The 140,416-nt window shown below is 37.4% G+C and overlaps 7 protein-coding genes across 10 annotated transcripts in view; 1 reads left to right on the top strand and 6 right to left on the bottom strand.

Annotated features, from left to right (window-relative positions):
• LOC139136890 (glyceraldehyde-3-phosphate dehydrogenase-like) overlaps window positions 1-17,881 on the bottom strand; it is a 20,142-nt gene extending 2,261 nt beyond the window's left edge. The window contains exons 1-8 of one of the 2 annotated variants that reach the window (XR_011553269.1): window positions 17,733-17,881; window positions 7,266-7,341; window positions 6,093-6,189; window positions 5,462-5,568; window positions 4,934-5,140; window positions 3,701-3,839; window positions 3,003-3,097; window positions 779-2,655 (exon numbers count right to left, since the gene is read on the bottom strand). Coding sequence is in view for 1 of the 2 variants with exons in the window: in XM_070704735.1 (XP_070560836.1) it covers window positions 2,493-2,655; window positions 3,003-3,097; window positions 3,701-3,839; window positions 4,934-5,140; window positions 5,462-5,568; window positions 6,093-6,189; window positions 7,266-7,297 (840 nt within the window). In the remaining variant the exon portion in view is untranslated. The remainder of the gene's footprint in view (window positions 1-778; window positions 2,656-3,002; window positions 3,098-3,700; window positions 3,840-4,933; window positions 5,141-5,461; window positions 5,569-6,092; window positions 6,190-7,265; window positions 7,342-17,732) is intronic. The other variant, XM_070704735.1, reaches the window with a different exon arrangement.
• A 2,916-nt stretch (window positions 17,882-20,797) lies between these two features.
• Window positions 20,798-37,184, bottom strand: LOC139136889 (glyceraldehyde-3-phosphate dehydrogenase-like). Of its 2 annotated transcripts, none has more exons than XM_070704733.1 (10): window positions 37,072-37,184; window positions 31,490-31,568; window positions 30,837-30,933; window positions 28,822-28,928; window positions 28,310-28,516; window positions 26,410-26,548; window positions 25,634-25,728; window positions 25,297-25,459; window positions 23,540-23,637; window positions 20,798-21,720 (listed from the first exon to the last, which is right to left on the bottom strand). In XM_070704733.1, exons 2-10 carry the CDS (start codon window positions 31,519-31,521, stop codon window positions 21,648-21,650), a joined length of 1,011 nt encoding a protein of 336 aa, XP_070560834.1. In that variant the 5' UTR covers window positions 31,522-31,568; window positions 37,072-37,184; the 3' UTR covers window positions 20,798-21,647. The 2 variants fall into 2 exon arrangements, with proteins under 2 accessions (XP_070560834.1, XP_070560835.1); XM_070704734.1 differs by lacking the exon at window positions 37,072-37,184 and adding an exon at window positions 31,813-31,837.
• Window positions 37,185-41,340: 4,156 nt separating this feature from the next.
• On the bottom strand, window positions 41,341-82,422 carry LOC139136888 (DNA ligase 3-like). The gene is given in 21 exon segments (XM_070704732.1): window positions 41,341-43,795; window positions 46,119-46,280; window positions 47,611-47,730; window positions 48,166-48,432; window positions 49,058-49,204; window positions 56,614-56,816; window positions 56,819-56,830; window positions 61,842-61,965; window positions 63,136-63,213; window positions 64,043-64,130; window positions 64,535-64,614; window positions 65,257-65,319; window positions 65,675-65,899; window positions 66,600-66,768; window positions 67,911-68,068; window positions 77,449-77,580; window positions 78,465-78,571; window positions 79,008-79,166; window positions 79,970-80,125; window positions 80,722-81,393; window positions 82,350-82,422. Coding segments are annotated over 20 exon segments (3,159 nt in total). The 5' UTR covers window positions 81,353-81,393; window positions 82,350-82,422; the 3' UTR covers window positions 41,341-43,717.
• Window positions 82,423-85,793: 3,371 nt separating this feature from the next.
• LOC139136138 (A disintegrin and metalloproteinase with thrombospondin motifs adt-1-like) lies at window positions 85,794-95,292 on the bottom strand. 2 transcript variants are annotated; one of them, XM_070703900.1, is made up of 10 exons: window positions 95,014-95,289; window positions 94,024-94,182; window positions 93,443-93,637; window positions 90,415-90,939; window positions 89,547-89,795; window positions 88,962-89,129; window positions 88,414-88,572; window positions 87,856-88,011; window positions 86,930-87,118; window positions 85,794-86,538 (listed from the first exon to the last, which is right to left on the bottom strand). In XM_070703900.1, the coding sequence occupies exons 1-10, from the start codon at window positions 95,222-95,224 to the stop codon at window positions 86,324-86,326; spliced, it is 2,226 nt and encodes a 741-aa protein (XP_070560001.1). In that variant the 5' UTR covers window positions 95,225-95,289; the 3' UTR covers window positions 85,794-86,323. The 2 variants fall into 2 exon arrangements, with proteins under 2 accessions (XP_070560001.1, XP_070560002.1); XM_070703901.1 differs by lacking the exon at window positions 87,856-88,011 and having other exon boundaries at window positions 95,014-95,292.
• A 1,682-nt stretch (window positions 95,293-96,974) lies between these two features.
• Window positions 96,975-99,468, bottom strand: LOC139136337 (protein SON-like). The gene is made up of 3 exons (XM_070704061.1): window positions 99,339-99,468; window positions 98,114-98,299; window positions 96,975-97,657 (listed from the first exon to the last, which is right to left on the bottom strand). The coding sequence occupies exons 1-3, from the start codon at window positions 99,466-99,468 to the stop codon at window positions 96,975-96,977; spliced, it is 999 nt and encodes a 332-aa protein (XP_070560162.1).
• Window positions 99,469-105,268: 5,800 nt separating this feature from the next.
• On the top strand, window positions 105,269-114,591 carry LOC139136336 (semaphorin-5A-like). The gene is made up of 11 exons (XM_070704060.1): window positions 105,269-105,335; window positions 105,732-105,880; window positions 106,829-107,072; window positions 107,664-107,930; window positions 109,046-109,132; window positions 110,791-110,916; window positions 111,662-111,784; window positions 112,514-112,678; window positions 113,210-113,377; window positions 113,664-113,837; window positions 114,428-114,591. The coding sequence occupies exons 1-11, from the start codon at window positions 105,269-105,271 to the stop codon at window positions 114,589-114,591; spliced, it is 1,734 nt and encodes a 577-aa protein (XP_070560161.1).
• LOC139136887 (BLOC-2 complex member HPS3-like) overlaps window positions 108,903-140,416 on the bottom strand; it is a 45,695-nt gene continuing 14,181 nt past the window's right edge. The window contains exons 5-19 of the mRNA XM_070704731.1: window positions 137,582-137,826; window positions 128,925-129,055; window positions 127,740-127,970; window positions 127,002-127,104; window positions 126,193-126,279; window positions 125,261-125,418; window positions 123,780-123,960; window positions 122,740-122,838; window positions 120,462-120,581; window positions 119,170-119,262; window positions 118,508-118,571; window positions 117,597-117,799; window positions 116,438-116,747; window positions 115,632-115,825; window positions 108,903-109,155 (exon numbers count right to left, since the gene is read on the bottom strand). Of these exons, the coding sequence (XP_070560832.1) occupies window positions 115,662-115,825; window positions 116,438-116,747; window positions 117,597-117,799; window positions 118,508-118,571; window positions 119,170-119,262; window positions 120,462-120,581; window positions 122,740-122,838; window positions 123,780-123,960; window positions 125,261-125,418; window positions 126,193-126,279; window positions 127,002-127,104; window positions 127,740-127,970; window positions 128,925-129,055; window positions 137,582-137,826 (2,189 nt within the window). The 3' untranslated portion in view covers window positions 108,903-109,155; window positions 115,632-115,661. The remainder of the gene's footprint in view (window positions 109,156-115,631; window positions 115,826-116,437; window positions 116,748-117,596; window positions 117,800-118,507; window positions 118,572-119,169; window positions 119,263-120,461; window positions 120,582-122,739; window positions 122,839-123,779; window positions 123,961-125,260; window positions 125,419-126,192; window positions 126,280-127,001; window positions 127,105-127,739; window positions 127,971-128,924; window positions 129,056-137,581; window positions 137,827-140,416) is intronic.

The following is a 140,416-nucleotide window of genomic DNA, read 5'->3' as shown; positions in this document are numbered from 1 at the left end:
TTGCCAATCTTAACCCCTGGCGCGACACCAAGGGCTGAGCCCTATATAATATTATTACCAAATTAGTTATAAATATGTTGACACAATTTATTGTAAGATTTGTACCGCAGGATTTGTAAATAAAATTTGTTTTTATGATTTTACATGGGTTTATATATCAAAAAATTATTAAAAATTCTTTCAAATTTCAAGTTGTGATTTTTCCAAAAGTACTTCAAATACAGGAAAATTGTGCCGTACAAATCTTATCTGTAACCTTGTTAATAGGCTGTAAAACTTCCATGTCCATATCTCATTTCAAAGTCGGATTAAATTGGTATACAATTATGTAGGAAAACTGTTATTCTGTCAAAAATGTTGAAAACAAGCCATATTTGCACCCCTCGTTTGAAGTCATAGAGCAGTTTTTTTTGGTTAATCTCACTTTTGACACCTCTTTGACACTCAAAGAATCTAAAAATACATTTACAATAGCAGTCACTCACTCTGAATGCCAGTACCGCCTTGTCAAACTTTCTTGAAAAACAGCAAATAATGACTTTCCCTTTTCAAACATTTTATTAAAAGCTAGGGGACCTCTACCATAGTTAATACACTAAGGACTCCTCAACTTCTTCTTATTTGGTCAGTTTTTTCAGAAGTTTTAACAGGCTATAACTCTGCAATGCCTTTGTGCCCAAATGTCTAGTTTTTTTTATTCCACAGAGAATGTTGACTACTTTTATATTTCAATAGTTTTGTTGAAATTTATAACTGACGCTCTAGCCTTTCCAACCACCTTAAGTCTAAGGAAATTTATTTCACTGTATACACAACAATTCTCTTCCTCAAGGTTATTGCTTAGGCCAGGGAAGGGGGTGTATGAAGCTCTATTTACAATTTACTCAACACTTTAATTCTCTCTCTCCAAGCTATTGCCGAGGCCAGGGGAGGGGGTCTTTGAAGCCCTTCTGCTATTGTCTCCACATGAGTAATTACATTTCTATAGAAGACTCTCAATGTGAATCTGATTTGGAAATGGAAAGTAAAACTGTTGATGACTTTTCTTCACGATATTTGGTTGATGTATCAATTGCAAGTTTTTTTCTACTCCCAAGAGCATGTTGAAACACTCACTTTTTAGCTTGCCAACACAGCGTCTATACTGTATGTTTAAAATGCTTTGTAACTGTATGCAGTCAAATTCTAATCCAGACTAGAATGCACTTGTCAACAATAACAACCAAGTTTACATATGTACAGGCTGAGATGACATGTTGAACACTGTGTATCTCAACATGCTATAGGGAGTAGAGCAAGAACTGTAGTTTACATTAACAACATTGCATCTACTCTTCTAATGTTGTGGATTAGAGCTACAAATTATGCAGCAGAATTGTACACATAACGTCGAAAGGACTATTAAAAATTAAATTGGAAGTTGAGTTTTGTTTGCTGTATTGACAAGAAAAATTACTCTTCAGCTTGGTTTCTTCATGTAAGAGTGATGATTAAGTGTTGAAATATGAAGTGTGCTGAAATCAACAACACGAGCAAAACATTGGCAGTCTTTTTGCACTGGAAAACGTCACGCAGATCATTTCACCACTTGAAAAGTATAAAACTTTCATCAGTTCGTGAAATATGTCAGTTCTTCAGGGAGTGATCACAGGATTTATTGTGAAGCGGCTTGTTTTTTAAATAATTCACAAGATCCTGTTTACATAAAATATAACCTTGAAAAAGCTGATGGAAATGGTGTATTTTCAAAATTGCAATGTGTGAAATTAACCCTATCACAGATTTTTAGAGCACTGATCAAATCATTTGACAAAATTCAGTAAGGTTATCTGCTAAATCTTGTGCACACAAAGTTGCTTGTTCTAACAACAATTTGCACACATTGCAGTGTGCTAGATTGTAATGGCAGTGTAATTTCTGTTAAGTGAGAACCTTGGGCAAGATAACCTCCATCCCTATTTCCAGCACAGATGTTCCACTTTGCCATAGGAAATAATGGAATTGGGGAAAAACCACTGTGGTGAAGGGGTGAAATCCTTCCAAATCCCTCTACCAGTCCCCTGAATGGCGGACATTGCTACTGGTTTCGCTGTTCCCAGTTACAACTGTCTTTTCTAGGTCTGTGTTGAAGGAGACTTAGCATTGAGGACGCTAAAAAATCAGTGTAGGCAATATGGCTTTCACCAGAGTGTATCAGACCACGTCAACAAGATTTCATACAGAATATGAGTACAGATATCAACAACTAATAATTTGTAGCTCTAATCCACAACATTAGACGAGTGGATGCAACAACTGCGACTAAAATTGTCTTATACAGAATAGTTTGCCAAGTAAGTTTTGTTTCAGCTAAGAGTACTGTACAGGTGTAAGCTGTTCACCCCCGATTCCTTGTTAACAGGTCTAGCATAACCATTGATAACAATGGTATTGGGCCAAACCATGCCACTGAAAAGGTTAAATAAATTAAAACGACACCAACTACCACTAACCTGATCGTCAGTGTAAGCAAGAATGCCCTTGAGATTTCCCTCTGCAGCCTTCTTAACAACGGCTTTGATGTCGTCGTATTTGGCTCCGTTCTTGAGACGACAGGTCAAGTCAACGACAGACACATCAGGTACAGGGACACGGAAAGCCATTCCTGTGAGTTTGCTGCAATGGATTCATACACAGAGCATTGAGATTAAAGATATTCAAAATGCCCATGTGAGGGCGCTGTTTTTAAAAAGCGGCCACCTGCTTAAAATCTGTGATTGGTTAGATTTCTCTTTCCATGGTAACTGTGGCAAAATTGGAACAGGTGACTGTATACCTTTAAATGGGATGCGAGAAACAGGGAGAGCTATGCTGGTAACATGTTCCAGAAGGGATAAATAGAAAAAAAAATTGAACGTCGATATGTCTGTAAAAAAGTGCAGCCTACCTTAAGAATAATTCATAGCTCCTTTTGGCAGATAAATTACAGTTACACAACAAACTATGACTGTGGATTAACTCACCCATTAAGTTCTGGGATAACTTTGCCAACAGCCTTGGCAGCACCTGTTGATGCTGGGATGATGTTCTGTGCTGCACCACGACCATCACGCCAGTTCTATGATATGATGATGAATTTTGCTTAAAGATATGTAGTGTGTGAAGACGTTTGAGTTTAATAGAACTTTATATTCATGTCTTTCTGCAGATGTATTTCATTGGTCCAGAAAGTAATTTGAAAGAACACAAGAAGTATCAGTCTACAAATTGCAGGATTAACAATACTCTAATAATCTGTATAGCCCGAATAATGTTTTTTGGGCAATGGTTGAACAGCAAAAGGGCCCAACTTTGCAAGAAATTACACTGTAAACATCTGTAGACAGACATGACAAAAACACTTTGCATAGGCCATTACATTTTATCATATATAGCTTACGGAATAATGAATATATAGTTTAATGAATATGTAGTTAAAATATCTTTCTACACAGTTTTGATAATAAAAAGAATACAAGTTTTTGATGATAACAAGTTTTTCAGTATTCTGCTTCTGTATATGAGCTTTCCTCAATTCAGTTTTATTATATTCCAAACAAACTGAAAGGCGTGTGACACAGTTATCATCTTCAATCTTTGTGAATAATTTTGTTCTTTGGAGCTACCCAAGGCATATAATCCGCTAAAACTAGCTACAGTTATGTAAAGAATGACAGAATACCTTGGCACTGGGTCCGTCCACAGTCTTCTGGGTTGCAGTGTATGCATGGATAGTGCTCATTAGACCTTCCTCAATTCCAAAGTTGTCGTTGATCACTTTGGCAAGGGGTGCCAAGCAGTTTGTGGTGCATGAAGCATTACTGAGGAGAAAATTTCAAATACACATCAGAGACATAGATAATTTTGGTTACAGGTGCTAAAACAAGAAAGTAAAGGTGGTTAAAAGTTGCGTGCGAGTACATTAAGTTTGTGCAAAATGTCCTGATTTTTTATCAAAACCTATATTTTTCACAGCTGGCAAATTTTAGCTGACAGCCTGCGTTTTTGCAGGCTACCGGCTATTTTCTACATCCCTGCACATCAAACAATTCCTTTTACCTCCCCCACACTTAACATTTTCCAGCATATTGTTGTTTTAAAATCTAAGATTTCTTCGTACTACAATTAGAACTACAAAGTGTCTGCAAATTGTTATGTTCTAAACTGGCAGCTTAATTTTTTCTACGAGTTTCAAAGAACACAGCTTGCGATAGAGTATCTCAGAATATATGGTCACTAGTAATATGTAACAATAGTTCATAAACTGGCAGCTTAATTTTTTCTACGCGTTTCAAAGAACACAGCTTGCAATAGAGTATCTCAGAATATACGGTCAGTAATATGTAACAATAGTTCTTTTTCTTGTGAGAATTCAAAATACATACCCTATGACCCTTTCATGCAATTTCTCAACGAAAGTGATGGATAAACTTCAAGCAGTGTTTCATCCAGGATGGCATCAACAGGGGGGATTTTCCCGCTTTAGCAGAAAATTTAGGGGGGATTTCACCAACTCATATATTCTCCATGTATATCTAAGGTGTGACTGGCATCATTTCATGAGGGGCTGGTCCCCCCTTGACAAATTACTAGGGGATGCTAACATGTTAACAGACGGGGAATCCCCATCCCCTCTCTAGATGAAACACTGTTCAAGAATTTAACTGTCACTTGAGGAAGAATCGTTTATTCCCCTTTTTCTGTCTGTGCACACAATGTATCCGTATGCCAGTATCAGTGCAACTGTGCCACTTTGGTTGCGGTAATCCTGTATGTTCATGAAACCTTTTAGAATTTCATTTCTGGTTTATCAGAAGACTAGTTTCAAATAACTATAAACCTTGTAGGCCAGCAGGTACACAGTAGACACAGCCGTGCAAATCCTGCATCTCACAGCACCTGTTTGTGGCCTTACCTGACAATATTCATGGATTTTTCATATTTATCTTCATTGACACCCATCACAAACATCGGAGCATCAGCTGAGGGGGCTGAGATGATCACCTTCTTGGCTCCGCCGTCGAAATGAGCCTTGGCTTTGTCAACTGTTGTGAACACACCAGTGGATTCAACAACGTAGTCAGCTCCGTTGTCTGCCCACTTGATGTTGCTTGGCTTCATTCTAGAAAAGACAAGTATGAACATTTACAATTCTATCACTCATTACATGTCAAATTGTGTTAGAAGTTCTTCCCAGGAAAAATCTGCCAGTACAGTGTAAATAAACTTATTAGGAATGCATAAATAACAAAAAATGCAGTTATACACTCAGATACGCGAAACTTTGTGTCAACTTCTTACCATTCTTCACCCATTTCTTCTGAAGAAGCAATGTAAAACTAGGTTGTTACCCTCTCACCATAATGGTTTGGCCTAAACCAATTGTTAACAATGGTGAGAATAGATTGATCTACAGGGAATGGGGGTGTAAGGTAAAACTTACTCTTGGAATACATTAATTGCGTGTCCATTGACCACAAGTTTTCCATTCTCGGCTTTGACATCTCCCTTGAACCTGCCATGGGTTGAGTCATACTTGAACATGTACACCTGAAGAATTATGAAAAATCCAAACAGTAAGAAATTGTAACTTTTCATCTCTATCGTGGACAATTTCAGGAACAAAAATATTTCAATACAACATTAAAATTCAAACTTTGGGATATCTAAATGCTAAACATAAATACACAGTGAATCACAAGCAAAAAATCTATAATCATACTGATTTTGCCATTGTAAGTCTTTTTCACAAATTTGTCTCCATATTCACAAAATTGCAATTTTTTCCAAGCAATTCAGCAATTTTCAAGGACATTTTTAGGTCTAAAATATCATTTTCCTGCTTCAAATGTTTACAGTATATCATTTTTTATATCAATTTACATTTCATTTTTATAAAGTACTATCACTCTTGCTATTTTTGAAAATTTGTGGGTGGATTATCAATTTTCCAGGACTTGGTTTCATTTTCAAGAACTCTTCCTAGACTTTCCAGGAGGCTTTCAAGTTAAAGACTTTACAGGAGCTTATGGACCCTGCATTGAGGTTTTCACTTCAGACGCAAAAACACCTACCATGTAATCAAGGTCAATGAAGGGATCATTGATTGCGTTTACAACTGCACCTTTGTCAAGGGCAGCACGTAGCACCAGACGTCCGATACGACCAAATCTACAAAATCAAAGTTAGATGTAATTGGCACCAGGGTACCTCACTTTTTTCAGATGAAACACCCTGTTTAATGCAGAGAATAAATATGGTTGCCACATCTTATGACAAAATTTAACCCTTTTCACCACAATGGTTTGAACCAATTCCATTGTTTTCTATGGTAAAGTTGGACCTCTAGACAGGGAAATGGGGGTGAAAAGGTTAAAGTATAGGGAAAGCTAACCATACATGTAACGCAACTAAAACCTGTGTAGAGCAACACTTCCATGGGTAGTATAGCACCTTTTTTCCAGCATATAACAAATCAAAATGAACAAATGTTTGTTAATATCTTTTCTGAATAGTTTGTCTCTCTCCTAACTTCATACACTGACAATTATAGGGTAGTATACTTCCCGTAATGACAGTTACAGCATGCTATCAGTATAATAAATCCTGATATACAAAGCCTGACAATGCCATTGTCAGTACATGTGACAAAAACACCCTAGTGCATGCAAAATAAAAGTTCAGATCAATGGTAAGTTAGAATGAGCCTCGTACAGATGTTCAGTCTCAAATTTTTACAGTACATTTTTATCTACAACTTGTGGGACCTATTTTGAAGCTCAAAGGGTAAATGAAAGTTTTCAACAGCTTATATTTGTGAAAATCAAAAATTTCATTTTTCCCTATAGAGTTAACAAGGGATACCAGTCACTTAGAAATTCAAGTTTAGCTAAATATTGGTAATTTCTTTCTCCAGTACCAAATTATGCACGTTTAACCCTGATTTTTGTTCTTGATGTGGTTAGGAAATAGTTTGAAACTTTGAAGTTTCCTTGAAGAAAGTTTTTGCAAAAGTGCAAGTCTTTCAATTTTGAAACGTGGACTACCATATTTTGGTTCTTCTTTTCCAAGCAAACCTTCAAAATGTTCCTGTACAAATAACATAACTACAGCTGATGCAATTATCGGTTTTAAACCCTCAAAGAGTACCTTTCCTTTACTAATCTTGACCAAACTTGACAATACAAATACATATAACACAGCATTATGATACAAATGAATGCCAAATTTTCTTGGAGAACACTTACCCATTGATTCCGATCTTTGGTTGGCTAGACATGGTGTATGTGACTATGACAGGTGCAACAACAAACAACAATCAATCTGAAATGGGCAAAACAAAAAACAACACTGATCAACAAAATGTGATTAGGCAGAGGGCAAATGTGAGTAATAATACAGAATTTATATAAGCGACAACATTGATACACTCTCTCCCCGGCTCTCTCCCAATTTCCCAGTAAATAGGTCTACTAATCCCACCAAAACAATGGGAGTGTACCAATAATATGCACTGGTGAGAGAGTTGAATGTCTATGGGGTGTCACCATACAATATCCTGATGTTTTTACCAAAAATGGAAAAACTTGCTAAAAAAATACAAATTATCAAATTTTACCACAATCTTAACTAACCTGACTGGTCAGCCCAAGGAAGGCGAACACCAAATTTCAAAGCGATCAGACTAACGTTTCTAAAGAAGACTTTTTTTTGCCAAAAAACAAGAAAAATTGCCTCAAAGATACAAGTATGAAACTTTCACCATAATATGAACAAAACCTAAGTCAACCTAAGAAACCTGGCACACCAAATTTCAAAGCAATCACACCAGCACTTTCAGAAAAGTTCATCGTTGACGAACGAAGACGGAGGGATAAAGATGGACAATCAGCCTATCCAATAAGCTATCCTTGCTGACAGTGGAGATAAAAAGGAACAGGGTTGGAGTCAAATATGGTGTTGTGCCAGTAAGTAAAGTTGGTCGGGTAATTGGTACCTCATCCCATTATTGGGCTTTTGCTCATTGAATGATGTGATTTAATTTTTAAACAATTCTTGTAAGTAAGAAAGTACCGTAAAATATTTTTGATGTAGTTTTACCTGTTTAAAATCTCATTTTCTACTCTTTTGCATGGCATATAAGCAAATCCAAATCACTGACAATAATCACTGTGACAGCTTCATATGAACAAATAAAAAAAATAGACTAAAGTAAAATGGGAAATACGCAGGTGCCAACAAAGCGATAGTTTGGCAGTCACTCTGATAAAACCAGAAATGCCTTTCAATAGAATAACCTGCAATAAAACGAGCAAAGTTAGGGTCAGCCTTATACATCAATCGTCAATCCTTGCTACTGCAGTATTCAATCACCAATCCATGCAGGAATGACAAAACGTGAATTGGCAAAGCCAACTCCAGAGATGAGAGGCCTTGATTGCACCATTCAAAGGAGCAGATGCTCAATTACGGGGAAATCCAACCAAAAATAAAATGTCCTTTAGAATTTCTCGACTCCTGCTGATTGACTTTGATTTGAAGCGTGGGTGTCAATTTGCCTTCTGCAGACTCATGGCGGCATCATAGTTGCATAAAGTTACCTACATTTTGAGAAATTCTCTCCTTTTCGTTGCAGGTTTGATGACCAGAACTTTCTTTATTTAGCTTTGTTACAAAGACAGAAAGAGCACGACTTTCACCCACTGAACAACAACTGCCCCATATCAAGGCATATACTTGACATCTTTGGCATCTAAAGCATGAAGGACATCAATCCCCCTTTGAGTCCTAGACACCTATAAATCAAATATAGGACAATTCAATATCTGCTTATCATAGCATTAAAGATCCTGCTGTTGCAGAATCTGGCTGGTGTTGTATTGTGAAATACTCTCTGTTCATATGAAAGTGACCAACTGTGAAATCCACACCTTCCTCTATAGTGGATTGGGTTCAAAGGTGAATCTAATGTTGAAAGAGACACTGACACTGAAAATTTTAACAAACTGTCCTTCAGCCTTCTAGAAATCATACAGTTGCACTCGAAATGACAAACCCAATCTTGATGAAGTCTGAAATGACAGGCCACAGGTACATCATCAATAATGCAATGTATGTAGGAGACTTCATGTCACACCGTGTCTCCATAAGCCAATAAGTGGGATTGCCGACACACTGAAAAACATCAGAAGTCACATGTGCAAGAAGATGACATAGTTTAGTACACTGTGATAACGACTACAGTACAACTTAACCTAATATGTGCATTACGATAACTTTATTGTTCAAGGATAGAAATCACTGTTTCATCTAGAGAGGGCGGGGGGGGGGGGGGGGGGGGGGGGGATTCCCCCTCTGTTGACATGTTGGCACCCCCTAGTAATTTGTCAAGGGGGGACCAGCCCCCCCCATGAAATGGTGCAAGTCACATGTTAGAGATACAAGTAGAACATATGAACTGATGGAAATCCCCCCTTGATTTTCTGGTAAAGGGGGAAAATCCCCCCCCCCCCCCCCCCCCCCCCCTTGTTGATGCCATCCTGGATGAAAAAATGAGAAATATGGAAAAGTCATCGTGAACACACCTCTACTTAAGTTGTTGAACTTTTATCACCTAAAACTCAAAAGTGAGACAAAAATCTTTAGTATTCAGAAAAACAGGACTTCACTTTTACACATATAAGTACACATCCACTAGTAAAAACCTTGAACATCACCCTCAGATTTGCTACGACTGTAACATTTCAGTATCCAAGTGCAGATTACAATTCCTCAGACACTAACAATACCATTGGACCAAGTTACACAATGCAGCCTATGAACATTCTCTGCATAGCGAAATCCAAGCCATGTCACAGATAGTCTACCCACAGCCATATTTGGTGACACATTCTGTGTGACGCAAGGACATCAGCTGCATTTCTTTACATGACCTGTACCTAAAAACTGTGAAGACATAGAACAATCAAAAAGAAACTTTTGTGTTGTTTCCTGAAGGGAGAAGAGAGATACACTTAACCAAAAAAAGACAACAAGGCAGGGATGGAGTTATGAATATTGAAGACAGATTCCTGTTTGAATTTAATCTTTGTGATGTTAGCAGTAAAAAGAGCCTCAATAACAATTCAAGATTTCACTGAAAAAGTTACCATACATTACTTCAACTTTGTATTGCCCCTACAACAATTGCGCCACATATTGATTTATTAATTTTCCATTTCTATTTCATAAATCAATCTATTCACCTTTTCCTTATCATAACTAAAAAGCAGGAGGACAACCACCACATGACGAACATTTTTTTTCTAATTTTACCTTTTTACCATATATAATAGAACTCTTTCAATGTACTAGTATCAATGGGATCTGAACAAGGGGCAGTGTTACAGATGCACAAATAAGAATGTACTGCCATAAAGTAAGACAGTCTCTAAGTATTGGAGCGGTAAGGTGCAAAAAGTGTTCTATTTAAGTCTGCCATGGCAATACAGTAAGTTTACATTATAGAAAGCAGAGAAGTCTCTTGACAACACAGAAGCTATGGTGTACATACTTAAACTGTCACATGGTAAAATGAAGGAAATTAAAGAGAAAACAAGTAGATGTCCCTTGGAACTAACACTTATGTTGGTTCACTAAATGTCTCCTGTTTACGCAGTTCGCTTTTTCTATCAAAGCCTTTTTATTGCCTGATCTTATCACATTTATAGATTATCAATACAGATTTTGATCGATTCTTCCAAAAATTAAACAAGAAAATTTTAAGAGGCACTTGACATTTTCAAAGAAGGGGTGATTGAAGCAAGCATGACCCACTCATCTGGCTGACCGACAGGATTGTACTGCTTGAGATGATAATGACAGTGGTTTCAAAAAGCAAACATCTGTATTACACACCTGTACCTTTACCCTTCTTCAACAATGTCACAGCACTCCGGGGCTTTTTCTGACAACCCTATGGGTTGACTTTATCCCGGTACAAATTTCATTAAACAATGTTAGGAACAGAAGAGCTCTGTACAGCAATGGAAAATCATAGTGGTACACTTATACTGGCATATCTCTGATATTTTCAAAGACGACATCTATCTATAATTGCCACAATTAATACAGTGTGGACTAAATATCAATACCATAGCATTGCTGTTGTTGTAGTCATTTTCCTGGTAACATCAGAGTTTTGCCAATATTCACATCTTTGTAAAGTGCACTAACAATTTTAAAATTAAACAATCCCTAATTATTCAAGTATTTGATGTAGCAAAGCTTGCAAGCAAACCATTTTTTTAATAGAAAGCCAACATAGAACTGATAGCGGTAGAGATCTAGGAACAACAGTATCCATTTTTCAACTATGTGTCCATCAGTTGAATTGAATGCCACAAATTTCCAAGTAAGGATAGCATCAGCATGATCCCGTACGCATGTCCAGTGGAAACAAAGCAGTTATGGGTAAAACTACTTTTCATCCATCCTATAATTTTATAACTTCAATTTTAGTTTAAATTTTCCACTTTGCGATCAACTTGCTATGTAAACCACAGTTTGTCCAAGTATTAATATCTACAAAGAACTAAATGACTCAGCCTAACAAAAGATCGAAGGATTTGACTAAAATACTAGGCACTGAAGTATTGTTTGATGCTCCTAAGAAAACTATATATGCATCATAATGCTGCAGCGCATAGGTACCAAAGCATCAAAGTTTGGCATCAGTCCAACAGTTGACAGTTGTTCCTGATCACAGCAACCAAACCACTTCACACTGGTATTGGCCAAATCCACAATAGATAACAATAGTTTGACTTCCATTCTTTGTTGACCATAGGAATTAAATCATGTTAGGAACGCATTCAGTTACACTATGCAAACTTTGTTGAATGGTTTTCTGTTTGCATTCTGTCTCAGCCGATTATAAAACCACTGATGGACCTGAAAATGGCATGTACATGTACAAATATAAAAGAATACTGCCTAAGGCATATTTTGTTTCGGACTAAATAGGCCTATTGACCTTCGAATATATTGCCATGATTTTTCATGTGTGACCTAGGCAACATTTATGAAGACTTCTGGTGGTTTAAATATTACCTTTGCTCTTTTTGTTTGAATTGCTGACATTTTTGTGAAGGTTGCAATCAATTACGACAACTATGTGAAACCTGTCAGCAAGACAAATACTGATTCTACAACTTCACAACAATCATCATGTCCAGGGATGTCAAATGCTGATTTCAGTACAGTGAGCTAAAACCAAATTTGAATTGCACTGGACAGAAACTGCTATGATATATTATGTTTGGTGGTGATGGACAGCCGTCTTCTGTTTGAAATCCTAGTGCACAAACTACCATTTTCTTTACCTATAATTTTCACTATATTTGGCCACATTTGGTTATTTATTTGGATGTACATTTCTACCTGCACTTCTGCATTCCATTGCTACATTAGAGTGACATAGAGGAAGCTATGTCATATCATGGTTTATTTTAATCAGAATCTATAGAAGTCTTTGAAAACAATCATATATGGCATATTTTTGACACAGCCAATAAAAGATTCCTACAAAATTACTTCATATATTGTGAAACTTCGTGCAATCTTTTCAAACCATACCTGAGGCTTCTAAGCAAACCTCCCACTGACATATACAGTTTTATTGCAAAAATTTATTACTGCCATAATTGTCATATCAAAGGCGAGAAAATAAATTCCCAAGGACCATTATCACTAGTGATCCTAGTACTACCATCTAGAGTAATAGTCCTGCATACACATGTAATCATACCACTCCATTGGCATTCAGTGAACTGTCAGAACAGTGGAATTGTACATCTGCCAGTCCAGGCAATAGGCTTGACATTACTGAACCTGTGACCTCCAGCTTTGCTCATCTTAAAGTAGCATATGTAATACTCAGCGTGTTCATTTTTAGCCGGATGCCGGCCAATTGACCGGCTACTTTCGTATTTTGGCCGGCTACTTTACAGCACTGTTTCGCTCTCTGGCCCGGAAATTCTGGTTTTGATAACAATAATTAGATTTTTTTGGGTGGTCTTGCAAGCCGCAGATAATATTTCAGAAGTGCCGATGTGGCTATATGTAGTCTCAGCAATTTACGCGGTGAACTTGTTGCTATCACTGTAGTACCGCGATCAGCGAACGTGTCTAAAATATGATATTATCTCGAGGTCAACCTCGCTCGCCCGATCACACAGCCCGAATTATTCCGACGTTCATATCGGGTATAGCCGAAAATTGGACTATTACATACAATTACGTTATGCCCGCGAATAGCCGACCATTTCCGAATGAAGCCGACTTTTGATTCGCGCAAACGCGGAAGAGAAAGTCGACGCTTGAGAGCTTTGGTTTTCTGCGTAAGGGTAGGGCCTAGTCTGATGGTTTGGTAGGTTTTAGATCAAATCTAAAGCGACCACAAGTTACTGAGTCTCACTGTTCATACTTTCGAAACGCCACGTCAATCTATCCATGGTCGATCACGATGTCAATATTCAACTCAAGTCGATCGACATCGCGCTTTGTGGAGGGGCTGTGGTTGTGTGCATCGCGGAAGAGAAAGTCGACGCTTGAAAACTTTGATTTTGTGACTTTGTCTGTTGGTTATGGGAGGTTTAGGTCAAATCTAAATAAACAAAAATTACTTGGTCTCACTTTTCGTACTTTTGAAACGCTACGTCGATCACTGTCAAATTTCAGGTCGACCGATATCGCGTTGTGTGTACTGTGTTACAATTGACTACCAGTGTAGTACAGGCTGGCGTTCAGTGTCGTTTATAGTTTGAGGTTTTATCAAACATGAACTCTTAAATTTAGCTCTCTTTTTCAATTATATTCAACATCAGCAAAAAATCAATAATCAGCTCGCGGATTCGTTTTATTGTGAAATTAGTACAGTGAATTAAAATCACTGAAAATTGTGTTCCTACAATTCATTGAATTGAATAAACTCTTTGATTTTACTGTATCTTCAATCAAGTTTATTTAAATCAGTAAAACACTTTGTACAGCCAGGCTGGTCAGGATTCTAGCGGATCGTTACCTGGGTTGTGAAAACCCTAGGCCCCATTCTACGATGTATTTCAAAATGTTTGTTCAAGTCATGAGCTAAACATAATTCTACACAACAGTCTGGTGAAATTTTGCTATTATCCTTGTCAACTGAATGTAGTTGACAGGCCCAAGTGATATCAAATAATTTTTCTGACTTTTTTTAAAACTTTATCCCTTGAAAACATGTTGTAATTGGCAATGATAATGATTATTCTGTATGCTGAAACGGTCTTTAATACTGTACAAGAATGCATAAAATTACTCCAAAATGTCTTCAAAATTTAAAAATTTCTTGCCCACCCCCGTCCCTGAAACCCTTCCCCTTTTTGTATGTTGAAATAGCCTTTTATACACTGTATAAGAATGCATGAAATTGCTCAGAAATGTCTTCAAATTTAAAAATAATCCTTAACACTCTCATGCTGAAATGGTTTTTCATACAGTACAATAATGCATGAAATTACTCCAAAATGTCTTCAAATTTTAAAAATTTCTTGCTTTCCCTGAAACCCTCCCTCCTGTGTGTATGTTGGAATAGCCTTTTATACACTGTATAAAAATGCTTGAAATTGCTTAGAACTATCCCCCCCCCCCCCCCCCGCCCAGGGAACCTGGTTGCACACATTAGCTAACCGCCTACTTTTCTGAATTTTCCGCCTACTTCAAAAATTTTTGAGAACCCTGTGTAATACTACAGGGCTGATGCACAGAAATAGGCAAAGTCAAGGCAATGTATAAGCTGACAGAAAACTTAACAGTTTGCAAAATTAAATCCTGTATATGAAAACATTTACATAACTCATTAACAAATAAGTATACTTAAAGGCATAGACACTTCAACTTGCCCATGTTGCTGTTTATACATTTTTTGACTCTGTCCCGCATATTTGTCCATTTTCACCTGAAGTACAACCGACAAACTATACATGATTTTTACAGTGATCTAACATTTTCCGGGTGGAAGTGCCTCAAACAAACTTTGTGTCGTGTTGCTTAAAACTGCCGAGGGCAGAAAAGAACACCTACGTTATTTCATTCCACTTTGAAGGAAACTATGGACCGCCACTATCTACTGTGATCAAATGGACTCAAAGATAAAATGCCATAAAAACGTTGATTACAGAATTAATACAAATGAGCTGGTTCGGGAAAACTGTCCCAAGACGCCATCCAATCTTAAATGTCAAGCATCTCACAAAAATGAGGTTGCTGCATTACTGCTGCCTCAAGAGGTCTGACCTTTGCTTTCTTTTTACGAGAGAAGCTTGATAAGAGCCGGCCACACTTCAATCACTGCAAAATGTACAATCAGAACAGCCTCATCATAAATAAGAGGGTCACCTTGTTGCTACCACCAGCTGATGCATCATTCTTAGCGTCAATCTTTATACATTACTTCTGACATAGGTTACAGAAAGTTTGCATGTCGGTAATAAAACCAGAGTGGAAGGATACTAAGGTGTATTGCTTTATCAAGAAAAGTATCCCACATGAAACAAGATATAATCTTACTGGTCATATGGTTTACACACTTGTTATACTAAATCACAAATTGGTCAAACTAAGACATATGAAGAAATAGCCTAGTTACAGACAACCTTGGGACACAGCTGGGAAATCTGCAGTGCACACAGACAACTTGACACATTTGCTTATTTAAATTGAAGGTCAGTTTCGGATACGATTAACCTTGAATTGCTCATCACCTTAACGCCTAAGTGTCAAAGAAACCTGATCCGTTATGAAATCGGAATCCCATTCTTTCATATTATTTTTTGGTAATATTTAGGACAAAAATGAACTGACATATGAAAAAAAATTATGAAAGTCCATCATTATTAAAGAACACTTGATAGAAAATTTTCTACTTAAGTTGGACATATTGTAAACATCATTGATGGAACTTTCATTCTGAAAAGGGCAAAGTGTGTAACTAACTACCTTTCTCAGTTTGAACAGTTGATATACCATGGTCCAATGACGTACTGCAAAACGCATTTATCTCTCGCTAAATATTCATCAAAGTTACATGAAAAGAATTGAGAGCTTTGCTGAAACACTGAGTAAAATAATGAAGTTGTCTAATTATCTTATGTAACAGATGCAATCATGCCTAACTGTGAACAGTAAGCAAACATCATCAGTATTACCCTGTCACCTTAAAATGCATGTCATGTCATTTTCCACACTACTCTCCTGGTGATGTTTCTGAGTAATTCCATTCAAATTGCACGCAAAAAAATTTCCCAAACTTGATGAACTGTCTAACTCCCGAAAGCAATGCCAGATCTGTAAATTTATGGTTTTAACCTCTTACAGAATGCGTTAGATAGTTTTTTTTAGTTTTTTCATGCATGCATGCATGCATATATGTATTCATTCATAACATGATTATGATCTTTGTTCAGAAATACTTTCATTCTCGAATACCCCAAAAAAGTTGTATTTCAGGTATCAATGTTATTGATTCTGCTGCTATAGTGTGGTACACTACCAGCATGCAGAATTTTCCCTTGTATCTTTTTTCATCCGGTATCATAAAAGCCTGCTGTCTTAATTTCTCTGATCACAAAGGCTTTTTTTAAAATACCAGCTTTATAAACGCATTATCCTATTGTTTTTAGCATTGTAAAATACAAATGGCATGTCTACTCAAAAATTTTCTGATATTTTTAAAGAAGATATGGCAGATGGTTCTAAAATTAGCTTTGCCTGCAGATGTGTATATTTTGAGGATTATATACAGCTTCATACCATGACAGGAGGCCATAGAAAACCTGGCAAAACGTGGACCCTCCAAGTTCCAGCAAGACCACTAAAAAAAACATACTTGGATCACAAATTCAAATGTTTCTATTATTTGCAGATTACAGGGTTGTGTAACATTAGAAGCCACAGAAAGATGTCTAGCCTTGAGCAAGATGTCAAAATTCTACATTGTGAGTTAGAGGAACAATTGGATCCCAAGGGAATTTTGAAATAGTTTGGAAAGTTCCGCATTTTTTTGAAAATTAATTACAACAGCAATGGAAGAGAAAGGCCGTGACACGAGGGTGTACCGTGTGCCTCGCTTGCCATTTCACGCTGCGCGATACCGATAGTGATTGGTAAATCGTTAAATGTGTCCCCGCGCCGTGCGGAGACTGTCATGGCATGTCACTTTTATAAGTTGAAATTCGAGTCACTGCACCGGCACGGCAGAGAGCGGACGTGACCATCGCTGTATCAGCTCCTTGGCGCATGAATTTCACATGCAGGGAAAATTACCACAGAAATCCCCCTATCGATGGCATTTGGTCTGTTACATTTCCCCTACAATCAAAAAGGATTTTACAATATTTCGAATCACTGCCACATGATAAGTCTGATACGTGGACGCATGATTTATAATATGTGCATACAAGCTGTCGACTGCATTACTGAATATGACATGACCTCGGGTCGGACATGAAAAGCATTCTGCCATGCATGCAGACGAACTTTCAAGCGACGAATACGGTTCTTTTGGAATTTCTGTCCAGTGCGCAGCGAACCCATCTATGAGGCAGTTTAAAGTATAGGCCTAGTCAACATTATTTCTATAGCAGTACATGAAAATTTTCATAAAATATGTATTTTACGGACAGGGACAATGTACTCACCGAGACGCAGGGCTCTGGTAAAGGAGACGAGACGGAGCATGTGCAGTATCCAGTGTCACGTGACGCAGTGCACGTACCGGGCGTCTGAATTTTGATTTCCGAGTACCCCCGAATTTAAAATGATGTAGATTTTTGCAATTTCAATCAATAATAGTTCATTTGAAAGTTTACAAACCTTAAGAAACACTTAGTTTAGCCCGCCTGTCATTAGTTAGCAGGTTTCGATGGTTAAAAATATATATCATAAGTTTCCGGAAATTACCGACACGAGTTCATGACCCAGACGTTCAGAGACCCATTGATTCACTCGGCGCGGCGTGGATGCCACAGAAAACGCGTGACGATCAGTGCATTCGGCTAGACCAGAACTAGGACGGAACATTTGCACACGCATCGTGACCTTAACAGCCTTAAGTTTAAATGTCTGAAACGCAAGAGACAGCGTAGCGGTCATCGTGACCTGAGTGATCCATCTACTAATCAATTATTGATGCGCACATAATGTGTATGTGTTACATAATTGTAAAACAATGCATATTTGCGTAACTGTATCCCCGTTATATGCAAATTTACCGCAAATAAAGGGCCACTTGTGCGCTGATCCAGAACTTGGCCCTTGGGGAGGAGACAGCTTCGCACCAGTCCACTGAATCGAACAAACGCCGGTACAAATAATACAAAGAGATTATTTTTCAAAATAAAAGTATGTTTCATGGCAAGATTACAGGTGGATAATCTATTTCGCATGAATTGTTTTTTTCCAATGCCCGCCACTGCAACCTAAGGTTGCAGTGGCGGGCATATCGACTACAGGATCAATAGATCGATCCGAAAATCGATCTACTTAGCAGACTACCCAACTAAGGAGCGCCTGTGGTTGGGCTGCTAAACCAATACGCATGGTTTTACCATCTGACCCACATCGACAATTCCAGACAAAACCTCAAGCTATTACAACTCCTGAGTCTTGCTGCAGTTTCATTATTACCTGCAACCTTGAAGATTTTGTGTGTGGGATCGAGGTGGGGCACGGTCTCCCCCACACAAAAAATCTTCAAGGGGAGTTGCAGAGCTGCTGCAGCAATCCTGAGTCATGCTGCCGGTGCATAGATCACAGGGGGTGTCAGTCATTGTACAGACTCACTGCAGCTGTTCAGCAATCGCTGGCATGTGGGGTGAATGGCCTGTGAATGGCCTTGGGTCACAACTCTTGGACTGTAACCCAGAATTTCCCCCGTGATTAGGAACAAATTTAGGTACATGATCTAGCAACCCTATAGTTTTTTATTCTCCCCTCATTTCAATGCAATGACTGTAACTAAATGAATGCTATGGGATTTTCTAATAATATATGTAATACTGGCAAGGCTAATGTTTGAATACAGTGCAACAATGCAAATGCTTTGGGAATTTCTATATACTGGCACGCTACCCTCGATAATCCTTAACAGCGATTAAAGCACAGGGTAGCTTAATGGTGGACAGCATGTCTGTTTCATTATAAAGCCAAAGTGTACAGCAATTTTTGTCAAGTTGCTTCAAGGCATTAACAAGGATCTGATATGACCTATCAGTTGACCTTGAGCCTAAACTTATCTGCATAAAGTAAACCACCATCCATTGATCTCATGTTTACCCTCCTGTATAGCTGTATCTGCAACCTTCATAGTACACTAACACCATACTATAGGCCAATGAAAATATTTGTTTCTCATCCAAGGTCTCTTACAAAAATGAAGCCCCTAAGCTAACGTGTGTTTTGTGTTTTATTTTTCTATCTTTGACATCAGAAGATCCAACTACCTAATGAGCTTTTGAGCGCTGCAATTTTTCCCACCAAAATTATAGTGTTCAACATTTTACCAACTTTTTGAATTTTCTGTAATTATTTTGTCAATTTTTGCCCAAATGAACATCACATTTTATTGGCTTCAGATTTTTATCCAATTTTTAGCAAAATTAGAAAAAAATTGACTGGTGTATATTCTGATATAAGAACCAAAAATTGACTGGCGCTCAGAGGGTTAAAATGAAAAACCCAAACCTGGAATGTTGACATGCAATGGTAATTGTGACATCTTGATGACTTTACCAATGAACATGAAAACAAGGGTGATGTGCTACTGTACATTGAACTTTGAAGCATGCACGGATAAGAAACATAACCTTTTCTGTTTTTGGCCTAATTGCATATATACTGGTAGTTCACATAAAAAATCAATCTTGACTGTTACTTCACAAATTTTCTTGTTTCCTTTGATAATTTTGAAGCCACAAGAGTTAGCAAAGCTAGCCGTCACTACATTTTGGCAAGACACTCAAGGAAGCAACCCCTATTCATCTGATGGTATCACCCCATGGTATCACCTGCAATTCACACATTTCTGAGCATACAAAACAAAGAAAGATGGGCTGTGAGCTGATAAGTGACCTCCTTCATATATTTCCTTGTCTTAATACTACTGTCATATAAAACTTTAACACTTAGACATAGCATAGCCTGATTCAGTGATTGTGAACTTTAACATCCTGAATCCACATTCATGCCAGTGGACAAATATTTCCATGAACATTTAGGTGAATTAGAATGTACATTTTCGTACAGCATCGAGATAACATAGAAAAAAATTCTAAATTTTATTTAAAGATTGTTTAATTCTTTCACCACCATTGTTTGGTCCAAATCCATTGTTGTCAATGGCAACTGTGGACATCTTTACAGGGAATTGGGGGTGAACAGGTCAAATTTTAATTGCTTGGGTTCACTTTGGGTCTCTCCTGGTTGTTTTTACATCCAACGAGCAAACCTATGGTTGTCATAATCACTCTATAGGGCAGAAGAAATTAACTTGTCACTTGAGCTTCCAAGTAAAACAACTTAACCCCAGCACCACAATGGTTTAGCCCAAGCCCAAGCCCATATGACATGAAACTGGAGTGGACAGATTGACCCTCTCACTACCTGATTATGGTACACCCCTAATATTTTCAGTTGAATGGATGTACCTACATATATGGAAAATGAATAATATATCTTTATGTACACAAAAATAATGAAAAATGAGTCAGTACTGAAATAACAATTTTATTCTGCTTCATAAAGCCAGCAAAAACCACCAATTCATGGCATTATCAAAATTTTCTGCATTGTCGAAAATTTTTTTTTTGTTCTCTTTTACAACTTGTTGCGAAGTTGAAATGGTCACTGAATCACATGAACGATCACATTTGAAGAAATATTCTTGGAGAATAAGATCACACAACTTTAAGACAAAATGCACACACTAAATTGTTTTGGGTCGCAACATTTGACCATTCAAGATTTGTCTGTTTTGTTAAATCTGCTGTTGTGTTTTTACTTAGCACAAAACTAAGGTAGAATTCACCTCGAATGTGAAAAAACTGAACTTTTGCTCAAACTTTCCTAATTAAATTATTAATCATTCTCTCACCTAATCAAGAATAAAAATCAGAGGTCAAAGGTCACAGTATATAATTTGTGGACATCAGGAATTTTATTTTCCCCATAGAGATAACAAGGGATGATGGCCATTTTGGATTTCATATATCAGTAAAGATTGAGTAATTTGTTTCTCCAGTACCAAAATTTGCACGGTTACCCTGGAATTATATTCTTGATTTTGAAAGAGAATGGTTGAAAGTTTGAGCAAAAGTTTACATCTTTCATTTCCAATGCGAGAAAACTATCTTAGTGATTGTACAGAAAAATTTTTGTAAGTACATTTTGTTAAGTCATGAAGAAGTTCTTTGAGAGATAAAAGCTAACACATAAATCATTGCCATATGAAATGCCCCACATAACAAGCTGAACTAAAAATATTCTACTGTTCCAAATGAGTGGTCTCTCATTTGATGTTGATGAACGTGTCTAGAACTGAAAACAGACAGGCATTTTTATGAGCCCATCTTGTTCATGTAGTTGATGAGGTCTATGACACGATAGCTGTAGCCATACTCGTTGTCGTACCTGAAAGATAGAAAGAAGAGAAGTGAAATGCTTAGAGCCTGAAAAGGAAATTATCTGCAGTATTATTTAATCTACAGTAATGACTTTAGGAGAGATACATGGCTGTATTTGAATTTTTTCAAACGCAACTGCAGACTAACAGTGTGTCTCATTTTGTCCAAAGGGAGTCTATGAACCAAAACAGAAAACAAGTTTAGGCAAATCATGACCATCTTATTTTCAATGAAAAACAACATAAATATTGATTTTGTTTCACGCATTAACCTTGGCTTGGCCCCGAAAATTCACTTCTTGTCGTGCAAACTTTCATGTTTAATCATTTCTGTAACAAACTTTGCACAATCATATTGTATTTTACGGCAATGTTGGACCTCATAATGGCGATAGGGGTGCCCGATGGGTTTATCAACATGTTCACCAAGGCCATATGCTGGTTCCTAGTTTTGTCACACAATCATCGGGTTGGAAAGGAGAAAACTGTTGACCAAATCAGGCTATTATATTGCTAGTTTTCAAAGTCTCTGAATTTACACAAGCAGTGTAGTTTATATAAGAATAGTATAATTTTGAGGTGTGTAATACAATGTACCTTTAAATAACAACAAGATTACACAAAGTAGAACAGGAAAGGAGAAAATGGAGAACCCATCTACACAAATGTAACCCTATCAACATTTGTATTTATATTGTTTGTTAAATTGTTATGATTTATTACTGGATTATAATTACAAGTAATATTTCATGATTTCATATATCAATTTCTCTTGATCACTAATGGTCCACCATTTTTTTTATTACCATTTCTGAAGTTTCTTTCCTTTGGATTTAGTAAAATCCCCATTAACGTTCATCGGTTTTTACCTTCATTTCTAAGCCTGAAGTAGGCCATATCCTCTTTGTGGTAGTAATCGGTGGTTGTCTGAGGGTACCTTTGAAGGTGAATACATACAAGCATACCCCCTAGGATATAGTAAATTTTTCTACAGCTTAGGGTGGGCCCAGAGTATGTCATTCTTGCCATATCCTCTACTTAATGATGGCGGTATGATATGTCGCCAAATAGTCACTGAACTCACGTGGGAGAACGATATTTTGAACAAAAGACAAACAAAGATTTCAAAATTCACTGAATTCTTTCATAGAATTTAAAAGGGGATATCCATTGAGATCTTTCAATGAAATGTCTCAGGGAATGGTTCGGTACTTTTTGATAAAAAAGACACTCAACGAGAGACAACTCTCTGTAGATTTGTGCCATGGACGTATCACCTGAAACACCTTCACACGTTTCAAATGTCACCATTTGTCTCCGAACAGCTGTATATTTTGTGTCATTTGAAATTAAAGACACCCACATTCATAGGAGTAATGAACTGTAAAAGTAGCTTTCAAGAAGCCTAATGATCTATAAAAGCCTGAACTGGGGCTAAATAAAAAAACCCAAAATGTATTGACTCTCCTTTGTGTAATTTCCAAAGCGCAGGAAATCATCATCAGATCCTCCTACACAGAAGTCACATTATACTGAGGCGTTACAGCTTGAAGAACTACCCAAGCACCAAGAATCATGGGTAAAGGCCATAGGTGATTGAAAAACCAGTGTCATGAAAAAAATAAATTGCTGATTAATTACACATGTATGGAAATAAAATTTCAATAGGATTTTCAATATAATCTGACAAAGGCTTTGACAATAGAAGCATCTGATCAAGTACGGCTGTTCAGGCACTTTGTATCCATCTGTGACAGATTCTATTGAAGAGGTCTTTCATTAGGGTCAGTTGGCTCAGATTGATGGTGTGAAATTTTGTATACGTACCAGGAGACCAACTTGACAAATCTATCATTCAAGGCTATTCCGGCGCTGGCGTCAAAGATACTGGAACGTGAATCACTCAGGAAGTCTTGAGATACAACCTACGGAGAAAAGAATACATAAATGTTTTTTTCAGTTAAAAATAATTTATCTTATAACCTGAAAGATTTGAACTTCACAAGGCCTTTAACTTAAAGCCCCACTAGCTGTAACTCTTGAAATTTGTGGACCGCAAAATATCTACTATTTTCTCCTGAGCTTCTCTGAATTCTACCCTCTGAAGGGATATGGGCTTTTTCTGCATTAGGAAACCTTTCCTTTGTGAAACATTTGACAAGTAAATTCAAATTTTAACGGTCATTTTGATTTCCCGCCATTTTAAAAAATTGGTAATATATTACAAAGGAAACAGAACATACAATGTCACAGTTGAAAACATTTACCCCTATGCATTACATTGGACTATTCTGTGCAGTTTATGTGAAGATTTCAGTGCAGATATGTACAGTATCCACGGTATTTGCTTTTCCACATGGGGGTACAATTAATGTTTGGGCAAACATTTAATCGCAGTGTAATCTTTATCTTGTTTAGAACTAGATATGCAGTCCCAGAGGGTAGTTTATAATAAGTGTATACACACACCTAAATTAGTACATTCTCACAAACTTATTCTAGCTTGAAAGTAGAATCATAAAAATAATGCTTAAAGATACAGCTAGTGGGGCTTTAATTTACTTCTTCATCCCTGATTTGTAGTAAAAAGGTCTACAATCACACCATTGACAATGATAGTGTGGGCCAAACCATAGTGGTAACAGGTGTGTATCATAAAAGCTGACAAACGCAAAATGGCATAAAAGGCAACAGAATTTTTGATAATCTTTTATTTTTGTCAATATTTTGAATGTAATTAAGTTCTAAAATAAAGAGAAATTTGGTTCTGTTTTGTATTAATCCACATATGACACGATGTGTCTTGCCTAACAAATAATACACCATACAATCTAACATTAGATTTTCAAAGTTGCAAAGTTGCATATGTATAAATAAAAATATTGGAGAGGAAAAACGACAATTCAACTTCCTTATATTGATACTGATTAACTTACAAAATGTGTTCTGATTTTTCATGGCCTGGTCATTTACTCTACAAGCTTTGAACATAGAGGGCGGTATTTGTCAAAAATTTGTATGATGATTTGTGTGATAAATTTTAACATGAATATCATAGTCTACCCCAGAATTTAACACGATTGACTTTTCTTGTTTTCACCCTTTGTGATGCAAAATTTTTTGAGGAGAAACAAGATGTACTACGAAAAGCTTTCAAACAAAATTTTCAATGCATGGTTTATTCTTTCTGTATCACAACTTATGTATAAGGGATTTTTGCAATTGAAGGTCTGCAGCCGAACATAGCTGCATGTGCATGACACCAGACATTTTTGCTTGAAATTTTGATAAATTTGTCAGTGTTGAACACATGGCTTTTTTTTGTTTTTATAGATCATAGCCTGGTCTGATTTTTTTTCTGCTTTCTGTCATTCTTGCATGCTTAATTTCCAAAAATGTCATCTAAATTTGCGGAGAATTATTACAATTAACAGCTACTTTTCATTCAAAACAAAACAGCAACCAAGAAACAAAAACATTAGGACCAAAACGTCTGCTTTTCACAAAAAAAAATGTATGCAACAAAAATTACTACTTTTCATACTATAAAAACATACACCACACAAAACTATTAGGTTTGATACCTGATCTTCAGTGTAGCCTAGAATACCATTGAGTGGTCCCTCAGCTGCTTCCTTTACGGCTGATTTTATTTCTTCGTAAGTAGTACTCTTTGACAGACGGCACGTGAAGTCAACGACAGAAACACACGGCACAGGTATCCGGAAAGCAAGACCAGTAAACTTGCTGAAAAATAAAAATTACATCAAGTTTTTTCAGTAAAATAAAATAATCTGATTCTGGCTCATTAAATATGCTTTCTCATATAAATATGCTTTCATATCAATTTGAGTTAGGTAAAAAATATATTCTGAGTATGATTTCCAACTCTTTGGAGAATGAATATGATATCATACTCACCCATGAAGTTCTGGAATTACTATGCCAACAGCCTTAGCAGCTCCTGTTGATGTCGGGGCGATGTTTTGCTGAGCACCACGTCCACGACGCCAATGCTTTCACAAATGAAACACAGATGTGAGTAATTATTCCATCTGATAAGAACTTAACCTTCATACAATGAAAACTTTAATTCAGTAGTTTTCCTTTCCCTTTCTTAATTTTTTTTTCCCTGAAGATTTTACAGTTCACAAAATTAATCAGACTGAACTTTGTTGAATGTATGCAATTTGACCAACTTTCGGATCAAAGTATCTTCTCTGCAGGCTCAACATGACTTGGTGAGTATGTTGTTACCTGCAAGTCAATACCCTGAAGGTGGATATTTCCTTTTGAAATATGAAAGTTATACAATTGATTCATTAATTATCTTGGAACTTGAATTTCTCATATTTTTGGAGTTGTCGGTGCAACAGTAACATTTCATAAAATGAAACGTCAATTATTATGACAATAATCTTGTTTTATCACAGAGTAATACTCGTTACATGGATAGAAAGATCAGCGCAGTACACTGGTATAAACATGTGGCGTGTATTGTTACTGTTTACATTTGAATTCTAGTTCAGTTTACACATGTACAGGCTGAGTTGACAAGCTGAATACTGTGTATCTCAACATACTTTGGGGAGTAGAACAACAAACTGTAGTTGACATTAAGGGCGAAAATCATTTTAAAAAATTCATCAACAGTTACAGCTACAGCCCCTTTCAATAGAACAGAAACACTGTGATACCTTGGAGCTAGGGCCATCTATGATCTTCTGTGTTGCAGTGTATGCATGCATGGTGCTCATCAGACCTTCCTCAATTCCAAATTTCTCATGTATCACCTTCACAAGTGGGGCCAAGCAGTTGGTAGTACAAGAAGCATTACTGCAACAAACAAGACATGAAAGCTTCCTATTGGTAATACAATGAGTTGTACATCCTTGTTTCTTGCTAGATCAACATGATTTAAAACTCACTTTCTGAAATTCTTTGACTGCCTCGGAAAAGTTCAATGCACAAGAAGAAATCTATGGATTCCACACCTTCCCCTCAGTGTAAGCATGGCCTGTGTAGACATTTTATGGCAAACATTGATATTTCGGGTAGTATTTTGGTTAGGTTTGTAACTGTTGGCATTTGACAAGAACAAACATCCCTTACAGTAAAGTTGATGTTACAAAAAATGGCCTGATTGGACGTACGTCACGACTTTTTAATGATTTGATTGATAAGGTTTGCGATGTCGATGTTTTTGAAGAATCTCATTCAACTTTTAAAAGCATGTTAATTTGTTTTTGTCATTGTTTGATGTTTAGGGTACTTTTTTGTTTGTTTTAATTTTAGTGTATTTTATCCATTTCTTTATTTTCTTGTCTGTAAGTGGCTGCCTGATGGCGCTGTTGATGAGCAAATAAAATAAAATAAAATAACAACCACTACTGCTGAGACATATAGCAATTCAAAGGAACAGTAGCTGTACTTTTGATGATTTTTCACTGTATATATACTTTTGTTTTTAGTGTCAATTACTGTTTTTTGTTCTACTCCCTACAGCTGTTGAGATACACAATGTTCAGCTAGTCAATGCAGTCTACTAGTATACACCAAGACTGCATTGTTAATGTTGAGTTAAAAATGTACTAACAGTGGATTTTACATATATAGTTAAACCTGTGTATAGTGGTCACTCAATGGACCAAGATAAAGTGACCACTATATGGAGGTGGCCTTTCTATAGAGGGTGGGTGTGGCATTACTTTCTGTGCAGGTGGTGCGCTAAGTGGTGAATTTAGGGAAAGATAAAAGCAATTATAAAAGGCCATAACATAAATCTGTTAAAAAACAGAGAACAGCTGTTTAGTTTCTGAAGCTTGTAATGCAGATGTAAAATCAGTAAAAGAATACTTATTTCGTGCTTGCCAGTCTGAGCATTTTTGATAGAGGTCATTGAGAGTCAGATATACTGATCATTATATACAGGTTTTGTACTAAAATGGAGCAATTCCATGTGAGCACTGACCACATGAGAGAGGTGGCTGTTCTGTAGAGGGCCTTTAACATGTAAAATGCCACGGGACTGCCACAAATTGACCACTATAAAGAGGTGACCGCTCTGTAGGGTGACCACTATGACAGGTTTGACTGTGTACCGGTAGACTTTGTGTTGGCAAGCTAAGTAGCGTTTCCATATGCTGTGGGGAGTAGAACCAGAACTGGAAACTGACACAGGAAATTAAAATGTTGAAAAAGTGATAAAAAGTTACAGCTACTGGCCGCGATTTCTCTTGGACTTGAATCTTTATTTTTGCAAAGTATCAGCAGTATAGACACTTAATAACTTGGCAAATATAGATTCTGATGTACTCTAAACAGGTTGTGTCGGTAATATACCAACAGAAACCACAGTAAAATGTACGAAACAACCTTGCAACATACTGCTTAATGATTCTTATCAAAAATGTTGCACATATCACCTGGCAGATCTATTCCACTTATGGAAATGCGACATTCAATTCATACTTCAAGTGTACAGGAGAAACCAGAGAGGCATTTAAAATCTGACACGTGACAATGGAATTGAGAGCAAAGCCGGGGTGAGGGTCTCAACTAGTCAGGTCATTCGTGTATTGCAAAGAAGACATTTACCTGACCACATCCATGGAAGGTTCGTAGTTTTCATGATTGACACCGTATACAAACATTGGAGCGTCATTCGTTGGCGCAGCGATCACCACTTTCTTGGCGCCACCTTGTAGATGAGCCTTGGCCTTGGCACCAGTTGTGTAAACCCCAGACGATTCCACCACGTAGTCTGCACCACACTCACCCCACTTGATTTTGCTGGGGTCCATCCTGTTGAAAGGGTATTGTAATTACATATGGATGAAAGAATTTTTCGGAAAAGAGGGACAAGATGCAAATCCATATATGTATTATCTAGCTCTGACTTGATCAGATATTTACAGCCATAATAAACTACAAACAGGATAAAATCTTACAACTCATTCATTTGCATTGCATATGTACAAGAAAACACCTGTCGACATTTTATCTAATATTATACACTTTTGTAAGATTAAATTTTGCCTATCAACACTACAGCTCTACAACTCAGTGCACATGCTCAACTGATGAATTGCCCTTTAAACTGGACTTACTCTTGGAACACTGTGATTGGCTGCCCATTTACCACGAGTTTGCCGTCTTCAGACTTGACATCACCCTTGAACCTGCCGTGCGACGAGTCATACTTACACATGTACACCTGTGAAGAATTGAATACAGGAGACCATTGGTTCAAAAAATAGAAATTGGAAAACCTCTTCTGTCAGGTTGGAAGTGATGTGTCCATTTACTGTGTCAGCTTGATTGACAAGTTTTAGCATTGTGCCACAGTAGCTGAACACATATGATTCTGATTTGTCATTTCACTGACCATGAATTACTTCACTATGTTTATTTAAAGGGCCAGTAATGCGAACTTCTGATGATTTTTTCATCATTTTATGTTATAAATCAATTGCAACATCTTATTCTACTCCCCAAAGAATGTTGAAACACCCACTATTTAGCTCGTCAACTTAGCGCCTATATGTGTAAAATGCATTGTTATTGTTTGCACTTGAATTCTAGTCTGGACCAGAAGTCACTTTATGCAGTCTACACACATACAGGCTGAGTTGACAAGCTGAACACTGTGTATATCAACACACTTTGGGGAGTAGAGTAAGAAATTATGGTTAACATTCAAAAAAATGGTGAAAAATTATCAAAGTTAGCATTACTGGCCCTTTAAATTTACTGATCCATCCCTGTACAACACAAAAATGCAGCCATTTAACAAAGTAATGCAGTGTTTTTACTAAGGTTGGGGAGCATTAGTAAATGACTTGGGAACCCCGGTAACATTTCTGCTGCCCCAAAATCTGAAATCTGATTTCACTGATATACCAAGGGGAACCCCGGTAAAATGACTGGGGAACCCCGGTAACATTTTTCGGGTACCGGCCTTAACGAAAACACTGGTAATGGGTATAAAAACTATTTATCTTCTTGACACAAGCAATCAATCTTGAAATATTGCATGGTGATTGGCATATTTGAAGATGGCCAGCTTATGGTCTCTGTGATCATATGGACAGCATGCCACTAGCCATGTACTCAAAAATAAATATCCATCCAATCAGATGATGTACAAAGGAAGTCAATATTTCTCAGACGTATTGGCGACCTGTACCTGCCTGGTTGTTGTGCCCTCAAGGGGCGAAATTGGTCATTACTTCTTTCATGTCCTGAAAAGGTCATCATTGTGTACCTATTTACAGGTCATTGTCCTGAACAGTTCAGGTGTGTGTGAATTGGGGGGGGGGGGGGGGGGGGGGAGAGGAGGGGAGGGAGGGCATTCGTCTTAAGGTCAGAATGTAATGACAGGTTATATTCTTCTAGATTGTTATGTAACTGGAATAGTTAAAAATCTTATAGGGTCAGCATTGGGTCATGAACTTAACAGAGGTCACCATTGGTATCAGGAAAGATCTTGACATTTTAAGAATTGTCTTAGGGTCACAATGTAATGACTAGACTATATTCTTCTAGATTTTGATGTTATTGGTTTGTTAAGCATCTTATCAGGTGCAGCAAGAGGTCAGTAGGTTTACAACCCGAACAGAATTTACTATGGGTATCACAGATGATTAAAGCATTTTCAGAGGTCAGGCAGCCTGATGTGACTATGCAATCCAGAACTAACACAGCACTCAATATAATCCCCGACGGACCCCACCTCGGACGATACGCGACAAATGTGGGGGATTAGACTGTGTTTGCCATGAAACTATTCCTGAGGGGGTGGGGCAATTGCCTCATTTTGATCTCCCTGGTCACTTTCACAGACAGGCATAGGATTTATGAATGCCCCACCCATTGGGGTGGGGAAAATGTGAGGGATTTACTGGTTTTAGGTGACTTTCCACATTGTCTTGCCCAAGAGGGTGGGGCATTTGACAAATTTCATGACTAATTTCCAAATCCCCCGTTATGCCAAAAGGTGGGGGGTGGGAATTGACATTGACTGCTGCATGACAGACGCTCCCTCACCATGTAATGCTGAAACCAACATTCATGTACTAGGGAGGGAAAAACACCATCCCCGTTACTGTCGGCAAATACTTACCATGTAGTCAAGATCTATGAAGGGGTCATTAATGCCAGTGACAACAAGACCCTTGTCAACGGCAGCTCTCAATACAAGACGGCCAATTCGACCAAATCTGTAAAAAACATTAAAAATTATCCATCAGATATACCTTGCCATTCATAAGTATTGTGTATATGAGGTACATTTGTACTTGATTTTGTGCACTTCACTCTTGTTGGTCACTGTATTGTCTGGTCAATTTTGTGAAAAACATCACATTTTATTGCCGTCTCGCCTTGATTTCATATTCATCATGTAACAGTATCAGTTACAAAAAACCTGGTTCTCTCATTGTAATATTAATCACAAATTGTATTTTAAAAGGTCTGAAGTTCCTAGATAAAACTTTAATTTTCAGAAGTGTGATTCAAGAGTATGAATATAATTTTTACAAATTGGTAAATGTACACCAAAAACTCTCCATTTGCCATCCATGCCCTGAAGGCTTGATAAAACTCTTAATTGCAAAGTTGCATATTAACTTAAATCTAAACAGTTCATCAATTTATGACATTTTTTAAAGACCTGTACTTATACAACAGTAAACTGTGTAAATAGGTATGTACGACCATAGGGTAACGACCTGACCCTGCTATTGGGATAATACTATACACAACTCCCTAACTTACCCATTAATTCCAAGTCTTGGTTTGTCGGACATGTCTTAGGTAGGTATATAGATGACACTGGAACTTAAGTAGAAACAATCTTAAAGAAAGAAAAAACGAAAAGTGCTGTTGTCAGTATAATAGTTAGGGATTTGGCACATCACGTGTTTGCGTATGTATTTCAACAGTGACTCTTAAATTTCTGAAGAAACTGGTTTCTCAAAGTGGATTGCAAACGGCACAATGCTTTCATTCCAGAAATAAAAGTTCTTCAGTGACGATTTTTACGTTGAAAATACAATCCAACAGAACACTAAAGTCATGGGCAAGCTTGGCACACTGACTAGGCTGAAGGTTACCAAGTCCGTAGACAATTGCTCCACCATGCAATATCCTATGCAGAATCTGACACGTACGCTTCACATGTGACTCTATTGGGGACACAGCTGAATGGTTTAACAGGTTTTAGCTATTGAATCCCTTTGAAAGGTAAATTGTGAAATAGGTCACAAGGTTGGATACTGTAAAATATACTTTACTTAGGGAAAGCTCACTAAATCACCAGGGGGGATCAAAATGAGAAAAGTTTATATTTGAATTTATAATTTCTTGACACAGTTAATACACTCTTGACAACACAACAGTCAGCTAGCAATTATCCACTACAATAGATGAAAACACCTTACACAGCATAATGGATAAAACTTTGAAAAATTGGCTTTTCACTTTTGTAGAGAGTAGCTGGAAAATTCAGGCATACTGCTGTATTCTTTATGAATCTTTCTAGCTGAAAATTGACACTGAACATTATACCTTCTTTTCATGTTGTGAGAAAAGCCATGGTAAGCACAAAAATATATAAAAACTGTTGGACACGTCATATTGAAAATTTGTACATATGATTATCTTTCTGAAATAATGCCCTTGCACACTCAAATTATAAATGCACTTCATCATATCATACCCTCTGACGAATTCTTTCATTCACAGGTAATCTAACCATGCTTTTCCCACCCATTTTAACTCTTTCAGCACCAAAGTCAATCTCTGTCGCCTTTATAGATTGTCTTATACCCCAGTCAATTTTTTTTCAGATTTTTGCCAAAATTTTGATCAAAAACTGTAGCAATGAAATGTTGTGTCCATTTGCTCCAAAATTATTTAAAAAAAAACAGAAAAATTCATAAAAATTGGTAAAATGTTGCACTGAAATTTTGGCGGGAAAAGTTACAGCACTCAGGGTTAAAACCCAGGTTGTTTCCAGTCTATCCAAATTTGATTGAAGTGCTGAAGAAAATGTGACACTACTTCAGGGCAATTTTTGTAACTAAACTGAGTCTTTGGGGAATACAAGCATATGCAATAATACTTTTCCATTCACACAAAGATGCGGTAAAAGATCTCTTTGTTTGAGAAATAACCATCTAAAAAGAGAACATCTGAACTTTGGCACAAACTTTCCTCCAGGAAAAATTCAAACTATTCTGTTTTATAATTCGGAATTCTAAAACTCAGGGGTCCTTTGATAATAGATAGAAACATGATTTTCATGTTCACGGAATATGATTTGTGGAAAGCCATATCAGGTACAATTATTAACACTAATAAATGATCAATTAGAAACATTTAACTTTAAAACCTCCAAGGTTACCATCGAAAATCTATGTCATCAAAACATGTCATTTTTTTAGCCAATTCTATGTCATCAAAACATGAATGCTTCTTCATATTTCTTGTCTTCAAAGTCTTGGTCGTAATTATCTGCAAGGCTAAACACGCACACAATGTTTTGCATCAACTTTTTCTCCCTTCAATTTCCAGTAAAGGATAATTATAGATACTTTTGTAACAATTCTAAGTCTGAATGATTTTTTCCCACCCCCCACAAAAATTTATGACCCACTCCTCAGTGCATTTTCCAAAAACACGTTTGTTTTCATTGGAAAAAGGCAGTCAATAGAACCATGTCAAGGATTCTATGAGATGGCAGTTTATAGTTTCATGCCGTAAAAAATATCAGTTGTAATTTCTTTACATCTGTATAACAGTGTTGTAATTAAGCCTGCATGGCTTTCATGGTACACTTAGCAGCATGGAAGGCCAGTCTAACTTGTGGTATAATGTCAATCTCTATCAGAGAGGATGCTGAGTTCAAGATTCATGCGGGCATTCCGTTGCCTTAAAGCATGGCGATTATTTAGAACTCCTCATTGCTTACATGTTATAGGATGGTGGATAATGGGCGTCTTATCCTGCACATGAGTTTAATTCTCACCTGTTGTGATTGAGTATTGACACAAAAATCATTTTGATGTGAAGAGCTGCCATCCCTCTGTACAATAATGGGGTTTTTTCACAGCCTATATTAAAAAGACTTGTGATTTTTTTGTGACCCCTAAATTTCTCCTGTGGTAAATCAGTATTTTCTCCAGAATGCATGATTGTGTGAATCCCACCTACTTGAATAAAATCGCCCTTAAAATAATTAGAAGTGCACACCATATCCCCATCTGCAATGAGATCTAGAGATACTGATATATACAGAGTATTGATAGTCTCATTCCGCAACATGATTGCTGCATATGATGTAACATCACATTGTTGATTAAGGATGGACCATTAGACCTTGGGAGGGGGGTGGTCACAATGAAATTGTGAAATTTTTTTTTTTACTATTGTAAATTTCTGAAATTTTTTTTTTCCAATTGAGATTAGCTGTGCAATTTTTTTTTTTCAGAGTAAATTTTCAGATTTATAATTTTTTTTTAGTTCGTCGCTGTCTGAAGATAAAGAGGGCAAAGATGTGGTGCCAAGCACCATAAGCGGCCACGCAAGCGGTCACGGGGGGGGGGGGATTCGGAGAGGGGTGTCCCCCTGCTGCTGTTGGAGCTTTTGAAAAATAGAGATTACAATGGTGTTATTTGGTGACACTTGGGGAGTATTTTTGCGGGGGGAGGTCAGGAGGGGGTGTCCCCCTCCTGCCGTTGGAGCTTTTGAAAAATAGAGATTAAAATGGTGTTATTTGGTGGCACTTGGGGAGTATTTTTGCGGGGGTGGTCAGGAGGGGGTGTCCCCCTCCTGCCGTTGGAGCTTTGAAAAATAGAGATTAAAATGGTGTTATTTGGTGGCACTTGGGGAGTATTTTTGCGGTGGGGGGGGGGGGTCAGGAGGGGGTGTCCCCCTCCTGCCGTTGGAGCTTTTGAAAAATAGAGATTAAAATGGTGTTATTTGGTGGCACTTGGGGAGTATTTTTGGGGGGGTGGTCAGGAGGGGGTGTCCCCCTCCTGCTGTTGGAGCTTTTGAAAAATAGAGATAAAAATGGTGTTTTTTGGTGGCACTTTGGGAGCATTTTTTCGGATTACACATCTTCCTCTGAAACATGGTCTTCTTGCTCCTCAGTAGCTTCCTATAGTTTTGAAAATTGACTATTTTGGTTTCCTGGCTTCCCTTTCTACTGCGTGGTGAAATGGCTACATTCACCCCACCAAACATCATGCATATCTCATGATTTATAATTGATTTTGACAAGCCGAGAAGCTAAAATAAGCTAAATAATATAGTTAAATTTGCATATTTGTGTTTTTAGAGCAATTGTTGCCCTTTTTTGATCAAAACATCTATTTCTCTGTAGCAGCATGTCCAAATTGATTGGATGTGTATAGATGTGTTGAAATTTCAATATTTGTCTTTTTGGGCAATTTATGCCATTCATGGTCAAAAAATCTGTATTCTCTGAAAGGGCTTGTCCAATTTCTTTGAAATTTGCTACACAAAAACGATTATTCATGCAGATTTATTCAGTATTTGCTATCGAGAAACTTTCAAAGTTCAACCCCTTTTGTGTGTTTTTGTGTTGGGATTTGTTGGATAGATGGCATTCTACGTAGTGTATTGTTGAATGTTAAAACATGTGTTGTTGTTGTTTTTTGAGGCTGTTTTTTGAGAAAAAAGAATTGAAAATGCCTTTTTAAAAGCAAAATAATACATAATGACTTGATATGTTGTTTTATCGGTATTGACGTGTTTCTACTTGTTCACCCATTCTTGCATTCATCATTGCAATAAAATGCTGTGAAAAAAATGAAACTGATGTGGCCTGCATCTGTTTACCTTGATCTTAAAAGGCAAATACAACTTTCTGTCTTGACAACCATACCATAGTTTCAATGTTTTACCTAGTGTACCTGCTTGGTTTGTACGCAGGAAACAAGTAGAAAACAGGTTATATAATTTCATAATTTTCAAGTGATCAGAATACAAAAGTCCTGAAAAGATAATATAATCACAACTTCCAGTATAAGGGTACAGTCACTCTAAATGTATTAATTAAAATTAAAAATGTGCCGGGAGGATGTACTAAAAAATACAGAAAGTTGCTTTCTGTCAGTAAAATCTAAAAAAAATTCAAAATTTTAAAGACTTTTGCAGATTTTTTTTTACGCCTTTGTCTTCTTATTTATTTTTTTTTTTTTTGCAAACTAGCTTGAAGATTTTTTTTTTCCTAACTTTCTGCTCTGAAAATTTTTTTTTTCTTTTTGACCACCCCCCTCCCAAGATCTAATGGTCCGTCCCTAAGCCAATATCTGCATAGCCAAAGAAAAATGACAAAAGTGGCTTCCTACCTGCAGAAAGATGTCCCAAATCTGGAAGACTATCAACTAGGGTTTGCCTGAAGATTACAAAACTGTGTTTGAACTTTACTGAAGTGTGAATGATTTATGTAGGCTTCTAATAAATAAACATTCACTAGATAATAAAGAGCAAGAAACATGAGGCGCGTCTTTAATTTGATATTTTATCCGTCCTAACATTAATTTGCAACATAATACCTTGAAAACTTTAATTTGCATTATTTAAATTAGCATTATACTTCATTGTACCCCCCCCCAAAAAAAATGAATAATTTAAACAGCTGGGAGACATTCCCCCATTGTGACAAAAACCTGGGGAAAACACTGGTACAATGATACACCTCCTCATATCCTCCGCCCCACCCCCCAAAGTACACTCTGAACACTCCCTAAATAGAATTTTAAAAATAAAAAATAAATTTACAAAATGACAGAAACAACAAACAAACAAATTAGTGTTTTCACATTTTCGCAGCCAGTAATTAAACAAAACTAGACAAGAAAGCATTTCAATAATTTCCCTGTAGTGCAGTCTGCGCCGCGGCGCCTGCAACCCGCTGTCAATCCCGATCAATGTTTCATTATACTATAATAGGTGAAGAGCAAAACCATGTGCGTGCCATGCGCTACACATGTGTATGGCTCGGTTTCGCAGTAAAGTGGACATATATAGAGATATGTCCTAAAACAGCTTTCCCAGAGCCTCCGAGTCTGGCTAGAAATACTAACAGCGGTGCAATCTTGAGAACCAATACTTCCTCCATCCGTGTCTGTGATTATTTATCATGTGACAACTGACTGACATCACACGGACGTGGGGAGCGTGACCTCGGCATGGCAGACGAAAAAATCCAAAGATCGGGACAGTCATCATGCAAAGTTAGATAATCATGCTTGTGGTTCAGTAACGACATTTGCAGGCATGGCCATTGATAGATTACGAAGTCACTGATATCTTGAATGGTGACTCACCCTGTCTGCACTCGAGAGTTTTTGAGTCTCACTCACTGTCTTGCGAACGATGCGCTTGTCTGCACGGGTGTGGGGCCAATTCACCTCAGAAGTAGTGCCAAGGTTCAAAGGTCATGAAACATCTCGTTGAAACCCCATTCATGAGGCAATAGCTAATACCTCATTCGTTGGCTCTGGACAAGGCGTGGGTTAGACCCGGGGGTTAGACAATCTGTATTACAATGGTTAACCTTGAAACATTGTACCTTTTCTGAAAGAAACCGGTAAGAATGTACCATTCAAGAGAAAGTAAGTTGTGGCCTAAGTGTGGTATTATTAGGCCTACACTTGTAAGCGAACCAGGAGTGGTCTAAAGAAATTTTACATAAATATGATAGTAATATCATAATTATAAAATATTGATGTTATCAATAAACCGCTTTTGGTACTACATTAGGGTACAGCACAGGGACGCCAGAATAAACAAACAAACAGAAACGAACCCAAAAATAAACGAAAAACAAAAGCAACCAAAAGCAACCAAACAAACAACAAATGAATAAAAACAAATGACCAATCGATGAAACAAAAACAAGATACATTATTTGATATAGGCTTAAAAGAGAAAACACCAAATTGATTAAGAATTGAAATAATTGACTGAATAACACCTGCAACATATTCCAGATGTGACGTTTGTTTGTTTGTTTGTTTGTTTATCCTGACTTCTCTGTAGATACAGCTTCTTTAAGCAATAACTCGCTAAAATCACTGAACGTAGATTAATTTTAATTGACATAGTCTATGGTCCCTCAACGGCGCTTCCTAATGGTGTATATGAAAAGGGAAGCCAGCCCGGGGCAGCCACCTTTCACGACCAGCCCTCGCTACATGACTATGGAAAACATTCTGTTTCTACTCGCAGTCACTAACTTTAATATTCGCCGGGCCGTATCTCCAATGCAGAACTGATGGTTTGTGACGAGGTCGTCAAATTTACCTTGTTTGACCCTTCTTGAAAGACGCCCTGTTGAGCGCTATCGCCCTTGAAATGAAGTGCAAAGTTTTAAAATTCAGTTTCTCCTTAAGCCTACTGATCGTCATACAGTACTCTGTAGTGCAGTTGGGTACTTTTGTACGTATACAATAGTGACAGAAACATTACATTTTTATCAACAATATTTATAATAATAAATTTTACACTTTTGTTATGACTGACATAATGTCTTATGCACATTGTCGAAATCAACGTCAAGTCTGAAAGGCTTTAGGTCGACGTGCAGTCGTTTGTGTTTTTTGTATCATGTGAAAGAGACTCGCAACCTCAATTTTCAAATTTGTGTTGTAATTGTGTTTGTTTCGTTTCGGATATGTGTAGAGAACGGTTCATATGTAATGTCTGCGTTTGGTTTGTGTGGTGGGAAAGCCAAAAGGCGAAACGTAGCCAGATCTTATAGACAGTGTTTCAAAGGTTAATCGGGCGGTCCTTAGCTTTGCCGTTTACGTTTCGAAACCCGAGTGTGGTTCGCATCAGTTAATTTGTGTTTGTGAAATATATTTCTGTGAATTCAGTGTTGCTGTTATTCATCAGTAAAGAAGCATGTATATCATATGTTTGGATCACGTGTATAAAAAATGTGAAAGAGGCTCCCCACCTCACTATCCATAAGAGTTTGTGGTGCGATAGTATTTGTTTCGTTTTAGATATGTGTGTCTGAGGATGTTTAATGTGTAATATTTGTTGGTTTTTTTTGGTTTTGTTTTTGTATGTATGGGAAAGCCATATGGCGAATGTCTAAAAACGTGAAAGAGGCTCCCCACCTCACTATCCAAAGAAACAAAGCAAAAATAAACAGAAAACAACTACTTCGTGATTCAACAAATATTGTCGAAAGATGAGACTGTGCTACCTATAGACACAAACAATGTAAACAACACCCAATCAAAGAAAAAAATCAATTTAAACAGGACTCCCCGACAAAAGAAAAAAAACGTGAAAGTAATCTTGAAGCGACTAAACTCGCACTTCTGGACATATCCTTTCACAACAGGAAACATAACATATCGAGTGCCCAAAAGGTCGCCATAAACATGCAAACAAGAAGCAAATTACAATCAAACCTTTTTTACAAAGATCGAGGCATAATCGTCAACATAAAGATTACGTACATGGAGGGGCCTTGACAAAACTAAACGGAGACGACACAGAACAGAAAGTAAATAAGATAAAGTACATGAATCAATAAAAACTATGTGCGAAAACAAACGCATAGAAACCAGAAATTTCCGACATTACTTTTTCATGATCTTGAAAAGAATATAATTTCAAACCACCACCACCACAACATCCCCTTTTTGGAAAGATTTAGAGATGATATCTTCGCGATTTATCTCGGATCAAAAACCGGACTAATAAATTTCATCCATACAATTAACACAATGCACCCGACATTTAAATTTTCATTTTAAAGCCAATTTGAAAACACATGAAACAGAAAAATTACATCACTCGATGTCGTAATTTCAAAGTGTGCAGATATATCACAAAGAAGGCATTCTCGGCATTAAAACGGAAACTAAACTAACAGACATATTCTAATTTTTACATAGAGAATCGTGTCACCCAATAGCGCTAGCAACTTTCACTGGCTTCGTTAAAGGCGAAATCCTCAAATACTTACGTAAATGCAATATCGACTTCCCATTTACAAAGGGGAGTATTCAGAGAGAATGGTGGACACAAGTGAGATCTTACCCCTCGTGGTAGAGGAAGTATGCCTTATTTCATATATGTCGGATTGTATTCGAAGCTTTAAAGTATCATTTATTGACTCTATTTGTAAATAAACAAATTTAAAAACGAATAGACAAACAAACACCATTCTTTATTGACAAACATGAACAAGAATACAACTCTTTATAAGTTCTTTATTGTATATGAATATAACCATAAACGTAACGTAACAAATAAACAAACACGTATAAGCAAACAAGCAAGTAGCCAGAGTTCCCAGATGGTTTCACAGTGCCCAATGATTTCTGAGTCCTATTTCCACATGATCATTAATTTGCCACTAAAATATATATTTGTCTGAAGTTTTTGACAAGGCTTACAGATATCAAGCTTCCAAGGGTGATGAGATTGATTTTTAAGGTAGTATGCGCCTCGAAAGTGGAAGACTTAAACTTTTGCTCAAAACTTTCCTTATTCGTTCAACAGTTCTCTTTCAAAATCTATTATAAAAATCGGGGGTCGCAGTGCAAATTTTGGTACTAGAAACAAATAACCCACGATTTACCGATATTTAAAATTCAATTGGCTGCGATACTGTGTTAACTCTATGGAGAAAAATAAAATTTTCGAATTTCGAAAAACTAAGAGGGTGAAAAGTTTCATCACACCATAGAACTTTAAAATGAACATCCACAAGTGGTCTAAGATCAGAAAAGACTGAATTATAAACGTTTGAGAGTTTGGATACCTGTCCCCGAGGTGCGTTCTGGCTGGGGTGCTAAGAGGCCCCTGATCACCAGGCATGAAAAAGGAGCCAAATTACGCCATTCGCGCATATCTTTCCGAACCGACTCAATATGCAATCCATAGACAGGTCCCCTAGCTGAGTTTTTGAAGGGAAAAAATAAAAACTTTGGAAATGATGTCATAGGCCCTTTAATAGTAGTATCAAACCACAAGCATCTGTGGATCCAACCATATGCTGCAGCAATAAACACAGATGCAAAAAGGGAAAATTTGTTCAATTTTCTGTTGACAGAAATCAATGTTACACATTCCACGGTATATAAGATACCATAAAGATAGGATAAATAATTTATATACTGCCTTATATCCATCAAGCAACTTGCACTGGCACTTTGCAATAGGTCATATAAACTCTCTTGAAGAAGTGAGTCTTAAAGGTGTGCAGTCACCTGTAATCTAAATATGCCCATATATGGTCAAAGGGGCGTTCCTTGGTATTCAAAATTCCCATTTGAGGGCGCTGTTTTTAAAAAGCGGCCACCCGCTTAAAATCTGTGATTGGTTAGATTTTCTCTTTCCATGGTAACTGTGGCAAAATTGGAACAGGTGACAGTATACCTTTAAACTTAGATCTGAAGCTGTGAATGTCGGGACTGATCGATTATGAGCTGGTAGTTTGTTTCTTAGAATACATGAACAATGGGAGAAGGATCTGTTTCCATAAGATTTTAACAAAGTATATATTTCGTCATACACCAATAACCACAATTAGTGCTATTGATCACATAACTAAAGACATGACCAAGCTGTTATTGAAATTTCTTTTTATTCTGCTAAGAGTATCGAGCATTTGAAACAACTAAATTTTTTTAAACTTTTGCTCTATTAAACCTTTCAGAGAGAAACTACAAAATGTTCTCTTTGAAAAAAAGTACAAAAAAATTAGTTACTACAGTGCAACTTTTTAACCTAATAGAAATGCAAATACCACATTTAGCAGCTGAAAATCAAAATAACTGGCATTTTCACATTAACTCTATAGAACAAAGTATATTTTTTAATTTTCCCCGAAACAATAAAATGAAAATTAAACTTCATCATTTATCGTGAGTGAGCTCTTACAAGCTGTATAATATGTGGAGAAAACTGTTGAGATGGTGAGTTTGTAACTTAGTCTTCACAGCTTCTTCTCAAACAAGAATGAGTAAAATTGAAATTAATGAACCAAAAATTGCAAATCCAAGTGAAAAAGTAAACTGTACACTGGCAAAATACATTATCCACCACCTGATGACAAAAACTGATTAAAATTCTCACAGTCCTCCTACTCAATAATTCTCAGGGGTTTTTGGCAATTGACTTTAGTAAAGCAAAACAGTGTACACAATTTGGAGACATAACCAAATTATTGGGATTGTTCCAGCAGTCATACACACACACAAGATAGGCAAAGTGGTTGCTTGACTGAAAACATAGTTTGAGTTACAGGGTCCTTTAATACATTCAAAGTTTCTTAAGATTCAAGTACTTTTTTCAGTAATGTTCAAGGACTTTTTTGAGGTGAAAAATACCTTTTTCCAGGTATCATTTTTTTCTGATCTATCATTTATACATATCATTTTATATATCATTTTTATGAAAACACAACTGATCATCTTGTCAGTTTTGAAAACTCTGTGTGGCTTATCAATTTTCCAGTACTTTCTAGGGTTCAAATTCATTTTCAAGGACTTGTTCATGACTTTCCAGTAAGTTTTCAAATCAAAGGACCCTCACAGACTTGCAAGTAGTGTACCGATAATGACTCTGTGGGTAATTCTGAAAACACTTTAAACTTTAAAAGTTTGTCTGACAAATGTTTATATATACATTTTTGAAAAGATAAACAAAACTACATTGTTCACAGATGGTCTGAGATTTTAGTATTTTCTGAACGAATCAGTGTAGGAATTAGTCATTTTTACATTTCATTTCTGAAAATTTGAATTTGTATTGGATGAGCTCTATTATCTATTGCAATGGAAAGCACAGAAAAAGTACTTATAGCATTTCAAAAAAGAACTGTACAGAACAAAACAAAGCCATAAATGGGATATTTAATTATGCAGATAATAAATGGAAAACATCATTAGTTTCAGAATATATGATAGATTTCACTGTTTAAATGACTCAAACACTTTTGTACAATAATCACTCTAAATAATTTGATAGAAAGAGGAAAACTCATCAATCCGAATTTCAGTACTGTCTCACACACACACTCACACACTCAGCTACATAATCACAGAAACACATACAAAATGACGATTGCATAGGTACTATGATAACATTGCCAATGCACTTTGGGGGACAAGAGCTCTGCCAATTACTAGAAAACTGAATAATACATTAACTAATTCTGCTCCATACCACTGTCACAATGATTCTTTATAAAAGCCCCTCTGTTTGAGTACACAGACAATTTTCAAAAAAGCTACCCTTACAAATTAAAAACCAGCAACTCTGACACTTTCATTTCTATTCTACGTATACAGTTTGTCTTCTTTTTTACCTCCTAAAAATATCAAAGCTTTCACAAAAGTTGGAGTTGATAAGGTAATCAACATTGGAAAGGTGTGTTGCAAAATGTACATCTATTGGTCTTGGATATAATACACACATGACCACACAAAATATTACTTTATCCTGGCATAAATTACTTTGACTGAATCAGATTGCAATATCAAAATATCAAATAAAGGATTAAGCAAAGAATACAGTAAATTTAATTGAGTGACAATTCAAATTTGTGCGCAAAAAACCTACAAGAACTCTTTCAGGAAAAGTCTACATTTCACAGAGTACTGATATGCTACATTTATATAGTCAAATAGTTGCTATTTTCTTGAAGGTTGGGAATTTCTGCTGCAGACAACCATCTGTGTCATCGTTGAGAGGCAAGAATTTATTGCTGGTAGACCAACTTTTCAGGCACTGGTGTGGATTAATTTGCCTTCAGCAAAACAGTTCAGTCAAGTTTTAGTTTTTTTATACCATTTGGTCAGCCCTGAACTGTTTTCATAAAATTGACATGTTTCTTTCTCAGTGTGGAACCCTGCCATATTGAGACATGCCTTGCTGATTGCAGAATGCAGGAATGACTGGTTAACTGTCTGTCTGAACTGTCAATATTGCCAACTGGCACAGCTACTTTGGAACCAGTTTCTTGTGCTTGATACACTCCCATAGCCAGTCCGACGTCACATGCTTGTCTGAATTTATATTCTGAAATGAGAAATACATAGCAATTCACTACATTAAAGCTGTTTTCTTCAAAATATTCAGACTTCAAATTCAATTATGGAAATGTTCATACTTTTGATGAATATATCAGTGTTTTTACTGAAACATTCAGAATGGTGGATAATTATAACACATGCATAAACCAGCCCCCAGTCAATTGGTTTTTCTTGTCAGGATTTACTGGCAGGCCAACGTGATCTACGCAACAGCCTACCACTTATGTGACAGTCTGCTCAAGTTATTTCTTCAGTTTATTATATTTTCACTACATGCCACAGTAATGCCAAGGACACAGAGTGTATGAATGATACACAATCACAGTCTGAATTTATTTTGCAATGGTTTTTTTCTCAAAAAATGCCACTTATCATTCTTTGGCTTTGCGTTTCCAACCTTCATTTACCGTTCACGGGTTTTCACTAACCCTTTGATCTGGATATCACAGCTGAAATTTTTTCCCTCCAAAAAGTGTAACATTTTACCAATCTTTATGGATTTTTCTGCTTTTTTTTGATAATTTTGGACCAAATGGACATCAAATTTCATTGGCTATAGTTTTTTATCAAAATTTTGGCGAGAAATTTAAAAAACATAGGGCCAAAGTCCCTGAAGCTACTATAGACATGGATACAAAATTAAGTATTTCCTGACTGTATGAAATTATCTCACTAAGGTCATCCTAGGGATATGTACACCAAATATTAAAGCTGTCTGACCAGCGGTTTACAAAAAACAAGCGACTCAACAGTTGACATAGCTCTGCTGTGTTAACCTTTTGTGACACATGTATTGATGAAGAAGGTGGATATCTTTGATAGCTCATTTCAGGATGGCCTGACCAAAAATGGAAAAAAATTCCGTAAAAATACAGATTTGCATATTTCATCAGACTATAATAGTCTATAATAGCAAATAAACCAGAGTTAATTACATTCTAATTAAAGTAAACAAGACTTGCTTAAATAAAGATTAAGTCATAAAAAAAACCCAGCATATCTGTCAGGTTATAAAGAATCTTGAGCTGGTTACCTTTATCAGTATTTTCATCCTATTAACCAAGCACATATTAACTTTCAAATTAACATTGTAAGTAAGTTCTGTTGAATAAGTTGAGACTGTGCGTACTCAGAGAAAGCACACTGAAGAGACAAATGTTTGAAACTTAAGAAGTTCAAGGTCATCAAAAGCATTATAAGGAATCATGTTACACTTTCATTGCACTGTTTACACAGATTGCATAATTGCTATAAATAGCACATGAGGAATCTTACAGCCAAGCTTTACCATAAAAACCCTATCACTTTGACCACTCTTTTAATTGACCACTCAATTTTTTCCTCAAAAAGTAATCTTATTTTATCCTTACCAAGTCAACCATAAATGGAAATTAGAACTTTCTATATCTCTATTTATTTGACCACCCTATCATGACAAACTATTATGAGCAATTTCTTTTAGATAACATAAATGGTGGTTCAGAATATCAAAGTTGGGATTCAGGAAAGTTGCCTTACATGTTTTAATCCTCCAAGATGGTAAGCATTTCACTATGAACTGTCAAAAAAAGTTGAACTTTCTAATAATTCCACACTAAAATAATTTTGGCTTTGATGATTTCCTAATTAATTCAATTATTTAAAATCTTATTAAATTATTTTTTTCTGGGTGAATTGATAGGGTTTATACAGTACAATAATTACATACAATGTAAGTCAAATTTTGACCAAAAATGACAAAAAAATTCCTTAAAAATACACATTTGCATATTTCATCACAATTTGAACAAATCTAAGTTGGGTTATCCCTAGGGACCTGTATACCAAATAACAAAGCTGTCTGACCAGCGGTTATGAAGAAGAAGATTTTTTACCAAAAACACCTTTTTTGGCATTAATTTGCCTATTTTCAACAATATCAAAAAATAAAAAAAATAGTTTCTCAAAATCATATTTTTCATCTACACAACAAATATCAAATCAGTAAGTACTGCAGTTCTCAAGATATTTGAGTGGACGGACGCCTAACAAACGGACATACATACATACATACATACATACATACATACATACAGACTGACGACGGACGCCGGACGGATACCCATCCCAATAGCTTCTATAGACTATAGTCTATAGTAGCTAAAAATTGATGAGGTATATTTAATAAAGGCGACAAAAATTGACTTTGGTATTCAAAAGTTAATTACTTCCCCTTCCACGTTGAAAGCAGAGTTTCTTGGCAATGATTTGATACCAGGGAGACCGTTGTCATGGCAACAAGAAACAACCACTTGATATTAATGCCCTACCTTTTTGTCATCACTATCATCACATATATGAGTTGCCATGTCCTTATCGTAGTCGGCAACGACATCACCGTCAAAGGCGATAATATAGCGCTTCAGCAGGTCGTGGCGGGACGTTGACTTGGGAAGGTAAATTTGCATACCGGTGAAAACATCTGGCAAATGCTGAAACAGAAAAAGAAATAGACAAAGGTCCATGGGCTATCATATGAGTGAACTTTAACCTCTGGGTCACTACAGATACCATGGGTCCTTTAAAATCTGGATGTCACAGTCCTCTCTGGTCCTTCACAATTTGTAGAGTTCAAATGGCATTGTAAATTCCCATACACGACTAACCAATATCAAATTTTACAGGGTCAATGGTAATGCTATGTAGCCAATAGAACTAAACCAAGTTATGTAGATGTACTGTTGACACTCACACAAGAACAAAATCCTTCGAACAAAAAACATACTTTGTTCGTTCCTTTCTGATTTTTTCATAATTCAATACGTCAAATAGCTTTGTGTCCTTGTGTCAATAAAAATGTTGTTTTTTCTCTTCAAGAGGAACACTGTTATCACAGTGATGAAGAAAGCACGACAGTTGTACAGAAAAGAACCCTGTTCAGTTTACACAGGGTCTCCTTTACACAGGGTTTTTGGTCCGGTATGAGTGCTGATATCCGCACTTCAGGCAATGATAGAACATGACAGGAAACGCTTGAAATCAGACAATAGACCCTCGGGGGGTCTATGATCAGACTAGCTGCCTGCAGGACAGTGCATAGGTCAGCCTCCTACTTTTGTCATCAACGGAAATATCAAAGAGTGAAGACATCAGCAAAGATTAATCTCAAAGGGCTGAGAGTTTGTCCAATTTGGGTGTGAAATGAATCGGAAGAGAGAATCGTTCACTGGATCGATGCTTGGTGTGCATGAATGCTTTAGAGGGCAGAGACCAGTGAGAGTGGGTTGAAATATTAAGAGAATATGACTTCCCTCATGATTACAAGTTACTCTGTCATTAAATATCACATTCACAGGTACTTAGTTAAAAGAATTAGCTTTACGGTAATTGGTAAGAGTTAAACCTAAAATAAAATTTCTTTAAATTCTTCAGATAATATAATACTGGAGTATTTATTATGTTTTGATGATGCTTTCGTAAGATTTGTTGAACAATGAACAATGACAAACTTGAAATTGGAAAAGCCACTTCATGCACAGACATGCTATTTAACTTTGAAAAAATACTTTAAAACTGATTTAAACCACCTTTCCACCATAACTACCATCAACGTTTATTCACTGAGTGGGTAAAGAGAATTTTTTGAGTGATTGCAGGTAAATGAAAATGGGACAATGTCATCCATGATAGCTGGATATTTTAGTAGTTTTCCAGCATAATAGAGCCTGGACAGTTGACAATGATGAAGATGATATAGCATGCAGGTGTCTTGGCACTGAGCCAAGTAATTTCAGCCTGAGTGATCCACATTTTGATTCATACCTTGGAGGGTGTGACACCCTTCCTTGGTGATTTCGCAGCCGTTTTCCTTGAGTGGTTGTACTGCTCTAAATGTTTAGGGTTTGTCTGGTAGCAGTCAGGTCCATACTTGCAAGGAGTTCTCTGAAATGAAAAAGTTCCGTAAGCTGTAACTGATGTCTTTCCCCACCATTTTTGTTCTCAGTGCAAAATACAGGATCTTGAATGACTCCTAGAGTAATTTCAAAATGCCTGTTGTTAAACCTCTCAATACAATCTCTAGGTGTGTTTTGTCCATTGTATTTGTTGAAAACTGATTTTCATCCAGACTAGAAAGGGTTTTGTCGATAATAACATGGAATATTGTACACATGTTCTTACATTTGCAGAATTTTTGTACTCAGTATTTCAACATGCAGTAGACAGAAGACGAGAACTACCTCATTGTAGCCAATTTGTCACTTTTTTAAAGATATAGATATTCGAATACCTGTCACATGAACAGTTTCTGTATTCTTCTAAAGTCATAAAAGAACCCTCTATACACTGTGGAGGTGTTCCGTTCACACTACATCTTACCTTCTTGAGAGCTGGCTCATCCTCCTCTGTATCTTCATCTTCATTATACTCTGTCTCTCGTTTCCTCTTGGCTAGAGCTTTTCCTTTTGATGGGCTGGGTGAAGCCACCTCCCCGTTGCTGTCTGTCTTTGCTTTCTTGGCTTTTCCTTTAAACGGACTCATTGAAGTAACACCGCTGTTGTTGTCCTCATCTGATCTTTTGAGTTTGGACGTCCCTCCGATCATGTCGGGGATGTCCGAGTGTTCCTTGGATTTCTTGTACAGCAACTGAAACAGAAATGGTTGAGATTGACTTGATTGCTCTACCTTGACTTGAAAAAAAACATTTAGTAGTCATGAAAATTTCATGATTTCTTCTGAATGACATTGTGCAAGCTTACAATCATGGAGCCATTACCTTCAAATTACCATTGAATCATCCTTTTTAATCAAAAGGGGTTTCATTTTGTGATTAACAGATTGAATGTAATTGAAAGTATGCTGAATAATCTTTTGAACCCAAGGATAAAACTATCTTCAGCAAGTCCTTTGATTTGCTTTGATTTTTGAACTATCAAAATTACATTACTGTAACAGTAAACAACAGTTGTTTCTTGAATTATCAAATTTATACCTAATATAATTTGGGTTTTTTTAACAGGAAGTTCTCATATTTTTTGAAATATCATGATAACAAGTGAAAGCTTTGACAAATTTTGATATTAGTGAAAAAAAATTTATAGAAAGCTGCTAGGATCATTAATCTGTGCAATGGTATTTCACATAAACACTACCCACTTTTACAGACGAATGGCTGTAATGTGGACGAGAATTATTGGATTTCACTAACGATTTATAATGAAAAGGCTAAACATTTTTAACCCACTCAGTCAAGTCTTAGGTTTGTGCCTACCTTTAGCCTGGGCAAATTTGTTGCTTCCTCCCATGACTTGTCATCACGGACCTTGGTACAGCGGGGGAATCGGATGGATATGCCGTCGGCAGTGTGCGTATCTGAATGACTGAATTCAGCACCTGTAATCTCCCACACTGGAGCATTCTGTAAGGCAATGGTTTGTGAAAGACAATTAGCTTTGACAAAACTACACCCATTCAACATACATGGATATCATAAATACTGTACTGGGTCAATACACTCAAAGTCCAGGGCTTTCATGGACTTTTTCAGCAATTTTCAACGGTTTCTTGAGATCCAAAATACAATATCCAAGATATCATTTATACAACATATCAGTTTTGTATATCATTTTCATAACCATTTTTATGATATTACAACTGATCATTTTGTCAAGTTTGAAAATTTTGGATGGACTATCAATTTTCTAGGACCTTCCTAGACTCAAATTCATTTTCAAGGACTTTTCCAAGACGTTCCAGGGCTTTTCAGGAGCATATATACCCTGTATATATGCATTCAAATAAACACAAATATATATAGTATACATAAATACATAAGGTACATTCTGTATATACATGCACACCAATATATCACTGATATTGCCCATAAAAGCTACTGTGTGGGTGAGGGCAGGTGACCTCTTGCCTGACATTGGGAGGGCAAATGGTTTTCTGTCACAAGGGTACATAGTCCCTTGTTTGAGCTATGTATTTATTATATGCCTCTCCCAAATCATTTTATTCCAAAATTTTTTGGTTTGATTTGCCATGATAATCATATCTTTGATTCCCATGATTGACCAAAAATTGTAAAAATAACAATTTTTGTCACTGAATGGCTTCTCAGTTTGTTTGAATCACTGGTGAGTTTCAGTCTACTGGTGACTATGCAGCCTGCTTTGTTATCAACATATTACGATTGAATCCTATGGCATGTGTAATGTGTTGTATGTGAGGCATATAACTGCACATACCAGTATATAGGCACATACAGACAAATACACGTATACTTATATTATTACACATACACATTCATTTTATTGGATCTTTTCATATATGCTTATAAACAAGAAATTTTTCACAATTGCAACATTTTTTAAGTATCACTACTTTGCAACAATTAACATTCATATTTTTCTTGTAGTTAGTAATGTTCAGTATTATATTTTATCATAGACCTACTTAGTGTCTACGATTTTATCACCTGTTTTTGGTGGTAAAGTACTGAATTCTCACTTTTAATTATGATATTGTATGGTCAGAGATTATCATACATAGGCAAGGATTGAACCAGACGTTCTTTCTTCATATACCGTAAACTGTCTTATGGATTTCTGCACTAGCCTTCCATCCCCATTTCTCAGTGAAGCGGTCCAACTTTACCATTGACAACAATGGGTTGGAAACAAAGCACGATGGTGAATGGTTTAATGGAAAAATCCATACATGTGTTACATTAGAGTGGTAGATTTTTTATCAGATCACAAGTAAACAAATGGAAAATCTGATTTTCCCTAATCTGAACACCAGCAGCTAGAAACACGGTTTCACGGAATTAATTAAAACTGTTTTCTTTCTTGGTTGTTATTTCCATGGGTGCATGGCTGATAAATATGGTTAAATACAGGCCTAACAATGCTCAGTGCTAAAAATATGCCTTTTGATCAAAAGGTTCAAATCATAAGATTTCCCGGAATCAGTGTGCCCTCTGGGCAAATATGACGTGCCATGACGCAAACAAATTGCTTTTGACGCAAGGAAAATTTTGGTTTACATGTAAAGATATAGGGCTGACGCAAAGAATTTCCCACAATATATTCCCAATATTGATGCAAAGTTTCCAGAAAGACAGCCTAGATACATCTTAGGCGTGTACATCTCAGGTGTATTTTGTACCGGGCAACAGTTACCATGAGGAAGAGTGCAGTGTTTGATATAGATCATATACCACACACATAAAGGCTGGTAACTTTGAAAAGTTACCTGCCCTCCAAGAAAGTTGCCAGCCTTCACAGCGTTTACTTTTTCCCAATGCCAGGTTCAATGAAATTTAGACGGTACAAATTTATGCTCAGAATATATAAATTACGTGATGAGCTGAATGTGATGTAGTTACATTTTCTTTTCGGAATAATCAACATCTACGTCTGTCACTGAGAATGAATAAAGTGAGAGTTAGAAGCATTAGCTGAATTGTATTCCAAGTCTTCATAGCGTTTACTTTTTCCGAATGCCAGGTTCAATGAAATTTAGACGGTAAGAATTTATGCTCAGAATATATAAATTACGTGATGAGCTGAATGTGATGTAGTTACATTTTCTTTTCGGAATAATCAACATCTACGTCTGTCACTGAGAATGAATAAAGTGAGAGTTAGAAGCATTAGCTGAATTGTATTCCAAGTCTGAGTCTAGTGCAGTCATCTGTGCATGAAATTTTAGCAACTGCATGCTGTCTTTCCCCTACATGAAAAGGCTATGTTAAAAATATAGTATTTTGCCTTTTATTTTCTCAATCATTTAACCATCTATCAAAACTGTCACCTGTCAGTTAAATAACCCTTTCACCACCATGGTTTGTCCCAAATCCATTGTTTTCTATGGTAAAGTTGGACCTGTATACAGGGAACTGGGGGTGAAAGGGTTAAAACCGATTGATTTTGAGAGTTTGCTCAAGTCAATGTCTTTAAAGTTCCCAACCACTGGTTTGGGCCGAATTAACTTTTCCCAGCTGCAGTAGACTCCAACGTTACCTGCGTTCTGCACGTAGGTGGGCAGTAATTTCAAACACTGAATCGTACTGTCTTCTCCTGGGAAACCTTACTGCCGCAGCTGTTGTGATAGGCATTATAAAGACTACCTGTATGGCTTTGCAAGTTGACATTTCAGTCACAAATATCTGGTTTCCTGTCCCTCAGGTGTTGTTCTAGTTGTCTCATTATAAGTAATAGGAGGAAGTTGACTGCACAAAACAGGATTCAACGGATGATGGGATGTGGAAAGTGAAACCAGTTTAGAAAATAGTAGAACAATTCTGATTGCGCCTATACCTAAGGCAAAATTGTGTATTAAATAGTGCACCGGCAATTAAAGGCAATCTGTACCATACACGCAGGAGGTCTATCTTCATGGAACTGAATATTTTGTCACTTGTTTCCAAACAAGAGATGCATCCTAACTGTTTTCCCAATTTGGCTCACAGTGTCCTTTTCTCATCTAGACAGTAGCATAGCCTTTTGGCCTGAGAACACGTACACAACTGTTTTGTGACTTGTGACTGGTGTTGATTAAAAACAAAAGAAATCCACTGCTTTTGATTTTGAAATACAGTCAAATCTGAGCCAGTCTTTGGGTAACTGTTGACTAGAATCACAAATACCATCGAAAACCAGCCTTTCATATCAAAGAAACTTAGCAAGCCCCACCATGGCTCTGCGTCACACAGAAATTCCAAATGATATGGCTTGATGGGTTATGGGTGACGTACGCATCTCAAGTTATATGTCATATACCTAATATCATGTTTCCTGTTGGAAGTTCAAGTACAGATCACTTTGCAAATTGAAATTAATTGGTCAGTCAGTGAAGATTGAGTATCATATTTCGACAACTTCCTAGCAGTACTTGAACAAAAAGTAGAAAGTGCCTTGGGGACAGATTTTCAGATACTCGGACTTTTGGTTATATGATTGCCAGATGCCCAAACAGTGTTCAGGTGTCTAACAATCTGAAAATCGGGTGCGCGAATCATCATTTATGTAAAACAAAGACGCTCTCAAAATATACACATACGCATGCCATGTCCCCTCGCCCTTACTATTCTACAGTGATTACTGTCAATGATGTAATACAACATAGTTGATTTAACCCACCATCTGTAGCCACAGACTAAGCGATACAAGCTTCCTATCTGCACAGAAGTTTGTGCTAAACCTTGACCTGAACGTTGGCTGTTGCTATTAGTGACAATCACTAACCAATACGGCTGCCAAAGTGAAACAGCTAACCTGCTAAATTTGATTTTTCTGTTGATATTCATCACAAAATTAATTTTATTTATTAATCATTTCTTTATACCAACAGATTGGATTATTCATGCATTCCAGAAGTGGGCATCTTGCACATATTTTTTATTTTTAAGATATGTAGTCACCAAAACTGCGCCAAAATTAGCTTTACGCCATTCAGCTTCATTTTGAAAAAATTTACCATATCTGGTACAAATTTGTCACGGGAACATATTTACCATATTTTATAGTTACAAAACTACTGTAGTCTCAAAAATTTCTGAATGTTCCTGTAAAAGTTAGTAAAAACAAGTCATCGTTGATGACACAGTCCCCACTTGTTAATGGGTACTTTGATTACAAGTCCTCAAAGAGGATAGAGTCGTCTTCATTAATTAGGTCTGTGATAAAAATACTTTGATACAGATGGCACTCAATGGCCAAGAATAAGTTCCATGGTGGTGAAAATATAAAACCAATGTAGGCCGTCATCCTAATTACAAAAGGTCATTAAATGAGTCAATTAGGAATTAATCGACAGGATGTTGCCAAACATTTTTGCATACTATCCTAACACTAACAGATTATCACCGGTACCATATTCCATAAAGTTTGATGCACTATTTACAAGACTATGAGATCAACATCTGTATCAAGTTTCATCAAATTTGACACAGTATTTGTGGATATATCACTCTAATTAGGAAAGGTCATTACATATGTAACAACAAATTAATTAAAGTGACACTGATAAATGTCTTTTTCACTGTAAAAGCAATGTGAGCTTAACAGCTGTACAAAGTTTCATGAAATTTGATGCAGTATTTCTCGACATATCAGCCTAATTACGCAACTTCAATACTTGACATGATACTGCTACATGACGTGAAACAAATTGACAAGCATGTATGAAATGGGTCAATGTCCTTGTACCAACTTTGAATGATACTGGTGGAAATATGTCTGAATTATGACTCTGTACATGAGAAAATCACAACAAAATCGCCGCCACGCAGCCGTATTCGATCTTACTGTCTAAAAAATCGACATGCATATGTATGACATAAGTCAATGTCCATGGACCAACTTTGAATAAAATCAGTTGAGAGTTGCAAGAGTTATGGCTCTCGACATGAAAAAAAACATAACAAAATGGCCACCATGTGGCCATATTTGATAATATCGTGAAACAAATAGACGTACATATGTATAACATAAGTCAATGTCCTTGTACCAACTTTGAATAAATTCACTTGATACATGTCTGAGTTATGGCTAGGACATGAAAAAATGGTAACAAAATGGCCGCCATGCTGCAATATTGGATCATATCGTGAAACACATTGACATGCATATGTATGACATAGGTCAATGTCCTTGTACCAACTTTGAATAAAATCGGTTGAAACATGTCTGAGTTATGGCTCCATACATTAAACATAGGGCCAAAGTCCCTGAAGCTACTATAGACATGGATACAAATTAAGTATTTCCTGACTGTATGAAATTATCTCACTTTGGTCATCCTAGGGACTTGTAAACCAAATATTAAAGCTGTCTGACCAGCGGTTTTGAAAGAACAAGCAACTCAACAGTTGACAGAGGCTCTGCTGTGTTATGTAGAGAGTATCCTTTTGTGACACATGTATTGATGAAGAAGGTGGATATCTTTGATTAACATTGTAAGTGAGTTCTGTTGAATAAGCTGACACTGTACATACTCAGAGAAAGCACACTGAAGAGACAAATGTTTGAAACTTAAGAAGTTCAAGGTCATCAAAAGCATTATAAGGAATCATGTAACTTTCATTGCACTGTTTACACAGATTGCATAATTGCTATAAATAGCACATGAGGAATCTTACAGCCCAGCTTTACCATAAAAAACCCTATCACTGTGACCACTCTTTAATTGACCACTCTATTTTTTTCCTCAAAAAGTAATTTCATTTTATCCTTACCAAGTCAACCATAAATGGAAATTAGAACTTTCTCTATCTCTATCTCTATCTCTAGTGACTATTTTGAGCAATTTCTTTTAGATAACATACAGGGCGCACAATAAATGACGGTTCAGAATATGTCAAAGTTGGGATTCAGGAAAGTTGCCTTTACATGTTTTAATCCTCCAAGATGGTAAGCATTTCACTATGAACTGTCAAAAAAAGTTGAACTTTCTTATAATTAAACACTAAAATTATTTTGGCTTTGATGATTTCCTAATTAATTCAATTATTTAAAATCATATTAATTATTTTTTCTGGGTGAATTGATAGGGATTATACAGTACAAGAATTACAAACAATGTAAGTCAAATTTTGACCAAAAATGACAAAAAATTCCTTAAAATACACATTTGCATATTTCATCACAATTTGAACAAATCTAAGTTGGGTTACCCCTAGGGACGTGTATACCAATAACAAAGCTGTCTGACCAGCGGTTATGAAGAAGAAGATTTTTTACCAAAAACACCTTTTTTGGCATTAATTTGCCTATTTTCAACAATATCAAAAAATTAAAAAAAAACAGTTTCTCAAAATCATATTTTTCATCTACACAACAAATATCAAATCAGTAAGTACTGCGGTTCCCAAGATATTTGAGTGGACGGACGCCTCACAAACGGACAGATACATACATACATACATACATACATACATACATACATACATACATACATACATACATACATACATACATACATACATACAGACTGACGACGGACGCCGGACGATACCCATCCCAATAGCTTCTATAGACTATAGTCTCTAGTAGCTAAAAAATCGGAACAAAATGGCCACACGGTGGCCATATTGGATTGTATCACAAAACAAATCAATGTGCATATGTATGACATAGGTCAATGTCCTTGTACCAAGTTTGAATAAAATCGGTCAAGACATGCCTGAGTTTTGGCTAAGGACATGAAAAAATTGTAACAAATTGGCCGAACGGCAGCCATATTGGATCATATCATGAAACAAATTGATGTGCATGTGTATGAGATAGGTTAATGTCCTTGTACCAACTTTTTAAATAAAATCGGTTGAAACATGTCTGAGTTATGGCTCTGTACATGAAAAAAATCGTAACACAAAACAAATCGACGTGTATATGAATGACATATGAAGTAATCCTTGTACCAAGTTTGAATGAAATCGCTCCAGGCATCTCTGAGATATCTGTGTGAATGGACGGACGCACGGACACACGCACGCACACACGGACGCACGCACGCACACACGGACATGACCAAACCTACAAGTCCACCCGATGGTGTCCGTGGGGACTAACAATCACGTGCCTTATAATCATATTTGACTACAGTTTTGCATTGGGCCAGTACTTTAAATCTTACCAGCATCAGTGTGCTGTCTAACTGAAAACATATCTGAATTCTTTGTGTCGATTTCTGGAAATTTGTTATGTGTCAGCCCTATATTGGTACAAGAGATGTGTAAAATTTTCATGTGTCAAGGGGAACTCTCATCAAGCAATGCAAGGTCAAGTAAGATGTAAAGGAACTCAGAATGGCACTTACTTTTGGGTCTTTGACCACAAAGTCCGGCACCAGAGATTTGTTGATTTTCAGCCAGCCAGGAACTTTGCCAAAGTCCTTGCTGATCTTTGTCACTGCAAGTGACTTGTTAATCTGATCGAGTGTCTTGTCGTCGTGTCCACTGCTGCATTTGGTGACGGTGCACCACTTGCCGGTGTCAGGATTGTGAACTCCCATCAAAAAATCGACATGATGCCTCCTGTAAGGTGTGAGAGCGACAAGTGTCAATGTCTTTTCAACCGTTTCACCACCATGATATGGAACAATCCAAGAGTTTTGCATGGCAACTTTGGATCTCCACACTGGGGAATGGGGAGAGAGGTTAATCAAATTGCATGAATGTTTACACTTTGAATCATACAAAGTGAACAAACACTGGCCCAGTTACGACTACTCAGTGTATACACTAACAGCATTGGGATGAAATTTACTCTCACTCCGAATGTTGGATGACATCTCAATAATGGGTTTACTCTTTTCGATAAATCATGTTAAAACTAACAATTTTCCGGTTGCCTAATTGATTACTGCCATCGCGATAATTGTTGGTACACCCAAGCCCCAATATACTTAGGGAAACCGCTGGGAATATACCTACATCGCAAAGAGATTAGCTGGCAGCACTATCGCTATGTGCATGAAGTTTGGCAGATCATCTTTCAGTCTGTTTATCAAAACACTGCTGGGTGTCTCATAAAGCAGAGGCCGTTCATTTTGCTTGCTGCGAAAACGAGCCCTGCCACTCCTTGACGTGTTCTGCTGGGAGTGTACCAATGACCAAGCTACCCGAGTGGCAGAGGCTACGGATTCGCAGCAATCATTTTGCATGACCGATAAATTACTGAAGTAAAGCATTGACTTTCTATGAAGTTAAATTGCTTTTGCCTATGTGTATCACCATGTCTGCAGTAAATTTCATTGATTTCCTATTTTCCTGAAGTTTTCTTGACCGTTTTGCACGGATGACAATTAACTCGCACTTTCTCCAACTTGAACAGCCCAGAATCAACTCGCCCGAAACCAATTCGCCCGTTGTTTGAGATTTACACGTTCTACCGCATACCTATGCACCCTCCGTTGTCGATTTAGTCTAGTAGAGGGTAGAATCGCGACAGTTTGATTTTATAGGAACAAAATATTTCGATTGATTGACTAACACAGCCAAATTTTAAGCATTTTCTTCAACCTTAGAAAATAAGTCATCGCCTTTCCTTGACATTTCCGTTTCGCTTGAAAATGCTCTGTCCCCATAGTCGGTGTGAAGCTAAGGTTTGCCTCTGCCGTAATGCCTGAGAGATGGCTCCTTCTTTAGCTATATTTTCAGAGTTTCGAAAAGATGTCGCCAACTATTGCTTTCAGTGCACACTGCAGTTCTGTCTACGTTTGCAGGAAAAGCTATCGTTGCCTTCCCAACAAATTGAATTCGGGCCACTTGTATCGGGCCAGTTGGAATGAGTTGGGTTCTTAGTCACAAGTGGTTTGAAAAGGTACCCGTTTTGCACTGGGCATATTAGAAGCGAAAGGAAGGTTATAAACAGCATCGATGAAATGCCTTTTTTCTCACCGTGTTTTCTCATTTCTCTGTATTTTTTCAGTGATGGCAATTTGAAAATAGTAATTTCGTGTCCGTTGATCGTGACGATTTGATAGCTCTCAGAATTCGAAGTACGAAACGTCACTCCCTCCGGGCCATGCCAGGCCGCGGGAGACAAGACAACACAGTTTCAAACTTTGGGTCATGCCAAGTTTACTTTCTCGATTGGATACGTTGAGGTCAAAATACAAACTTTGCCATCGATTAACGATTAAAAACTATGGCATTTCAGCATTTTTTGAAATTGATGATATGACTGTCCTTTTCCGTTTTACATTTCTTGAGAAAACTCTACTATGTGCCCACTTTAGTCTGATACCCCTATGAATAATGATATTATCCGTATGACGCACCCAAATACATGTACATGTGACTGAACAGTGAAGTATGTCTGCTTGTGTCATCACGTCAAGGCCGAGACTCGTACAGGGTGTACGAGACGACAGCGACTTTGCCTCTATTACGAGGTTGTCAGAAATATATCCGAGTAAAAAAGGTCTTCTTAAAAACAGTCAAAACCATGAAAGCCGTCGATGAAAATTGTAGAGGTTATGGCTGACAGTTGAAGAATGTTTGTACGTGACAAATCCCCGCCACGCCGCGGACCAGCAGCAACGACTATCCACACAGTAATTTCAACTTGATAATCAGCTCATACACGGAAACCGTCAGAAACCCAAACCTTGTCTGTATTACTTGTAGTTCTCACAGAATTTCGCTACGACATGTCGGATAACAGAACCTCGAAGCCTGGAAGTTTTACAAGTAGTAACTTTTTAGAAACTACATCGGTGCACGGCCGATAAAATACGGGTTATTTACTCAACTGTCTATTCTCACTGTCACTCTAAGAATATACGCATCTACTTTTAAAGCGGTCCGCAAATCGGTTTCTTCGAAACGAGATTATAAATTTAGAGACTTTGAATTTCACTCAAGGAAGCCGTCCGTTTGATGGAAAATTGTCGAAGTACCGTATATGCTTGAGGTAAGATGACATATCGCGCGATGGGTGTAAAACGTGAAAAGGTTCATGTTGTACATCATATAGAAAAACTACGCACATTGTAAACCTCGACGCAAACCGATCACTTTATAAAAATAACAGTTAAAAAATACGGATTTCACCTCAATGCCGGACGCAAATTACAGTTTTTGTGAGACAGTGGTAATGACGGCATTTATGATGACAACGCCTGTACAACGAAACGAAGTCAAACGATAGCATTTATACCTTCATGACAGTACCTACCGTTTTCTCTCCTGCACTTTTTCTTCAGGGAAAGTCTGTCGAATTTGGTTGCTTCAACATGTTCCCTAGGCAATGAATTTACCACAGCAATTCAACAAAAACTGGCAAAAGCAATGTAACTTTACTTGTAAAAGTTCATCCTATATTGTACCATCGTTCACGCTAAATGAACGGCCTCTGCTATAGTGTTTTGTCTAGGGGACACCGCATACGCACCCCGCAGTGTTTTCGATAAACAAACTGCAAGATGATCTGATGCACTAGCAATACTGTTGGCTAATTAATTTGCGATATAGGGAGATTCCCAGCGGTTCCCCTAAATATATTGGGGCTTGGGTGTACCAACAATTATCGCGATGGCAATAAGTGCACATGGACCTTTCTCACAATAGGTGATTAAAAATACATACGCGAATAAATAAAAAACTTTTTTTAAAAATACATGAAAAATACATAGGCAGCATAGATTTAAATGCTCTTCTTATCATAGCATTCTTATGACCACTTTGTTGTTATTTGTATAAAAAAGTTGTCAAAATCAGAGTGAACAGATATATTGCACATGAAACATAATATTCTCTGATATTGCAACTGACATGATCATGTGGGGGGGGGGGGAAACATGGATATTTGATGGTACCTTACGCATAAAAAATTATTGGGCTAGATGAAAAAATGCCTACTTTAAAGTGATTTTAGGTAGAATTGAATGAAAACATAAAAGAGTATACCATATTCTACAGCAATACTGCAAGTAAGTTATACAACAAAGTATTGGGAACACAATGATTTGCTGAACTTCATCACGTCCTTTTTTATTCTGGTTAAAATAAAAAACTTAAATCACAAAAAACACCCACATACATAATAAAGTTTTATACAATTTTGAATTCCTGATATGAAATCTCTGCTCATGTTTGTGTGCACTGTGAGAAGCCAAAGCATCTTGTTTACTTTATTTTTGACATCATTAGTGGGAAGATCTTGATCATTAGGTTGTTTTGCAAAACTTCCCCTTCATTAGACACACCTCAATGCTGTACACACATAAAAGGGCTTTCTCAGGGGCTTCATGGACAGTGATTTTTTCAAATTTCTTATCAAATTACAATTAGCTGTACTGTATCATCACATAAACAAAGTAAATATTTTCTTTATAAATTAACATGCACTGACTGCAGTTGCTAAGAAATCCACAAACAAAAACAACATCCAAAAAATCCCTCCCCACATACATGTAGTTCGGAACAACTTTCCCTGTTCACCAAAGTTCCCTGTCAACAGTTCCACACTTGATACCACTGATAACAATGGGTTTGGGCTAAACCATGTTGATCAAAGGGTAAAGAATTGGGCTCAATCCGTTGATCCAGAAACATTACTTTACAGATACACAAAAGTTTGCAGGTGGACATTGTGCTAAGTACAGATATGTGGTCATTTGCGTTGCTGTATCCTGCATGTACATCTGAGGCCCAAGAGGAGACAATGTGGCCAAGGGCAGGTTACCATTTACCCAACATAAGGCAAATGGTCTCCCGTCTCAAGAGTATATAGTCCCTTTTTAGGGTTTAATGTTTTCATTAAATGCCTCTTTTAACTAATTCTCCCACTAAATTTTTTTATTATACTTCGGCATCTCTTTCTTTGTATGTATTTTGTGCCTCACCATGAGTTCTGTTTCTGCATTTTAATCTATTTGTGTCACAGACTATCTCTTTTGTTGATACAAGTTGCTGCTTTGTGTCAGACTATAACTCCTGTTTCTATGTTGTATCCATTTTGTGTCATAGACCATCTTTTCTGTTCCTACATTGTATATATTTTGTGTCACAGACTACCTCTTTTGTTAATACATTGTAGCTACTTTGTGTCACAGAATATTTTGTGTCATAGACCATCTTTTCTGTTCCTACATTGTATATATTTTGTGTCACAGACTATCTCTTTTGTTAATACATTGTAGCTACTTTGTGTCACAGAATACACTTCTTCTTTCTATATTTTATCTTTTTTGTCATAGACCATCACTTCTGTTTTTACACTGGATCTTTTTTGTGTCATACACTATGGTTTACTTTTACATTGTTTTTACATTGTGTCATAGACCATCTCTATTGTTAATTCATTGTATCTATTTTGTGTTACAGACTATCACTTCTGTTTCTACTTTGTATTGTTCTCTGCAATAGGCCGTGGCCCTCTATTGGAAATAGACACCAAAATTCATTTCAAATGCAATTTCACAGTAAAAGTACATTCCATGTGTCTATTGCCCATCCATTGAACACTGAGAATCTTCACTAACTACACAAATTTCATCTGTGGGTATACCCTCACCACTAGAGGGAGACATACACATACCTTTATTTCCTGTACCATAGTATGCCCCAAGAACCACAAGGTCTGCAGTGTCAGCCATGGCACCCTCAGCTAAGTAATCTTTCTTCACTTTTAACCAGTGTCTCTTTCCTGGCTCATAGACACTCTGTAAATGCCAAATGAGATGAGATTGATTCTGTTGTCTTTTGGTTTTTTAATGTTAATATCTGAAGAATTACTGATCGAGTTATGACTGAAAAAGATGACCACAAAGTTCGATAGATGACACAAAAGACAGAAAATATTACAAGCACAAAAGATGGTGCCACATTACAGAAATACTTTCTAAAATGGCCCAATCATCTCCAGAGTTTATACAGAAAATGTTTTCAATATTTACAAAAAATAAGTTGTGAAATGGTAATTAAAGTTGTGCTCTAAGGGATTAAAACTTAACAAATCATGTTTTGATACTTGTACCTCAACACTACCCCCTCCCCACCACCAATCTTTTTCCAGCTTCCATCTCAACACTGAAAATGATGACATGAACTAAAAAATAGCACAATTCTACGGTGTCGCTCAAATTTGATCAGAATTGGTATATACCAGTATGGGTTACCAATGATCAACAATAAATGTTGTTTCTATCTGTTCAGTGCAGGAAAATTCTACGTTGATGTTATGACAATGATTTCTGCACAGTACAACCAGAAAAACAACAAGAAATATTTAAACCAGAAAAACAAGAATGACAAAAGTAATTAAGGTCTGAAACTTTAGGTACTGGAGGTCAACTTTAGCAACATGCATAGCAGAAACAAGCCCCTCTTAGTTTAGTATAGACGGTCTTCCCCCATCTACTGTCTATGGTTTGAGCAGGTCTGTTAATATGTAACAGTTCATAAACAATGACAGGAAATGACTCAAGATCAGTGGAGTTTGCCTATTTCTTACTGGCATGTCATCACTCCTGCACATTTGTAGGATTTCCCTTTTTTTACCTCATTTACACATTTTTGACACTGACATGTTCATTTGAACAAATTCACATCTCAACCCCTGCATCTACCTGTACACCAAATACTGAGATGGTAGCTCTGGCGGTATGGGAGCCTTTGTGTGTGACGGACATACATCCGCACATACATACCTACAAATATACAGACATACAGACGCCACCGACTCATCATATAAGCTCTTTTTGGTATTTATATACAAAACCAATATGAGCTAAAAAATAGCAAATCAATGATAATCCAAAAGAAGACTAAATCATGCATGAATTGTCTTCAATACACAGTCATGTATGTTTACACCGATGTAAAAATCTGACCTTTAAGTCTTTCAAAACAAGTCCTTCCAATCCCTCTCTGATAGTTCTCATGATTAAACCTTTCAGATCATCGGGTTTCTGCAAAAAAAAAAAAAAAACAAAGAAGTACATTGTGCATTAGCCTTTTGATGTTTTTCACTTCTATGTATAATGAATAAAACTGAAAATGATTTGGGAGAAAATACGACAATTTAGAGCTGAGAAGTCACAGTACATTGTATTGTACCGACATGGAAATTGTTTGCAGAGTTATTTCTACACCATGAAGTACCTTGTCAGTGATTCCCACATTGGCAATGTGTGACATGAGAAGTGAATCGAACCTTGCTGTGGTGAAAACTGAAGTTTGTTTGAATTTTGCTGAAGCAGTTGCTTGCACATAGTTATGGCACGGTCCCTTCACGGGAACTGTGATTATGGTCAATGCAAGACTCTGTGCTACCACTTTCTTGACGTGTTCTGGTAGTATTTTCACTTGAGAGAAAATTTGTAAAACGCTCTTTAAGCATGGTATTTCAAGGTTCCTGGCCAACACAACCAACTTTTCATATGCAACAAAGTTCATAGAAATCAGCCACAGAGGTACAGCAATATGCAGTGACAATGTAATGCCCGCAGACAATGGCTTTGTCCCTCTTATTTGACTGAGATGTGGATGGTACAGGCAGTTTGAGTAGCTGTGATCCTTATCACATGTTATTGGACAAAACACTGACTCTATGAATCATAAGATATGTGTTCATCAGAATTATTGGAGAACGATTGTACACCTTTTCACAATGTAGACATTGAGAACTATCAAAAGTTTGCTAACAAGGTGAGTACTTCTGGGCTTAAAGCTCTTCCGCTATCAAATGGTCTCTCCTACAAGCTCTTTGACTTCAATCCAAACTTTGACATTACTCACCGTAATCAGTTCAGCCTCTGTAAACATTATTTTGTTTGGAATTTCAGTCAGGTTTTCTCTCAGTATCTTCTTCCGTTGGGTAATTGGTCTGCGCAGATGATGATAACAAAAATAATTTGCACCTACCATAATTCAGTAAAGTTCTCTAATCAGTGGAACACAACCTTGTTGAATAATTCTTTTTTTAATTTTGCATACAACAGACATAGTGAAAATACTTTTGTTTGATGAAAAGAAGTCATCTCCATAGAATACTGCACAGAAAGGCCATACTTGTGTAATTTTTGTGTCAAAATATTTGCTACATTCGGTGGAACTGCATGTTGTAAGTTCAAGTCCAGTATAAAATGTTACGGTATATACTGTGATGTTATTTATAATTTCATAATTTCTGTTCCGTGTGCTGCTTCAGACTACATGTACTTTATCAGAAGTAACAGTGCCAAATATCACTTCTTGGAAAGGTTGTCGGTGTCCTGCTGTGATACTCACTTGTCCATCAGATTTTCCCCATTGAAGTGGAGGCAATCAAACACAAACAAACACACACTGGCATCTTTGAAGGCTGTTTTCTGCAATGAGATGCATTTACATTGGGGATTTAACTATTTATGACCCTTTTTGATATGAATCAAATACAGTGATGGAAGATTTACTGGATCTCACTTTCTTTTCTGAAGTCTTTAATGATGGAATGAACTAATGACAGTTTCAAAGCCCATCATCACTTTGTCATCAATATAACCTCAATGTACCCAACAATGGAACAGCTACGGAGCCCTGGCTGAGCAAACAAGTGCAGCAAACATTGTCTTGCTTGAAATAGACTGCAAGCAAGATTTACATAGGGGTGTTCAGATCACGCCCTACCATGATATCAAAAAGCGATTTAATATTCTTGCCACAACTTTTAAAATAGGTGTATAGTTGGTACCGTAGTATGAAAAAATACAACTGTACATAGCACAATACCAGAGTGATGCAAATCAAAACAGCGCCCTCAGTGACCACAGGCAGACACGTTCATATTGCAAATGCTCACTTAAGACCTGCATGTACCGGTACCACAATCATCATTGTTAACAATGGGTTTGGGCTAAACCATGGTAGTGAAGGGGTCAATGTCAGTCTCATAGGGCAACTTGGCATAACAAGAGCTTCACAAGAGAAATACTCAAGGCGCAAGTAACTTCTCAATTTGATGTTGACTTTACCTTGTGGATTCCAAGTGAACCGAATGGCAGTGGAGTTCCTGTCTTGTTGTCGACTAACAAAACCTGTCAGAGTGAAAGATGTCAGTGATATCAAATGACGAAGAACAGATGAGCATTTTGGCAATTCTTTTTTAAACACAGAACAAACAAACAAACAAACAAACAAACAAGCATAACTTGAAGACTTTAACTGTAGGAGTCATATTTGCAGTCATTGTACAATTTGAAGAAATCTTTCTATACTGTATCTATACTATATCTATACTGTATCTATACTATATCTATACTCGTAATGGGTAACTACCCATACCAGTAATATATAATTTTAGTTACAAGAAACAGAAGCAATGCTTAATTGTGTAATAGTTCTTCTATTGTTACATGACCTTTTAACTTGAACACTTGACAAAAAACTTACCTCACTGTCTAAAATGAGACTGTTTCCATGAGGACAAGCTTTTGGCAGGAAATCTTTAAAATGGGCGACTTTGTGAGGAAGGACTGGCTTCAGACTTCTGCTGTAGTACTCAAATTTATCACCTTGCTTGTGAACTTGAACTCTTTCACCATCGTACTTGATCTCTGCGTACATCCCATTGGGACATTTTTTCATGGCCTGCTCAACTGATTTACATGCCTCTGCCTGGAGAAAAAGTTTGACAAAATGAATAACATCGATTTCTACTGAAAAACTCCACTGTCGCTTCAAAAGGTTACATGGGATTTTGTTCTATCTTTCAAATATTGTTCATACTTTTTTCCTGACAAATGTGTTGTCACCTTAACTTGAACTGAATAGGTTGTTATATATCACTTCAAGTTCATACAGACAAACTAGTTTCTCCAATTTGATCCTTATTTTATTTGCTTTCAAATAAATTACATGTGAAGCATGGTCTGATCAAATTCACAGTAATTCCACCAAGTATTCACGTGACAACAACAAAAAGGTTCACGACAACTTTGAACTCCCAGGAATTTAGTCCTCCAATATTTACATGCCATCATCTTTTTACATAAACTTCCTACAAACAGAGAAGCAACATTTGCTTTCAAGTCCAAAACATGTTCTTAATAAAGCTACAAAATATGAACCTTGAATTCTATCACCCATTTCTATATATCCATCTTAATCAGTATCACTAAAAAGTGACATTGGGACTGGTTTGAAATTTAATGAAATAAAGAGAATGGTTTAACATTCACCTACTAGACAAGTAACAAATTGATAATCAGTTTATGAAGACAGCCAAACCTTTCAACAAGCAAGCATAAACAGTGTTCCGGCTCATTTTGACTCTAGCGCCCTCTAGAGAGTATAATATATTTGCTTTCTTTCTTACCAACATTGGCAACACTGGTGTCATCAGTGATGCTCTAACACTCAGCTTCTTCTTCATTCCAGGCTTTCCATTATCACTTTCCCTGTTTTCAAGTACCCTATCAACGACATCCTTCAAGTTCCTTGATGCCTGGAATGCCTCGTACGCATTTGGATCAAGCGCTTCCAATCTGCCGGGAAAGGATAACAAACCAACGCGTGATCATGATACTGGACTGCAAGAAAGTTGGCAACTCACTGGCATTAATGGCATTGACATCTTTTCTTGCTAAGACAAAACTTTTGACTTACATTTCAGTATGCAGATAAACTACCATATTTTCCCATAAGAAAATCTACCATAAGAAGATAATATCAGAGTGATGTTTCTCATTGAACATTTGCTGGTGAACAGATCTGATACAGATTACTATGTAATTTTTTTAACACTGACAGTGTGTATGTGAATTTAAAATAAATAATATTGGTTTCCAATTGCGAAACTGCTTTGAGAGAACTGTCTAAAAAAGCTCCACAGTGTACCTATTTAAAATTTTTATCACATATAGCAGGGTTCAACACAGGGTTGAAAAGCTCCTTATTCTATTGGACTAGTGAAATTACTAATTACTGGTCCTTCAAAAGATTTACTGGTTCTGTCCATGTGAGCATAATGAGTACAGCTACTGGTACCAGAGTTAGCTCATGGCAGCCAATTATTTTGTCACAAAAATTAACCAGACTGTATTTAATCAAGCAAACACTCATGTGACCATTGACTTTACAGATGTTGTTGAGGCGCATCCAGACTACTACAAAATGGGCTTTGTGAAGAAGAAGGCTGATATGAGTGAGACACGACAAATCCTCAAAGATACAAAGTAAAACAGTGTTCTCTCATGCACGTTAAAGAGAATTTTAACCTACACTGCAAATCATTTTTCAATTACACATTTGAGTTTCCATCATTAAATTCCATAGAAATCCATCAAAAGTTTGAGAAAATGATCCATTTCCGAATATTAAAAGAAACTATGTATGCACACTTGTATCCACACCACTGCTGGGCACACAGTCCATGTAGCCGACAATGAGATGCAAATGATATGCGGTCAAGGTCTCCTCAACTAACTTTCAGCTGGTTCTTCACTTTCTACTATTTTTTTAGTATTTTTTACAAAGCACAGACTTATTCTACCTGCAACTTAAAACTGATAGTGATTTTGTAGCTCATTCTTTACTATTTTTCATAGTTTTTGATAGCCGGTAACACACACTTCGTGTTCGTGTCGGCTACATGGACGATCTGCCCATTGCTGATAGTACAACTCACATGTGTTTGGCCCCTGCGTTGATTCTCAAGTCATGCTTTAACAACCGGATGATGGTCTTCAAATCGTTTGCTGTGCATTTCAGGGCAATCTTCCTCAGCTCTCTCTGCTGTTCATCCTCCTTGGTCATGGTGGCCATCCTCTCCAGAAAGGCATTCACCTGCCAAAACAGGAAACAAAGTAACATACGGTATACAGTATAACAAATACTTGTTGGTGCAGCATACAGTGATGTGACATTTGACCTGACCTCATGTAAAAATAGCGCCAATGGCACTTGATCACAACTGGCACATTGTGAAACTGCTCTATCTCTGGGTACACCTGTACATGAAATACTGAATGGGTAGGTGCTGCGGGTTTGGAGTTTGTCAGTAAATGCACACACAAAACAAAGTCCCGAAGTAGCGAATTCCAGCCATTTTCAAACCACACTGTTTGTCAGTGGGGTAAGCAATATTCGCAAAAAATCACATTTCCAGGCTAATAGACTATGTTTTACGAAATCACACGTCCTTATCACAAAATAAAACGATCTTTGTCTTTAAATCAATGCGCCAGTAACAGGTCCAGCAGCTACTTATGTCATCAAGTCTGTAATGTTAAGGGTCATAACAAATGTGAGAAATCTAAATATTAAATACGTTGTTTTTTATCAATTTTATTACCAAAAGCGCATGAAATCTCTGATACTTTGAATCAGCCATCCTGCATATTTCTAACATTCATCAAAACCTCATTTCTGTTCCACAACTCATTAAATAGTCCATAATGCAGAATTGGTGTACATTCCAAAACTACATATATGAAAGACCCCTAAAATCAATTAGTTAAAGGGGGGTTAGAAATTTCCCAAAACTATCTAACCCCTGCTCCGTTTGGCTCCATTTTTCGGAATCGGAACCTTGGAACCAGTCTGAATATCTGTACCAAATATCAATGCAGTCTGTTCAGCGGTTTTTGACTTTTTCGTTTACGGAAAATGGACACTGAGTCTGTCTGACACCGGTTGAAGCTAACCCTATATCACAACTTCCAGATGTGAAAATGACCTATGGTCATTATGTAAAAATACCGCCAATGGCGCTTGGACATAATGACCGCCTAGTATTATCGGCATTTATCAACAACCACACTCACTGTGAATTAGACAGACCACGAAGTCAATGAGCAACATATAGCTGAAAGACTATTTTTCACATTCCGATTTTAAGCTCATTTTTATGAGAAAAGAGACATGTATATGTATATGGAGAAATAGCAGAAGACATATTTGTAAATTGTTTGTTAAGTGACAATCATATATGCATCTCTTGAAATTTTGTGTTTATAAGGTATAACACTAGTGTAAGAATAATGAGGTTAGAATAAGTTAGTAAAGCTAAGTTGACAGTAATTAAGATTACAAAATTATACACTAAGCTGGGGAAATCTGATTGAAATAAATGTTGAAAAGTAGCAAAGTCATGGTCATCTTTTGTCTAATACCTTGTGTAAGTTCATGAACTTTACATAAATCTTGCTGTAGATTTGTTGCTAATGGGCAATAACTGTGTTTCAGATCATTTGAGAGCAATCCATCCATGACAGCTTTAATTGTAATATACTTCTATTTAAAGGAGAGAAACTTCTCAAATAATTTTTTTCCCTGTAATTTGCTGTGAGAACACATGGACAGATGCTCAGGACTCTATGCTGGTGCTACCTTGATAACTAACCTACAACTTGTAACGTCATTGTCTAACCTGTTCACCCCAATTTCCTGTAGACAGGTCCACACTCTCCATTGATAACAATGGGTTTGGGCCATACCATTGTAGTGAAAGACTGTAACATGTGAGGTTGTGGATACTTAATCTCTGGAATGTCAAAGTCTGTATATTGACTCAAGGATGTTTACTTAACAAATGCCTAGGGTCATCTCAAAAGTGAGAATCTAAACTATGAAATATGTTTTTTTTTTAATGCTTTTGATGCCCAAAAGAGCATAGAAATCTCTTATACTTCGAATCAGTCATCCTGCATATTTCTAACATTCATCAAAACCTCATTTCTGTTCCACAACTCATAAAACAGTCCACAATGCAGGATTGGTGTACATTCCAAAACTACATATATGAAAGACCCCTAAAATCAATTAGTTAAAAAGGGGGGTTACAAATTTCCCAAAACTATCTAACCGCCGCTCCGTTTGGCTCCATTTTTCGGAATTGGAACCTTGGAACCAGTCTATGTATCGGTATCAAATATCAACGCAGTCTGTTCAGCAGTTTTTGACTTTTTGTCGTTTACGGAAATGGACGACATCAAACTGTTACGTGCAGAGAAAACGAACAAAAGGGTGAACTCAGCAGTTTCACTTTAAACAAAATTTATTACGAAAACAAAACTAATTGCTAAGTTAGGGACAGAGTACAAGTTTAAAAGTGTACAGACTACTTATCTCAGCTGGGACGGCAAAGCTCCAGTCTCAGAGTTGTAACAGTCAGTCGGATGAATGAACAGTCCTTTGGCTTGCAGGCTTGAAGCTGCACAAAGTCCACAGTATAAATCCAGCGTTGGCAGTGAAGGTCTTGAAAGGTCTTGAGAATGACTACTGCTGGAGTTTAGTAACACACAAGAGACACGATCCCAAAAGTCTGACTGGAAGCTGTGCACGTCCCTTTTATAAAGGCATATAAGAACAATCTAGAACTTTTATTGACATGCTAATTACTGTTCTAAAATTATCTCCCTTACACACTAATCAACTTTCCAGAACATTCCAAACATGACTAATTGAATTCAAGGTTGTGAGGTCATCAAGGGCAGTGACCTTGAGAATGTTCTAGACTAATTGAACTCAGGTCATGATGAGTGTGTGGGGGGAATGACCTACATAACACACCCCCTCTTCAAAAAAAGAAAATTTTTCAAGAAAAATCTTTCTTTTACAAATGTAATCTTGAAAAGGATTTAAGTACTCAAATTTTGTTTTACTCTTAAGTAAAGTTTCTTGAAAGTGAACAACAATAAATTTCTTGAAAGTGAACAACAATAACTCTAAATACGAGAGAGACAGTCTGCAATTAAATTGTCTCTGCCTTTGATATGTCTAATGTCAAGATTAAACTCCTGTAACATTAAACTCCATCTTAGCAATCTCTGATTTTTGCCTTTGAATTTCTGCAGAAAAACAAGAGGGTTGTGATCAATATGAACCACTATTGGCTGATTTGAAGAAGTAACATAAACTTCAAAATGCTGTAAAGCTAATATCAAAGATAAACACTCTTTTTCAATGTAGAGTAGTTTCTCTGAGATTTGTTAAATTTGCGTGAAAATAGCAAACAGGATGATCTATACCATGACTATCCTCTTGCAATAAAACAGCACCAGCAGCCGTATCACTAGCATCTACAGCTAATTTGAATGGCAAAGTGAAATCTGGTGCAGACAACACTGGAGCACTTTGCAGTATGGCTTTAAGTGTATCAAATGCCTGTTGGCATTGCTCTGACCAAACAAACTTTACTTTCTTTTTAAGTAAGTTAGTCAAAGGCTCAGTAATTGTGGAGAAGTTTGGACAGAATTTTCTGTAGTAACCAGCCATACCGAGAAAGCGCATCATTGTCGTTTGCAGTTTGGTATGGGAAAACTTGAAATGGCACTGATTTTGGCATCAACAGGTTTTACCTCACCCTGTCCTACAGTATGTCCGAGGTAAGTCACCCTCGCCCAACCAAACTCAGATTTGGCAAGGTTGACAGTCAACATGGCTTTACTCAGTCTCTCAAAGAACTTCCGCATGAGCTTGATGTGTTCCTCCCAGGTGTCACTATACAGGATGACGTCGTCAACGTAAGCTGCACACCCGTCTAGCCCGGATATGACGTCGTTGATCATCCTTTGGAACGTTGCCGGAGAGTTCTTCATTCCGAATGGCATCACCTTGTACTGGAACAATCCGTCTGGTGTAACAAAGGCGGATATTTCACGAGCACGATCCGTCAAAGGGACTTGCCAAATCCCTTCAGTAGGTCAAATTTTGTCACATACTTGGCTTTTCCCACTCGGTCGATGCAGTCATCAATCCTCGGGATTGGGAAAGTGTCTGTCTTTGTTAAAGTGTTGACCTTCCTAAAGTCCGTGCACATACGATAACTGTGGTCTGATTTGGGAACAAGTATGCACGGCGAACTCCAGTTACTTTTACTGGGTTCAATAAAGTCATTGTCCAGCAGGTATTTGACTTCTTCCTGGAGATATTTTGCTTTTGTTGGATTCAGTCTGTATGGATGTTGTTTTACAGGCTTACTGTCCCCAACATCAACGTCGTGATAGATGACGTTTGTCCTCGTTGGAACATCTTGAAACAGGTGTTTATATTCATGGAGCAGTTCTTTCACCTGTTGTTGTTGTTCTGGCTGGAGGTGTGCCAACTTTGTAGACTCCAGCTTCTCCAGGATTTCTGAGTTCTGAAGCTTGACCGAGCCCAGCTTTGAGTTTAGAGTATTTTCACTCAAGTCAGTTTCAGTATCACTATCTTCATAATGGTTTGAACTGACTGCACTGACAGGCTGAGTTATAGTAGGATTATCCCTATCAAAATATGGCTTAAGCATATTTATGTGACATAGCTGTTTTTGTTTTCGCCTGTCAGGTGTTATTATGATGTAATTTAAATCACTCAATTTCTTATCAATTAGATATGGCCCAAAGTAACGAGCATGGAGTGGTTTGCCAGGAATTGGAAGTAGAACAAGAACCTTTTGACCTGGTTCAAACTTCCGTTTTGAGGTGCTTTTATCATATTTGGTTTTCATTGACTGCTGAGATGACTCAAGATTTTCTCTGGCTAATTCACATGCTTTAGAGAGTTTCGTACAAAAATCTGACACATATTGCAAAATATTCAGACAATCATCATCGTCTGATAGGAATTTCTCTTTAACGAGCTTAAGTGGGCCACGGACTGTATGTCCAAATACAAGCTCAAATGGGCTAAAACCAAGAGACTCTTGAATTGACTCTCTAACAGCAAAGAGCAGGAAATGAATTCCTTCATCCCACTGCTTCTCTGTGTCAAAACAGTAGGTCCTAATCATGTTTTTCAAAGTTTGATGAAATCGCTCAAGAGCACCCTGACTTTCTGGATGATAGGCGGATGACCTGTACTGTTTAATGCCTAGCTGATCCATTACTTGTTGAAAAATACCAGACATAAAGTTGGAGCCTTGATCGGACTGGACACATTTAGGGAGGCCAAATAAAGTGAAAATTTGACTAAAGCTCTCACTATAGTCTTTGTCTTTATATTTCTCAGTGGTATGGCTTCTGGGAACCGAGTTGATGTACACATTATTGTCAACATGTACTCATTTCCTGATCTTGTTTTTGGTAGGGCCCAACACAGTCTATTAGTATCCTACTGAATGGTTCTTGAAATGCAGGAATTGGCTGTAAAGGGGCCTTTGGAATGGTCTGATTTGGCTTTCCTACCATTTGACACGTGTGACAAGTTTTACAGAAATGTGCTACATCCTGCCTGAGATTAGGCCAATAAAAGTGACTGAGAATTTTATGATAAGTTTTCCTGACTCCTAAGTGACCAGCCCAGGGCGTTTCATGGGCCAGGCGCAATATTTCAGCACGATAGGGCTTTGGAACCACAATTTGATGTTTTATAGCCCAATCATCATCAACCAAGACGTCTGGAGGTCTCCATTTACGCATGAGAATACCAGATTTTGTATAATAGGAAACAGAGCTATCTGAAGTTTTATCTTCATCATCTACCCTGTCAAACAAAGACAAAATATCTGGGTCTTTGTGTTGTTCTGCAATGAGATTTGATCTAGAAAATGTCTGACTTTGGTCAGCAGAAGTTTTACTGGAAGTTTCAAATCCACGAGGATAACGGAATGATCCGTGTCAAACACCTGACTGAGAAAGGTGTCATTTAAGTCAACATCTGTGACATTATTTTTGAGAGTATTTTGATTCTCGGAAGTTTTCATGGCTCGAGTAATGGCACATGAAGGAAATAAATTGGGTATCTCTTGTTCAATTGGCTCTGGATCTTGATCTAAAGTAGGATTATCAGTCACAAGTGGATTAGTAATGACCTTGTCCCCAGCAAGGTCGTTTCCAAGAAGAAGGTGAATCCCTTCAAAAGGCAAAAAAGGCCTAATACCTAAAGTCACAGGTCCAGAAACAAAGTCCGAAGACAAATAGACATTATGGAGAGGAACAGGAATGTAGTCATTACAATCTACCCCCTTAATAAGAACTTTAGAACCTGAAAATGACTTTTCAGAAAACGGCAGGGTATCTGCCAACAAAAGAGACTGGGAAGCCCCGGTATCTCTTAAAATTTTGACAGGGGTAGCGGAAGAGAAATCACTAGAAAGTGATATAAAACCATTATGAATAAATGGCTCGAAAATACCCATAATGCTATCTTGAGAAGAATTGACCTTGACCTCATTAATTGGGGATAAGAGGGCTTTAACCTCAGAAAATGTGTTACACACATTATTAGACTCTAATTGAGTTGATGAAGAAATAAAGCCGGTGGGCTTAGATCCACTTTGACCACTTTGACCTTCACGTTTTCTTTTCAATTTGAAACAATCTGACATTAAATGGCCGTCTTTCTTACAATAATTACAAGAAAGTGTACCAACTGTTTGTCAGAAGGAGATTGAGACTTGGGATCTGATGATGTGGGAGTGTTACTTGAACTCTGTGAACTGTTGTCATTTGATTTCCTACTGTCCTTTGAGAAATTCTTGGATGAAAAGGAGGAGTTAAATTTACCTGCATTGTTTCTGTAGGAAAAGGACTGGGATGGTTTGCTGAGAAATGAAGATTTGTGAGGTCAATGAGTAATCATCGGCCAAACGTGCAGCAACCTCCAATGTATCTGCCTTTTGTTCATTGATAAACGTCTTGATGTCACTCCGAATGCACCTCTTAAATTCCTCAATCAAAACAAGCTGTCGTAATTTGTCATAATTCTGACTGACCTTTTCAGAAGAGCACAACGATCAAACAGTTGTTCTTTTGTTCGAGCAAATTCAACATAAGTTTGATCCTTCACCTTCTCACAATCCCTAAATTTCTGACGGTAAGCTTCAGGTACCAACTCATAACCCTTGAGAATTAATTCCTTCACAGAATCATAATCTGAAGCCTGCTCTACTGACAACTGAATGTAAATTTCTCTGGCTTTAACCACCAAAGCACTCTGCAAAAGCATAGACCAGGACTCCTTAGGCCAGTTCAGACTCTGAGCAATTTTCTCAAAATGAAGGAAATATTTATCAACATCCTTTTCTTGGAAAGGGGGAACTAACCTGAAATGCTTAGTGATGTCAAACTTGTCTGAAGGGAAGAATTTTCCTGACTGTCCAAGCTCTAAACGTTTTATTTCTAACTGCAGTCGGTGTTCTGCTAATTCTCTTTCCTTTTCTTTTTCCTCTCTTTCTTTCTCCCTTTGTCTTTCTTCCATTTGCAATTCTTTTTCTTTCATTTCCAATTCCCTCTCTTTCTGTCTTTCTTCCATTTCTAACTGCATTGTATTTTTTCTTTTTCTAATGCCTGTCTCTCCTTTTCCATTTGTAATTCTTTTTCTTTCATTTGTAATTTCTTTTTCTTTTTCTAATGCCAATTTTTTTAGCTCGAAATCTGCCTGTATTTCTAATTCCAATTTTTTGAGTTCGAAGGAAGACTCAGGCTCATAATCTTTTAAGGCAGACTCCTCAAAATGGCCAGAATTAACTAAATGTTTTGCAATCTTGAACTGTATTTCTCGCTTGCGCATAGATCTTTTGACATCTACTTTAAGGAAATTGGCCAGTGCTATGAGGTTGTCTTTTCTGAGGGAATTAAATGTGTCCTGATCAAGGTCATCCATAAATTCGTCTGGCTTGAATTCCGCCATGATTGAATTTCGCTGAGTTCACAGTATACAGTAGTTTTGAAAAGGTAGGCAAAATGTTGTCAAACGGCTCAAAATATTCGTATCCCGGACAAGCCCCCAATTTGTTACGTGCAGAGAAAACGAACAAAAGGGTGAACTCAGCAGTTTCACTTTAAACAAAATTTATTACGAAAACAAAACTAATTGCTAAGTTAGGGACAGAGTACAAGCTTTAAAAGTGTACAGACTACTTATCTCAGCTGGGACGGCAAAGCTCCAGTCTCAGAGTTGTAACAGTCAGTCGGATGAATGAACAGTCCTTTGGCTTGCAGGCTTGAAGCTGCACAAAGTCCACAGTATAAATCCAGCGTTGGCAGTGAAGGTCTTGAAAGGTCTTGAGAATGACTACTGCTGGAGTTTAGTAACACACAAGAGACACGATCCCAAAAGTCTGACTGGAAGCTGTGCACGTCCCTTTTATAAAGGCATATAAGAACAATCTAGAACTTTATTGACATGCTAATTACTGTTCTAAAATTATCTCCCTTACACAACTAATCAACTTTCCAGAACATTCCAAACATGACTAATTGAATTCAAGGTTGTGAGGTCATCAAGGGCAGTGACCTTGAGAATGTTCTAGACTAATTGAACTCAGGTCATGATGAGTGTGTGGGGGGAATGACCTACATAACAAAACACCGGTTGAAACACACCTCTATATCACAACTTCCAGTTGTGATAACAAACCAGGCACCAGGCAATGGCAGTGCAACTCCACTATTATTAATATCATGTCTACAGTGACTTGATAATTGTGTAAGTAATCACACCATGTTGTCCACATTATTTTAATGAAGATGTTATTGATGCAAGAAGCTCTTTTATAATATCTGGTGATTCATCTATCCTGATACCACCTTCTTTAACCCTTTACCTGCCAGAGTGTATCACTTGCCCATCTGCCAAGTCAGTAAAAAGTGGCATTGAGCCAAAATCATATGTATTTTCACCCACTTGGCTTAGTAAGTTATAGTAATTTTAGTCTGTAAAAATCATGTGTACAGTATCTCTGTCTTCAGGGACCTTCAAATCTTCAAGTCTTTGTTAGAATGTACCATACGGTACATGTTTTGCTGTACTAGTTTTAACCAACTTGACCTGATGGTGAAATATGAACTTGACCTGATTGTGAAATATGAACTTGACCTGATTGTAAAATATGAACTTGGCAGGCAAAGTGACAGCAGCTGTAAATTTTGATGATTTTTTTTCACAATATTTGATTTTATATAAACTACCATTTCTTGTTCTACTCCCCAAAGCATGTTGATATACACAGTATTCAGCTCATCAACTCAGCCTGTACGTGTGTAAACTGCATTGCTATCGCCGACAAGAGAATCCCAGTCCTAACCAGAATTCAAATGTAAACCATAAGTGTATTTTACACACATCGACACTGTGTTGACAAGTTAAATAAATAAAAGGTGCTTTAACATGTTTTGTGGAGTAGAATAAGAACTTGCACTTGACATACAAAACAACAAAAGGGAGAAATATCATCACTCATTGCGAATCTGCAAAATTCTGATTCGGATGCAGACCAGACAAGGTCTGATCACATGACATACCTCTTGTAGTGACAGAATACTCTTCTTTGCTGGGTCAAGCAGCGTGCTTTCTTCAAAATATTTACGGATTGTCTCAGAGACATCACCCTGTTCAAGATCTGTCAACATGTCATCCTGACTGGTTCCAAATATCTTTTGTAAGTTACAATAAAAAGAATGCATCAAAAGAAAAGATATTGGCAGATACAAAACATAAACATGCTACCAAATTGAAGTTATTAGGCAGAAAAAGAGCAAACTTTAAGTTGGCATACATCAGAAAAAAATTCACACACATGATAACTTAGGCATATGTCTAACAAGTGAGAGTTCAAGCAAAGAGACCACTGAGATGACCTTGAACTGCACAGTCCTAATGCTGAGATGACCTTGAACTGCACAGTCCTAATGCTGAGATGACCTTGAACTGCACAGTCCTAACGCTGAGATGACCTTGAACTGCACAGTCCTAATGCTGAGATGACCTTGAGCTGTAGTCCTAATGCTGAGATGACCTTGAACTGCACAGTCCTAATGCTGAGATGACCCTGAACTGAACAGTCCTAATGCTGAGATGACCTTGAATTGTACAGTCCTAAAACTGATGACCTTGAACTGTACACAGTTGTTGCAGTCATAATTTTTTATGTTGCCTTACCATTTAGGCAGTTTACAAGAAAGTTTAGAACCAGTACCTGTCCTTGAATATGAGTTTACTTAATATTTAGCTGTGTCTTGCATTCGGATAAGGTGGTTTCCCATGTAAAAGTATATTCTCATGAAAATCTTTTTATTTTTTTTGGAAATGGTTACTGTGAAATAAATTGGTCTGAAATGGTTCAAAAAATTGCATAAAATTGAAACAGTTGATATGAATGGTTGAGCAAAGAGACAGCAATTCTGATAATAATCTGAAAATTTTAATCAGTCCGTATTGATGAGCACTTTCCAAAAGCACTTTAGTCTGTCCAAAGCATCACAGTGTCTGTCCTGGACAGAGAGAGATGAGCATTTTTAAAGCCTCATTGAGTACATACCTGACTGTAAAGTTTGATGAGTTGCTTGTTGTTGATATTGTACACCCTCTTCACTGCACCTGGCAACAGGAGCCGTAGCAACAGATACAGATCTCCTTTAAAGCCATCTGTGAAAGAGAAAAGAAAAATTATTGGAGTAAAGATTATTCTCAGAGGTAATGGGTATCTAAACAAAGTCACTTTCCGGTCTATGTGGTTTACTACATGCATATTAAACAGAAAAACATAACATTTTAAACTAAATCAGCCGGAGAGAAACAAGAGGTTTCTAAATATTATGGTTGTAACAGAGCAAAGGATAAACCCATACATGATGCATTTGCAACATAATACAATCCTGAAGGAAATTTAAGCCTCTCAACGTATTTACCTGTATGTGAGCAAACAAAATCTATTTGAAATGACGGGACCATATCTTAGTCCATCAATGGAACCATATCTTAGTCTGTTGATGGAACAGATACACAAGACACATTTGGAGTCTTGATAACATGTGATTTTTATCAAAATATAATATTAATTATTTCTAAAAAACATACATACCCCCTCCATTGCCTTTCTGGATATATGTAGAAACCAGTTTTGTTTTGCCGAGATAGCTAGACTCCTCAGCAACGTCTACACACAACCTTCGGAACTGTCGGAATGAGTTGTCGCGTTTGGTCATGGGGTCTTGATCTTGCTGTGCAGACGGCCCGGCACCTGCAAGAAACATTTCATGTTCATAAAAATGTCATTACAGTGTCATGGAAGTCCTTGTTTACATGATGTGAAAAGACAAATGTATTAAATGTATTCTTTTCTTTCATTTGGGAAAAAAAGACAAAAATATCAATACCAATATCACAGCACAGTTAAAGGGGTAGGTCATTTTATCAGCTGTATCTAAAAGCAAAGAGGCCAACTTGATAAAATTTTCAATGGAAAACGAAGGGCTAACATCATGTAAATACTCAATGTCAACAATGACTAATGCGAGAACCAGGAATTGAGAACTGCCCCTTTAAGTCATCATCAGTGGATCACCGTGTTACATGTAATTCTAATATTACAATCAAATTCATCATGTATACAAGAATAGCATCGAAGGTGACCATTTCATCATATTTTCAAATCTCAAATGGCTCTCTTATTACCCGATTAAAAGATCCAATAGTAAGTCCAAGCCTGATCATGAAATGAACCACTCAAAAAGTCTTGTTGGGAGACAGATCTACTGTAAGCCTCCAAGCCAATATGTGTGAGTAATATTCATCTCATGGTAGATGAACTACATGTACTGATGGTGCAGGGATGATAAAAGGGGATTTTTCAGAAAAATTTCCATGGATTCAAAAGTCAAGGAGTATCTGTGTATGTGGACAGAAAGATCTGTTGGTTGAGGACGTTCTCTCTCTAGCGTAGGGAGCCCTCAAGCAATGGATCTCTCAGTCTACTGTGTAGGAGGCACACAATGGTGTGGGCACTTGAGGAGATTATCGAGACTGTCACAGTTGTAATCTTACCTTCATCAACATCAAACTTAGGAGGAGATTTTGTGGGAGTTGCTTTGGTAGGTGTTTTTTTTGTAGGTGACTGCAATAGGCCAGTGGTCGTGATCGTCGCCTGGACGGCTTTCTTTGCTGGTGACTTCTTTGGAGATGAACTCTTTGCTGCCAATTCTGGAAGCAAAAAGTTAGTAACCTTGGTAATGTGTAATAATAATATACTGTATCAATTACAAACAGCAAACAATATTTTTTGTCATTCACAGAATTGTGTTGAGGAAACAAACTACAGAAATCTTGGATCTGTGCATGGTGAACTATCATCACACATGGTGAGGAATACACACATTGATTTTATATTCCATCTGATCAGTGTACTTCACAACTTAAAGCTACGCATTCGGGAATGACACAAATTATCTCAATCACACAACAAAAATCAACCGGTCTACTAAAACACAATCAGAACAAATATATATACCATTGAAGCATGGAGCTAACTTTCTAGCTCCATGGTTGAAGCAGCCACTTTCATACAATTGAAATAATACTGCCAGTTTATGAGAAGTACATGTAGTTTCCACAGCTTGGAGAAACACAGGGATGACCAATTTATATAACAATTTACACTTTGCAAATTCTTTTGTTTTGCAAATATATTCTTTTGTATAGCATTAACATATGAATAGACTGCTCCAAAATAGAGGGAGGTACACCCCTTGTGGAGAACACTAATGAGTTACTTCAAGAATTCCTTTATCCATTATTACCTCTGATGTGTTTCTTGATGGTATCCTTTTCTTCATCTTCCATATTCTGGAATCCTTCAAGGTCACTGGGATCCTCAATCTTCTTTGTAGTCGCCCTCGCGCGAGACAGCGTCTCAAACATACACGAGATGTGGTAGTACTGCTTCATGTCACTTCCGTCATCAGAGAATGGATTTGGAACAATCTTGGCGATCCTGGGTTCTTTCTTGTTGATGGCTTGCTTGCATTTCTTGCACTTAGATGTTCCAAGTTTGGCATAGTCACAGGAGTATCTGTTGACTGACATTGTGGCCGGTGATGTGTGGTAAAATCTTTGAATGCGATAATTCTCACAGAAAGCAGGAAATGCAGGGCGTCTTCTCAATATAACTGTGAACAGAGAAAATCTGCCGATGGTATCAGATCCAAATGTGTCAGAGTGTCTTTTCAAACTTTTGAAACCTTTCTGTGTTGAGAAGGTTCTCAAACCGGATTTACTGGATACCGTAGACTTTTCCCTGGTGAAAGTGTGAAAGAATCTTGTAAGCTGTACACATCCACAACTTATCTGTCCACGCGAGATCCAATCAGTCACAATCCTTTCAACTTTCCGGGATGCATAAACTGGAATCGACGTGAGCTTTGCTACCATTAGAACAGTACCCTTGCTGTTCTAATTCTGTACCATTGTGCCTGCTCCATGGAAAAGAAACATTCCTGAAAGTGATGTTGTTCAGTAACACAATAGTAAAGCTGCAAAATTTCTGACTGACTGCAAAGATTTACTGCATATGGGTGCTAGCAACCATGACGTAACACAAATGTATGTTGCTGAGGTTGGCAAATGACCGGTGAGTGATTTGGTAAAAAGGAACAATTGCTGCTGTATCTGATTTTCATGTTTTAATACACTGAGATCATCATGGGTAACATGACTGCTGATCCAAAGCTACCAGGAATATCTTAAATATATTTGTAACTTCAGTGCACTTGCAATGTGAAGCTGCATGTACCATACAACTTTACATCTTTCATGAATGAATAGTAAGCCGTACAGCAGTGTCTACATCTGCCTATCTTTTATATGTAGAGTTACCTACCCAACAAGTTCATGAATTGTCTTCATCTTTCTATAGAAATAGGCAGTGAAACCTGTCTAAACTGAACCCTTTTCCCAGTCCCATTCCAATAGAACTCTATGTTAAAAGGACCTCTATAAACCAAACATCTCTCCAAACCAAACAATTTTCTCGGTCCCTGAACAGTTCAGATTAGACAAGTTTTTCTGCATATACTGCTATATATATGTGTGTGTGTGTGTGTGTGTGTGTGTGAGTAACTAAGCTTTACATTCATAATTGTGATATGTATAATTTCTATATAAAAACACAATAACAATGTCGTATGAAGTGGATTGTAAAATTTACACATGCTTGATGTTTTTTCTCACAAGTAGTCATGTAGTTCAGCACACATCCTTGCATATGTGTGTATGTGTGTGTGTGGTATATATGTGCGTGTGGTGTGTATGTAAACATCTAAGTTTATATTCATAATTGTGACATGTATAATTTACGTATTAAAACACAATAACAATGTTGTATGAAGTGGATTGAAAAATGTGCACACATATTTGATGTTTCTCTTACGTGTAGTTCATCACGCATCCATGTATGTATTCAACGGGATAGTATTATTGTGTACACACTGTCACAAGGTGACGCGTATAAGACGCACCGCTGTCAGTGTCACACGCAAGGTTGTTCGCCGAAGGGTCGAATGACAGAATCTACGCCTCAAAGACTCAAATATATGTCACTTATTCATTGCAAAACTCGCAACATGTTCTGACTTGTAGTGTCCTGACCACAAAAACATACTTTGCTGACACAACATTTTCGCACTGACAGCAAAATAAACAACGTGTGAATACTATGACTCACGAGCTGTGAGTGACACATATTGAAACGGCATAGATTTCAATACAACTTGCTTGTACTTGCAGTGGGTTGCGGTGTTCAAAATTCCAGAGAGTTTCTGTGGACGTATTTCATTCAATTTTGCTCTAATATTGCAGAAATGACCTGTTTAGGTATGCCCACTTACCGATACAACAGTGAAATGAAGTTTCGGGCGTCTTTGTTCACATCAGTTTCATTTTGAGCGACGAAAGGTCACGTTGCTCGAGACGCTGACCTTCGAAGACCCCCTAACTTCATATCTTTTTTCTGACTTGCGCCCCCAGCGTTTAGTTTTGTCCAACTCAAAACCGATAGCCAAGATTCCCCAACTGAGGTGAAGCCATTGAGAAATGTTACATAAGGTCTTCTCAAAGCTATACAAAACTGTCTTCTCAAAGGTATACAAAACTATCTGTCTACAGTCTATAAGGTTATAAGGTGCACACAAAAGTGGTGTGTGTGTGTGTGTGTGTGTGTGTGTGTGTGTATATATATATATATATATATATATATATATATATATATATATATATATATATATATATATATATATATATATATATATATATATATATATATATAATTGATTTATTTATAAAGCGACTAAATCCACACAAAGGTGTGATCAGAGACGCTGGGAAAAATACAATCAACATTATAAAAGGTAAGAGGGTTTAAAACAAAACAAAAACATCAATACAATGGATGAGTTCAGTTAAAAGCAGAACTGAAAAGAAGTGTATTAAGACTTGGCAGGCTTGGGGAGCGACGAACATCATATCAATCGGAAGGTTATTCCATAAAAAGGGGGCGGCAATACTGAAGGCACGGTCCCCATATTTCTTTATACGAGACCTGCTTTGACACAGTTTAGATTGGTCAGCGGATCTCAGATTATGGGTTCGGACGTACAAATTAACCATGTTAGAAAGATAACTTGGACCGAGTGAATGGATACATTTATAGGTGAAGATAAGAATCTTAAAAACAGTACGTTGAGAAACAGGCAGCCAATGCAACTGAAACAAAATCGGGGGTGATATGCTCCGTGACTCTTGAGCGAGTTACAATTCTAGCAGCTATATTCTGAATACGTTGAATGCGATTAGCTGAGTATTTTGGAAGACCATAAAGAATAAGCGAATTACATGAATCAATGCGAGAAGTCACAAAAGCGTGAATCAACTGTTCCGTGTCTGATCTAGAAAGATATTTGCGAATATTTGCAATGCGTCGTAAGTGAAAAATAGCTGAGCGGCAGATATTGTTGACATGAGGGTACATCGTAAGACCGGAATCCAGGATAACTCCAAGACTCTTTGTCTGACTTTGAACAGGAATCAAGGTGTCACCGACCCGTATCTCCCGTATTCTATCGTACTAAGTATTTACTGGAAAATGCAGAGAAAGTTACAAATTCAGTTTTATCATCATTCAAAAAAAGGAAGTTTGCAGACATCCAAGACCTAACATGTGAAATACATAATTCAAGATTGCTAGCCATCACAGAGGCATCGTTGATCTTAAAAGACATATACAATGAAGAATCATCTGCATAAAAACTATACAGGCAACCATGACTTGCAACTAATTTCAAAAAAGGAGATGTATATACATTGAATAGTATAGGGCCAAGAACCCTCGTTGAACCCCATGTGTCAATTTGACGGGAACATGATTTAGTGGAATCGATAACAACACACTTGCTACGGTTAGAAAGATATGAGCGAAACCAATTGTCATCCTAGAAACAGATTATTTGAGTCAATCACTTAGAACCAATAGCATTTGTCCATTGATACTGCGAGTAGCAATTATATCAAAGTAAGAGGCCACACACCTTCCGATGTTCGTTAGCCCAAACTGAAGCAATTTCCCGATCAGAAAGTCTCATAGCGTCAGTCGACAAATATCAAAATAATCAAAGTAAAAGGCTACCATTTGTCTAAAGTTTCAACCCAACCCTTTCCAGTATTCAAGCCACCACAGAAATAATCAATCAATCAAATCAGCGAAAACAAACTTGCAAATCTCTTCTTGTCAGACTCTGTTATCAATCAAAGAATCTAAAGAAAACCCAAGTTCTTGCTGCTCTTTATACAAAAAACAACAAAACCCAGAACCCCGATAGAAGTTACATTAGTCAGAATATTCCGTGTAAACAATGTCAAGTTGTATGTGATACTGAGAAGATTCATGTAACCATTTCAGGTTATATCAAACATGACATTGTGTGTATATGTTGGACAAAAACTTGCTATGATATCAAATCCACTAAAACACTGTTGTCTCTAAACATTTCAACACAAACACAACATAAATTATATAAAATTTATTGGTGACTGATTCAAAAACAATTTCCAGGCCCGTTTAAATCAGTAAAAGGTATAAAAATCAGTTTCAAGCCAGATTTGAAAACGCACTGCAGCCATAGGGAGTTGCAGAAATGTCCTTCCCCAGGGGTCGGGTTCCTTAGTCTTAGGTTCTTCATGCTTTGGTTTATTTTAATTTACTTTAAGGTAGTATGCACCTCGAAAGTGAAAGACTTAAACTTTTTCTCTAACTTTCCTCAAGGAATCTTCCAATCATTCTCTTCCAAAATCAAGAATAAAAATAGGGGGTCACCGTGCAAATTTTGGTACTAGAGAAACAAATAACCCAAGATTTACCGATATTAGAAATTCAAAATGGCCGCCATCCCTTGTTAACTCTATGGCGAAAAATAAAAATTTTCGAATTTCAAAAAGCTAAGCCGGTGAAAAGTTTTCTTTCACAAAGAACTTTAAAATGAACCCCCACATGTGGTATATCAGAAAAGAACTGTAAAAGTTTGAGAGTCCGAATGTCTGTCCCCGAGGTGCGTTCTACCTTAATACGTTTGGCTGTGATATTTATTGCTAATAAAGATTTATACTGCCACAACTTGGTGTCTCGGCACTTAGCACTGGTTTTGTAACGATTTCTTTCTCCTTCGCCGTGTCTCGTATTTGTCCTTTGGAAATCCTACGCGAACTTTTGTCACTGTTTTTCGTCTATTATCTGATGCGTTTGATTGCCTAAAAGTTCGACGTTCACCATAGTAACAAAATAAGACAGCAATCAAGCATTACTTGTTATACGCGTCTCGGAGCACAATGTTAATGACGTCGATACAATGTGAGTCCAAGTGTTCTGGTCCTTGACAACTATTTACAAGTAAGGGTCATTTTCTGAATTTATTTCAAATCACATACAATTTACACAATATGTCAACACATTGTTAATCTAATTGTTCTAGTCAGTAACAACCATTTATAAGTACATTAAAACGCGGAATTAACAGATCCTTTACTGTATTCATTTCAAATCACATACCATTTACATAATATGTTAACACATCGTTCAAATGTTATTCATGGGGTATACGCTGAAGTGTCCATGCCACATGTTATCTTAAGGAATACAGAAGAAAATGTATTTTAGCGGTATTTCATGCAGCATTGACAATAGGTTCATCCTCGTAGGCCTAGATGTTTGTAAACATGACCACACGATGTCATACATTTTACACTTTAAACAGTAAGCAAGAGGTGAATTTTCGACCTCATATTAGTCTTGTAATATGACAGCCCTTCATCGGAAGCACTGCGTGAATACCCTCCGCCCGACTGAGGCCTATTTTACTAGTCCCAGTCTATGAGTTCGGGACTTTCTCCAAGAACTGCCTTGTAGGGTTTGCGCCCTCTACGGCGCAATCTTCGATAGGCAGCAATACAAAGCAACACCATGAAGCCCAACATCAACAGTCCCGCTGTCGATATCAACAGGCCGGTGAAACCTTTGCGTGTGTTCTTGAAGTTTCTTATTCTTTCCGGTGATATCCTCACACGTTTCTTGCCTGAAAACAAAATAAAATAAATGGTTGACGACAGTACCTCATCAAAATTCTCGCGGAGTAGAAATTTGGATTGAATTACCACTAGGTCTATTATACAATGCCTTATGGGATTTTCATAGTGCAAATGCTTCAAGAAAGCAAGGGTTTCGTTCGTTCGACACAAATCATTTCTTGAGCAAAAAATCCTTCAAGAACTCATGCTAAGAGAAAGATTTGGTTTCCGGATATATTTATTTATTCCTCGTAACGTTCAATATGCCAATATTCACGGACGGACTTGTCTCAGTGCGTATATTCCGGAGTATCCCCTTCTTCCTATGCTGCACTGAGGGTGCAGGATTCGGAGCGAGTCGATCACAAACCTTTATCGGCGGTAGCCGAAGCGACTCACCTTGGCAAGTCACGTTCCCATTACAAACTTCGGTCTGCTTCGATGGACCCGTACAGGTCGCCTCTCGCCCATCAACATGGTAAGGCGTGATGCAACGGTGCGTTCGCGTGCGGTTACCAGGGCCGCAAGATGTAGAGCATGGTGTCCATGGCAACCACTCCGACCATCTACTGCCCGTGAAACCTGGTTCTAGAAGGGAGACTATTGGTTAGTTCAGATGAACGTGTACAGATGCATAAATTTCAAGGCTTTCAGAAAATATATAGTGTATATATATATATATATATATATATATATATATATATATATATATATATATATATATATATATATATATATATATATATATATATATATATATATATATATATAGTATACATATTCTCAGTTATAGATAAGGTATAGCAATGTTCCAAGATATACTGCTAACCACTCGCAAGATTTTGCATTGATCTAAGTTGCCTAGTGGGCATGTAGTGGGCAATGGGGAATTTCAGTAGTGGGAGAGGGCAATGGGGAGTTTGAATTGTTGTGGGGAGAGGGGAGCGGGCAGACCATAGATACTTGAGGGCAGTGGGCATCAAAATCCAGTGGGAGGGCACATTTTCCGTGTATGCCAGTAAGGGGGCAGTTACGAACAGCTCTACTTTCCCCTCTAAATTTAAGGTCAAGGTCAAAACTAAGTAAAGTCGGTATATCAGCCTTCAAAACATGTTTTGTGATGGTTTTGCGAAATTAATGAAATTTACCAGTTGGCGGCATCTGACTATTGGTACATGCAACTGGGGGCCTGTGGGACAACAGCAGCACCACTATTACACTGAAAGGTCCGTGGCACTCGGACGCTCCCTACGCTCCGCACCTCTTACGGGGGAAGGGGGGGCGTAGGGAGCGCCCTCGAGTGACGGATCTACTCTACTACCAACCTGTCGTTTTCCTCGCACACTGATCATTCTCCTCTTCCTCGCAGTCGAGCGTCTCAACACCACGCCCCTCACACGGCACATCGTCATTCTTACACAATCGAGACCTCTCTTTCAGACCATCACAGCACGCCTTCCAGGGACCCCAGTCAGACCAACCTTGTTATATCATGGAAACGAAAGTAAACGGGCAATCAGTCTTCAAAGCTTCAAATATGTTATGTTATGAAAAATAAATCGTCAGTTTAATAATCTATGCAGTGTAGTTTAGTATTTTAAATGTTTACTTTGTCGAAAGGTGTAAGTTTGCTGTTCGGTTGAAATTATTAGTTTCCAACCATAAATTGTGAAGTTACGGTTGTAATTATTAGTTTCCAACCATAAATTGTGAAGTTACGGTTGTAATTATTAGTTTCCAACCATAAATTGTGAAGTTACGGTTGTAATTATTAGTTTCCAACCATAAATTGTGAAGTTACGGTTGTAATTATTAGTTTCCAACCATAAATTGTGAAGTTACGGTTGTAATTATTAGTTTCCAACCATAAATTGTGAAGTTACCTTCTCCGAGCTGCAAATGGCATTCATCTAAATCACAATGCGCGACTTCCAAGGCGTCTCCATGACAACCTACAATACTCGGTTCAGGCCCGTGGCAAGTCCTCTTTCTTTCTTGTTGCCCAAGGCAGCAAGGAGACCAAACCGACCATCGTGACCAACCTGATGTGAAAAAAGGGAGAGAGTCAAACAAATAAAGATAACAGCACAGTCGTTTGGTGGGCTATTCAGCTCTGGGACTATTCCACCCATAGACGAGTGTACAGAAGCGAGAGGGTTGTTTCTCGCTTCTGTACACTCGTCTATGGGTGGAATAGTCCCAGAGCTGAATAGCCCACCAAACGACTGTGATAACAGCAAATTTTTCACCAATCTCGGTTACCCACACTGCTCTGCGGGGCAGTCATTCTGGCTGCCCCTACACAGGAGAGCCATAAGTTTTCACTTGACGTTCAGGACGGCTTACTCAATTGGTACAGCTGTGAAGTTTATAATTCCTTATCTCGTTCTAGTGTTGGATTTTCATGAGTTCTGTACATGTATCACCACACCTTCGAGTCCAGTGCATCTGTCTTCGTCACAGTCCAGCGTTTCCATAAAAATACCATGACAACGCTCTCCGCTTCCTACCGGAGCCGGGTTGTCACACTCCCTGTGGCGCTCTTGAATACCATCACAACACGGTGTCCACGCACCCCAACCTGACCAACCACCATTGACTTTGAAAGAAAACAGAATCACGGGCATGGTTTAGTGATGCGCAAACAGCAATGATAATAAAATGGGTCTGTCTAACCAACGAATAATATTGACTTATGGATTGGGCGCAAAGAGGCGAGTTTTTCCGTCCAAGCGAAGATTAAAATTGTCTTTTGCGCCCCTTTCAAATGATGTTTTTTTATCGTCTTCAGCAACTCATGTCACACATGTCCCTATGACTGTTTAAAAATGAGTTCGTTCAAAAGAAAGTACAAAAAAAAACGGTTTTAATCTTTCGTCTAATCATTTCTCTCTGTTAGCGATGTATTTTATACGATTGTCTAAGAGTATTGCTGTTTAGTGTACCCGGTTCCTTCGACTATGCACCATATCTATTATATTCGTCTGCTCTCTCCATCCTATTCCGATCTACTCACCATGACAAGGCCCAGCGTTGCACTCGATCATTTCGATCATTGGCCCCTTACAGCCTGTCTCATCGACGCCACCAGCGGGCATCTGACACGAACGATGCCTCCTGCGACTTCCATAGTGACACGTCACTGAGCACTTCGACCATGGCATCCATTCACTCCAGTGTGCCGTTTCCTTGGTGACACCTGGGACGTTGGCGTTGGGATAATACATTTTCAGTCGAAAAAGAGATGGTCTCGAAGTCTCAATTTCTAAAACGAATTGATAATGTTTTCGACGAATCTCATTTTCATTGCCAAGCATTCATTGATCATTTTCGAATTAACATTTACTTAAAAGAAAAACAGGCTCTACTTTTGTACCTCTCACAACTTTCTTGTCTCGTTTTCTTTAAACCTGCTGTTTCTGAGCTCATGAGTAAAAAGTTAAAATATCCCTGCATGAAATTTAACCCCATCCCCAAGATGATGGGTAAATGTAATCTTAAGGTAGAATGCGCCTCGGGGAAAGATATTTGGACTCTCAAACTTTTCCAATTCTTTTCTGACCTACCACTTGTGAGGGCTCATTTTGAAGCCCTTTGCTTATGAAAAACTTTCACCGTCTTAGTTTTTCGAAAATCGAAAATTTTATTTTTCTCCGTAGAGTTAATACAGGGATGGCTGCCATTTTGAATTTCAAATGTCGGTAAATCTTAGATAATTCGTTTCTCTAGTACCAAAATTTGCGCGGTGACCAAACTTTCATGCTTGATTTTGAAAGTGAATGTTTGAAAGATTCCTCGAGGAAACTTTGAGCAAAAGTACAAGTCTTTCACTTTCGAGGCGCATGCTACTTTAACGCGAATTCTTTCATAACAATAATATTTACCGTGAATATAATGTCCTGGGCGGGGTGTTGGCCTTGGAGTGATTGACAATGCCTTTGGTTTCTTGGTTAGAGTTGATATAAAATGTATTATGTGGCTGTGATCTGCTTCCTCTCCAGATTCGCCGGCTTCTTGTTTTTTCATGGAGACATCGACGACTTTTCCCACTTCTTCCAACTGCCCAGAGAACAGGTGTCCCAGCTGGATTGTATTGTTCAGCAACATGTATTGTAATGATTCGTGTTGTTTCAACAGTTCGTCGCGGGAAGTCTCCTCGCTCTCTGTCGCAGAAATGTCACTCACCACAGACGACAACTCATCGATCATAAAAACAAAAGTGCCGTTCTTCCCAGCGGTATTAGCGCTCTCACAGTCCAGCTCTATACACTCTTGCAAGTCCATCCACGAGCCAGGGCAAGTCTCTTCCAAGCAAGTGCGCAGTCTGAGTTTCTCTCCCCGGCCACAGTCGACGGAGCAGTCCGACCACGACGACCAGTCTGTCCATGTTGATGCTGTACGATTTACACCTTGAATAAGAATTTAAAGACGGAAGGAAGTTATAGATACAATTGGGACAACAAGTTTGTAATAAATAGGTAGCACGGATTTCGAAGACTGGCATATTTCACTCAAGAGCCAAGCATTGATCTCGGAAACCTGCCATGTTGGGAGAGAATTTTATTCCACAGTCACATTGTGACGTCAGCCTAAGATAGAAATTCAAAGTCAATGCCGCTTTTAAAACTACGAAAAACATCTGCACATTACTGAAACACATAAAGTAACGCAGAATGAAACAATTTCAATATAAAACGAAATGTTAAATGTTTGAAAGGAGAACACATGACATTTGCAAAAAGGTATATACTAAACCTACCCGAAAATAGCAAAGCCAATGCTACCAAGCCGTGAAATAAGAATATCATTATTTCACAGACTTTAAAATTAAAAACACCCCTACATCACTGTACCCTCATTACGCCTCATCGGTTTTCGCGTTGATTGGTACAAGCGTCCTAAAAGCAATATCAAGTTTTGCAATGATCACGTAAAACTAACTAGAAAACGGGAAGGCAAAATATTCTATCTCATCGAATCCCTGAAAGCATCCAGTAACGTTGGTGTCGAACTTTCCTGTACTGTTTCTAAACTGCGCGCGCATTCTAAGAATCATATCTGCGCGCCCAACACGCTTTAGAATGGATCCCTTCGAATGTTCAATCACCATTACTGACCACGCGTTTGACATATTCTCAGCAACATTGTCAATTCATCTCACGTTTTCATCCCGATCTCATTGCCATGATGTAAATTTGGGAAGTGGGCTCAGCGATCCATGGAATTGCTGGTATTTCTATCAGCATTATTGATCATGGGTATCCCAGCATGCATCTGTGCTCAAGGTAAGTCAACCACTCACTAGCGACAACGTAAATTTTAACCAAATATGTTTTTTTTCTGTGTATTTTGTATGCACAAGCGCTGGGTGTCTCCAAGACAACGTTCTATGACGTCATCAGAGGCTCCGGGATTGCATAATGAACCGTGACGTAGGCGATGACGCAAAATTTGACGTAGGTATTGCAGGCAAATTCAATCTGAAGATTAACAGTGGTACAAACATTACATCCGTCTATTACCTTATTTCCACTAGTAAAATGGCGAAAATGGTATTTATGACATATCTACATTTCCTTTTACACAAATTTTTCGTTGATACATCGCGGCTGAATATGTATAAAATTTGCCAATTGGAACCCATTCACAATATTGTGCAAATGTTATCGACCTGTCCGTCACGTAGCGCAGACGATACCTGACTGAAAAGCTGAAACATACAGTATCCGCCGTAAGCGGCGCTTTTTTAATGGAATTGCAGACGATTCCCTACGCGTAACGATTCCCTAAAGTTTTACCATAGGGACCTCAGATGTGAATAAAAAACGAGTAAACAAACAAACAAAAAAATAAAGCGATAAACAATATACAGAAAAAGAAAATGAAAAACAAAGACAAAGAACGAATAAGTAAAACAAACACGCTTTGTAACCAACCAACAAACAGGCTAACTGAAAAAAGTGACTAAAAATATGTGATAATTATGTATACAAGAGCAATTGTGAAACTAACGATCAACGTCCGCAATCACCTTGTAACGAAATGGTCCTCCTCTCTCATTTGCCAACGTACGATGATTTTTAACAATTTTTGATTGAAAGTCTTGCAGGTCCTGTTCTACTCCCCAAAGCACGTTTAAAGCCCAAGTAATGCTAATTTTTGATGATAATTTCACCATTTTTATTTTGGATGTGAACCATGCATAATTCCTTGTTCTACTCCCCAAAGCATGTTTAAACACCCACTTTTTATTAGCTTATCAACTAGCGTCTACACACAGTCACCTGTGGTCATTCCGCTCTGCGTCTATGCGCCCAATATGCATAGACGTGTGTACATATTCCTGAGAAGAAGAAAGTCAGGAAACCAAATGGCTATTTCGTATAGGGATATGCCGCCATGTCATCTTCGGCGTTTGATTTTAACGTGAAAATTAGCAAGTTCATCTATCATGTAACCGTCGATCGTTCCCTATCATTCTCAAAATTCATAACTGATACTTAATCTGCTTCAAAAATGCTTCTTCTTCTCAGGCAGTACACACGTCTATGGGGCGCATAGACGCAGAGCGGAATAGACCACAGGTGACTGTGGTCTACAGGGTAAAGTGTACCGTTATTATTTACTAGTCCGGACCAGAATTCACCCGTCGACAATAACAATGCATTGTACACATGTACAGGCAGAGTTGACAAGTTGAATACTGTGTATCTCGATATAGTTTGAACAGTAGAACAAGAAACTGGTAGTTGAGATTAAAAAAACTGAAAAAAATCACCAAGAGTTACAGCTAGTGGCCCTTTAAACGACCGCCTCCCCGAAACAAAATCAAGACCAGTGCCAACAAGACACTCCCTTACTTGGTGCGGGTTGAACATGAAGTAATGGCGACACGTGAAGCATCCGACTCACCTGGAGCTGGACAAGTAATGTTCCCATTGCAAGCTTCGGTCTGCCTTGATAGACCCGTACAGGCCACCTCTCGCCCATCGATATGGTCAGGCGCGACGCAACCGCGCGATCGCGTGCGGTTACCAAGGCCGCAAGATGTAGAGCATGGTGTCCATGGCAGCCATTCTGACCATCTACTGCCCTTGAAACCTGGTTCTAAAAGGAGAATATTTTTAATTTTATTTCCCTCAGCCTACGGACTCGGAAAATTGCAATGTGTTTCGTGTTGACAAACGGTAGCCATAGCCTTCATTGCCACGTAGTGTGTAACCTATTCCCTGTCGCATAATCTGTAGGCATAAAATCTCAAATTCTAGCGTACGCTTCAATTCGTTCCCAGTGGAATATTTTAATTATAATGATGTGATGTTAAAACAAACCTTTTTGCGCCTTTGCTTTTAAATTAAGTAACTTGCGATCTATCGTATCACGTTTTCAATATCTTTGCGACGAAAGATTTGTTTGCTGATGGCGTTGAAGAGACGATTTCAGGTAATGTCTTGTTTTCATTACTTTGTACCAAACCTTGAATTTAAAGTTACCTTCTCTTGGCTGCAACTGGCATTCGTCTGAATCACAATTTGCAACTTCCGAGGCGTTTCCCTGACAATGTTCAATGCCCGGTTCACTCTTGTAGCAAGTCCTATTTCTTTCTTGTTTACCATGACAACACGGCGACCAAACCGACCATCGTGACCAACCTGATGTGGCAGAAAACGAGTGTAAAACAAACTCCAAGCTAAAATGCGATATATGTGACTTGATGTGTATACAAGTTTCTAATTTGCTACTGCTGTGAAGTCATTGCAGTGTTTTGTTCAAAAGTCGGAATTTTAATTAGCTTTATACTTCCACTAAAGCCAATGTAAAATCGTGATGCATGTAGGAGAATTGTTAATATTGTTAAGTTATTTCAGTATTTTTGTTCAAATGTCAGAGTATCTCATTGGCTACATGTATATCAGCACCTTCGAGTTCAGCACAGGAATCTTCACTGCAGTCCTTCGTATGACAATGCCATGGCAACGCTCCCCGTTCCCCACCTGAGCCGGGTTGTTACATTCCCTGTGGCGCTCTTGAATGCCATCACATCACGGTGTCCACGCACCCCAACCTGACCATCGCAATAACTTTGTAGCACAGTCACGCACGCAAATCACAAAGTTGGTTTGACAAACAGCAACACAGTGAATTTGCACTGAACAAAGTGAGTGAAGAACTTATTCGGTGAAATGAGGATTGAAAATTTTCTTTCGGCCTTCTGTCAAATGATGCTCTTTTTCATTTTTTACCGTACTTCATCAATTCGTCAAGTACAATTACTTATACTGCTTCGCGCCTTTGAACGTGTCAAGTCAAATGTGAGAACAATTCTTTGTTTTGGTCTTGGTATTTCTCTTCGAAAATGTATTTTCATAGATTGTCACAGAATATCACCGTCCTTCTAAGTTCAAAATAGTCGTGTTTTCGACTATCAACCATCTCTGCTCCATTTATCAGCTCCCCCCCCCTCCCCGTTGCGATCTACTCACCACCACAAGGACCAGAATAGCACTCGATCGCTTCCAACGCTGCCCCCACACAGCCTGTCTCATCGACGCCACCAGTGGGCGCCTGACATGAACGGTGCCTTCTGCGACTGCCATTGTGGCACGTCACTGAGCACTCTGACCATGGCATCCACTCGCTCCAGCGTGCTGTTGCCTTGGTTACATTTTGGATATGATGCTCCGGATAGTACATTTTCAATCGAACGAGAGACTCCGTCGTTGTTTTATTTTCTGAAATAGCGAGGAATATTTTTTACCACTATTATTTGTATAACAGACATTTCTTTCTTTCAAATTTGAATTTGCAAAATGTACAAAGTTGGCGCAAGTTTTAAGCCCCTGTTTTCTCTTAGTTTGGCTTTGTTTTGCATTGCTTTGTCACACTTGTCGACCTCTTGTAACTGAATGATCCAGAAACAAACGAAATCTATCGATGGAATTCAACAATTCATATCCATTGGTTAAGCCTTTCCCTCAAGGAGGGCATGAGATGGGACATATTTCTAAAGACAACCTCAAGACATTGCGTAGACTCCCTGTTGATATCAATAAACCTTACTTTGGGTATCTTTCACAGGTCTCAGTGATTGCGTCGGAACTAAAGATAATTTCTTCGGCTTCTCGGTTAGGGTTGGTATCATCTTCGGCTTCTCGGTTAGCTCTTGTAACTTCTTCGGCTTATGGGCTAGGGTTGGCAATTTCTTTGGTTTCTCATTTAGGGTTGGTAATGTCTTCGTTTCCTCAGTTAACCTTGGTAATTTCTTTGGCTTCTCAGTAAGGATTGGTAATTTCTTCTTTTTCTCAGTTAGCGTTGGTAATCTTTTCGGCTTATGGTCTAGGGTTGGTAATGTCTTCGGCTTATGTGTTATGTTCGGTAATTTCTTCGATTCCTCAGTTAGGGTTGATAATTTCTTCGATTTCTTAGTTAGGGTTGGTAATTTCTTTGATTCCTCAGTTAGGGTTGGTAATTTCTTCGATTCCTCAGTTAGGGTTGGTAATTTCTTTGCTTCCTCAGTTAGGGTTGGTAATTTCTTCGATTCCTCAGTTAGGCTTGGTAATGTCTTCGATTCCTCAGTTAGGGTTGGTAATGTCTTCGATTCCTCAGTTAGGGTTGGTAATTTCTTTGATTCCTCAGTTAGGGTTGGTAATTTCTTCGATTCCTCAGTTAGGGTTGGTAATTTCTTTAGTTTCTCAGTTAGGGTTGGTAATTTCTTTGATTCCTCAGTTAGGGTTGGTAATTTCTTTGATTCCTCAGTTAGGGTTGGTAATTTCTTCGATTCCTCAGTTAGGGTTGGTAATTTCTTCGATTCCTCAGTTAGGGTTGGTAATGTCTTCGATTCCTCAGTTAGGGTTGGTAATTTCTTTGATTCCTCAGTTAGGGTTGGTAATTTCTTCGATTCCTCAGTTAGGGTTGGTAATTTCTTTGATTCCTCAGTTAGGGTTGGTATTTCTTCGATTCCTCAGTTAGGGTTGGTAATGTCTTCGATTCCTCAGTTAGGGTTGGTAATTTCTTTGATTCCTCAGTTAGGGTTGGTAATTTCTTTGATTCCTCAGTTAGGGTTGGTAATTTCTTTGATTCCTCAGTTAGGGTTGGTAATTTCTTTGATTCCTCAGTTAGGGTTGGTAATTTCTTTGATTCCTCAGTTAGGGTTGGTAATTTCTTTGATTCCTCAGTTAGGGTTGGTAATTCTTTGATTCCTCATTTAGGGTTGGTAATTTCTTTGATTCCTCAGTTAGGGTTGGTAATTTCTTTGATTCCTCAGCTAAGGTTGGTAATTTCTTTGATTCCTCAGTTAGGGTTGGTAATTTCTTTGATTCCTCAGTTAGGGTTAATAATTTCTTTGATTCCTCAGTTAGGGTTGGTAATTTCTTTGATTCCTCAGTTAGGGTTGGTAATTTCTTTGATTCCTCAGTTAGGGTTGGTAATGTCTTCGATTCCTCAGTTAGGGTTGGTATTTCTTTGATTCCTCAGTTAGGGTTGGTAATTTCTTTGATTCCTCAGTTAGCGTTGGTAATTTCTTTGATTCCTCAGTTAGGGTTGGTAATTTCTTTGTTTCCTCAGTTAGCGTTGGTAATTTCTTTGATTCCTCAGTTAGGGTTGGTAATTTCTTTGATTCCTCAGTAAGGCTTAGTAATTTCTTCGATTCCTCAGTAAGGCTTGGTAATTTCTTTGATTCCTCAGTTAGGGTTGGTAATTTCTTCGATTCCTCAGTTAGGGTTGGTAATTTCTTTGATTCCTCAGTTAGGGTTGGTAATTTCTTTGATTCCTCAGTTAGGGTTGGTAATTTCTTCGATTCCTCAGTTAGGGTTGGTAATTTCTTCGATTCCTCAGTTAGGGTTGGTAATTTCTTTGATTCCTCAGTTAGGGTTGGTAATTTCTTCGATTCCTCAGTTAGGGTTGGTAATTTCTTTGATTCCTCAGTTAGGGTTGGTAATTTCTTTGATTCCTCAGTTAGGGTTGGTAATTTCTTCGATTCCTCAGTTAGGGTTGGTAATTTCTTTGATTCCTCAGTTAGGGTTGGTAATTTCTTTGATTCCTCAGTTAGGGTTGGTAATATCTTCGATTCCTCAGTTAGGATTGGTAATTTCTTTGATTCCTCAGTAAGGCTTGGTAATTCTTTGATTCCTCAGTTAGGGTTGGTAATTTCTTTGATTCCTCAGTTAGGGTTGGTAATTTCTTCGATTCCTCAGTTAGGGTTGGTAATTTCTTTGATTCCTCAGTTATGTTTGGTAATGCCTTTGGCGCATGTGTTATGGCTGTTAATTCCTTCGGCTTCTTGGTTAGCACTTGCAATTCCTCTGGATTCTCGGCTTATGGTTGGTAAAAGACGGTTTACATGGCCGTGGTCAGCATAATCCCCATTACTACTGGCGTTTTGCTTAGCGACACTAATGACTCTTTCGACTTCTGCCGAATGCTTTGAGAAAAGCTCTCCCAGCTGGATTGTATTGTTTAGCAATGTGTCTTGTAATGATTCGTGTTGTTTCAACAGATCGTCATGAAAAGCCCCCTCTTCGCTCTCTCTCGCAGAAATATCTTCTACCACAGACGACAAGTCATCGACCATAAAAACAAAATTACCGTTTTCCCGAGCGGTATTGGCGCTCTCACAATCCAGCTCTGTGCACTCGTGCAATTCCATCCACGAACCGGCACAAGTGTCTACCAGACACTTGCGGAATCTGAATCTTTCTCCGCGACCACAGTCGACGGAGCAGTCCGACCACGACGACCAGTCTGTCCATGTTGATGTTGTGCGGTTGATACCTTGAATGAGAATTCAAAGACGGAAGGAAGGAAGGTACAGATTAAAATGACACAACAAGGTTCTCACAAATGAAAAATGTTGATAGTGGCACACAGTGGTTGCATTTTACTGTGGAATGACTCTGGTACAAACATTACGTCTATCTACTACCTTATTTCGACTAGTAAAATGGTGAAAATGATATATATAACATATCTGCATTTCCTTTTACAAAATTTTTGGTGATACATCGCGGCTGAATATGTATAAAATTTTCCAATTGGAACCCATTCACAATATTGTGCAAATGTTATCGACCTGTCCGTCACGTAGCGCAGACGATACCTGACTGAAAAGCTGAAACATACAGTACCCGCCGTAAGCGGCGCTTTTTAATGGAATATATGCAGACGATTCCCAACGCGTGACGATTCCCTAAAATTCTACCATAAGGACCTCAGACTGAATAACAAACGAATAAACAAAGAAACAAACAAATAAAGCGATAAACAGCATACAGAAAAAAAATGATAAAACACAAAGACAAAGAACGAATAAATAAAACAAACACACTTTGTAACCAACGAACAAACAGGCCGGCTGAAAAAAAAGTGACTAAAATATGTGATAATTATGTATACAAGAGCAATTGTGAACTTATGATCAACCCAGTAAAGCTAATTTTTGATGATAATTTCACCATTTTTATTTTGAATGTGAACCATAATTCCTTGTTCTACTCCCGAAAACATGTTTAAACACCCACTTTTTATCAGCTTATCAACTAGCGTCTACACGGTAAAGTATACCGTTATTATTTACAAGTCCGGATCAGAATTCACTCGTAAACAAAACAATGCATTGTACACATGTATAGGCTGAGTTGACAAGCTGAATACTGTGTATCTGAACATACATTGACGAGTAAAACAAGAAACTGTAGTCGACATTAAAAACAAAAACAGTGGGAAAAATCATCAAGCGTTACAGCTAGTGGCCCTTTAATGACCGCCTCCCCGAAACAAAATTAAGACCAGTGCCAACAAGACACTCCCTTACTTGGTGCGGGTTGAACATGAAGTGATGGCGACACGTGAAGCATCCGACTCACCTGAAGCCGGACAAGTAATGTTCCCATTGCAAGCTTCGGTCTGCTTTGATGCTCCCGTACAGGCCACCTCTCGACCATCGATATGGTCAGGCGCGACGCAACCGCGCGATCGCGTGCGGTTACCAAGGCCGCAAGATTTAGAGCATGGTGTCCATGGCAACCATTCCGACCATCTACTGCCCTTGAAACCTGGTTCTAAAACGGAGAATATTGTCATTTACTTCTGCCTACGGACTCGGAAAATTGCGATGTGTTTCTGGTAAACCACGGCCCATCAGAGAGACAAACAAACGGTAGCCATAGCCCTCCATGGCCACGCCAGATAGTGTGTAATCTTTTTCATGTCGCATAAGTTGTAAGGCATAGAATGTCAAATTCTAGCGTATAGCTTAAATTCGTTTTCAGTCTAAGATTTTTATTACAATGATATGATGTAAAACCAAGCTTTTTTGCGCCTTTGTTGTAAAACGATATTAACTTGCGACCTATAGTATGACGTTTTCAATATCTTTGCGACGAAAGACTTGTTTGCTGATGGCGTTGGAGAGACAATTTCAGGTAAAGTTACCTTCTCTTTGCTGCAACTGGCATTCGTCTGAATCACAATTTGCAAATTCCGAGGCGTTGCCCTGACAACTTTCAATGTCCGGTTCAGTCTTGTAGCAAGTCCTATTTCTTTCTTGTTTACCATGGCAACACGGCGACCAAACCGACCAGCGTGACCAACCTAATTTGACAGAAAACGAGTGTAAAACAAACCCCAAGCTAAAAGTAAAACAATATATATGTGACTTGATGTGTATACAAATTTCTAATTTGTTACTGCTGTGAAGTCACTGCAGTGTTTTGTTCAAAAGTGGGAACTTTAATTAGCTTTATACTTCCATTAAAGGTATACAGTCACCTGTAATCTAAATATGCCCATATATGGTCAAAGGGGCGTTCCTTGGTATTCAAAATGCCCATGTGCGGGCGATTGTTTTAAAAAGCGGCCACCGGCTTAAAATCTGTCACTGGTTAGATTTTCTCTTTTCATGGTAACTGTGGCAAAATTGGAACAGGTGACAGTATACCTTTAAAGCCAATGTAAAACACACGCCATCATGAACAGTGCTACGACTTGATGCGTGTAGGAGAATTGTTAATATTGTTAAGTTATTTCAGTATTTTTGTTCAAATGTCGGAATATCTCATTGGCTTTATACATGTGTATCAGCACCTTCGAGTTCAGCACAGGAGTCTTCACTACAGTCCTTCGTATCTATGACAATGACATGGCAACGCTCCCCGTTCCCCACCTGAGCCGGGTTGTTACATTCCCTGTGGCGCTCTTGAATGCCATCACAACACGGTGTCCACGCACCCCAACCTGACCATCGCAATAACTTTGTCGCACAGTCACGCACGCAAATCACAAAGTTGGTTTGACAAACAGCAACACAGTGAATTTGCACTGAACAAAGTGAGTGAAGAACTTATTCGGTGAAATGAGGATTGAAAATTTTCTTTCGGGCTTCTGTCAAATGATGCTCTTTTTCATTTTTTACCGCATTTCATCAATTCGTCAAGTACAATTACTTATACTGCTTCGCGCCTTTGAACGTGTCAAGTCAAATGTGAGAACAATTCTTTGTTTTGGTCTTGGTATTTCTCTTCGAAAATGTATTTTCATAGATTGTCACAGAATGTCACTGTCCTTCTAAGTTCAAAATAGTCGTGTTTTCGACTATCAACCATCTCTGCACCATTTATCAGCCCCCCCCCCCCCTCCCCGTTGCGATCTACTCACCACCACAAGGACCAGAATAGCACTCGATCGCTTCCAACGCTGCCCCCATACAGCCTGTCTCATCGACGCCACCAGTTGGCGCCCGACATGAACGGCGCCTTCTGCGACTGCCATTGTGGCACGTCACTGAGCACTCTGACCATGGCATCCACTCGCTCCAGCGTGCTGTTGCCTTGGTTACATTTTGGATATGATGCTCCGGATAGTACATTTTCAATCGAACGAGAGACGCCGTCGTTGTTTTATATTCTGAAATAGCGGGGAATGTTTTTTACCACTATTATTTGTCTAACAAACATTTCTTTCTGTCAAATTTTGAATTTGAATAATGTTCAAAGTTGGTGCAAGTTTTAAGCCCCTGTTTTCTCTTAGTTTTGCATTGCTTTGTCACACTTGTCGACCTCTCGTTACTGAATGATCCAGAAACAAACGAAATCTATGGATGCAATTCAACAATTCATATCCATTGGTTAAGCCTTTCCCTCAGGGAGGGCATGAGATGGGACATATTTCTAAAGACAACCCCAAGACATTGCGTAGACTCCCTGTTGATATCAATAAACCTTACTTTGGGTATCTTGCACAGGTCTCAGTGATTGCGTCGGAACTACAGATAATTTCTTCGGCTTCTCGGTTAGGGTTGGTATTATCTTCGGCTTCTTGGTTAGGGTTGGTAACGACTTGTGGGCTTGGTTTGGTAATTTCATTGGTTTCTTTGTTATGCTTGGTATTGTCTTCGGCTTCTTGGTTAGGTTTGGTAATTTCTTTGGCTTCTCCGTTAGGGTTGATAATTTCTTATGCTTCTTGGTTAGGGTTGGTAATGTCTTCGGCTTATGGGCTAGGTTTGGTAATTTCTTTGGCTTCTCAGTTAGGGTTGATAATTTCTTATGCTTCTTGGTTAGGGTTGGTAATGTCTTCGACTTATGGGCAAGTTTTCTTAATTTCATTGGCTTCTTTGTTATGGTTGGTATTGTCTTCGGCTTCTTGGTTAGGGTTGGTAATTTCTTTGGCTTCTTGGTTAGGGTTGATAATTTCTTATGCTTCTTGGTTAGGGTTGGTAATGTCTTCGGCTTCTTGGTTAGGTTTGGTAATTTCTGTGGCTTCTCAGTTAGAGTTGATAATTTCTTATGCTTCTTGGTTAGGGTTGGTAATGTCTTCGGCTTATGGGCTAGGGTTGGTAATTTCTTTGGCTTCTCAGTTAGGGTTGGTAATTTCATCGATTCCCTAGTTAGGGCTGGTAATTCCTTCGATTCCTCAGTTAGGGGTGGTAATTTTTTCGATTCCTCAGTTAGGGTTGGTAATTTCTTTGATTCCTCAGTTAGGGTTAATAATGTCTTTGATTCCTCAGTTAGGGTTGGTAATGTCTTCGATTCCTCAGTTAGGGTTGGTAATGTCTTCGATTCCTCAGTTAGGGTTGGTAATTTCTTTGATTCCTTAGTTAGCGTTGGTAATTTCTTCGATTCCTCAGTTAGGGTTGGTAATGTCTTCGATTCCTCAGTTAGGGTTGGTAATTTCTTCGATTCCTCAGTTAGGGTTGGTAATGTCTTCGATTCCTCAGTTAGGGTTGGTAATTTCTTTGATTCCTCAGTTAGCGTTGGTAATTTCTTTGATTCCTCAGTTAGGGTTGGTAATTTCATCGATTCCCTAGTTAGGGCTGGTAATTCCTTCGATTCCCAAGTTAGGGGTGGTAATTTTTTCGATTCCTCAGTTAGGGTTGGTAATGTCTTCTTTTTCTTAGTTAGAGTTGGTAATGCCTTCGATTCCTCAGTGAGGATCGGTAATTTCTTTGGCTTTTCGATTATTGTTGGTAATTTCTTCGGCGTATTGGTTAGGGTTTGTAATGTCTTCGATTCCTCAGTTATGTTTGGTAATGTCTTTGGCGTATGTGTTATGGCTGTCAATTCCTTTGGCTTCTCCGTTAGCACTTGCAATTCCTCTGGCTTCTCGCTTATGGTTGGTAAAAGACGGTTTACATGGCCGTGGTCAGCATAATCCCCATTACTACTGGCGTTTTGCTTAGCGACACTAATGACTCTTTCGACTTCTGCCGAATGCTTTGAGAAAAGTTGTCCTAGCTGGATTGTGTTGTTTAGCAATGTGCCTTGTAATGATTCGTGTTGTTTCAACAGATCGTCATGTAAAGCTTCGTCTTCGCTCTCTTTCGCAGAAATATCTTCTACCACAGACGACAAGTCATCGACCATAAAAACAAAATTACCGTTTTCCCGAGCGGTATTAGCGCTCTCACAATCCAGCTCTGTGCACTCGTGCAATTCCATCCACGAACCGGCACAAGTGTCTACCAGACACTTGCGGAATCTGAATCTTTCTCCGCGACCACAGTCGACGGAGCAGTCCGACCACGACGACCAGTCTGTCCATGTTGATGTTGTGCGGTTGATACCTTGAATGAGAATTCAAAGACGGAAGGAAGGAAGGCACAGATTTAATTGACACATGGAAGTAAAAAAAATAGATTTTTTTTTCGTCCGTGATTGACACAACAAGCTTCTCCCAAAAGAAAAATGTAAGATAGTGGCACGGATTCCGAAAACTATCCTATTCGGCTGAGGAATCTAGCATTCGTAGGCTTGTCATTTTCCGAGAGATGTGTCTTCCTGAAATTTCCAGGACAAAAAAGACAGTGCAGTTCTTTTCCAAAAAAAACAAAAAACAAAAAAAAACATGTAATAACACTTGCCCATCGGTCAATAGGCTTATCAGGCATCATTCACAAACACCACTTGAGGCGGAGTGGGGGCGGGAGAATCCAAAAGTTCTGAGTTTTTGTAATGCCCCCCGTTACAAATTTAAAAAGGCGTTCAAATGCTTTCGTCAGATTTGCCATAATTAAACACCCCTCAAAATAAAAGTGGCCGGATTTTGAAATTGACAGATTTTTTCGATGTGTATACGCGTGTGTTTCTCTTCAAGGGAAGAAGGGCGCTGTTTTGATATAATTGAACATTTATTGTACAACAGATAAAACAGCGATCACATAAGAAAGGTTTTAACAGGATGAGTTCACACCCATGTCAGGAAAAATGGACCAGCATGTTTGTATAAACGGGACATTAGGCGTACCTTTTGGCCAATTTTTCAGTGCATTTCGTTCTGTGTAAGAATAAAAAAATATTCTGCTTGGTAAACTATTTTGTATATGTGTAAAGACCGTAATCATTGTTATTGATGAGAAATGAATTCTAGTCCGGACTTGCATTCCATTTTAAACAGTAACAATGCTGACTGTACACATATGACTGTGCTGGACTTTTTATCATGTGTTAGGGAGTAGAACAAGAAACTGCAGCAGATACATAAAACAAAACTATCAAGAAAATCAGCCAGAAGTTACCGATGTACATGAACAACCCAACACATATTTCATAACAATGAGAGAAATTGTATTTCGAGTCCCCCCTTTAAGTCCCCGAATCCCTTCAAATGCCCACATAGTATAACCTTGATATTTTCAAATCTCCGTCAATGCTACCCCCTCCATGGTGTTTGTGAATGCAGCCCTATTGGAACTTTAAATGCTCGCATAATCAAATCATTTCTTGATGAAATAGAATGTTAAAAAAGTGAATAAAAAACCATTATATTTTATGAAGATATAGCGTAAACCTACCCGAAAAAAGCAACACCAACAGCGCCACCAAGCTGTGAAATCGGAATACCATTATTTCACATACTTTACTCACTTACATCGCTGTACACTCATGTAAGCCTCATCTGTCTTCGTAGTGTTTGATTGGCAGTAGGTCTCTCCTAAAAGCAAAATAAACTTTTTTCCATCTTCTAACGAAGTAAAACTAACTACGAAACGGCAAGCTAAATATTACAACCTCTGAAATCATCTTAGAACGTTGGTTTCGAACTTTTCTGCGCGACTTCTTGAGAACGCGCACATTCGAGAATATTAACATCTGCGCGCCACGCACACTTTGGAAGGAATCCCGACGAATGTTCCATCTTGATAACCGAACATGCGTTTTACATATCCTAAGCCATTTTATTAATTCATCTCACGTTTTCATCCCGATCTCATTACCAAGATGTAAATTTCGGAAGTAGGCTCAGCGATCCATGGAATTGCGAGTTTTTTTATTAGCATGCTTGATCCTGGGTATCCCAGCATACATCTGTGCTCAAGGTACGTCCAAAATATCAAATTATGAAACTGGCCCCTGATCGTCTACTGCGTGCGGTAAAATTGTTTCTTTTTATAGATAGGCCTAAAGTCATTTATTCAGAAAACAGTAATATCAAAATGATTGACACATTGCTCTCTCTCTCTGCCAAAGTTTCATATGCATAATACGATACCAGATGTTGTTTGTTTGTAAACTATGCACATAGGCCTAGTAAACTGAAGACTTTGTCTACGTAAGGTAGACTGTTTGTAGTAACGTTTGATATCGGGAGCTATTATTTAATGTCATAATTAAAAGACAATTCTGCTTTGACAGTACTTATTTTTTATCAGTTCCACCTACTGCGGCGTAAAATTTAACACTTGTATCTTTTTTGCTTATTTTGTATGTACCAGTTCTAACCATCGCCCCGACAACGCTATGTGACGTCATCAAAGAGCCACGGGTTTGTGTGATGAGCCGTGACGTGGGCGATGACGCAAAATTTGACGTAGATATTGAAGGCGAATTCAATCACGATGAATTACAGTGGTACAAACATTACGTTGGTCTACCGCCTTATTTCCGCAGGTAAAAATATTTCAAATAATATTTTTATTTGAGATATGTAGGTTTCCTTTGTAAAGACCGTTTTCATTGATTATAGCGGCTAAATATATATTTGCTTTATCGGAATACACACCAACCGAGCAAATGTCAGCGACCTGTCTCTCACGTACGAAGCCCCATAGGTGAAAAGTTGAAAATTACCAGAGTCTGGCGTAAGCGGCGCTGTTCAATATTGCTGACAGTGTGCATGAAAACATAATCAAGAGATTCACCCAGCGTATGATTGCTTTTAATACAGTAAAAGAAATTACTATTTCGGTATGAAGATGGAGCATAACCAAATGTTGAAATTACATCACCATTTTTAACATTATATACTATGGGCAGACAAGCAGAATTAAAGGAAAAGTTAGTCCAGAACCACTGGTTTTAATTTGAGTACATGCCAGAGAAATACCTGTTACCATCTGATTTTAAGCAATTCATGTGTCTTTGTGACTAATTCCAGTCCACAAAATAGTAAAATATTTCATTTTATAATTTCTGAAGAGACCAACTGAACTTTATTCTCAAACCAAATGTAAGGTTACTTTACGGACAACCCCCCCAAGAAACTGATCAGTCCCTAAGGGGAATCTTTCAATGTATGCCAGGTTTCAGTTTAACATACCAATTGATGAATGTGAAATATCACACAAGATGTACCCAGTCACCGCATACTTGCATTTATCCGTATACGGTAAAAGTGCTCAGTCACTGCAAAGTTTGGAATTGTCCTCGTCTCATCTGGGAAATTTTTTTGCGAAATAGGAGAACACTGAACAAGATCATCTATTGAACACATTTCAGTACTATTTCTTTTTTCATGCATGTTACGTCAGATCTTCTTACTTGACAAAATGTTGCCATTCTTGGACCTTTCTTTAATTTTTGGTGATCTCAGCTTCAAGGAAAGAATAACAGCCCCCGGCATGATTGGAGAAAACATGCACCTAACAAACGACGGCAAAAGCCTGACCATATCTCCATCAAAGAGGACGACTTCTACGAAAACAAATACTGGATTGAGATATCGGAGGATCAACTCCCTTTTCAGAAAAACATCAGAGCGTATCAGCTTGACGATGATGAAGTCAGATACCCATCAAAGAACAGAGTTTATTTCATTGTGCAATGTCGACCAGTAGGTAAGAGAAAAAAAACGTGGAAGAAAGAGATATTGAGAAAAGTAAAGAAGAGAAACTAGTTTTTATAAAATTCTTTATTTGATGTCCAAATATTGAATGCTAGTTAATGACCAACATCACAATTTTGGTCAAGCAATCCCTTTGTCACCCTTCCACCCCTATTTCCCTGTCCAGAGGTCCAACTCTATGAAAGAAAACAATAGGTCAAACCTTGAATTTGAATGGACCACGGTACAAACAAACCCACATGTGCAAACGTGCATAGAAGTACGTTTGTACACATGTGGGTTTGTTTGTTTGTACTGATTACTATTATGTAGATTTTTTATTAGCAACAACAAATAAACAACTCCATGTATTGACATTGATTTTATTATTTTACCAACCAATGATTAAAAGAAGTTGATGAAACCAAAGCATGCAACAATAAGCAGACACTCTGTGTGCTAGAATTTGCCTTTATTATAGTACACTTAATAGGGCTTGCCAGCAACTCCATTTCTGTAAAAAGTGATGTAAGCAAATAAAAGTCACATGATGTGTCTGGACCAATGAAAACAACTGATTCTTGTATCCTTGAATCTTCCACAGATTTAGGACCTTATCTCGTTGGTGACAATTTGCATATTGATCTAGAAGACCACTACACCATACCAGCCTCTGCCATGAAATACATTTGGACAAAATCTGTGTCACCGTTGGAATTTAAAGTTCTGGAAGACGTGGACGGCACAACGATGGACAGTCACAGCATGCAGTTGACAGACTTTGGAGTTGTCAGCGTACGCATCTACGGAAGTAAAGAAGGCATCCCGGGACGAGTGCAGATTGCAGAGAGGAATTTCAACATTCAGTTAGGTAGGCTGGTCATTTTCTTACTGAAGTGCAGTACAAAGGCAACGATGACTGATTCCCCTATTTTGATGATCACAAAATATTCCAAGGTAGCTGTACAGTTGGCTAACTGACCATGTTCCTCTGAGAAGCTATCCTTTTCTGTTAAGTCAAACAAGGATATTCTTCAGAACAAACGCTTCTGGGAGGGCTTATAAGTTATGCAGAAATCAATGAACCCTAATTCTACCATTGATATTGTGAATGCTGCTATGACCTGTAAAATACTAGCTCATATATTTTTGGTGAATTTAGTGAAGTTTCCAGTATTCTGTTCCAAATCAACCAGACATGAGCTGTGAACACCTTATGAATTGATACAAGGTTTCAAATATCCCATGTACTGGTATTCTGTTTGAAAAACTGAACATGTTAACAAAGATGTGAACAGTAGCATGCACACTACCTGTAGATGAAGTAGTTCAGTTATTCACAACCTGACCACATTTTGGGCAAAGTGAGATGTGGTGACACAGAAATGATTGAGTGTGAGGGTCACAATTTTTAAATTACATTTGACGTGTGGATACTAAAAATACCAGATAATAATAATTCATGTTCTCTCATGGTTATGGTAAATGATGTGATGACCAAACTGATGGCCATACACACTTTTACTGGAGATGTGACAATAGATGGAGTAAAAAACTCTTGGACTATGATTGCTCAAATTTTCAAACAAATACTTATTTATGTTTGATACTGGAACAGAATGCTGTAAACTAAAGCTTTCTTTCATAACTTCACCAGAAATACACTGTACTATTATTTTACACTGCATCGCAGTATTCATTGCATCAATGGTAGATGTAGTGTTCATTGATTTCATCTGAGGGACTGCAATGGAGTTTGGGAAGGGCTGGGGAAAAGAAAAAGCCAATAAAAATCATCAAGAAAACAGCTTTCATTGAATAAAATACTGACCCATTTCTCATGTTAATTTGAACACAGCTCCAGTTTAATATACAACATAATTTGAAAATTACAAAACTTCAGGTGTCAGATAAAATATATACATATATCTTGTTGTATTTACATGATTGTACTGAAAGTTTCCTTTGATTTTTGTCTCATTTTAGATCACAGCAGGGTTTGCACACAAAATGGACCACGAAAAGTGTGCCAGTGTACTGTTGGTTACCAAGGCAACGGTAATATCTGTAAAGGTCAGTGACCTTACATCTGGGATCTGGAATGTGAAAAGAGGATTGTTGGTTAATGATTTGTCAGCTCATTTCATTGTACTTTTTGTTCAAGGAAAATTCTTGTTTCAGTCCGACAAATAATTAATTGAAAAACTGTACTTTTAGTGCTAAATATATCAGCGTTGACTTCTCCAACTTTTGAATGACATAAATGTTAGTGTTTGAATATGGCTTTATGTTTATGAGACTTGGAAACAAGCCTTCATCAAATATGTATGGCTTCAGCATTTCATGGTGACCTGAATAAGTGAATTTCAGCTTTGTTGGGACAAATAAAAAATCAGCCATTCACAATAAGTATGGAGTGACATGTTAATCCTTACCAATTATCACAAATTACAACTTTTCCACCCCTTCCGGTAAATGGTTCAGCCGGTGATGTGACATGGCTGAACCGTTGTCAAGGAAATGATGGTGAAAGGTCATATTCATACTCCAGTGAGAGACAACTGACCTAGTCCATTAATAACCTAAAAGATTCATGATGTTTTGTTGTTTTTTGACATGTATCTCACACATTTTGAGGTCTAAGGGGAGTTAGCGTCAGGAATCCATTCTGCAAATCATATTAACTGTCAAATACAAACCATTAAGTGTCGAATATTATTATCACACATATTTATGGAGCAAAAACATTTGAATTGGATGTTTTATTTCTTCCAATGGATCTGTCTTTTGCTTTTATGTTTCAAATTCAATAGTGAATTTTGGTGAAAATATCTTTCATATATCGAATGGTCTGTAATGTGCTGAATTGCAACAAATCCCTAGATCAATTTTAATCCGGCTTAACTGATGGAGCTCTGTACTTTTTCATTCAATTCAATACTGATAGGAATGTCACCACTGTTGTTGTGTGAAAAATCACCTTATAATTTTGACGTATGAGGCTCTGATTAGCCATTGGGAATGATCTCACTATAATCAACATACAAGGCTTTGACATTGAATTATGTTGTCTTGTCAGTTGTATAATATGACCAAGGTTATCACTGATACTCCAATACAAAGTGTACTTGGGATCAACACTGGGCCACTAGCCTGTTATTTAAAATTCTCTCACAAGACACAATGTGCATCAAAAGATACTTCAAAATGGGAAGTAATAAAATAATCAAGTTAAACAGAACCGTATTAAGCAATTAAAAGCAATTTGCATATACGATATCAATGAGCTCTATTTCCATAAATACAAGCTCTCGGGATCTACCTTATATTGTGATGGTTTTTTAATTGGAAAGGTAACAGCATTAGCAAATTAAAACAGAGAGATATCACAGTGAGGTATCTCTTAATTTGATACGCAGAATGAGAACTCAATGAAGCTGTCCAGGCAGGACTGCTGGAATCATGCCAAGTTGTATTACAATTCAGAATTATCTTGTAGATAGTGTTTCTAATTATTATTTACTAGGAAAGGTACTCCAGGCCTTGAAAATTACAATCATGTGGACAAGGTCTATTGTTCAAGGTGTTGTGCCATAGTGTTTGTTCGCATTGCGGAACTACTATCATTATCATAGGAAATTATACTGTTTCAAGAATATGTAAATTCAACGGAGATTTCTCTAATGTCACTGATATTAAATAAAAATTCTTCCCTATATCTGTCATGTTAGATATGAATGAATGTGAAAATGGTCAGGCACAGTGTTTACCAGAGGCTGTGTGTGAGAACACTGAAGGATCATATGAATGCATCTGTCCAGATGGTTACCAAGGTGACGGAGAGAAGGAGTGTACAGGTACTGATAGTCTGTCACATTACTACATTGGATATACTGAAGACAGCTTGTTCATCTCAACATATCGATACAATTACTTTAATTGTTGATTAACATACATATCATGTTTCTAAAGCCCACAGTCGCTCATTCAAATATCGTTCATCAACCATTGCCAATACTATAATTTAAACTACTTTACTGTGGCTGTTTATTCTTTTCTGAGCCATCTCTTGACCGATCTGCATGTCAACTTCCTGCTTGTTTTAATTGAATGTTCTGTGGGCACTCACTTTTTATGCTTATCCTCTTGATGTGTAGTTTCATAATGTTTTCATACTGGTCTTTTAATGAATTATTTATTTATTTTTATTCTGTATATTTGCATGTATTTTATTCAATGCATGAAAATCCATTCACGGATGCATTGACTTTGAATAATAAAATTACAAATTACAATTACATTGTTTTCACACTTTGACTTCAAATTAACATGAGAAATTGGGCAAATTAGTCTTCATGTGGACAATACTGCTATGAAGAATATCCTTGAAAACATTATCAAGAATAGATTTAATGGTGAGGTGAAAATCAGGATATTTGGGAATGCTCATAAAAATACTGCGAGACACTAAAGTATCTGTAAAGCTGCTATAGGTACACCAGTACAGTCGCCAAAATGTTAACTGTGAATAGAAAATCTTATCATTCAGTGGTTTATGTTAACAACATATGCAAGATTATGTCTTCTTTTGTTGTTGCCTAGACATGGATGAATGTGAACTTAACATTCACAATTGTGATACATACGCTAGCTGTATGAACACAGAAGGGTCGTACAAGTGTGATTGCCAGGAAGGTTACTTTGGAAATGGATTTGATTGTATAGGTAAGACTTTAGAAAAGAAGCAAGTTAACCCTCTTATCACTACAATTTGTTTCATCCCTAGGCTTCTGAATGTGATGGATGGATGTTTGTACAGAATTATAACATTAAAAGGATTTAATTTACATGGTTCATGTTTGTTCATTGTGATCCGTCTTTTCAACTGGACAGGATTGAATGGAATCTCAAATAATTAAGAGGTGTACTATCAGATCACATTCTCAATCAAGTGGTACATGCAAAGTAGTGAAGAAGCACAAATGTATTGGAATAGATACGCCGTATTGTTGGTATACACTATTTGTGAAAAGAAATTTGTGTAGTGCTAGTCAAATCCTATGCTGAGGTTGGTCTTGATGGATGTGATTATATTGATTCAGATAGCTGATGTGGACAGGTTTTTTCCTCCTAAAACAAGTCATTGTCAATGACATAGTCCCCACCTGGTTAATTAAATTGAAATGGAATGGAATTGAAACCATTGACAGAAATGGTGATCATATTTGATTGTATCACAAAACATTGACCTGCAAACGTATGACATATGGAGTAATCCTTGTATAAAGTTTGAGAGAAATCGCTCCAGGCATCTTCGAGAAATTTATGTGAACAGACGCACAGACGCAAGCACGGACACAACAAAATCTATAAGTCCTCGGGACTTTGTCCGAGGGGACTAAAAACTAGTCCCGCCCATACTTGATTTCACTAATTCATTTATCTCTACACCAGAAATGAGTATATGGACACCCTGGTCACCCTGGTCGCCTTGCAGCGTGACCTGTGGGTCAGGAACAATGTCAAGGTCAAGGACATGTACCAATCCAGAGAGTGGCATGATATGTGATGGTGTAGCAATGGAACACGAGACGTGTACATCTTCATCACCATGCCCAAGTGAGTAACAATTACTGTGCTGAATACATAGTGATATGTATTACGCAGTGCAAAATGCATACTAAATATTTGTAAAGTCTGTTAAATAGTAATACCATTTCTGGTAAGAGATTAAGTCCTATCATTTCCTAAAGAAGAGTTTCGAAATTTCTGATTGTTGCACATAATTATATATTTTCCATTACATTTTTCACGGTTTGGTATTACAACAGTAAGAAAGCTTGTTTTCAAGATGAACACATGTTTTAATTACGGTCAACTTTCAAAATACTGGACTTTATCGGACAAACTTCTAAATGATATATTCTTGTGACTGAATGGTTCACTGGACATATAGACAGGGAAATCGAAACCTGTGTAGGGTCTCACTTGAAAATCGTCTGTAATTCTTAATCATCACCAAGATGGCGAAAGAACACCTGAAGTCTGAATTGTTACAATATTTTCTTTGAAGAGAACTGATGATAGTAATGGTAATGTTGATTAGGACGTCATCCTCTCTGCATTGACACCTATCTGTAAAACTTTCAGTCAATGGAGGTTGGTCAGAGTGGTCCCAGTGGTCGCCGTGCTCAGAGACCTGCGGTGGACAGCGCCACCAAGTGAGGGTGTGTGACAACCCAACACCATTGCACGGTGGGTTGTACTGCGAAGGGGACTTGTACAAGTCTGAGCAATGTGGAGACCAATCTTGTCCAGGTATGAACATACTGAGTGAGATTCAGAAATTAAATTTTTTTAAAAAACTTTTCTCATTTTTTTCTCATGAAGAGCTATCATCATATTTTGCACAGCTGGATATTTTTCAGTATTAACGCCAGAAGATTTTCTTTAATGAGTCAAATAGGAATCATGCACTGTAATCTTTATTATGATAAATATTTGGAGAAAAAATACTTTTCAAAAATAAACTAGTTTGAGTGATGCTTGTTACAAGTTTACTACAACTAAATTTGCAATTTTTGTTTTACTTTTGGAATTCCAGTTGATGGCAATTGGTCAAAGTGGGGAGACTGGTCAACATGTTCAGCCACTTGTGGGCCAAGTGAGAGGTCAAGGGTGAGGCTTTGTGACAACCCAGCCCCTTCTGAAGACGGTGAACCATGTACTGGCTTGCATAAGGAGACTAAACCATGTGAAGACAATCCTCCTTGTTTTGGCAAGTATAAAACTTTCATCATTTGTAGCCAAGTGGTTGAAAATAATCCTTTCAAAAATTAAGCTTCATGATTTAACAAACAAATGCATTGAAAGAAATACTTTTTAGATCTGAAATATCAACCTTAATACAAAGTTAGCTATCACAATTATTTATTCTTACAACTGGCCCCATTTTATCATCAGATTTGTCAAACAGGCAATTTATTTGGTTGATAAAAATTTCAAAAAAGAACAAATGACTGACAAAGTGTAAATAAGCACTTCATACATCCACTAATATGAGAACCAGGAATTAAGAAGGGCATCTTTTTCAGAGATTTACCATAATATTCAGATCAAAATGCACCTGATGTTTTTGTCAAAATTTTGTAGTTTTGTGTGTTTGCAACCAAATGGTCGCCACGTTCTTGTTCTACTCCCAAGAACATGTTGAAATACACTGTATATACCTTTTCAACTGCATTTTTGTTGTTGACGAGTGAATTCTGGTCAGACTAGAATTCAAATAAAAAACAATAACAGTGCATGTTACATATATAGACCCAAATCCACCCATTCCAAATAGCTGTTGCTTGCTCACTGTTCCAGGTAATCGAGGTTGGAGCAGCTGGAGCCACTGGGGTACCTGCACTGTCACCTGTGGTATTGGTGAACAGTTCCGGCAACGTCTTTGCAAGGACTCCAAATGCTCTGGACAGAACCAGCAACAGAAACCATGCTTTATCAGAAACTGTCCAAGAGGTTACAGATAGTTTTGAAATTTGCCCTGAATCATGAACCTGCTTTTATAAACCATGAATTTAAATTTTGTAATTTTTACTTTTGACGATTTTGATAAATAAATGGCCAGTGTCTTATAATAATACTGATGACTTTTTCTTATAATTATGTAATTTTGATAATGTTGAACTTATGCTAATTAATTCTGACTGAAGTATCACTTTGCACATGAACAGAGACAAAAACCAACTTATTGATACATTTAACCTTTTGAGAGCAAATCTTGTTGCCTTTAAAAAACATACCCAGTCAATTTTTATCAGCTTTTTGCCAAAATTTTGATAAAAAACGGTAGCCAATGAAATATGATATCTGTTTGGTCCAAAATTATCAAACAAATCGCAGAAAAATTCATAAAAGTTGGTAAAATGTTGCACTAAAATTCTGGTGGGAAAAATTAAGGTAATCAAAGGTTTAATGGTATCTTCAGCAATATAACTGCATTTATGAATCTCATACTCAGTAATATAACTTTCTTTGCTATCTTGTTTTGATAAACTACACTGACTTTGCTAGTAACTGGACCAATGTGCTGCTTCAAAGGTTTATAAAAACTGCATCACCACCAAATGATCAGTTCAAGTCTCGACCACATGTTAATGAACAACATAATGAGATTTTTTGGTCACTAGTGCAGTACCTTGGTTGCTGACAGAACACAGTACAGAACCATCATTTCATGAGTGTTATTTGGCACGCAAGAAAGTAACTCTAGATGTATGCATGTGTTTGTGTGAAAGTCAAACGCAGTACAAACACAGTACACATGAATGAAACAAAGTTTCAGAATATATTACAAAAATAGCTGCACAATAGTTGGCAGATGCACTTTGCTTTATGCAAATTTTTTGTCTTCAACAGCCATTAAGACTCCCAGCACATTTAATCTTAGCACATTTAAATTTAAGACAAAAATAATAAGTTCTGGTAATAATATGAATACTATATTTATATGGACTCATACCAAAAGAGGTTCAAATCATGAATGGCTATTTTATCATAATCTACTCACCGCAACATTATATAGGAAAAATCCAGACCACTACAAACAGACTTGTTCAAAGACTTTATTCTTCAGCTGTTCGGCCTTGTGTTTCTGATGGCATCTTTCAATGTAGGGGAGAAAAAACCTGCACGATCCAGTGGAGGGAAGAAGACTCAACAAACTAACAGGATCTAAGAATTCGACGACTTCTGATAAGACACCTGAAATAGCAAGATCAAGACAGATTGAAATTCATCAGTATTTTGTTTTCGGAGACTTACGAAATCGGTCTCTGAACAAAGACTGACCTTTGCATCTCTGCGAGCCATTGAACATCAAACTTTTAAACACAACCAGTTTACATGGAATGTCAGCAATGCTTCACATTCAGTGAAAGAAAATATGTGAACAAATTGAGCAGATTTGTGATGGAAAAATGATGGAAAAATGATAACAATTCCAAATTTAGAAAATTACAAACTGTGTGCAATTTAAGGTATGTATGGAACTCATGTGAAAATGTTCAATATTGTTAGAAAGTGTGACAGAATTCCATAAAAAACAGCTACCCATATTGGTACACATGAACCTGTTACAGACCCAACTTTTTCAAAGTGGTTAGAATGCCAGATTTATGACATTCTAATTTCCTTCTTTGATCCAAATCTATTATTTAAAAGGTGTGTGCTTGTATCTGTGTGTTGATGTCACTGAAAGACAGTGACAAACCCTTCCCCCCCTCTCTTGCAATAATTTAACCCTGTATTTGATTCAGCCAATGACATGACCAGAACAGGACACACACAAAACAGAGGTGAAAGCCAGAAACTCACCTTTGAGTGCCTCAATGTACACAGAATGCACATCAGTCTCAACAGTCATCCGACTCTCTTCATGGCTAACTTTGGCCAGTACCATCTGAAACAGCGCCACCCAGTCATCGCACTGCTGCAGAAACTGAGTGTGGGCGTAATCCACTGTCAAGTGCGGATAGTTGTCGACGATGATCTCACTGGCAATGGCTGTGTCCAACTTAGACTGGCAGAGAATTTCCAAAGACAGGTGTCCGTGGATGGTCTTGTCCAGGGAGGCTATCACCTGCTGTCTGGTTTCTTGGCTGGCCAATTTCCAACACAGAAGAGACTGCAAAAACATACAGCAATAATATACAGTTTTTTTTTTCAATCTATCAGTATAGCATGAGTGAAGCTGCAAAGTGGTAATGGAAATGGCTTTGGAAAAAGTGGATTAATTGTTCAAGGTCTTACAAGTGACCTTATACCTGAGTATAATAAGTTTTACAAAAGCCAGCATAACATGAAGACAATCACTAAGCCTATTCTTCATTACAAAAACAGTCAGGTTTTCTTGGGGGATTCCCTAAGCTTATGGAGCAACTTGACCCCCTAAGATTATGGTGAATTGTAATACTGTTCAGTGTGGTATTCTTCTGTCCTGCAAAAAAAAAACTTCTCAAATGTGATCTATGATGGAATGCCAAGTGAATGATTTGCAAAATCTTTAAGGTACCGGTAGAATGTGCCTCGCGGAAAGATTTCTGGACTCTCAAACTTTTATAATTCTATTCTGATCTACCCTACTTGTGGAGGTTCATTTTAAAGCACTTAGCACAAGAAAATTGACTGCCCTCTTAGTTTTTCGAAAAGCCAAATTTTTTTTCTCCGTAGAGATAGCTCAGGGATGGCAGCCATTTTGAGTTTCAAATATTGGTAAATCTTTGGTAATTTGTTTCTCTCGTACCATAATTTGCACAGTGACCCCCGACTTTTATTCTTGATTTTGAAAGAGAATGGTTGAAATATTCCTTGAGGAAAGTTTGAGCAGAAGTCTAAGTCTTTCACTTTCGAGGCACATACTACCTTACCCTTTCACTACAATGGTTTGGCTCAAACCCATTGTTACAAATGCTGATTTGGGGACCTCTTCACGGGGAATCTGGGGGCTCAAACCTTAAAAGTCTGGACTTCTCACCTGTAGTTTTAACAAATCTTCATTACAACAGCAGCATGGACAAGGCTCATTAGGATCCCTGGTAGGGCTGAATCGGATTGTCTGTGGTGAAGAGGGTCTCAGTCCGTGCGATGGACTTGATTTGACAAAGGCTTGGGGAGATGTGGATCTGCCAAAGCTCTGGGTTCTGTACAACTCACACTGCTGGACCAATGACCTGCTACCTACAGATCACATGACAGGAAGCTACTTTGAAACTGCTACAAAATTTTTGATACAAAGTAGCAACTTCATAATGTTACATTGACAAAAAGGAACTCACAGCTTCTCTTAAACACTGAATCATCCATAAACCTTTTTACCACCATAGTTTGACCAAATCATTTTTGGAATTGGAGGTTTAGGGGTTAGTACTCTGGGAGACATCACTATATCTATGTGAAAGGCCTTCCATAAGTACTGAAACCAAGGGCCCGTTTCATTAGTACTTTCATACAATCATTTACAATGGTTCAACAACTGGATTTAAAAACAAAAGGACTGTACAGTAGTCGTGCGGTTAAAAGGTGAAGCAATAATGAACAAATCAAATCCATTTTAAACTGATCCCTTTTTCATCAATTAATCCATTGCAATCCATATCCGTACGGATCCTATGTCCTATACTTATAACCCTGCAAGTGTACTTGCCAATATTTACTTAGGTTTGAAGTAATTTGATCATGACAATTCATAACTGATAAAATCTCCAAAACCAACTAACTTGAATCATAGCATCTACCAATGTTACCTCAGATCTAACCCCTTCGCTGCCATGGTTTCACCCAAACCGACTGATATCGATGGTGATTATGCACCCCCTCTACAGGGAATTATGGGTAAACAGGTTGAACTGCCCTGGTGCCATCATTGCATGTCAGTTGTTGACCTACCTCTGAAAGGTGGTAGCTGGTCCAACCAAGTATGACGAGGCACAAAGTGGCCGTTTCCCCTGGGCTGTAAAGATCAATACAATGAAGAATCTGTGTTACAATAACAGATCAACACACATTGTTTCCTTTCAGATTAGTAGCATTTTTAAAGGGCCAAAAGTCCCAGAAAAATCTCAATATTCCATATTCATAGGACTAAATTCTGCACGTGATAAATTTTCTATTTATATACGTGTCAATTCCAAATTTCAATACAGCGTTGATAACTGAAATCACCACACACCATATCCACAAGTGTTACTTGACACAAGACTGGAAATACATACTCCATGTATTACACACGACTCTGCTGGTGAATATTTGTAAATAGGAAGATGTGAGAATAGCCATTTATTGTAAACTTCCATAAATTCCAACACATCATGTATGTGTTCAGTCAGGCCACACTGCTTTCTACACAGCCATTATTTCCAACACTGTGTGACATGCATGAAAATGGCCGCCTATGACCTCATTTCCTCAAACATCACACCACTCTGCTATTTATCTTGCAAAGCGAGGGCTGATGTATCACACACACAGACAGAGTTTATGTAAATAAGTGGCATGGTTGTCCAACTCTCGATACTTACATTCAAATGAACAAAAGCTTATATACTCACAATATGGCTGTGTGGGATGGGCCGGGCACTTCCACCAGACTGCTCTTTGCTCTGGCGTTTCAGTCTGGTCATGTAGATTTCAATCAGCAGTCTCTGTAACCATGGCAACAGAATAATGAAAGTGCTGTGTATTTCTGAATGTCAAGGGGTCATGTCTGGTTTGATAGTCAAACACTCCATATTGACCTACAAGTACAGACAGCTTCAATTCTGGTGATGACAATTCTATTGATCATTACGAATGATGTCGTGAGCTTTGATATATTCAAATTGATGGGTCCATAGATATTAAAATTCAGAGGTGGGTTGATGATTATTTGTCTTGTGTATCTTGTGTTTCATAGTACATCCATGACTGAGATTGACAGTTTAATATTGCTTCATTTATAACGAGCATTTATCACATTGACAGTTGTAGCTAGTTTGTTTCTCATTTCGTCAACATTAAATTGAGAAGTTCAAAGGTCACTGTAGACGACCCTTGAACTCATTTTGAATATGCAAATTACCCATGACACGGCACACTCCCATCATGCAGGGATTAAACTGACAGTACAGAAGAGGCTTACAGTACATTTAATGTTTTTTTGTGATTTTAGCAAAGTCAGGTGAACATAAATATTGTCAATCTGGCTCTTATCCTAAACAGCTGGACAAAACTTTTGTTAAAGAATGATAATTTGTTTGCCATCTGTGTCCACTGCACATGATGGAATTTTATCTCAGGACAACTGGAGAGCATTTGAAAAAAATTCCCTCCAAACCCTAGAGAAACAATCTTTTTTCAACTGTCAACACCGAAGAAATCAAAGGTTGGCACTGTAGAATAGTTGGTTTCCAGGGTCTTTGAAGGTGAAAAAGGTTAAATAAAACCACTATACAGCCAATTATTATATTCCTCTCTTCAGAAACTGCTTATGGAGTAAAACTGTGTAATTTTGACCCTCTACGATTGTTTTCAAATTTTGTTTCTGTTGTGCATTGTTATTATCCCTGCATGCAGAGCTTCTTTCCATGTTATTTTACAAACAAAAGGCAAATTTTCCAGGCACATGGTCTGACCAGAGTCTGGAATAATGTATTTTTATCAATGTTGGTGGCAACCCCTTTCACCTCTAAACTTTGATACAGTCCATTGTCTCATATGGTGTGGGTGGATCTAAGTTTACGAAATGGATATGCAAGTATATATAAATATATATTCATATACCGGAATATGTGTGTGTGAACTGTGAAAATTGTCTGGCATCCGTTGCATAAACCCACAACACATACATCACATTAACACTTACCAATGCCTTTGGGAATATGTGTTTCCTGTTGGCTGAGTTCAACAACGCTTCCAGATAATCCCTGACATGGATATTTTCACGGCTGAGTTCAATATTATTCTGATCATCTCCAATGCTGACCTGGAAACAAAGAGGCACACCAAAATAACACAGAGAAATTTACTGTATTTTGAAAACATTATATGTATATTTATAGTATGCCTAATTTTCAACTTCATGAACTAATATTTGCCAAATTACCTTTTCTTCAGTCTTTCTGCAGTGGATTTTCATATTTTATTTTTGTTTGGATTATTTCACAATCAAGAAAGGAAAATACCGTCTACACAGATCAGTCCATAGAAGCTTGTGTTATTGCTGTTACAGCCAAGTAAATTTTGTTTTTAATTACTATTCTTTCCCATTATTACTGCATGGTTATTTCCATGAATCACAAAATAAATATCAGGGAGTTCTAATGATTTTCTGGTGAAAACATCCTACCTCAGATCAATTCCTGCAAAACTGTGCTATAGCAAAGGGCAGCAATAAAACATATTGATTTTGTGATAAACTTTGAACTTTTCATCAAACTCATCAATAGTAATGCACATTTACATATTTTATAGTGTTTAATGTTGCAATGGTATTTATGTACAATGTTACCGTCTATACTGTAAATAGTTCAATATTTTATTGCTCTGCCAATTGTCTGGATTAAAAATAGAAAGAATGATTTTGCAACGGTACGACTAACACAAATATGTTGTTGAAGGATTAAATAATCTCTTTTCATGTGCACATTTTGAGAATTCTTGAACTTTTGGTTGGTATGAAGTTCATGAAGTTTAATTGAAGCCATCCGTTTTCAATGAATTGGTAGAATACATTGCAGGGAAAGGGGTGAGACGGTTGATGAAAGCATGTAGAGAGGGAGACGACTAGTAGTCTAGGATCTCTCTTCAGTTACAATGCAGGTTTGGGTCCTAGACTAGAGGACTAGCTACCTACAGTGTGAAACGGACCATATTAACGTAGAACATGCCTCGGTGACAGATATTCGGACTCTTAAACATTTGCAATTCTTTTCTGATATACCACTTGTGGGGTTCACTTTAAAGCTCTTTCTAAATTCCAAAATTTTGTTTTTCTCCTTATAGTTAACACAGGGATGGTGGCCATTTTGAATTTTAAATATCGGTAAATCTTGGGTTATTTGTTTCTCTAGTACCAAAATTTGCATGTGACCCCAGATTTTTATTCCTGATTTGGAGAGGGAATGATTGAAAGATTCCTTCAGGAAAGTCTGAGCAAAAGTTTTAGTCTTTCACTTTGGAGGCACATACCACCTTAAATGCTTGTCGAATAAGTGTACATCTGTCTTCACCATCCACGTTTGATGCTATTTCAACTGTGACAATATTGAATATTCTAACAAAGCTTAGCTTGTGTAGACAGTATGGAAGTCTATTTGACAGGTCAATGGCATAGGAATGAATGTGCAAATAAAATTGTTTGATAAGAAACACAATTACAGGAGAAACATGGTTATACACATGCACACAAAAGGTTCCACAACTAATAAGCACTGCTTACCACAGATTGTACTCTTTTCCAATGCAGGGGCCTAAAGCTATGTACAGGGTATACAGTGAGTAGGTTTTTAAAATTTTCTGATCATAAAAAATCATAAAATATCTGAAAGCAGAGAACAATCTCTGTATTCAAATTGTTTTCATACTTTTCAGTGTGTTGTTTTACAAAACTGCATAGTACTTGGCATATTGTTTGGGATTTCAGAAATATTTAAAATGTAAGAAAACTCAACACTTTTTTCCAGAAAATTGTGGTATTGTTTCAAGGCAAATATAAGTACCTGTAATTAATGAGAAGGTATCTGGTATCTTTGGCAAAATTATGTTGAAAAGAAGTGAAAAATGTTAAAAAGAATGAAGTGACATATTGGGTAATATTTCAAAACATTTTCCTCCAGTGAAAAGGAATGCATATGCTCTTATGGTCACATGTTACATTGCTTTTACAATTCTGAAAACAGCTGATGCATCTTTTGAAAAGCATAACCCTATTTTTAAGATTTACAGAATCGTACAGCCCTCTTTTCAAATGAAAAGTAAGCGACAAATAATTGCACTATTATTAAATCCACTTGAGGCAGAAAGAAACATCTGATGCAAAAATAACATAACTACAGGAAAATCGGATATTCCAATAATCCATCAAAATAAATTGTATAGAAATGATTAATGATTAAAAGTGAGTGCTAAATATGGATACTTACATCTAACAGTGTAAGTGCCTTATCCATATCTACAGTACCGTTGTCATGGAGATGAACTAACGCTTCTATAAGGACATCTGGTCGGTGTCGTCTCAACAACTGAAAAAAAGGTGAAAATAGTGAATAGAGTATACTCAAGGACTCTGTGCATGGACTCTTTGCCTTGCAGATTTAAAATATGGAATACTCCCAAAAATATGGCATAAATTGACTTGTTGACTTTCACAACACAGGAAGTATTCAAACATGATTATTAAACAACAGTCAAAAATCTGTGGTGTAAATATTTGATTTTGAATATCCTAGTCAGTCTAATTCTACAAAACCAAAAAATTTGAACTGCAATGTACAGCATGAAAGTCTCCGTCTTATTGAAATTTTATCAGTACAAAATTGATTTATAAAGGTTGATGAGTATTGTGAGAAATGACACACATTTCTTGCCTATACAGATACCCACAGTGTGGTCACCTTTTTAGATATCTTCCATAATAAATCTGCACTATAAACCTCTTCCTTTTTGTTATACATTCCGCTTTTCTTTAAATTAGCACTTTCAATTTTTTTGGTAAAATACCATAGACTGAAATGGCATTGTTAAATTTTAAATACAAGAATACAGCTACAATACTGTCTAAAGTTTGTCTTATTTTGATATCTATTGACCAATAAACATATTTGAAAGGCAGAGTAGCTGTAACTTTTGAAAATGTTTTCATTACTTTTGGGCTATAGTAACACATTTTCTGGCTGTGTTCCCTGCAGTTTGTTGAAATATGAAGTATTGAGCTTGTAAACGCAGTGCATTGTGGGTAATTTGTGATGTTTCTTGCTGACAAGGGAATTCAAGTCTAGACTAAGATTCAGTTGTCCTCAATGACATTGTGATATTACAAACATTCAGGGGGAACTTGACTCTGGGATTTTGACAAGATTTTAGCTGCAGAACAAGAAACTACATTTGACAGATAGAACAAAAATCAATGGAAAATAGACCAAAACTCACAGCTTATGAAGCTGTCAAAACTGTCGGAACTGACCTGTGCAATGTGAGACAAGTGTGAAGAATCGCTTTCATCAAGCAACAGATGATAATGCTTGGTACAGGATGTGATGATGGAATCTTTCGACATCGAAGACACCACTGCCAGCGCTGCTTCCAAATCACAGATCTGAAGATACAGAATGCTGGTTGCTAAGCAATCAAGGGAGTAACTGAGGCTGGGAATATAAGAAAGAGAACAGAACATAATGATTTCTGTGATAAATGGATATTTATAACAGATGTGTGACTTTTTCTGAGTGTATCCTGAACATACTCTGAGAACTGGTCTTTGCTAAGTGGCAAAACAATTCAACATTACCCTAGTTGGTATATTTAAGTAATAAACACACCCAGTGACTGTATATCACGAGATTTTGACCAGTTCACTTCATATATGCATGAGCAATAGCGAGTGCATATATGAAGTGAAGTGGTCAAAATCTCATGGTATACCATTGCTGGGTGTGATTTATTGCTATTGTACATAAAGTATATTGAAATTAAGGCATGGAACGTCAAAAAGGTTTTTGGTTTTGCCCGAAGCTCGCGCATGTGTCAGGCGTGGTATATCGCGAATATACCAGAGTTCTTTTCATGTATCGACCAATCAGATCACTGCATTTGCGCTATCAATACACTGGTATGATATAATTATATTTTGGTCATCACAAAAGGGACACTAGACAAGCACTGACGTAAACATGAGACCATTACCACTGATTAACACTAGAAGGAAAATGACCCCTGTGATCTTCAAGAGAGTCTCTTTAAAAATGCAAGATGTGAAAGTTTCAAACTATCATGCAGGTATTGATAATTTTTGGTTGCCATGAAAACATTCAACTATGCTGACTATAATATGGGAATGAGTTCAGGATGAAGAAAGTTTTAAGAATGACCTGACATTAGGAAGTAATGATAGTTTCTAGCAAGTATAACAAGCCAGCTGACTGAAAACTTCATACAATGAGAAATACTGGTAATCTCCCAACTGGGTCTGTACACTCAAAGTCTTTTATATATTCAATGACTTTCAAGGACTTTTTCACCAATTTTAAAGTAACCTCTTTATTTTCAATTGTGCTGGGGTCATGGGTCATCACCACAGGACCGCAAGTGTATTCACAGCTATGTGTATGTGCTGGAAGGACAAGTCAAATATAGATTGATTATGAAACTGCAACGTGAGATTGTGTCTGTGCTAAAAATTATCAAGTAGTTCCAGAAGAGCTACTTTGCTACATTTGAACACTATGTAAATTAAAAAATAATTATATAAATTTACACTTTCAACCCAGTCTACGGAAGTCCAAACTGTGCCATGGAGAATATCAAGGTTGAACCGTACATCTGTTGTTGTAAAAGATTTGAAATGTTCACGTCTATGTTCCCTTTGAAAGGTCAAACTCAGTAATTTTAAAATTCTGTCATGTTGAAAGAACAAAAATAGCAGAAGGCATTTTAATCAAGGCTTACTCTGCGGACGTTGAGTACTCATGTCCCTTTCTGTGGCTCTGCAGAAGTGACAAAGCTTTCTCATCGGTGAACTTGATGACCTTGGAATTGACAATGACCTCTGAGAGCTTGCCAGGTTGGTATTTGCTGTAGATTTCCAGGATGACATCACCTGTTGCCTGGATGGGAGGAGGGAAACTTTGAGTATCTATGATGAAAGTGTTATTACAACGCAAATATCCTATATGAATCTTGTTATTCTACATTTCTGTTATTCTGTTCCACCAGTCAACCAATCTTTGCTTGCCAAACAAAACCATCTATCAGTTACTTTGCCAGCATACCGCATGGAATTCAACAAATTATCATCTCGTCAACTTCCAGTACGTCAGTCTGTCTCAGGTACTTCAATCCTCAGATCAACCTGCTCCCTGCCTTTGTTCACAATTCCATGCAGTGTTCCCGCTAAGGCTTATTTGCGCGCTAATTGCGCAGTGTCTCCGACTGCTCTCGCGGTGGAATTTCATGTTTTGTGCAACTTTAGTCTCAGTCATTTCAATCGGTATTAGTTTTACGATAACTCAGGGCGAAATGCGGCGATCTCAGCGTAGATTTTACTTCCGTGTTTCGAGGTTAGCGCCCGAAGGCGACGCAGTTGCCACCGACGTTCATTGTACGTTGTGACCTACCTCAATAAATTAGCATATAAATGAACGGACCCAGCTGTGAGGCAATCAGGCGTATCTCAAGTTGCCCATCCTCTCGAAACCTTAGAGGGAACACTGATTCCATGTATTATATAAACATCTAGTGCCTTCCATAGCTTCAACACAAGGGACAGCTGTCCTCCACCATGGGTAGAATAATGTATGTATTGCCATTTCATCCATCCATCGATGTAATTGGCACAAGTTGAATTAATTATCTCTTTTTGTTCCCCTCTGACAACTTACCTGATCAATGTCTGGTCTGGGCACTTTTTCTTGAAACAGTACTGAGTTCAGATAAACCAGGAGACCTTCATACTTGAAGTAGGAGTCCTGATCGAAAACAGAGAGAGAGGTACTTAAATTGTCAGCCAGTGCTACTGAAACACTGTACATGTTACCATTCACAATCAATCCATCACAGTTTACAGCTTTCAAAAACTGACACCCGCACACTCTCTTCATGTATACCAGAGCAGTAAAGTTTTAACATGCACCAATAACTTCTAATTAACCCTTTGAGCGCCAAAGTCTGTTTTTGTCCCCTTCATAAAATAAACCCCTGTAATTTTTTCTCACATTTTCGCCAAAATTTTGCAAAAAAAAACTGTAGCCAATAAAATGTGAAGACCATTTGAAAGATTCATAAAAATTGATAAAATGTTTGTACTAAAATTTTGGAGGGAAAAAATTACAGCACTCAAATGGTTAAATTATATTGCACCTGTGTATGCGTTCCTCTACTGTAGACTTCATACACAGTCATCGTGTCTGGTAATTATAGATTTCTAGTACTGTGCTGGCATATACCGGTACGTTGCTGCACTGCCAGATACATTCAACTGTCACACTCCATATGATATCGGTTGATATGTATTTGGAATGCATTCCCCTGTAGCAATGACAGGAAAACTTGCTTCATATTGGTCTTGACAACTGATCAGATCGTACCGACTGAGAGCTGACGTTAGTGGCAGCTGGGTAAACTGCTGGTCACCTGCCAAGCTGGACAACTTACCTTGCTCCCTGAAATGAAGACACATAATGCCTCATACCTGTGATGTAATTTCATCCCTGTGTCTGTTGATGATGTCCGACAAGGTCAACTCTGACATCGCATAATACGATATGGCCAGTCTGTGATCTTCTCCAGATATCCTGGAAAGAATTGAAAACCAATCACAGGAAGTAAATCTTGACTAGTTTGATCATCATATACCGATCAGTGCAATTGGCCCTTGTCATGACCCTTACATAATATCACATTCAGGTACTTTGCCAATTCACAAGTTTGACTGAGTTCACAAGTTTGATTCAATATTTGGTGACAGCCAACTACATTTACTGAAATCTGTACTGAACTGTGATTACCGTGTTACTTGATCAGGCAAAAATTTCAATTTTCCTTTTGCCAAATTGTTTCACTTTCAATACTGCATGCAATTATGTGAATACTAGAATGCACTGTGAGGTCATGCAGAGTTCATGAAAATGTCCTCCTGTCGTCAGCACTTTTGATAGGACTTTTCAACAAATACTGACAAATGTAGACTATTGTGCGATATTTAATTCATCTGTCAGGCAATTTTACATTTGCAAAATCCACGGAAAAGAATATTTTAATGACAATGTACCGGATAAGTCTGGAAAGAAACTGACCGAACTCTCTGGGAAACAACTTCACTTACAAGAAAGCTGTCAAAGGTGAATTGTGAAATATTATCACAGATAAGTTTCCAAAAACTGCATCATGCAGTGATGTGAGGTCAAAGGTTAGGTCAAAGGTCACACACCTTGCATAATGATCTCCGAGCAATGCACAGGACTCCTTCACAAGTTCTTCCAGAATTGCCACACAGCTTTTGTCTTCAGCTTTGTAGAGGGCAGACTTTATCAGGAGATACGCCTCTATTAGTATCTGCTGATACGCTGTGGGATTTGACAACCTGTACTTTGATGCTAAGTCCAACATTTCTCTGTATAGCTCAATGGATGTCGGTTTTTGCAGGACGTATATACTCCAGCTGGACAATACGAAACACAGGAGAGGGTAAATTTGTTTTCACAAAAGAATTCGTCCTAAATCTATTTTTAGCTGATCCACTCTGACATTAAGCACTGTTACGAGCACATCCAAAAAGTCGCCAAACAAAGAGAAAAGTGAAATTTCCATGGGATGCCATTGCTATATTCTGGAATGGAAAAGATGCTACTGAATGCTGTTTTGCCTTCTTTTTGGTCTGAGACACAAAGACGCAAATGGCTGTTGAGTCTATTTTCATATGCTTCAGTCTTAAGTTATAAAACTGCAACCTGGCTCTAAGATACTGTGAAATGCTCTTCTTTTCACAGAACAGACACTGAGTGACTGACATGCCTTTCCACCACTGCATATTAATGAAGTAAATCATGTGACCATTTGGCAGCCAATCAGAATCTTCCCTGCAAAAATTGCAGGACTGTGACCAACTGCGCAATTGCATGCCTTCATGAAATGAATACACAGTATTTCATGATACACAATCATAGTATTTGTCACTTTTCATTTTTTTTGTGACTTTTATGTAGTAATGTATCGCAATCTTTATGCATCTTCACTCAACTGTAAAGATGAACTGAAACTCGTACTCTTAATGTGGACAGAACTTAAATTAAGGTAGTATGCACCTCGAAAGTGAGACTAAAACTTTTCTCAAGGAATCTTACAATCTTTCAAAATCAAGAATAAAAATCAGGGTCATCATGGAAAATTTGGTACGAGAGCAACAAATCATCCAATTCAAAATGGCCGCCAATCCTGTGTTAGCTCTATAGAGAAGAATAAAATTTTCCATTTTCAAGAAACTAAACTGAGTCTCCACAAGTGGTAGACCAGAAAAAAATTGCAAAAGTTTGAAAGTCTGGATATCTGTCCCGAGGTGCGTTCTACCGTAATCACATTATTTGACTTGGGTGCTCCAAGGCAGAGCAAAGCTCACCTCTTTGCAGTGGGAGACTCAATTGCCTTAGACAACATGACAACATAGCTCTCTGCCGCACTGACTGCTCGGATATCATAGAAAGCCTGGAATCCAATCAGGGAAATGTCCGATGTCGATGATGGAATTGCCTAAAAGACAAAAACCAATGATTCAGAGTGATTATACAAAGCCTCACAGGATAACCAAATTTTGACATCAAAATTTGTAGCCTGATGGCAAAATTTCAAAATCAGCCGGCTAGCAAAGAATAGTAAATTTTGATATTTTGTGTGTATTTCTATGACTTGATAAGATAATTCTTCATCAGGTATTTCAGTCTCAGACAGCGGAATTTACTAGTGAATTTTAAATTTGACAAAATGATAGTGCTTATTTATGAATCTTTGAAGAAAGCAGATTTTTTCAACTGGGTTCCTAGATTTTGTTGATTGGACAAATTTTCATGGTCTCTTTCAGTGAAATTTGTTTTCTGATGTTGTATGTAATGATGGTAATTTACTCTCAGCTGTTGTTGGGAAATTCAATCGCCCTGTATAGATTATGTGTACGTGACTCCAAAATAATGCACTGCTTATGAAGTATCGCATATCTCAGTATATCAGCTTCTCGTGACTGGCAATAATAGACTCTCCAGAAGGTTATTCAGCGGCAATGAGATCTTTGACTCGGTGCTATGCCTTCTGGTCCTGACTCTTTGTACTTCCCTTGTGTTGGAACTGTATCACAGAGTCAGGTAGGTCAGACCATTGCAAAAGGTGGATACACATTACCACATGTGGTGAGTGGTAGAATATAAATGCAAATTGTTTATGTGTATGTGACTAGCAAAGAACACCACTGGGGTTGATTTTCATGAAGGCAATTACTTTATGATGGTAAGTTGTGGTGTTGAGGATAGTGGAAAATCTTTACTAAAAAAAAATAAAATAGTAAAATTTCTGAGTGTGCTTGCTAACTTTCAACAGAAGAATTCATTCAAGTTTCAGGCGATATATTTGGTTTACTTTTTTTTTCACCAAGTTACATATAACAAACTCAAGACGACAGAGATGTACACACAGAGTAAGTATTATTTTGATGTTATTATGATATCTGTAACAAATAAGAAAAATCAACAATTCGTACCACGATGGGTTTGAATAAATGTCATCCCAAATGAAGTTCAAGAGATGAGTAGACTTTCCACTATCCAGCAGTTGTAAATAGTAATCTCCTTGTTTCTCATAGGATTCTATGCTAACTTGTTGATGATGTTGCAGACTGCATAGTCATTATTTCACTGACAATGAATCGGAATTATTTTCAACTTGACAACTCAGGGATTTAAAATGATCTAATTACATGATTTTTCATACAAAATACTATTTTAACTAAATTATGCATAAAAACAATGATAAATCACATAACAGTGATTTAAATATTTTAATGCGCTGTTCAATAATGGAAATCGTTCTTTCTCATGGATTTTTGTCTAACATGGAAATAAAGCATATGATTGTTATTTGCAAATAAATCTAAACATTTGGAGTGAAAATTCTGTACGGCATGTAATAAACATAGGGCCAAAGTCCCTGAAGCTACTATAGACATGGATACAAAATTAAGTATTTCCTGACTGTATGAAATTATTTCACTAAGGTCATCCTAGGGACATGTAAATCAAATATTAAAGCTGTCTGATCACCGGTTTTGAAAAAAAAATACCGCAATTATACGGTGTCGCTCACATTTTATCAGAATTGGTACATATTACCAGTATGGGTACCAAAGATCAACCAAAAACAAGAATGACAAAAGCAAATAAGGTCTGCAACTTAGGTGCTGGAGGTCATCTTTAGGAACATGCATATCAACTTCTATTGCAATGGGACAAGCAGATCCTACATACATAAGCAAATGTCAACAAAAAATTAGCCAGAGAAGCTTGACAAAAAGAAAAGGTGGGAGAGTGGGGAAAAAAGAGTACCGGTACATGTAGGAAAAAATATAAAAAGGTATCTTTTAAAAAGGAATGCTACCTCATCAATCTTCTATCCCCTACCCCCTCCTGAATATCAAATGTTCCACCCCTTGAGTCATGTTTACATAAGACCAGCTGGCAGTATATTTACAACTTTGCGGATGTTTTAATTAATACTATGAGTGCTATCATTCAAATGTAAACAGCACTTAAATCAGTTACAGATAGTGAAATTCCTTCCACTGTGGGGGGAATTATGACATCTGGAATTATCCTGGATCCAAATTGCTCATCAGTTCTTGTGTGTCTTACATGCGAAAGTTGCAAAAATTGATTCGCAATGAAAAAATTTACCTCAGCTCTGTTTTCAGGATCAAATTTTACTACAAATTGATATTAAACAAGACAAAATTATGTTCACAGCCTTCGAAACTGTCTCACAACAAATCCTTGGTTGGTGTACCGGTAGGTCATTTAAGGTCACAAAAGAAAATTACCTAAAATATAAATATTTGGGGGTTTCACAACACTTTGAGCAGAAAATTTATCTAATAACATCCCTCGGGACTTTTGTACCAAATTACAAAGCTATCAGACAAGTAATTTTGAGAACAAGTTTTCTTGACCATATGACAAAATTGTCTTAAAAATACATATTTGTATATTTCACGACAATTTCCACATATCTAACTATTGTCATCCCTGGACATCTGTACACCAGATGTAAAAGCCATCTGTCCAGGGGCTTAAAAATGAAAATATTTTTTACGATTGTTTGACCAAAAATAACAAATTGCCCCAAAATATTTCCAATTTTGTATTTTCAATTTTGTCGTAATTTCAACAATTAGAAGGTAACACCCTTGCAAACATCCAATCCAAATTTGAGAGCAATTGGGCTAGCGGTTTCAGAGAAGAAGAAATTTTACTTAAAATGAGAAAATAACCAAAAAATTCAGCAAAAATATAAAATTCAAGATATCTTCACGATATTCATCAAACTGATTTGGATCAACCTTAGTAACCTGTATACCAAATATCAGAGCTATCAGATTAGTTATTCTTGAATAAAAAAAATTTTGACCAAAAATTCGGAAAATTGCCCCAAAATTACAAATATAAATATTTCAATTCAATTTGTATACACTTGACTGATGTCATCCTGAGGAACATGTATACCAACTTTCAGAGCAATCAGATGAATGGTTTCAGAGTTAAACATTTTTTGACTAAAAACTGAAAAAATAGCGTCAATGACACTGTAGCTCCCATCCTGGACTATTTAGTGTTTGTTCTCTGGTCAGATATTTGAACATGTGTGAAAGGGATAAAGTGCATGAAGTGAAAATACTTAAATGTAATGTACTGGAGACAGTGAAATATGTTTAATGTATTTATTCAGAATATAAAATGGAAAAAATACAGAATTAGATATATCGAATACTGTGATACAACCATTAATTCAACAAGTCATTTACAATGACATAGTCCCCACTTGTAATAGGAGTATTAGTCTTGAGTGCTTGATGGGGCAGGAAAATGTGGTCATTAAGAATTATCACTGGAGTGTATATGTTGAGATCTATGGGCACATAGGTCTATGTCGAAACACATGAGGCATGTCTAAGTTATGGTTCTCAATCAGGAAAAAAGATCAGACCTCTAGCAGTATTGGCCAGCCAAGAAATACATATGCGCATATAAATGAGGTACAAGGTGTGACATCTTAAGGTCTAATATCCTATCAAACTTGGAGGGTTAGAACTTGTGGTTACTGAGATATGCATATATATGTATAATCAAGGTCAAAGGTCATCGAGGTCTCATGACATTTTGAAAAAAAAATTATATTAATCCCTATATGCCAAAAAATCAGATCTCTAGCTCTATTCGCTTGCCCAGAATTAGATGTGTACATAATTAATGAGGTCAAAATGAGATATGTGCATAATTATTGAGGTACAGTATGTGGTGTCATAAGGTGTCCAATCATACCAAATATGAAGGGTGTAGCACTTGTGGTTACTGAGTTATGGACAAATATGTATATTTGAGGTCAAAGGTCACCGAGGTCACGTGACATTTTGTCAAAAAAATTGTATTGCTAAAGTTATCCCTATATACCAAAAATCAGACCTCTAGCTCTATTGGCTCGCTCAAAATTAGATATGCACATAATTAATGAGGTACAATATGTGGCGTCATAAGGTGTCCCATCATACCATACTTGAAGGGTGTAGCACTTGTGGTTACTGAGTTATGGACAAATATGTATATTTGAGGTCAAAGGTCACCGAGGTCACGTGACATTTGTCAAAAAAATTGTATTGCTAAGTTATCCCTATACACCAAAAATCAGACCTCCAGCTCTATTGGCTCGCTCAAATTAGATATGTGCATAATAATGAAGTACAATATGTGGCGTCATAAGGTGTCCATCATACCATACATGAAGGCTGTAGCACTTGTGGTTACTGAGTTATGGACAAATATGTATATTTGAGGTCAAAGGTCACCGAGGTCACGTGACATTTTGTCAAAAAATTGTATTGCTAAGTTATCCCTATATACCAAAAATCAGACCTCTAGCTCTATTGGCTCGCTCAAAATTAGATATGCGCATAATAAATGAGGTACAATATGTGGCGTCATAAGGTGTCCCATCATACCATACATGAAGTGTGTAGCACTTGTGGTTACTGAGTTATGGACAAATATGTATATTTGAGGTCAAAGGTCACCGAGGTCACGTGACATTTTGTCAAAAAAATTGTTTGCTAAGTTATCCCTATATACCAAAAATCAGACCTCCAGCTCTATTGGCTCGCTCAAAATTAGATATGTGCATAATAAATGAGGTACAATATGTGGCGTCATAAGGTGTCCCCATCATACCATACATGAAGGGTACAGCACTTGTGGTTACTCAGTTATGGACAAATATGTATATTTGAGGTCAAGGTCACCAAGGTCACGTGACATTTTGTCAAAAAAAATTGTATTGCTAAGTTATCCCTATACACCAAAAATCAGACCTCTAGCTCTATTGGCTCGCTCAAATTAGATATGCGCATAGTAAATGAGTACAATAATCGCAATCATACCAATCCATAATCCAATACACTAGGTCAAAATTTGTAAGACAATAGTTGTAACATAGACACAAACAGCACAGAACAGACAGTAAATAGACGGTACAAACAAAGTCAAATTCATGAAAGAAAGATATATGGACCTCTGGCCAAAAGACCAAGAAGTGATGTCAGGTGTTTCGAAAATAGTAAGCGCATCCTGCCCCACATGTGGCACCCGCCATATATCAATCTGTAAGTCAGATAGGTAGTGGTCACTAACTAAGGCCCAATGTCACCGATGCCATCAGTGATCAATATGTGGCGTCATAAGGTGTCGCTCAAAATTAGATATGTGCATAATTAATGAGGTACAATATGTGGCGTCATAAGGTGTCCCATCGTACCATACATGAAGGCTGTAGCACTTGTGGTTACTGAGTTATGGACAAATATGTATATTCGAGGTCAAAGGTCACCAAGGTCACGTGACATTTTGTCAAAGTGTCTGAGATATCTGCGTGAACAGATGGACTTACGGATGGACGAACAGACGGACATTACCCAATCTATAAGCCCACTGGACTTCATCCGTTGGGACTAAAAATTGTGTCACTGCATCCTTTTTGTAATATGAATACGATGAGAAACTAATTTTTTATTATTCGTGGCCTAATACATGGGAGTCTATGGAGATCTGCCTTATACATGGGAGTCTATGGACGAAAATATGCAAATTTCACCACGATTTGCCCAAATTTGGGAAAGGTCACTTCTATGCACTTCCATACAAGTTTCAAATCAATCGGACTTGTGGTTTCAGAGAAGAAGATTTTTTGACCAAAATGAGAGAAAATTACAAAAAATTCATGAAAAATAGCAAGTCCAAGATACTGACCCAAGATGTGCACAATCATTTCATGTCAGCCCAAAGTACTTACATCCTAATTTTTCATGTAATCTGCTCAGTGTTATTGAGTTTTTTCAATTTTGACTGTTTTTATCATTTTTTCACTTAATTTGCATATTTTTGGCAATGACAACTTCATTTGAACAAATCTCATCTACAGCCCATCATCCATGTACACAGCAAATATCAAGATGAAATGTACAGCGGTTTTGGAGTTTTTGATGTTGACGGACAGACATACAGACATACAGACATACAGACATACAGACATACAGACATACAGACATACATACATACAGACATTTCCCTAGCCTATAAGAATAGCTTCCATTGCCATATATACATATGGCTATGGGAGCTAAAAATTACCTGAAAAATAGAAACATGCAAATTTCATCCTAAATTTTACACATCTGCTTTAGAATACCTAAAGGAACCTGCACACCAAGTTTCAACCCTATCTGACCAACGGTTACAGAGTTTTAGCAATTTGCAGGGTTTTTCCTTTTTTCCCCCTCATTTGCATATTTTTGACACTGACAAGTTCATTTGAACAAATTCACATCTCCACCCCTAGGTGCACCTGTACACCAAATACTAAGACAGTAGGTTCTGCCGTTTAGCTGTTTTTGATGTGGACGGACATACATACATACATACATACATACATACATACGTACATACATACATACATACAGACATGCAAATGGGATGCAAATGAACTGATTCAGCTTATACGATTACCTCACATTGGTATACCAAATGTGAGCTAACAAGCGACTCAACAGTTGACAGAGCTCTGCTGTGTTATGTAGAGAATAACCTTTTGTGACACATGTATTGATGAAGAAGGTGGATATCTTTGATAGCTCATTTCAGGATGGCCTGACCAAAAATGGAAATAAATTCCGTAAAATATAAATTCCGTAAAAATACAGATTTGCATATTTCATCAGACTTTATTAGGCTATAATAGCAAATAAACGAGAGTTAATTACATTCTAATTAAAGTAAACAAGACTTGCTTAAATCAAGATTTACGTCATAAAAAACAGCATATCTGTCAGGTTATAAAGAATCTTGAGCTGGTTATCTTTTAATATATTATTTTCATCCTATTAACCAAGCACATTTTAACTTTCAAATTAACATTGTAAGTAAGTTCTGTTGAATAAGTTGAGACTGTACGTACTCAGAGAAAGCACACTGAAGAGACAAATGTTTGAAACTTAAGAAGTTCAAGGTCATCAAAAGCATTATAAGGAATCATGTTACACTTTCATTGCACTGTTTACACAGATTGCATAAGTGCTATAAATAGCACATGAGGAATCTTACAGCCCAGCTTTACCATAAAAACCCTATCACTTTGACCACTCTTTTAATTGACCACTCTGTTTTTTTCCTCAAAAAGTAATCTTATTTTATCCTTACCAAGTCAACCATAAATGGAAATTAGAACTTTCTCTATCTCTATTTATTTGACCACCCTATCATGACAAACTATTATGAGCAATTTCTTTTAGATAACATAAATAGTGGTTCAGAATATATCAAAGTTGGGATTCAGGAAAGTTGCATTTACATGTTTTGATCCTCCAAGATGGTAAGCATTTCACTATGAACTGTCAAAAAAAGTTGAACTTTCTGATAATTCCACACTAAAATTATTTTGGCTTTGATGATTTCCTAATTAATTCATTATTTAAAATCATATTAATTATTTTTTTCCGGGTGAATTGATAGGATTTATACAGTACAAGGATTCCATACAACGTAAGTCAAATTTTGACCAAAAATGACAAAAATTCCCTAAAAATACACATTTGCATATTTCATCACAATTTGAACAAATCTAAGTTGGGTTATCCCTAGGGACCTGTATACCAAATAACAAAGCTGTCTGACCAGCGGTTATGAAGAAGAAGATTTTTTACCAAAAACGCCTTTTTTGGCGTTAATTTGCCTATTTTCAACGATATCAAAAATTAAAAAAAATAGTTTCTCAAAATCATATTTTTCATCTACACGACAAATATCAAATCAGTAAGTACTGCGGTTCTCAAGATATTTGAGTGGACGGACGCCTCACAAATGGACATACATACATACATACATACATACATACAGACTGACGACGGACGCCGGACGGATACCCATCCCAATAGCTTCTATAGACTATAGTCTATAGTAGCTAAAAACATTACAGCCCAAACAAGGGACTACGTACCCTTATGGCAGAAGACAATTTTCCCTCCTAGGGGATGGGGGTAACTGGTCACCTACCCTCAGGCACATAGGCCCTTGTTTGGGCTATAGTACATAATATATTCTGTGACATGTGCCATGCATGGCGGGGTAATTTGGTATCATCATACCAAATGTCACACGCACACACTGTACAGTATTGAGTGGTGTCATGCCACCTGCCAGAATTACTACCAATTGTATTGATGAATCATCTGTATTTATCGTTTTCATGTCAGTACTTGCATCTTGCGAGCTAAAAATACAATTTGAAAAAAGTCATTGCCTCATCGTTTTTTTCTGACAGATCTAGGATGAGAAACAAATCTGTTATTTACTGTTAATCTAGTTGTGGTTCCAACTATGATATTTGGAAACAGCTGGATTAAACCAAAGCCAGCCAATATGGGGGGATTGGGGGGGGTGGGTTAAGACTTCTTGATTGGATGCAACACAGTTCACTCACCCATTTTTCAGAGGGCTCCTCCAGCTGCCACAGAGCTGCGGCCATCTTACTGATGGTGTAGGTTTCCAGGCCATTGCTAGTGACCGCATGCAGCAGGCTGTTGGTCACGCCCACATGGCGGGTCTTGGCCGTGTAGTTGTACGTGGAGAGCTGGATGCAGTGACTGCTGATGACATCGTACATGAAACCTTCATGAAAGCCACTCACAAAACAGCAGAGTCCACACAGCTTGTCTGTCTGGCTATCTGAAAATAGTTGAAGAAAAAAAAACATTATCTTGACGAACAAAGAAACATTGTCTATTACTGTACATGATGTAGGCTTGCATTTCCATGCATCATCAAACACTATGAGACTTGTACTTTTAACCCTTTGAGTGCTGTAATTTGCCCATCAAAATTTTAGTATAAAATTTACCAATATTCATGAATTTTTCTGCCATTTTTTTCATAAATTTGGAACAAATGGACATCACACTTCATCAGCTACATTTTTTTATTAAAATTTTTGGCAAAAATCAGAAAAAAAAAATGACTCAGGTATATTTTATAATGGCAATAAAAGTTGACTTTGGCACTCTAAGGGTTTATGTCCTCCATTGATGAATTACTTCTTCTCTTATGCCATCCATATTTTTTGTTTTTTGAATAACAAATTTGGTTTCTTATTATGATAGAAATATATTTAAAAGTAAAAATTCAGTCAAGTATCTGACATCAAAGCCATAGCTTGCCAACTTCACTTAATTAATCCCACCTCCCCCGATGTGCTTACCTATCAAACTATCTCCCATAAATTCCATTGTACTTGGAAAGGAATACCTTCAATGTCCAACTGTACATTGAATTTCGATATTGATAGTTAAAATCTCAAAATAATATGTATTAATGTTAGCTGTCTTTGACTTGAATTGGTGATATTTTTTCTGATGTTTGGGGCGGACATCAACAAAATTCAGTTGGCAAGAAAACATCATTAACATGTGATGTAAAATTGTTCTTTCCTAAGCATACAATAAATTTTTGAACAGTTAAGCTTGACATGCTTTGGTATGTAACTTTGAATACATGGCAATGATAGCCTTTTGGCCAGCAAGACAGATAAACTTCCAAAATTATGAAAATATGACAGAAATAACAATTTATAGTAACTAACTTAGTTATCCTATCAATATTTTTAACTCACTAGATGTTTTCAGAATTTTAAATGGTAGTTCATCGTCTTGACAGAATGTGGAAGAGCTGTTCATGCTACACTGGAAATGAAAGAGATCTGAGTGTGAATTTTTCATGCTACATTCCAATCTGACTCTCCATTTTTTACATGGCATAAATATATGCATTGCAGAAAAACTATTATTTGAGTGATATGTTATATACATAAATCAATGAAAAACACAAGAGAAAAAATTGTTGCTTTTGAGGGTGAAGAAATTTACTTCATTTTATTTTTAATAATCAGTATCTTCAATCAAAACAGACAATAAATGATGTTGGAAATACAAAACAGAAATTCAATGCACAGCTGTTTATGTATCAACTTGGTGGTGTTATTGCTATGGACGATGCTCAACAACTGCTGCTCAATACGTACACTTGTTGCTTTTTAACAATTGTTACACTGACGCATATCAAACATCGATCTGTGATATGAATTGTGAAAGAAACACCGAGAAATAATGCAATAGCAGTGTTTGAATAATGGTTTGATTGCCAGACTGGATTGTTTGCCCTCAAATCATTAGCTTCAAACAGCAACAATTTTTTGTTCCGTGCAGTACATTTTTTTTTATTTCATTTCTCAAATTTAGGTATTCAGTTCATTCTTTGTTTGTGAAATTTGAACACTTGGTTAACTGGTTTTTTTTAAATTTCACCATGAATGAAGATACAGGTACTTATTGTGTATTATCGACCATGCCTGTTCTTTTCCTTTGATAAAATACTGTATGCATTCCATTGATTCATGCTTTCCCCATGTGTAAATATTTTCACCAGATACAAAGCCAAGCATGGTTGATGGATGTGGACAGTTCAATTAACAATAATATCAGCAAGTAGCACTCTGAAAAATGAGCATATGTTGGGTGAAATAATCACCTCATTTCACTCGGTGATTGTTTCATGCCGAATATGCTAATTTCCTCACTTCACTCAGTGCTTGTTTCATGCCAAATATGCTAATTTTAACCCCAGAGGTCTTATATCCACAACCAAATACCCTGGCTTGCTGTTTATAACATCTAAATATAAATATAAAGTATATTGATAATTATTGTTAAAGTTTGCAAACAAGAGATGGTGACTTATTATCAGTGGAGACTATACCACCTAGATATTTATCTTGAACCATGCACTACACAGTTAGTGTACGTACTCCTGCTAGTAGGGAATATGAATACTCATAGCGCATGACAAACAAAACTCAATGCATGTGATTTCAAGCCCCACCCCCTCCCTTATATGAAAGTGAAGAAGAGTGAAACAAAAAATTGACAATGAAATCATCATCATCATCATCATCATCATCATCATCATCATCATCATTCTTAGTTTATTTCTGAGGCTAATCTATATTCTGTCAATTTATAATGTCAAATAGTTTTTAGATTTTCCTGTTTGAGTATATACCTCTTATTTTAGTGATTTACCTGTACCGGTAAATCTGCACGGAGACAGAGAATTACCACTTTTCAAAACAAAACATTACCATTAAAAAAACCCCACACCAATTGTACACATAACCGAGTAAATAAGTCTAAAGAGCAGTCCATCAGAAAATGACACGCTTGACAACACATAAGTTATATCATTAGAAATTCAGTAACACATTGTG

The sequence above is a fragment of the Ptychodera flava genome, chromosome 7 (assembly GCF_041260155.1).
Source record: "Ptychodera flava strain L36383 chromosome 7, AS_Pfla_20210202, whole genome shotgun sequence".
Taxonomy (NCBI): domain Eukaryota; kingdom Metazoa; phylum Hemichordata; class Enteropneusta; family Ptychoderidae; genus Ptychodera; species Ptychodera flava.
This window is presented reverse-complemented; position numbering and strand designations above follow the sequence as displayed.

Excerpts from the sequence above, each read along its gene's own strand:
- LOC139136138 (XM_070703900.1), bottom strand. The coding sequence starts at position 95,224 with ATGTACTATCCGGAGCATCATATCCAAAATGTAACCAAGGCAACAGCA. Across the intron at positions 89,130-89,546 it reads CAACGCTGGGCCTTGTCATG|TCAATGGTGGTTGGTCAGGT; the intron begins GTGAGTAGATCG and ends TTTCTTTCAAAG. Across the intron at positions 88,573-88,961 it reads CAGATGCACTGGACTCGAAG|GTTGGTCACGATGGTCGGTT; the intron begins GTGTGGTGATAC and ends TTTTCACATCAG.
- LOC139136336 (XM_070704060.1), top strand. The coding sequence starts at position 105,269 with ATGGAATTGCGAGTTTTTTTATTAGCATGCTTGATCCTGGGTATCCCA. Across the intron at positions 105,336-105,731 it reads AGCATACATCTGTGCTCAAG|TTCTAACCATCGCCCCGACA; the intron begins GTACGTCCAAAA and ends TGTATGTACCAG. Across the intron at positions 107,073-107,663 it reads TGTGCAATGTCGACCAGTAG|ATTTAGGACCTTATCTCGTT; the intron begins GTAAGAGAAAAA and ends AATCTTCCACAG.
- LOC139136337 (XM_070704061.1), bottom strand. The coding sequence starts at position 99,468 with ATGGTCGAGAGGTGGCCTGTACGGGAGCATCAAAGCAGACCGAAGCTT. Across the intron at positions 98,300-99,338 it reads TCATGTTCAACCCGCACCAA|GTATCAACCGCACAACATCA; the intron begins GTAAGGGAGTGT and ends TTCTCATTCAAG. Across the intron at positions 97,658-98,113 it reads CAATACCGCTCGGGAAAACG|GAATCAAAGAATTACCAAGC; the intron begins GTAATTTTGTTT and ends ACCCTAACTGAG.
- LOC139136889 (XM_070704733.1), bottom strand. The coding sequence starts at position 31,521 with ATGTCCGACAAACCAAGACTTGGAATTAATGG. Across the intron at positions 30,934-31,489 it reads CCAAGACTTGGAATTAATGG|ATTTGGTCGAATTGGCCGTC; the intron begins GTAAGTTAGGGA and ends TGTTTTTTACAG. Across the intron at positions 26,549-28,309 it reads CCTTCCATGGATGTGGTCAG|TAATGCTTCTTGTACTACCA; the intron begins GTAAATGTCTTC and ends TGTTTGTTGCAG.